Genomic DNA, 117,505 nt, shown 5'->3' with positions numbered 1-117,505 from the left:
TTCTTTCTTTCTTTCTTTCTTTCTTTCTTTCTTTCTTTCTTTCTTTCTCTTTCTTTTTCTTTCTCTCTTTCTTTTTCTTTCTTTCTTTCTTTCTTTTTTTCTTTCTTTCTTTCTTTCTTCCTATGTTTATTGAGCATTAGTATTTTCTAGACACTAATGACTAAGTCCTGGGAACATAATAGTGAAAAAGAGAGTCCTTGCTCTTAAATTATATACATATATTCATACTGGTAAATTTATTTTTTTAAAGATTTATTTATTTATTTATTTATTTGATAGAGAGAGACACAGCGAGAGAGGGAACACAAGCAGGGGGAGTAGGAGAGGGAGAAGCAGGCTTCCCGCCAAGCAGGGAACCCTATGTGGGGCTTTACCCCAGGACCCTGGGACCATGACCTGAACCAAAAGCAGATGCTTAACGACTGAACCAGCCAGGTGCCCCCACATTGGCGAATTTAGATGGGAATCTTCCTACTATCAAAATGTCTGTCTTTCTGAACTATGTACTGCTGCCCAAATTTCCTTTTTTACTTGAAAATTTTACTAAACTTTGAGCATTAATATTTCTTGATGTGACTAGTTTTATGCCATTTGAGTTGCTGCTCTGATTTAGAACATTTGCATGTTCTAAAATAATAAATTATTAAAGGCCTCAACCTAATTTCCTTAGTGTGTTTTTTTTTAAATGATGTTGCCATTTTTTTTTAAGATTTGATTTATTTACTTGAGAGAGAGAGAATGAGAGCGAGAGCACAAGAGGAGGTAGGGTCAGAGGGAGAAGCAGACTCCCCACTGAGCAGGGAGCCCGATGTGGGACTTGATCCTGGGACTCCGGGATCATGGCCTGAACCGAAGGCAGACGCTTAACCCACTGAGCCACCCAGGTGCTCTACTGTGTGTTTTTTTAAGAAGATATAGTCATATAAATGGTAGACTGAACAATATGTAATTCAAATCAATATAATTGTCTTTTATTTTACTGAGTTATGAAATGTTCCATCTTAATAGCATTTCTTTGCCTTTATTGTCAAAACTACCAAAACCAAATACAACTGAACACACACACATTTTGGAAAATCATTTTTTATTAAACATTTTAATAGAATAATAATATTAATAAAGACCCATAAGGGTATATTTGAAATGAACAAGATTAAGGTGTCCAAATAATTAAGTTAATCTGAGGCTATAAAATTAAAAATCAAAGCAATTGTCCAGGAAAATTAGTTGATCCTAAGCAAAACAATAAAATTCAGCAGCAACAATGGTTTTTAAAATTGGAGTGGGGGGAATTTTTGTTTGATTATTCTATTTTACTATTGATCTTGATTAAATTAACTGAATCTACATGCACATTTAGCCTATAAAGGAAGCAATAACTTTAGTCTTTATTTGGAGTTCTAATTCTGCTCTATATACGTTTCCTTAACTTTTTATTTTGATTATTTAATTTCTTAACTTGGGAATTGCAGAACTAAGTGTGAATTTTCTTTTATTTGGATTCATTCATTTTATAACATACAACATAAACCTCAAACTTTTATATGTAAATGGATCGTTATTAAGTTTGAGTCTGCTCTAAAAGTAATGATGGCTATTCATAGGAAATAGAGAAAAATCTTAAAATAATTGTAATGATTGATTACTCATTTACCACAAATATTTTTATCATCATTTACATAACTCTGCATAATCTCTACAGTTACTAGCATATGTACCTTCCTTGCTCAATTTTAAACTATCTTAGTGAAGTATCAAATTCCATATATTTCTTTAACCCCTATATTTCAACCAATTAATTGAACAACATAAATATTCAGAAATATATCTGTGTAATAAATAGATAAAATATTAGTTTAAAACATAGTTGGTAGAGATATTTATTAAATACTATGATATTTAGAAATAAGAAAATTTTTTTCAGAAATAATTTTAGATTTAGACTACATCTAATAAAGTTTTGTCAATGATTTCCATTCATAGCATTGAAAAACTTAAACATATTGAAATTTTTTCCTCTATCTTTTGCCTTTACAACATAATTTTATGTCGCTAAATTTAAACTTTAGTTATGTTTTGTATAAGAAGCTTAAAATTTTGAAGTCAAATTTAGTATTTTCATTATAATGACTTCCTAACTTTTCAATATAATTCTTCATAGGTAAAGAGATAATTGCCCTCTGATTCATGATGCCTTACTTATCACATACTAAATTGTGTAATGTATTAGGTCCAATTTAATGGCAATTCCTTATAGTTATAGATTCTACTAATCTATGTTTTTACTTTTTTTTAAAGATTTTATTTATTTATTTGAGAGAGAGAGCACAAGCCAGGTGGAGGGGGGTGGGAGAGACAGAGAGAGAAGCAGCCTCCTCGCTGAGCAGAAAGCCTGATGGGGGGCTCGGTCCTAGGACCAAAGCCAAAAGCAGACGCTTAACTGACTGAACCACCCAGGTGCCCCACCTACCAATCTATGTTTTTATACAATGCATTAGAAAAGTATTACACCCTGGGTGGCTACACTCATTCTGACTTTGTTTTCAAAATTATCCTAACTCTTCTCAATATCATACTTAGATAAATGTTCGATACATTTGATGTATGTTGAAATTATATTGAATATATGGTATAATTCTGGAAGCATCAACATTTTTATAAACATCCAGTCCTCTAACATAGGAGCAATAAAGTACCTTATTCCATTTTCCAAGACTTCTCATACATCTCTAAATAAATGTGAGCATATGCTTTTTCATTATTTCCATTAATTTTTGTTAAAGTTATTTCATATTTTGTTATTTGGTTTAAATTTTGACTGCTAAGAGTTTTCACCATTATACTTTTTCTCTGATTATTTTGATATTTTATAGAGAAACTACTGAATTTTTATATTTTCATCTAGCCAAATTACCGCATTAACATATCTCAGTTGATTCTCTTAAGTATCCTAAACAATTATATTTATGTTAATGAAAATTTTTCCCTTTTCCTCCCAGTATCTATAGCTATTATTTTTCTTTCATGTATTTAATTGTCCAAAAGAACAATAAAGAAAATATAAGAGCACTCCAATGGATCTTAAAGGTTAACTTGCTTCAAGCTTGGTACTCTCTGCTTGCTGGTCCCTTGGTCTAGCCTACTTTCCCTTGAGATTTCACTGGCCTTGAAAAGTGAAAGGCCAAATTTTCCCAGAAGATAAGGCCTAACTACATTTGAAAACCCCTGCTGCTGATGCCAGCAAGTCTGTTCAGCATCACACCTGCCTGTAAACCTGCTTCTCCTGCAGGTAGCTGACCACTACCCCCTTCCCACGCCTTTCCCCTTAAAACCCTCTGGCTTCACCTGGACAGGGAAGACAATCTTTGGGATGTTAGTCTACCATCTTCCCAGGTTGCCCACTTCCTGAGTAAAGCAAGCTTTCCTTTCCCATTGTGACTTGTCTCTCGAATATTGATTTTCCAGCGATGAGCTGCCAAACTTGAGTTTCGAACCAGCTCTCTGTCCAGTAACATAACCATTTTAATCATTAGAAGAGGTCTCATTTAAACCCATTTTGAATTATCTTAAAAATAAAACTTTAAGATTGATTTAAAGACACCAGATCATTATAATATATATCGAATAGAACCATAGTCCAAACTAAGGAATAGTCTTTTTCCTCAGAGATTTTTTTTTTTTTAAGATTTTATTTATTTATTTGAGAGAGAGAATGAGATAGAGTGAGCATGAGAGGGGGGAGGGTCAGAGGGAGAAGCAGACTCCCCGCCGAGCAGGGAGCCCGATGCGGGACTTGATCCCGGGACTCCAGGATCGTGACCTGAGCCGAAGGCAGTCGCTTAACCAACTGAGCCACCCAGGCGCCCGTTTTTCCTCAGAGATTTAATTATGCTACTTATTCAAGCCCGACTGATTATTTTGGCTAAATATATTAATCATTATAATAACTTGATGAGCAACATTAGACAATCAAAAAAAATCAAAGACAAAATAGGAGATATTGCTAAATGCTTGTCTAATACCTACCCTCTCTTTCTTGCTTTGTTAGCAGAATCCCAATTTGGGGGAATGGGCCTACACATGATTATAGATACTTGCTTCCCCAGATACATTTACAACTACAAAAATCCACTGCTTTATATTCTGATAAAAAGTTAGAGACTCAGTTGACATGTATTTTACCCTTGCTCATGCTCTCATTTTTCAAAATGTAAAACATGGATGCAATGCCCAGTACTTCAGTAGACATCTTGTTATAAACACAAAGAGGATTACCATATATTAGTTAGCAGACCAGGTGGGGTGAGGAATTGACGGAAGGTGGTTAAAAGGTACAAACTTTCAGTTATAAGTTAAATAAGTACTAGGGATGTAATGTTCAATATGATGATTATAGTTAACCCTGCCGTATGATATATAGGAAAAAGAGCAAATTCTGAGTTCTAAGTACAAGGAGAATGTTTTGTTTCTTCTTTCTTTTCTTTTTATTGTCTCAATATGAGATGATGGATGTTAGCTGAACTAATTGTGGTAACCATTGCACAATATATGTAAATCAAACCATCATGCTGTACACCTTACACTGACACAGTGATATATGCCAAGTATTTCTCAATAAAACTGGAAAAAAAAATACCTTTAAAGAGTTAAAATGAGCAGACCAGAAAGGTGGAATATGTCTAGATCCTTTCAGCACTGGAAGCTCAGTATCAGCTGATTTCAGAAACCGCTTATTACCATGAAATTGGTTATTTGTTTATGTCACCCAAGTCAGGTCCCCACCACATAGACTCAAATGCAATTCTGATTATGTCTATATAACTTAAAAGAATATATTCATTATAATAAAATTAGGCAGCATACAAAATAGCCATTACAGGTTTGTTCTTTATATCAATTCATAGTTCCTATCTTTTGCTTTAAGCAAGTAGGCAGTTGGTTCTCAAATGTCTGGCTTTTGGCATCATGGACTCCATTATTTACCATTTAGACCAACCATATTCCTCAGTCTCAGCCATAGGCATTAGTGATGCTACAAAAAGAAAAAAAGAAAGACTATACCTTAGAATCATCCTGCATCCAGGCCTCTGTTTCTAAACAAAAGAGAGGGCTGAGGGCTCTTTATTTTTGATGAAAGCACAAAACATCTTATTTCTTTCTTCCTTTCTTTTCTTTTCTAACTCATTCAGAAGGAAGAACTTTCTCCTGATTAGAAAAGTAAGAGAAGACTTCTCTTTTTTCATAAAGTTTATTATTCTATGCACCAAAATGTATTGCCATATTAATTCCATGTATCCAAAACAGCTCAATAACTCCAGCTACACCTTACAGTAGTAACTTCAATGAAAACCATTTTAGATGAGAAGGTCCATATCCTCCTACACAAGATCTAGTGTTTGAAAGTTCAGTACTGCTGATTTTCTCAAATTGTAGAGGCTTTTTGCTCTCCAACTGAAATGAAAATACAGAAAAATTGTCCTTTGGATGTTTCTTCTGTCTCCGATGAGTGTTCAGATGTGAATAAAATCTGAAATGTCTTACGAGCTTTAAGAAATAAACTCTTTTTAACTTGAAATAATGGTTGAATTTTTTTCTTTTATTTAAATGAAGAAATGAGCATTGAGAATCTTTTAAAATAAGCAATCTAAAAGGATAAAATGTACAAAAATACCCATTTTATAATAAACTAAAATTAAGGAATACAAAAAATCAATTATCTATTAGAAGGTTTAAAAATACTCTAATCAGTGTAATAAAAGCGAAGTTCATTAATTTATATTGCTGAACATCTGTTCCTAGTTATAATAAATTGGGAGTGGTTGCAGAGTGTATTTTCACTTTCAGATCATCTAAAATCAGGTGCTTCAAAAAATTTCAAGCAAATTAAACTTTATGATAGATACCAGTCTTAGAAAAAATTGCGTTTTGTATTATTTGTACTGTCAAAAATAGATGTTATTTAAAGATGATATCAGCATTTAGAAAAATTGAAATAAAGTTGGCATATACTAAGACATATAACAATAAGGTCCATGAAATATTTTGCAGTATCACATCTACTTGTATATAAGCTTTCCAATTTTGCAAGTTTTATTTCCCATGTACCATATATTAGCTGAGTTTGGCACATTGGATTCTGCATAATCCTCCAAAGTACTATGGAGGGCAAATCTAAGTGTATGTTTTAAATCTGTTAAACTACATGTAAAATATTTCTATATTTAAACAAATTTCTTTAAATCACATTAAAGAAGAAAGGCATCCACTCAAACAACATACGGTTATTGAATGCCAACAGTGTGCTAGCACTGTTCCCGGTGCTGAGGATTCAGTAGTGAGCAAAACTTTTCTCATATTAGTATGCATTCTAATAAGCAAATTGCATTCTAAAATAAAGAGCCAAACAAAAATTTGATTTGAACACATTGGATCCAGCTGTACACATCTCTTGCTTTTGCTCATCCTATTCTACTTAGATTTAATTCATTTTTTCTCATTTTCTCTAGTGGAACCTACTCAACCTTTAAATCCTAGTTCAAATTTCACTTCTTTGAAGCTTTCTTTTATACTACTTCCATCACTTCACCCCTGTGTAAAATTAATTACTTCTCAGTTCTGATAATAGCAGTGATTATATATATATATATATGTACATACACACATACACAAATATATAATTGCATATATAATATACATTTTGCTTTATTATTAATCCCATGCTTGAATGTGAGATTTTTAATAGGGGCTTTATCTTATTTGTTTAAATGGCTTCTGTACTTAACACAATGCTGGCTATATACAGTTATTCTTTTTAAAAGAGGATTATATGATGAATGGGACAATTAGGGGATGTCTTCATAGATAGCATATTAAATGGACAAAATGGTTCAATGAGGAACTAATGTTTGATTAGTTTCTTATTGTTGCCATAACAAACTTTGTGGCTTAAAACATTGCAAATCTACTATTTTATAGCTCTATTGGTTAGAAGTCTGACATGAGTATCACTGGGCTAAAACCAAGACAAGGCTGCATTTCTTTCTGTAAACTCTAGGGGAGATCTGTTACCTGGTCTCTTCCAGCATCCAGAGGCTGCCCGCATTCTTTGACATGTGGTCCCCTTCTTCCATCTTTAAAGATAGCAAGGTCTCATCTCTCTGACCTTTCTCTCTCTGACCATAGCCAAGATTTTTCTGCTTTTAAAAATTTGAGTGATTAGATTGAGCACACGGAGATAATCCAGAATAATCTCCCCATCTCAAGGTCTTCAGCCTTAACCATATCTGCAAAATCCCTTTTGCCATGGAAGGTAAAATATTCACAGGTTGCTGGAGTTAGGATGTGGACATCTTTGTATGGTGGGGGAGGGAGGGCATTATTCTGCCTACCACAAATAAAAGTATACCAATAGCTTGGTTCATGTGTTGTAGTAACTGCTAATAATATGTAAAAATAAAGATGGCCAGTAATAGAGCAAGTTGTAATAATCAAGTTAAGACGATACAGGAATGCACTAGTGAAGATATTTACTTCACAGCTGATGAAGAATTGAATAAGTAAATAAATAATTGAATAAGTGGAGTCAAGGAAAGTTAAATAAAGAAGTAAACAAGCAGCGTGCCTGGTGGCTCGGTCGGTTATGCATGGGACTCCTGACTTCAGCTTAGGTCCTGATCTGAATCTCATGGTCATGAGATTGAGCCACCCATGTCAGGCTCCCCGCTGAGTGTGGAGCCTGCTTAAGATTCTCTCTCTATCACCTTCTTCCTCTGCCCCTCTCCCGCCCCGGTGCACACGCACGCTCTCTCTCTGTGTGTGCAATAAATAAATAAATAAATAAATAAGTAGACAAGCAAAACTTTTGGCAGACTAAATATAAGCCTAAAAGCCATCAAAGCCAAAACTAAGTTTTTTCATAGAAGGTGAGCTTCTGAATTATAACTTTCTTTCAATTGAGAAGCAGCAATATGAGGGCTAATTCATAAGTCTGTTTTTGCCATCTTAGCTTCAGTTGCCAGATACCTTATAAGTTTTGAATGTACTAAAAAATATATATATCTTTTGCAATTTCCCAAAGAGGTCAAAGCACTGTTAGAGCATTTGTCCTCACACACAGGCTATGATTTCACTGGCTCAGTTCGTCTCATCACTTCTGCTTACATTTCCATGAGCCACCCACAATAATTCCTCACCATCTTGATAAACACATCCGTCAAATACTACTACTTGTCAATGACATCAATTTAATTTTATTGGAGATAGGGTCAGAAACAAATATCTAATAGACTACTATCCTCTAAATCAGATCTAAAAATACCCACATTTGTTGTTGTCACCACCACTTCTTTGAAGGAAAGAGGGAGGAACAAGAAAATTTGCACTTGTAAATGTCAGCAAGGAACAAAAGAATGGATGAAAGGAGAGTGGTGAATGCTCCATGAGTTTTGATTTAAAGATATATTAAGTAATTTTGAATTTCTAGTCTTATTTAAGTTGAAAGATGTTCCTATGATTCTGGTTTTAGAATATTCATTTGACTTTTCAATGTATGAAACTGCCATTCAGACAATGTTTATCTCCATAAGCATATAATGTATGCATAACTTCATAAATCAAGTAATCAGCTCATTTGTGTAAAATACAGTTACAAACCCATGTTTTGTTATACGAGCAAAGTTATGTTACTCTCTTTAAGTCATTTTGAAATATAATCAGACAATTTCAGGGCAACATTGTGTTTTAGAAATTATCTCATTTAAACACACAGTTTAAAGATGAGCAACTGGGATGGGATTTAGTGTTTTGCCCAAGGTCACATAGCTAATTGGTGGCAAAATAGAAGGTTAAACTCAGTTTAAATGTCAATATTCTTCCTTACAACAAAGTTAGCCTTCAGAATTTCTTTTTCCTACCAACATCAACATTTGCATTCATGGTGTTCTGTAATATACATGTATTCTCCCACCTAATTAATGGGAATGGGCCAGAATGCTATCGTCAGATAACATCTGCCATGATGATACTTGCATTTTTAAAATATTTGCTTTTTGGCTATTGAGTTGTATGTATTCCTTATATATTTGGGGTGTTAACCCCTTATCAGAGGTATGGTTTTCTATATTTCCTCCCATTCCATAGGTTGCTTTTTCATTTTGTTGGTTGTTTCTTTTGCTGTCAAGAAGCCTTTTAGTTTGATGCAGTGGCATTTGATTTTTGCTTTTGCTGCTTCTGTTTTTGGCATCATTTCCAAAAAATCATTGCTTAGACATTATCAAGGAGCATTTTCCTAATGCTTTCTCCTAGGAGTTTTATGGTTTCAGGTCTTATGTTTGATTTAATCCATTTCGAGTTCATTTTTGTTGGTGGCATAAAATAGGGGTCCAATTTCATTCTTTTGCATGTGAATATCCAGTTTCCTCAACACTATTATTGAAGAGATATCCTTCCCCCATTGAGTATTCTTGGTTCCTTTATCAAATATTAGTTCACCATACATACACGGGTTTATTTCTGGGCTTTCAATTCTGTTCTATTGTTGTATATGTCTGATTTTATGGCAGTATTTTTTCCATTATTATAGCTTTATAATATAGTTTAAAGTCAGGAAGCACAATGCCTCCAAATTGCTTCTTTCTCAAGACTGCTTTGGCTATTCAAGGTCTTTTGTTTCCATATGAATTTTAAGATTGTTTTTTCTATTTATGTGAAAAATACTATTGGAATTTTGATATGGATTTCATTGTATTTATAGATGTCTTTAGGTAGTATGGATATCTTTCCATTTATTTGTGCCTTCTTTAATTTCTTTCATCAATGGCCTCTACTTTTCAGTGCATAGATTTTTTACTTCTTTGGCTTAACTTATTCCTAAGTATTTTATTGGTTTTGATGCTATTGTAAATGGAATTGTTTTATTTATTTTTCAGAGAGTTCATTGTTGGTGTATAGAAAAGCAACTGATTTTTGTATGTTGATTTTGAATTCTGAAATATTACTAAATTTTAAATTAGTTTTAACAGTTTTTATGTGGAGTGGTTAGGATTTTCTATATACATACGGTATCTTCAGAAAAATTTTACTTCTTCCTTTCCAATTTTGATGACTTTATATCTTCTTGCTTGATTGTTCTGGCTACAACTTCTACCATGATGTGGAAGCAGTTGTAAGAGTAGGTACCCTTGTCTTGTTCCTGATTTTAGATGACAAGCTTTCAACGTTTCACCATTAAGTATGATAATAGCCATTGGTCTATCATATATGACCTTTATTATATTGACATACATTCACTCTACACCCAATTTTTTGAGAGTTTTCAGAATGAAAGGATGTTGATATTTGTCAAATGCATTTCTGCATCTATTGAGATGATCACATAATTTTTGTCTCTCTTTCTATTAATGTGATGTATCACATTTATTGATTTGTATATGTTGAACTATCCTTGAATTCCAAAGATAAATCCCTTTAATCATGATGAATGATCCCCTTTATATGCTGCTGAATTCACTTTGCTAGTGTTTTGTTGAGAATTTTTTTTTTCATTTATATTCATCAGGGGTATTGGTCTATAGCGTTTTTTGTTATGTCTTTATTGTTGTGTCTTTATCTGGGTTTGTGTCTTTATCAGGGTGATGCTGGCTTTGTAAAATAAGTTTGGGAGTATTCTCTCTTCTTTAACTTTTTAAAAGAGTTTGAGGATTGGTATTGATTCTCCTTTAATTATTTGGTGGAATTCACCTGTGAAGCCATCTAGCTCTGGGCTTGTCTTTGTTAGGAAGCTTTTTGTTTTGTTTTGTTTTAAAAATTTATTTATTCATTTTGAGAGAGAGAGAGAGAGAGGGCACACAAATAGGGTGAAGGGGTAGACGGAGACAGAGAGAGAATCTTAAGCAGACTCCACACTGAGCATAGAGCCTGATGTGGGTTCTATCAAAGGACCCTGAAATCATGACCTGAGCCGAAACCAAGAGTCAGTCACTCAACTGACTGCACCACCCAGATGCCCGTTAGGAGGTTTTTTAATTATAGGTTCAATTTCCTTTCTAGCAATTGGTCTGCTCAGATTTTCTGTTTTTTCATATTTTAGTCTTGGTAGGTTGTGCACTTCTAGGAATTTATCCACTTCTCCTATGTTGTCTAATTTTTTGGTGTATAATTCTTTGTAGTTTTGTAAAACTATGCAATCTCTCCTTTTTCACTTATAATTTTATTTATTTAAGTCCTCTATTTTTTCCTTGGTTACTCTAGGTAAAAGTTTGTCAATTTTTTTTTGTCTATTCAAAAATCCAGTTCCTCATTTCACTGATCTTTTATAACTTTCCAGTTTCTATTTCATTTATTTCTGCTCTGATATTTGTTATCTCCTTCCTTCTGCTAATTTTGGATTTAGTTTGTTATAATTTTTCTAGTCCCTTGAGGTATAAAGTTAGGTTGTTTAGTTGAGATCTTTCTTTTTTAAATGGAGGCATTTATCACAATAAACTTCCCTCTTATCTCTTCTTTTGCTTCATTCCATAAGTTGTGAAAAATTCTTTTTCCATTTTCCTTTTTTCAAGGTATTTTTAAAATTTTTCCTTTTGATTTCATCTTTGATTCATTGGTTGTTCAGCAGCATGCTGTTTAATTTCCATATATTTTTGAATTTTCCAGTTTTCCTCCTGTTATTGATTTCTAGTTTTATATCATTGTGGTGAGAAAAGACACTTGGTATGATTTCAACCTTTCTAAATTTTCTAAGAATTATTTTTATTACTTAACATATGCCCTATCCTGGAGGATGTTTCATGTGCATTTTAGAAGGATGTCTATTCTGCTGCTGTCAGACAGAATGTTTTGTCTATGTCCATTAGATTCATTTAATCTAAAGTATAGTTCAAGTTTAGTGCTATCTTATTGGTTTTCTGTCTGAATGATCTATATATGGTTGAAAGTGAGATAGTGAAGTCCCCTACTATTGTTGTATTGTTTGTTACTCCTTTCAGAATGGTCAGTATTCACTTAATAAATGTAGGTGCTCTGATGTTGTATGCAGATATATTTACAATTGTTATATTCTTTTTCTTTTTAATTAACTAGGCTCCATGTCCAACCTGGGGTTTGAACTCATGACCCTGAGATTAAGAGTTGCATGCTCTACTGACTGAGGCAGCCAGGCACCCCAATTGTTATATTCTTTTGATGAATTGATCATTTTATCATTATATAATGATCTTCTTTGTCACTTGGTAGCCTCTTTTACTTAAAGTCCATTTTGTGTGATATACATATAGCTACACTTGCTCTCCTTTGGTTTCCATTACTTCACTTTTTTTTTTGTTTTTAGTTTTAAGTGTACAACAGAATGATTAAACAATTCTTGAATTCCTCATAGGAGTTAAATCATATTCTGTCCATTCACTTTTAACCTTTGTATATTCTTGAAGCTGAAGTGAGTCTCTTGTTGGCAGTATGTCATGGGTCTCTCTCTCTCTCTTTTTTAAATCTATTCAGCCACACTCTGTCTTTTGATTGTAAAATTTCATCCATTTATATTCACAGTAATTATTAATAAGAACTTACTATTGCTATTTTGCTAATTGTTTTCTGGCTGTGTTGTAGTTCCTTTGCTCCTTTCTTCCTCTCTTGTCTTCTTCTTTGTTGAATTGATGATTTTCTGTAGTGGTATACTTTGATTCCTTTTCTCTTTATCTTGCATGTATCTACTGTAGGTTTTTGTTTTGCAGTTATCCTGAGGCTTACTTGAAACATCTTATAGTTATAATAGTCTACTTTAAGCTAACAACTTAACTTTGATTGCATATGAAAATTCAACCCTTTACTTTCCCCTTACGCATTTTGTTTTGATGTCACAATTTTCCACATATAGTTATATCTTTTTGTATTATACATCCATTAACAAATTATTGTAGCTATAGTTTTATATATATATAGACACACACACATACATATACAGTTTTTAATATGTTTATCCTTTAACATTTATAGTAAAGTGGTTAACACATCATATTACAATATTAGAGTATTATGAATATAAATACTACTTGATTTGGGGCCTGATATCTTGACAGCTCAGACCACTGCATCTACAGCATTGACAACTCTGTGGTTGTCCCCAGTGGCTTCAAGAGCTGTTGCAGTCCTTAGTAGCAACTCCAGACCCATCAGCTAGGGACCAGGGCAGTCACCAGTGGAGGTTAGTCCACCATGTCTGGAGGTGATAGTGGGTGTACACTGGACTGTGGGGACCAGCTGCCTGTGCCTGTGTAGTGGCAAGGGTCAGTTGAAAACACACATATATGAGTGAGGACTAGGCATGGCAGCAAGGACCAGGGCCAAGATGGGCACACTAACAACTGCAAGGCCCTGGTGTTGGTATGCACCCCTGTGACTTCAAGATCTGGCCATAGGTGTGTTCACAGAAGTGGAGGCCATTGATGAGAGTTGTGCTGGCAGGGTACAGCTGCAAATGAGCCCTGAAGTGCATGCCAGTGACCGGAATCAGGGCCAGATTTAGTCCAACAGGTAGCCTTGGAACTGCTGGAGTCAGCATGGGTTCCCAAGGCTGCCAGGTCTCATCACAGATGAAGGCACAACAGTGGAAAGAATGATTTCTTAAATATGTCCCAAACTAAATAACAGATAAATAGATCTATAAATTTAACTGAAATAAAACCATTCATTGAAAAACTGAATTGGGGGAGTGGGCAAAATGGATAAAGAGGATTAATTGTTGGTGATAGATGGTGACTAGACTTTTGATGGCAATCACTTTGTAGTGTATACCAATGTCAAATTATAATGGTGTACACCTGAAACTTACATAATGTTATATACCAATCTTACTTCAATTAAAAAAAAACAAGAAAAAAGAGTAAAAAGGAATACATAGAATAAAAGAATATATTTCCAACACAACTTGGCATAATAATGGTTTTTTTCTAGAAAATATTAAAAACACTTACAAATCAATTCATTAAAAGCTCAATAGAAATATGGATAAAATAATTTCACAGAAACTTCACAAATGAGGTTAACGAAATGGCCAAAAAATATATGAGAAGTTGCTTAACACTAAATCTTATTACTAATCAGGATAATGCAAACTATTATGATAAACACACGCTGCTATTATAAACTGACAAAATTGGCAAAATTTATAGAGTTTACAATAACAAGCAATAATGTGGAGGAATTTGAAATTTTTTATATTCTGATTGTGCTAAACTTAATACTATTGTGACTTTGTAAAACACCATTATCAGTTGATAGTAAAAGGCACACACTGTATGACTCGGTATTTCCACTACTAGTGGTAACACTGGATAAAATTTCTAAAGTGTGCATCTTGAAATGAATGTATATGAATGTCCATAAGAGCATGGTTTGTAAAGGCCAAAATTGGTTTGACATTATCAACTGAATGAATTAATTTATTGTGATGTATTCTTACAATGAGATACATGTGACATGTACATGCACAATGCTTGGAACAAAATATAATATTTAACTCAAAAACTTTTATGTTTTAAAGATTTATTTATTTATTTTAGAGAGAGAGAGCAAGAGAGAGAGAGAGAGAGAGCATGGTGGGGGGACGGGTAGAAGGAGAGGGAGAGAATCTCCAGCAGACTCTCCACTGAGCATGGAACCTGATGTGGGGCTAGATCCCATGACCCTGAGATCATGACCTGAGCTGAAATGAAGAGTCGGACCCTTAGCCGACTGAGCCATCCAGGTACCCCTTAACTCAAAAACTTTTAGATAAACTTACAACTGAGATATGTAGAATGAACATGATGAAAAGCTGACACATTCTATATATGAATACAAAATTTAGTATTTCTGATTGTACTTTAAAACCTTTATAGTTAAAATAAACTCTATTATATTACCAAAAAAATATTTTAGCCTGGTTCTTGAATTCTCATATGTTTCTTACTAAAGAAAGGAATACTTACTGAAATATTCAGAGATATTATTTCTAAGTGCCCCTTTAACTATTCCCATGATTCTCTTACTAATCATGTAAAACAGCCTATCAAAAAAGACAAATAATGATACTTGCTGAAGCAAATGGGACTTTATGACATCACACTTTGAAGAGCCAACAAATCTGTAATCTTACCTAGTTTGACAGTTATAAAATGCATTTCAAAAATTGATTATATCTACTATGACTTTAAGAGGGTTAGCATATGACTAGGGAAACAAATCTTAAAACCTCTTCTCTAGAGAATGTACTCTAAAAGATTTTATTCTTAATTTACAAATACTGTCACCCTTTCCTTCAGATTTGATACAGATTATTACAAAACATTCCATTTTATTTCATTCTAAAATGAAATATCTCATTATATGTATAAAGTTAACTGTTCTTCATTATATTATATGAAATAAACTTTGCTTCTAATTTCTGAAGTTTCAATATCTTTGTGTTTCTATTGTGCTATACAAATTTAAACACTGTTGGGTGCCTGGGTGGCTCAGTTGGTTAAGCGACTGCCTTCGGCTCAGGTCATGATCCTGGAGTCCCAGGATCGAGTCCCGCATCGGGCTACCTGCTCAGCGGGGAGTCTGCTTCTCCCTCTCCCGCTCCCCCCTCTTGTGCTCTCTCTCTCTCTCTCACTCTTTCTCTCAAATAAATAAATAAAATCTTTAAAAAACAAAACAAATTTAAACACTGTTGATTTTCATGTTTTTTAGTTATAAGTAATAATGTTCAGGTATAAGATTTCAATGAGAATTCAGTTTTATTGATACTTCTTGGTTAAGTGAACTATTTATGCAAAAGGTATATTTACTTCAGCCATCCATTCCTTTCTTTTGCTTACTCTGAACCTATTAATCATAGTCCAACTCTCAAAAATGCAATTTATGTAATAAAAACACTTTTGAATCTGAAAATGATTTTTTTTTTTACTATTGGCATTTCTGTTTTTAATAGTAGAAACACTAATTTTTGCAAATGGATTCAGTGACATCAGCATCCAACAGAGAAGAAATATCACTTTCAAGTTGGCTCTGTAGCTTTGTAACTGGACTAAAATCTTTTGATTATATTGTGGGGGGAAAAAAGTAGTTTTCTGGTATTGATTTATGGAATATTAACTTTTGGTAATTGATTAACTTTTACTAATTGTTTGCTCTCCCAGTTTGTGACTTACATTTTCAGTATCTTAACAGTGTCTTTGCAATGCAGAAGCATTGGCTTTAATAAAGTCAAATGTATCCATTTTGTCTTTCATGGATCATGTTTTTGATATTGTATCTAAAACTCTATCACTAAATCTAAGGTCACATAGATTTTCTCCTATGTGTTTGCTTGTAGAAGTTTTGTTGCTTTTCATTTTATATTCATTTTCATTTTATATTAGGTCGATTTAGAGTTACCTATTTTTAGAAGTATATGAATTGTGTCTAAGTTCAATTTTTTAGCATATAGGTGTCCAATTTTTCCAACATCATTTGTTGAAAATAATATCCTTTTCCATTAAATTGTCTTTGAATTTTTGTAAAGAAATACATTTAGAATATTTGTTTAGATCTATTTGGGGCTCTGTCTTCTATTTCATTGGTCCATGAACCTGTGCTTTCACTAATACCCTGATATGTGGATTATCGTAGCTTTAAAATAAGTCTGCAAATCAGTTAATGTGATGTAATGTAATGTGATGTAATGTAATATTTTATTGGCTATTCTAGGTCCTTCTGCTTTTCCATATACATTTTAGAGTCAGTTTTTCATTACCTACCTTATACCTCCTGGAATTTTGACTGAAATTCTGTTGAATATAGTTCAAGTTGGGAAGAATTCACATCTTAACTATTTTGTATTGTACAATCTATGAACATAAAATATCTTTTCATTTATTTAAGTCTTGGATTTCTTTCATCAGTAGTATCTCCCTACGAATATTGTATATATTTTGCTCTATTTAATCCTAAGTATTTGGAGGGGGTTATTATGAATGACATTTTTAAAAATTCCAAATTCCAATTGTTCATTTCTGATATAGGAGAGCCACTGACTTCTGTCTATTGACCTTGTATCTTGCCAACTTGCTATTCTTAATTATTTATTCCAGAAGGTTTTTGAAGATTCTTTGAGGTTTTCTACATAGACAATCATGTCATCTCTGAATAAAGGCATTTTAAGGTTTTCCTTTCTGATTTTTCAGAAAGATTAGAAATCTTATGCAAAACATTTTCAAAATTGTCTTAGTGTACTAGCTAAAATTCCCAGTATGGCGTTAATATGGATTTTTCCCCTTAATTTCTCTATTTCATGGAATTTTGGTCATTTTTATTTATTTTTTAAAGATTTTATTTATTTGAGAGAGAGTGAGCACATGTGTGGGCATTCAAGGAGGGGAAGGGTAGCAGGGGCGGAAGGGTAGATGGGGTGGGAGAGGGCCAAGCCTACCCTGAACGCAGATTCCAGTGCAGAACTCCATACCCTAGCCCTGAGATCAGAACCTGAGCTGAAGTCAAGAGTCAGACGCTTAATTGACTGAGCCAGTCAGGTTCCCGAATTTTGGTCATTTTTAAAATTATTATTTCTTTTCTCTACCCACTTGGTATTTAATTCATTTTTCGTCTTTTAGACTCTTAGGGTGAAGGCATAGATCATGGATTTTAGGTTTTGGTGTTTTGGTTTTTTTCTAAAGATTGTATTTATTTATCTGACAGAGAGAGAGATAACGAGAGCAGGAACACAAGCGGTGGAGTAGGAGAGGGAGAAGAAGTTTCCCCGCCAAGCAGGGAGCCCAATGCAGAGCTCGATCCCAGGATCCTGAGATCATGACCTGAGCTGAAGGCAGATGCTTAACCAACTGAGCCACCCAGGCGCCCCTTTAATTTTTTTAATAGATGCATTTAATGCAATATCTTCCTTTCTTCCTTTCTTCCTTCCTTCCTTTCGTTCTTTCAGAGAGAGAGAGCGAGCGAGCTGGGGGGAAGGGCAGAGGGAGAGGCAGCAAGAGAATCTTTTTTTTTTTTTAAGATTTTATTTATTTATATGAGAGAGAGAATGAGATAGAGAGCATGAGAGGGGGGAGGGTCAGAGAGAGAGGCAGACTCCCTGCTGAGCAGGGAGCCCGACGTGGGACTCGAATCCGGGACTCCAGGATCATGACCTGAGCCCAAGGCAGTCGCTTAACCAGCTGAGCCACCCAGGCGCCCGCAGCAAGAGAATCTTAATGAGGCTCCATGCCCAGCCTAGAGCCCCACCCAGGGCTCCATCTCACTACCCTGAGATTATGAACTGAATCAAAATCAAGATTTGGATACTTAACCCACTGAGCCATCCAGGCGCCCCTAATGCAATATGTTTTTTATCTAGGAACTATTTTAGCTGTACCCAGAGGCTTTGATATGTTGTATTTTCCTCTTGTCATTCAATTCAAAATGTTTTCTAGTTTTCTCTGTGAATTTTGTGCTTTAGTCTATTAATTATTGAGTGATTTAAAAGCTTTTTTTCCAAATGTTTGATGATTCTTCCTGATATCTTTTTCAAAAAATGATTTATAGCTAATTTTGTTATAGCCAAAGAACACACTTTGAAGATTTCCATCTTTTTAAATTTATTAAGACTTTAAAAAATAAATAAAGTTATTAAGATTTTTCTTATGACCTAGAATATTGTCTATCTTAGTAAATGAGTGATGTACACTTTTAAAAAGTATATATTCTGGGGAACCTCGGTGGCATAGTTAGTTAAGCATCTGACTCTTGGTTTCCATTCAGGTTGTGATCTCAGGGTTGTGAGATCGAGCCCCACCTCAGGCCCTACACTCAGTGGAGAGTCTGCTTGAGATTCTCTCTCTCCATCTCCCTCTGCCCCTCTCACCTGTGCTCTCTCTAAATAAATAAATAAATCTTTTAAAAAATAAAAAAGTATATATTCTGTTAGAACAGCAGAATGGTTAATGGCAAAGTTTATGGAGGTGAGTGCTTGGTTTTGCATCTGTACTTTACTGCTTTCTAATATGAAATCATAAAAAAAAGTACTTAACCTCACTGTGACTTAGTTTTCCTATTTGTGAGATGGAAATAAAATGAAGATACCTACCTCATAAGGTGGTTCTAAAGATTAATTTTTTTCATTCATATAAACATTTTGATCATTTTTTACATGCCATATATGTTAGCTGCCATTATTTGCATTATGATCATCATGACATTTGCCTCTGTCATTATCATCTGCAGCAACAACAATTGTATCAAATAAACTTGAAAAACATATTGAGCAGCAATAGCTGATATGTACACAGAAAGTGAGATGTGTATAAGGTCACGAACAGGGGAAGTGGGTAACTGGAGAAGACATCAGGACATCGTTTCAAAGGTAATCATTTTTCATGCTATACTTCCCCTACAGCCAGTCTTCTCCCCATAAAGTTACACAGAATTTCATGAACTATATAGACTTTTGCTTATGATTCCTAAATCCATAACTTTGAGCCAAACCTCTTTGAACTCCAGCTGAGTTAAGCCACTGTTTGCTAAAAAGTATTATTTAGATCTCTCAAAGGCTCTTCAAGCTCCACATATCTATGCTTAAACTCATAAACTTTGCCCTGAAATTGTGGTCCTCCAGAGTTTGTCATAGTATTGAACCATTCTTCTTCTTGCATAGGCCAATATCCCTCATTATAAATATATCAGGAAGTCCCATTAATTTCTCCTTTTAAATATTGTTAAATTTAAGTATTGTTACATTTGCACACTATTCTCTTTCCTTAGCATAATCATTTTTTGATCAAGAAATCATTTCTCAGGGCACTTGGGTGGCTCAGTCGTTAAGTGTCTGCCTTCGGCTCAGGTCATGATCCCAGGGTCCTGGGATCAAGCCCCTCATCGGGCTCCCTGCTCAGTGGGGATCCTGCTTCTCCCTCTCCCACTCCCCCTGCTTGTGTTCCCTCTCTCGCTGTTTCTCTCTCTTTCTCTGTCAAATAAATAAATAAATAAAATCTTAAAAAAAAATCATTTCTCATGTGGACAATTATGGACTCTTAACGAATCTGTCATTCATTTTCAATGTTTCCAATTCCATATCTATATTTTAGCCAAAGTAATCATTACAAACTGCAAACCTGACCATATTACCCCCACATAACCATCTCCATTATTTAAAAATTGTTTAGCTTTTGATTTCTTTGAAAGATCTTGATCTGTTTCCCAGTCATGTTTCTTATTGTGCTTTCTCCTTTTCTTCACATCTCAGTCACACAGGCCTTTTGCACTCAATCGATGTTTCCTACTCCTTCTAGCCCAAGTAATTTTGCACACTATTTCCTATGCCTGGGCTCTGCCCTACTTCTCTTTAAATTAGTAAATTCTACTGATTAATCAGACTTCAGCTCAAATGGTACTCCCTCAAGGAGACTTTCCTGATCGTGTTTCTCTGTCTATGCCCCCATTATTTCTATTAAATACACATGTGATCTTGTGATTAATGTCTGTTTCCTCATATACTTTTGTGATCTTGTGATTAATGTCTGAGTAGGGACAATGTTATTGCTCACTGCCGTAACACCAGTATCCTGCAAATGCCTGATCATAATAGGCATAAAATCATGTTTTTAATACCTAAAAAGAAAATAAAGGAATAAAATCCCATTTGAGAGTGGCATAACTTAGAAGACTCAAGCATTATTTAAAAGAAAAATAAGCAAAATTTTTAGCATTGCAAGACTATTAGAAGAACAAGGTTCTTGTCATATAATTTTATCTGTGAATTGATATTTTTTTACTATAAACACACATTCATTTTCTTTTCCTTAGAGAAAAAGAAAACCACTATAGAACTCTAGACAAAAAAAGAAAGAAAGAAGGGAAGGAAGGAAGGAACGAAGGAAGAAAGAAAGAAAGAAAGAAAGAAGGAAAGAAAAAATATTGGGTTCTGGCCTGATTTTTGCCAAAGAAATCATACAATAGATTTGCACACAACTCATATACTGAAAAGAAGCTCTTCTGGAATGTAATTCTTCTCTCAGGACCAGTTTCCCATTAACCTGTAACAAATTACTTCAAATAATTAAATATATTTTCATTGGGTTCCACCAGGAGCAAATCCAGAAACAAGAATTTGATAGTAAAATCATATGGGAGATGAAACCACAGAACATCTGTGGGAAAATGCAGTGGCGAGGTTGGGGGAATCTGGGAGTCAGTGCAGAATATGTACTTCAAAATTATGTCTCCTACAGATTAAGGGACCTGGCGTATTTATTCAACAATTTCCTTCAGTCATTGGTGGATGGTTACTCCTGGTGTGGATGTTAATTCCCAATACTTCTTCTCTGTCTGGCAAGTGGACAAAGTAGAGTCTAATCATAAGGAAACTTGAATAACTGGGAGATAGACCAGTGAGTACTGCCCTGGCAAAGCCCAAAAGGATAGGGATGGGATATCAAAACTGTCTGCTGCAGTCTACTCTTTGCACTGAAAAGAGCCACTCATGTCCCATAAGAATATATTTTTATATAGCTCCCATACCACTCATTCAACATGAACTTCATCCATGGGCAGCACTTTTGTTGCCCTAAGTTTATTGCCCAGTGGAGTAATTCAGACCCTAATTTCCAAGAGGGACGACCATTGGTTATGAAGCCTTTTCAAGCCATTGTTGCCGCAATTGCCCATTATTAGGTATGGACAAGAAAACCACAGTAGATTCTCTTATTTCCAGATATACACTTACTGGTCCTCATTATGCAGCATCAACCCTATCTCTTATGATAGTACAAGTCATTTTCCCTATCAGTATAGTATGCCAGGAGAGTATTGCTATCTTTGCCTCCCCGTCTCCTGTGAAGCACTTTCTGTATCTCTTGAAAAATGCCTGTTTATGGTCGAAGAGCCCAGTTGCATGCCAGAAGCTGGATTCTGAATGATAAATACTTCCCTGCTGCAGAGAACATGGTCTTGGACCAGCAATGTAGGGGTCTCTGCTGTTAAATTCTTAGACTTTTCCTTGGAAAAATTTTCAGAAATGACACTTGCTGTTCTCATTTTATCACATGTCATTTGGTCCGAAGCCTGAATCTGTGCAGAGTTCTCTCTTGCTCTGTTTTCTACTCTATAGCAGTGGTCTTGAGTCATAAATGTGTTATTAATGTCCCCAATATCCTAAGAGGCCCACCTAGCACTGTGTATCTTTCTTACACAGGAGTTATAAGAAACAACAACTTGTTCTTTATCTTAGATGGGATATGCTAGATCATTGTATTCACTAATAAGGTAATCCCCTGTATCTCTGCAGGGTTTATTTTATACCTCATGGTACTTTGCCATAGTTCTTTCCATTCCTTGCTTCCTAAATATGATTAAAATAAGATCAGCAGTATAAGACAACAATTTGAGGTTTAATAGAATATCCAGATGATCAAGTTTACTTTGAACTATATTGTAGCAAAGAGCAAGAAAATAATTATAGCTATAGCATAAAACAATGAAGGTGTATTCCTGTCCATTCCAAAGGAATACAAATTGTTCTGTTCCTCTTCCTTCATAGGAATAAAAAGAACACATTCACCAAATCAATAGCTACATAAAAGTGCTAGAGGCTTTGTTGATTTGTTATAGTACCAAATCCATATTCAGCATATCAACTGAGATAGGGGCTATCACTTGGTTAGCTTAATACAGTATTCTACTATTTGCTCATCTTAAGGATTTTTGGTGAAATAAACAGTGGTATGATAAGACTACCACACCCATCTTCAAGAATAACACTAACCATTGCCATTCAAATTGAGATATCCATTGCTTCTGATTTTCTATGTGGGTCAAAGATGTGTGTGTGGCCTTCCTTACAGTAAAATCTTGGTTCTTACTCCACAGTTAGCCAGTGTGAGGATTCTGTCAGCTGTTAAGTGTGTTTATCTTAATTACAAACCCATGAATAGAAAAATGACCAGTGGTTGGTTCTCACACCCTTTGGATCCGCTGTGAAGCAAACTTAGGGCAAGAATGCATTTATCATCTGACCTGTGTGTTCCTGCCTCTAATGGAGGGCCATAATGGTGTTTTATGTTCCTCAGTATTGCTTAAGTTCCCAATATATCTATTAGCCCTTGGAAGATATATTGCAAGTCAGGAAACTGGATTGTGATTTTCCACTGTGGTAACTGACATTAGCATTCTGCTCACCAACTGTTTATTGTTTCTGATATTTAGTCAAATAATGACCTCACTGGCTGCCCATCTCCTTATCCCTAATAACATAATGGTTTATTCACCTTCATCACATATTCCTACGTGTCCATGGTCCATTCCAGTCTTGCTGCTCATTATAGTAATTGCATACACCTTGCTGTTGACAATTATGTGCTGCTATCTGGCTTCTGCTACTCTTGAATCCAATCATCTCCATTGATGCTATAGTTCAAATTGCTGTATCTGCCAGCAATGACCTCTTTTGAGGTTCTTTTCTTCCCACAAAGCCATCCTAAGCACCTATCTTTCTATACCCACATTAAATTCACTTCTTTGTCATAAAGTTTTCTCAGCTCCCCAGCCAGAATTGGTTGCTCTTATGTTTTTCTCATTTTTAGTTTGTACTAGATTATCATATCTTCTCAGGATCTATATTAGAAGCAATGTGTATTTCACTATAGTGTAAGATCCTTTAGTACAGAAACTTTGTCCAATTTATCATTATATCTCCTGAAGTACTCTTCCTACAGCCCTTCCTCCTTTTTGGAATAGTTGAAGTCATCTGAATAAAATTAATCATGATATGAGAAAATATGAAGTGTATAATACAAAGATTCTGGATGTTTATGTATTTCAATAATTAATATTTCAATAATTTGTAAATACTAGAAATTGAGCAATAAGAACAATTCAGAGCTGTAATTCTTTTGATCTATGTTAGGCAAGTGCTAAGGTATATCCTATAAAAATGTATTTATTATGCATGAGAATCTTATCCCTAAAGAATATCAGGTAAAATGGAAATTTATTCAATTTAATTAAACAATTGATATGTATTACACAAAAACCCTTCTACATCTAGCGTATTACATTTTCCAGTGACTAATTTAAATAAACTAACATGAATGAAGTCCTTGTAATGATCCATTTATATATATACATAGATATATAAATCTATGTATATCTTGAAATGATTAGAGGAAGAAACATAACAATAGTGATTTCTTTGTGTGTGTGTGTGTGTGTGTGTGTGATTTCTTTATATTAGCAATTCTGTGCTAGTTTATTTTATCTAAAGATCTCCAAGGCTTTACAAACATTAACATCTCCCTCTTATCCAGTGAGATAAGCATCATTATCCAAGTTTTATAGTGAAGTGATGGAGGCACAAAGAGATTAAGTGATTTCCTCAAGGTTACTGCCAGTTATGACAAAGAAAGGGATAGAAGTTAGATTTATGAATCTCAGTCTTATGCTTTAACTATCCTTGGGCTCTGTGTAGTTGTCGCCAAAGACATCCAGATAAAAAACATTGAGAACACAGTAAACAAAGACCATATAGGTAAAAGCCAAATATTTGGATATTCTATATCAAATTGATTAAATAGGTAAAAGCATTAAATACAAATCTGGAAAGCTAACTTTATTATAAAGAAAGTGAACCATAGTCTGTAATTAAATAAAGCTGGAAGAGATTATGTTACTTTATATGCCAGTCAATTTGCATGTAAGAGTATAGGACTGTGCTTCGAGAAAAGTCTAAAACTATGTATGTTTCTATATTTATGTCATTTGAAACTTATTAACATGGCCTATGGCAATCTATTGACTTAATAACTATATTTGGGTAACATGTTTTCTTTGCTCTTTGTTTTTAACAATCTATCCTGTCAGATTAAAAGGTTAAATTACTTTTCTAAGTGACCTCTATGTGAAGTAAGAATTGTATTGTGAAAGCAGAACAGAATTTATTCTTTTATTCTGGTAAATCAGACAAAAGAATTATAATTGTACAGATTGTCTAAGTATTCATAAATCTACACCTGTAATATGTATTTGTTTATCTACTAACATTGATCTCAGGTAAGAAATAACATTGATCTCAGGTAACCACGACAAAGTTCTAAGCATTCTTTTTCTTGAAACAGTGTATTTCTGTGTCTCTTAAAGACAATCCAGTGTTCTCAGAAAATGAGAGTTAAGTCATCGGACATTTCTTCACTATGAGCCAAGATCTGCTTTTGCTAATGGAGGGTGTCTGCAGGTTCCTTGATATTTAAAGTTAGGAATTTTTCTATATCCCCCAATTGGTTTTCTTTTCACTAATATGCCAATACCCTCATCTATTCATAGTCAAATGTGAAAAGACAACAAAAGGAAGAGAGGTCATTTGCACCATGTCTCCTGGATTACCCAATCTCTGACAAACTGTTTTCTTTCAATCCCGTTGACCCATATCCCTCTGCCAGTGACATATAATAAACTACACACATTAAAAGTATGTATTTTGGTAAGTTTTGACATACGTATACACCCTTGAAACCATTGACACTCTCAAGATAGTGAAATTGTCCCTTGTCCCCCAAATTGCCCTGTTGTGATTCTCCCATCCTCCCTTCTCACTCTTTCCCAGCCCCACCCTCTAGCCACCGCCCCTCCCCACCATCCCAAAGCAACCACACATCTGCGTTCTGTCACTACAGCCTTGTTTTCACTTTCACCTTTTGCATACATGGAACTATATGACCTGTACTCTTTTTCATGATTTATTTTACTCAACATAATTATTTTGTTATTAACCTATGAAGTATATATAAGTAGATCTTTTTTTATTACTGGATAGTAGTCCATTGCATGGGTATACCACTTTTAAAAAATTCATCCACCTTTTCATAACCATTTGAATTGTTTTTAGTTTCAATTACAAATAAACCTTCCACAAACATTTGAAGTATTTGTATGTACATACACTTTCATTTCTCTAAGTAAATACCTAGCAATGAAAAGTCCACCTCTTATGGTAGGTGCATGGTTTTTGTTTTGTTTTGTTTTAAAGATTTATTTATTTGTTTTAGAGAGAGAGAGAGAGAGAGTGCTCATGAGTGGGGAGAGGGGCAGGGGGAGAGAGCCTTCAAGCAGACTCCATACTGAGTGAGGAGCCCCACACAGGGCTCCATCTCACAACCCCGAGATCATGATCTCAGACAAAATCAAGAGTCAGTCACCCAACTGACTGAGCCACCGAGGCACCCCAGCCCATTAATTTTTTTAATTAACATCCACTCCAAGCAAATCTGAAAGATACTATAACTGAAATCTGCATGAATGTTGTGAGTCCAGATCTTTGAAACATGATGTGCTTACAGAATACCTACATTATCTAATAACTTTGCAATCATGAGAACAACGAGTTGTTTGGTAATAGTATAAACAAACAGATAACTCTCCACATTTTTATTGAAGCCATTAGCTGATAACTTGGTCTTATAGAAAAATATACTACAATTCCTACCACACTGTTTGCTTCTACAATGCAATAACCATCAACCTTGTGTATTTGTTCTTCTAGCAATGAGCAGAAGAGCTGGTATTATTTTTAAAATAAGAAAATAGCTTATTTTCATGAAAGTAAAATGGTACTTGACAAAATTCTAAAAAATCTTTCATGATAGTCTACTATTCCTAAAGTATTTTTTATGTTATGATAAAAAATAGAAATAAGTGCATATTATCTGGATGCAGGCCCAAATCACAAAAGCCAGATTATCAAAATATGTATGCATCAAAAATACTTCTTCCTTTTTTATGTTTATAAAATGCTGTGTTTGTGCTAGTTCATGTCCAAAGTTTAGTGCATTATTTTTAGATAGACATTTTTCTGTGTATTTTCTATTATAAGAGTTGTGTATGTCAAGGGTTTTATAAATGGTGATGAATTTCTTTCTTTTAACTGGATTTTAAATCCAGTTCATCTTTCCTATTGTGTGAATCTCTAAGTTTCTCCTAAATTAATAAAGCTTCCTGTTCTCTGCTTATTTATAATATATAAATCTTATAGTTTTAAAAGAAACAGCAATTAGGATCTGTGTTTTAAAGTGCCAGTGGTAATATTCCATTGTATATATGGACCACATCTTCTTTATCCATTCATCTGTTGAAGGGCATCTTGGCTCTTTCCACAGTTTGGCTATTGCGGACATTGCTGCTATGAACATTGAGGTGCATATGGCCCTCAGCCATCAGAAAGGATGAATACCCAACTTTTACATCAACATGGATGGGATTGGAGGAGATTATGCTAAATGAAATAAGTCAGGCAGAGAAAGTCAATTATCATATGGTTTGTGGAAATAAGGAATAGCATGGAGGACGTTAGGAGAAGGAAGGGAAAAATGAAGGGGGGGAATCAGAGGGGGAGATGAACCATGAGAGACTATGGACTCTGAGAAACAAACTGAGGGTTTTAGAGGGGAGGGGGTGGGGAGATGGGTTAGCCTGGTGATGGGTATTAAAGAGGGCATGTACTGAATGGAGCACTGGGTGTTATACGCAAACAATGAATCATGGAACACTACAACAAAAACTAATGATGCAATTGCTGGATCATATGGTAGCTCTATTTTCAACTTTTTGAGGAACCTCCATACAGTTTTCCAGAGTGGCTGCACCAGCTTGCATTCCCACCAACAGTGTAGGAGGGTTCCCCTTTCTCCGCATCCCCGCCAACAACTGTCCTTTCCTGACTTGTTAATTTTAGCCATTCTGACTGGTGTGAGGTGGTATCTCATTGAGGTTTTGATTTGGATTTCCCTGATGCCGAGCGATATTGAGCACTTTTTTATGTGTCTGTTGGCCATTTGGATGTCTTCTTTGGAAAAATGTCTGTTCATGTCTTCTGCCCATTTCTTGATTGGATTCTTTGTTCTTTGGGTGTTGAGTTTGATGAGTTCTTTATAGATTTTGGATACTAGCCCTTTATCTGATATGTCATTTGCAAATATCTTCTCCCATTCTGTCAGTTGTCTTTTGGTTTTGTTGACTGTTTCCTTTGCGTTGCAAAAGCTTTTTATCTTGATGAGGTCCCAATAGTTCATTTTTGCCCTTGCTTCCCTTGCCTTTGACGATGTTTCTAGGAAGAAGTTGCTGCGGCTGAGGTCAAAGAGGTTGCTGCCTGTGTTCTCCTTTAGGATTTTAGAGGGGAGGGGGGTGGGGAGATGGGTTAGCCTGGTGGTGGGTATTGAGGAGGGCACATTCTGCATGGAGCACTGGGTGTTATGCACAAACAATGAATCATGGAACACTTCATCTAAAACTAATGATGTAATGTATGGGGATTAACATAAGAATAAAAAAAAAACTAATGATGTATTGTATGGTGACTAACATAACATAATAAAATAAAAATAAATAAAAATTAAAAAGAATAAAATGCCAGTGGTGTATGATTTGTACTGATCCAAAAAAATTTACAACACAGGAAAACAAAAACATCTTCCATATAGGATATCCAAACACAAAATATGCTTAATATACTATATGCATAATAAAATTTTAAATTGTCTTAGATATGTGAGTAATTACATGGAGGCTAAACTTCCATCTGGTATATTGACAAGCCAAGTTTGGTTTTAATATGCAAGAATCTGAGTGTATATGTGTCTCTCTGTACATACATGCTTGTGATAGATATTAAAAAAAAAAAAAAGATAGAAAAAAGTTTGTATCTACCCCCTGCAACTCTTCTCTTTGATCTCTCAAGAAAGAAAATGTAGTATATTTGAAATTCACAAGTCCCAAATTTTTGTGATTTAATAATTCCTCCTATTGAAATTTTTGACAAGTTGTTTTAAACAAATTGCTCTCGGGAGTGGAGAGGGCATTATTATTCAATGATCTTCAGAAACTTGACAGAGAATAATACCTACATAGTGTAACCTCATTGCTGATCAGGGTTTAGTCTGATGATTTGATCAAGTAAGAGGGGGTTCTCTTCATCCCTTGACTAGAGGACACATACACTGATGCCTTCCTCTACTTATTCTACCTATCAAATTCCTACTCCACCTCAAGATAAGGTCCAAATTCTACTTATTTTCTTCTTTAAAGATTATTTATTTATTTATTTGAGAGAGAGAGAGGGTGAGTGAAAGAGAGAGTGCAAGCACGAGCAGGGGAGGAGCAGAGGGTGAGGGAGAGGCAGACTCCCTCCTGAGCAGGGAGCTCAATGCGGGGTTCCATCCCAGGATGCTGGGATGACAATCTGAGCTGAAGGCAGATGCTTTACTGACTGAGCCACCCAGGTACTCCTGGAGTCTACTTATTTTCTTAAACCTTCCTTGATTGCTTTAGAATATGCTCTCCATTAATACATATTGCATTAATATCTATCTGTTTCTCCAATCAACTATAAATTTCCTTACTTCAAGTATGGTATCCTTTTCATATCTATACAGGCCTGCCTCGGAGACATCACCCATTCAGTTCCAGATTACTACAATAAAGTGAATATCACAATCAAGCAAGTCAAATAATTTTTTTTGTTTCCCTGTGCATATGTTATGTTTACACTATACTATACTGTAGTCTAGTAAGAGTTCAATAGCATTATGTCTAAAATAAAGTACATATTATAAGGAAAAATACCTTATTGCTAAAAAGTACTAATCATCATCTCAACTTTCAGCAAGTCACAATCTTTTTGCTGGTGGAGGGCCTCACCTCCATGTTGATGGTTACTGATCAGGGTGGTAGTTGTTGAAGGTTGGGGTGTCTGTGGCAATTTCTTAAAACAAGACAAAAGTGAAATTAACTCTTCCTTTTGTGAGTGAATTCTCTGTACCTGTGATGTTGTTTCATAGCATTTCATGCACAGTAGAACTCTCTCAAAATTGGAGGCAATTCTCTCAAACTCTGCTGCTATTTTATCAGCTAAATTTATGGACTATTCTAAACCCTGTCAAAAATCCTTTCAACAATCTTCACAGCATCTTCACCAGAAGTAGATTCCAACTCAAAAAACCACATTCTTTGCTCATCCATGAGAAGCAACTCTTGATCTCTTTAAGTTTTACCTTGAGATTGTGGCCACTCAAATATAATAATGAAAATTTTAAAATATTGCAAAATTACCAAAAATGTAACCCAGAGACTCAAAGTGAGCAAATGCTGTTGGAAAAATCGTGCCAATAGATTTGCTTGACACAGGGTTTTTATAAACCTTAAATATGTAAAAAATGCCATATCTGAGATGCACAATAAAGCAAATCACAATAAAACAAAATATCCATGTATAATTATTATATACATATCCATAAGTGTTACAACTACTAAGTGTTATTCTAAGTTTGCAGAAATGAAAAATAAAGTCTCTCCCTTAGGGAGATAGAGACCTCAAAGTTTAGCAGAAAAGATGGACAAGAAAAATAATTAAACAGCAATATAATAAGCACAAATAGGTGTTATTGAGACCATACCCTAAGGGAGTCAAGGAAAGCTTCCTAGAGTAGTGACACCTAAATTCAGTGTTATGGAATAACTAGGCATTAACCAAGTAAAGGATGAGTGAAGGGGAGCAGTCCTAGCAGATGGGACAGCATGAAAGCCTACTTTGAGAAATGAGCTAGTAAAGGCAGATACAGAACTTAAATTTTGAGATTAGGATCAGAAAAGTTGAGATTGGAACAGAAGTCATAGAAAACCAGACCATGGAAAGCATCTTAACCTGGGCAACCACATATTTCCATTTACCAGGTTTTTGCCAGTTGGGCTGGCACAACTATAAATAACATTCCCCTTAACTCATGTGTGGCCCACTTTGGACAATAAATTCTAAGGTCACTGTAATTTAAGACTATCTCCTGATTTTTTTTTATTGCAAATAGTAAGGAGCCTTTGACAGATGTTTATAAATATTGATAAGGTCAGATAAACCATTGAGAAAAACTAATCTGGCACCTGGTTGGAAGATGACATTCAAAGGAGTAAGATTGAGGCCATAAAAATTAGTAAGGAGCCCCTGAAAGAATCCAAGTGAATAACGATAAGGACCTGAATGGCAGTGATGGTAAACGGGGTTGTAGAGAAGAAATCATTTCAAGAGGTGTTTAGGAAATAAAATAACCATCACTTCTGAATGGTGGAGAAAAACAGGGAGGAAACAACTAGATACTAAATGTGATTCAGAAGAATAAAGGCAAGTAAGTGGAGGCACCGAAATGGAGAAAACTCTAGGCTGTGTTCTTTGATGATGGAATAGCATAAAATAGAAAGATCATAACATTTGTGTGGCAGTAATTGTAAGGTAACTCTGGTAGAACTTCTTAGACACAAATACCAGGCAACGTTAATGTCAGCGCTGTGAAGTGTGAGCCTAGAGAGAAGCATGGAATAATCAGGAGGCTGTTTGCACTGGACACGTGTGGGGCAATGGGGACAGGCTGCCAAGTCCTGCAATAATGTCCTGGTGTGAGCTGCCCAGTGAGTCGGGTGTCAGAGCCAGCAAATCAGAGTTGGGATCTGGTAAACAATTCATTATTGAGGCTAAAGGTTGAAAACAAGCTAAATGAGCTGATGACACGATAGGTAATCAGACTAACGCACAGGTAGAAACAAAATCAAGGACTTCCTGCTGGGGCAGGGAACAGTGAAGAAAGCATTTGTGAATAAAACTGACAAATATATGATTGAAAAGCTGCTCTTGATCGCAAAAGCTGGAAGAGTGACAAGGCATGAAGCAGGCAGAGGTTAAAAAAAAATAACTGAGTGCTCACTCACTGAGGTTAAATTTTACCCAAATAAATAGGTCGCCTGGGTGGCTCAGTCGGTTAAGCCTCCAACTCTTGACTTCAGCTCAGGTCATAATCTCAGGTCATGATCTCAGGGTTGTGAGATCAAGCCCCATGTCAGGCTCCCCACTCAGTGGGGAGTCTGCTGGAGATTCTCTCCCTTTCCCTCTGTTGCTCTGCCCTACTCTAAATAAATAAATACATACATAAATACATACATACATACATAAATAAATAAATCTTTTTAAAAAATGTACCCAAAAAAGTAAACTGTCAAATGCCAAACTTAATAGATGAGTTTGTGGATTCACAAGCAGCAACATCCACGAGCAGTCAATGCAGAGGCAGAGGGTTTTGCTAGGGCCACGGCCATTTAATTTTTTTGACAAGCAATGAGAGCAACAGAAAAGTAAAATTAAAAAATGAGATGACAAAATAAGTGTTGGTAGCTATATGATAAGGTCTTTGTGCTTTGTAAGATAGCCAGAATATTCTCTTTTATGTATTCATATGTAAAATAGTAAGCAGTTCTACTTATTGTCACATGTGACTAATTTTTTTTTTAGTGAAATAAATTATGCCAATAAAAATTTATCTTCTGGAAGAATATTTTATCTTATCCTGATTTTTTTTTTCCATCAACTACCATCATATATTTCAGAAACTTGGTAATTTGCTCCTCCCCTAAAAATCTTCACTTTAAAGTGATGTGTTCTATTGAATTACAGTCATAGGTAATAGTCAATGGGAAGGAAATTAAGAGCTAAAAGCTATCATGACAGTAAGGTTTGGGAAATTACTGAATAGTAGTTGGAAATTTAAAGTAAGAACAACTTTCAAAGTGGTATCTGGATGTTAGATTCAAGCTAATATGTCTAATCTTAGACATCTGCTTAAAACTAGGATGCTTTGTCACTATTTATTTAAAATTATTTATTAATTTATTATAAATTAATTTATTAATTCAAAAGTATTTGTTAAAAATTTTAATTTAAAATTGTAATTTATTTAAATTTTTTTTGCATATTTTATGTCATACGCAGATGAATGCTGTATTAGTGAAACCTACCCTCTTATTAATCAGCCACTACATTAAAACGAACAAAACAAAAAGCAAAATGACCCTTTGTGCCATATTTGGAGACAGTCATCTATTTCAGAAATAAGTATCTATGGATCTATGGTCAGGGAAGATTATCCACAATGAATTGATATATTAAGGAGCAATAAAGACAATAAATATTAACATAATCTGTAAACGCTCAATATAATTAGTGTTTGCAAAAGTACTTTAAAATTTGGCTAATAAGGGGCGCCTGGGTGGCTCAGTTGTTAAGCATCTGCCTTCGGCTCAGGTCATGATCCCAGGGTCCTGGGATCGAGCCCGGCATCGGGCTCCCTGCTCAGCGGGAAGCCTGCTTCTCCCTCTCCCACTCCCCCTGCTTGTGTTCCCTCTCTCGCTGTGTCTCTCTCTGTCAAATAAATAAATAAAATCTTTAAAAAAAAAATTGGCTAATAAGATTTAAGCAAATTAAGTTACTATGTAAGTCTGAGTTTTTATAAGTAACATAATTAATATGTCATTAAGGCCCGTTGTTAGTTTCACTGGGAAAATATCTTTCCATTGCATCTGTCCAGGCTGAATACAATTCATTTTATTGTCTCCCATAACTCACTTCTTATGGTTTTATGGAAGCGCATGTGGTACTTTCACCTCCAGCTCTACCCTGTGTTATACTACATCACAAACTCATTTAATGGTGATATTAATGATTTTAGAAATCACTACAAATGGTTGCCAGCATCGTTGTCGTTAACGTCTCAAGGGAACCATACAAGTGAGTTTTATCAGCTTGAGGCTGAGGTATTTGATGAAGTAATAACAAACTAGCTCTGAATTGTCTTTCATTACCCTTTATCTCTCCTAGAGAGAATATAACTTATTCAAATTATAATGGCCTCTGTTATCAATGAGCTTTACTATTTATTTACCTGCATCCAGACATGCAAATGCACATGCATTCTGGTTTTTCAGCCTACCTGTAATGAAATTTCTTCACTATCAGAATCATGCACAATCACAAATTACAAACTAGTTTCTAGTATAATTTGCTTAGCATAAAAAAACCCCTACTCGTTCTTTTAATATACTATCTTGATTAAAGGAGTAAAATCCAATCATTAGGGTTGAAATACAGTATATGCTAAACAACTTTTAAAATAAGATCACTATTTCAATTCGGAAGTAGTTTTGTTTTTCTCTTAAGCAACATATGAAGTTAAATTGTGCTGAGGCTAACTTAGGTTAAGTAGAGAATTACTAAAGATGGGGCCTCTTGCTCAGCACAGATACCTAGGTATCTACTTTTTATTTTAGCTTAGTTATCTTTATTTATGGCAATTGTCCTTATATTTGTATAAGCTGGGTAATTTCAAAGAGTTTTCATACTCCTTATCAGTAGTATCCCCTTAACTGATCGTAAAGTAGGGTAAAAAGTTACAATTATGTGTAACTGACGGAGATAGGAGTTCCAGAAAAGTGCTTTGATAGCATCTAAGAGAATCAAAAGAGTGTTCCCTGAGCCATTCCTCTTTCCTCTCTACCTTGTCTGCTTTTGACCTTGAGAATAACTCTGTCTTCCTTGTCTTTTTTAACATGTTAACTAACGATGCAAAAAAAAAAAACAAAACAAAAAACCTTACAATGAAGTTAATGATGATTCATTCTTACAACGAATATTTATTGACTACTGGCTTCATGCCACATATTCTTCTAGATATGGAGGATAATATAGACAAGAATTTCTACCTTCACTGTATTCTGTTGAAGGTAATGTGTGTAAACACTACGGAAAAAATAGAAAAATCATGAAGGTGGAAGGAGACTGTTAGGGATTGCTTTTAATTTTAAAAAGTATAATGGAATAGGCCTCAATGACATAGTAATAGACTAGAAAGAGATGAGGTAGTAAAGTACCTTTTAGAAAAAAATGAGGCTTTTGTAACAATAACTTCCAATGGCTTACCATTTTCTATTTTTTGAAATGTTCTTGATATATCATGAGATTCAATCCTCCCAATAACCCTAAGAAGTAAGCAGGACAATTGTGATTATCCCCATCTTGTAGATGAGAAAACACATTTGAAAAAATTAAATGTCATAAACAACACCTGTATTAAGTTTCCCCTACCAGACCATATTTTAACCCTTTAGTTTAATACTCCACAGGCCAATGTATTAGCTTCATTTGGGATTCTTTCAACCCAATGAAACGCCCTAAAATTAAAGTGTTAATGTTATACTAGTCAATGACATCCCCAAAAGTAGAATCATGTCTGTTCTATTCACTTATGATGTCATTTCATTAAGCACATTAGTGCCCAGCTACACTGGACTTCCTGATTCTTAAATACACCCATTAATTATTTTCTGCTTTCTCTGACTAGAAGCGGTTAAATACTTGCCCACATACTCTTTTTCTATCTTTGCATTATGACATCAGATATTTCTTTAGAGTTGTTGTTTTTTTCAGATTCTCAGATGGTGGGCACTTTCTTATCATTTGGGTCTTAAATTCTGTTATCCCATTCAGATTATTTATTGTCTACCTACTTCCAACTAGTGTGTGAAGTGTCTGGGAGCAGAGACATGGGCACTGTGATCACAATGGTGTTTTAAATTCTCAGAACTTTACAAAACACATTGTAAGCACCTTGTATTTGTTGTTCTATTGAATGAATAATGGCTATCAAGTCATCTTACAATTCCAAATATGTTCTAAGCACCAGTAACTACAGAAAGCGTTTGGAACTAGTAAAAGTAATATTCATTATATCAAGTTATTTTCTTAGCATTAAATTAAATACCATTACTATTATCACTTCTCAGATCAGAAAGTGAAGCAGAGAGAGTGCCTCTACCAACCAATAACTCTCAGAACTAAGATTTGGGTACATAGTCTTAACCACTCCGCTCTATGAAATTCCTCTTTGACACTCTCCCAAAGGATTATGAATATTTCCTGTGAATTATTATACTTATTATAATATTGCTTTTGAAAGATTATGAGTATTTCGAACACACTGACAAGTCGAGGGAATGTCATTTGCATTATTGTACATGAACATAGAAAATGTGAATAAACTCCCTTGGGTTAGGTAGATGAAGGTCATTGTTTTATTTGGAATACCTTGAACAACTTATATTTTTCTCCCTAATTCTGTTGTCTTCTGCTCTTTCTGACTGATGAGTAAATACTTGCCCACATACTCTATCAGTTTTCTATTCACCGCTAGAAGAAATGTAAATAAAAGTGTAAATATTTTTATTTTTATTGGGGTGCCTTGGTGGCTCAGTCGTTAAGCGTCTGCCTTCAGCTCAGGTCGTGATCCCAGGGTCCTGGGATCGAGCCCCACATCCGGCTCCCTGCTCGGCGGGAAACCTGCTTCTCCCTCTCCCACTCCCCCTGCTTGTGTTCCCTCTCTCGCTGTGTCTCTCTCTGTCAAATAAATAAATAAAAGCTTTAAAAAAGCAGGTTTCCTGCCAAGCAGGGAGCCGGATGTGGGGCTCGATCCCAGGACCCTGGGATCACGACCTGAGCTGAAGGCTTAATGACTGAGCCACCCAGGTGCCCCAGAAGTGTAAATATATTTAAAAAGAATATCCTAATTCTACAATGTTTATATGTAAATATACATCGGAAAGCTTAGATGTGTACCTGGAGGAAGGAGGAATTCCCATCAAGATATCAGTGGAAGAGAAAACTAGAAAAATTTCTAAGGTATACATTTGTCTATGTTTTAAAATTAATAAGAAGAAACTCTTATTTCAACATCATAAATATTAGTTATCAGAGAAATTGGATATTATGGTGCAGGGGGAAGATTTATTCAAGACTTTTCCACATACTATAAAAGGTGAGACTTTCTTCTTTGCCTTAAGGTGAAAGAAAAAACGTAAGATCAAGAAAGCCATATGAGGATAAACGTAATGGCATGAAGCTCTGAACCCTGCACCCACTCTACAGTGTTGGGGAAATAGCAGAAGTGAGTAGTGATCCTTTAGTGATCTCTATTAGTTATTCCAAGTTTATTCTGCAGAGCCCATAAGTAGGACCTTAAGTGTTACAAGAAACAAGATTTCTATGGCAGATATATTTTTAAAATGCTTGATGGAAGTTAATCAAGTGTTATTTCTGAAAAACTTCTTGGAACTTTTAATGCACCAATATGACTTGCAAGTATTCAGAAGGCAGTAATAAAAATTAAAAAAAAAAACTAAAATTAAAAAAAAAAGTCAGTTACGGGTTGCAGGGTTTCCCAAATTAACTCGAATTCAAAATCACATTTTCATAAAAAGGAAAGATGTGCCTTACTTGGGATTGCTAATTATTCTGATTAGTAATGATAGGAAAAGCAAATTAGCTTATGTCATTCACCAGTTGATAATGTAAAAAGAGTAACTAGTGTGGTTGCAATGGGTAGAAGATAAATAGAGAGCACTTACTTGACAGGATTTTGGTATAATTATATTGGTAGTTCCTACGGATAAGATTCTCTATATTCAAATACAGTTTCAATTAAATTGCTATCATCTTAGGGGAAAAAAAAACCCTTAGGGTAGGTTAAGCTGTAGTTGAAGATTTTATGATTGTTTCTAAATATGTATTTAAAAGGGGTCTTATGGGTGCCTTGGGTGGCTCAGTTAGTTAGTGTCTGCCTTCGGCTCAGATTGTGATCTCAAGGTCCTGGGGTAGAGCCCTGCAGAGGGCTCCCTGCTCAGTGGGGAGCCTGCTTCTTCATCTCCATTTGCCCCTCCCCACTGCTTGTGCGCTCTCTCTTGTGCACAGGCTCTCTCTCTCTCTCTCTCTCAAATATATACCATCAAAAAAATAAATATAATCTTAAAATAAATAAATAAAAGGGGCCTTATTGTACCTAGATATGTATATTTCTTTCAATCCTGTTTTGAACTAATAGTTGTTTATATGTATTATTAAATTTAAAAGATTTCTAAAAAAGTCATTATTGACTGCAAAAAGGATGTGTAGTGTAAGTACTATTTTTCATCTATAGGAATTTAGCTTTTTAGACCTGTTATCGTTCTAAGAATATATACCATTTTATCAAGTAGCAGCTTTTCTCAAATGTAGATATAGATCTCTAGAAAGAAGCTTCTGAAGTTCTAATTTTGCATACTCAATCTATAAGGGAGTAGAACATGTCAGACTAAAATTTCCTAGGTAGGTCTCTTCCTGTCTCTGGGATATATGACAATAAAATACTAAGGAGACAAATATAAAATCTACCTCACAGATTTTTTTTGAGTCTTGGAAATGAAAAGGATGATACTGAATAAATGAAAGATCAGATGACAAATACAGTAAATAAAAGATCAAATAAATGAAAGATCAAAGGAGAACATTGTTACCTCCTACTTCCCACCTGGTTCACAAGCAAGCCCAGTCTTCCTTAAGCTAATGTCCAGAGGAAATATATTAAGGGACCTCTTACCTTAGAATATTGGGTGTGACCTCAAAAGTGATTAAAGGTCAATGACAATGCCTGGCAGAATATTAGAGCAGTTTAAGGCAGGAGGGAAAACATGGAGAAAGAACAGGGAAGACACAGAACTTGACCAGGTGGTTAATAAAAACATAGTGTTTGGTGAAATTTTTGGAGGACTTAAATAGGAAATGAACTTCTTATTTAGGAATTTGTAAAATATATTGCATTGAAGTAAAACACAAAGAGTGTATATATCATTAGTTTGCAGTGAAATTAATCATCATCAAGAGAACATAGCCATATAATCAACAACCAGGTAAAGCTATAGAGCATTACTGATGCCAGGGAATGCCACCCCCGCCCCTGAACCCCTTGAACAGCTCTCTTCATTCCAAAAGAAACATTATTGTTTTTTTTGTTGCCTCCTTTTGAACCTTACATAAATGTAATCACATACTGTGTACTCAGAATAATGAGATTCATCTATGTTATACCATTATATAGTGACTGTTTTATTTGAACTATAAATAAAAAAAATAGTTACAACTTATTGCAAATCATAGAAAATAATTCTATAAGTTGCCCAGATTTTAAGACAAATTTCCATTTGAATGAACCAATGTCTTTTTTTCTTTATTTCAAATATGGTGCTGATGAACCAAAGAATTATCTTGAACTCTTTATACAAAATTATAAAAACTGAATACAATATCACATGAATATAGGAATTTTTTCATGCATATAGGAGTGTAACTATAATGTAAAAGGAATGATTTTCATGTATGGCCTATAGGATTCCTTTTGTTTCTTGGCTTTTGGATGATGGAACCTTTTGAAAATCTGGAGATCACCTACATAGATCACTCACTTGAAAACTTTCCATATTTACATACACAACATTTTGCATTTAATTTCAGAGCATCAGACCACCTAAAGGAATTTGCAGATCTACAGTGCTGAAATGAAGAATATTAATTTTAAAGTCATACTTTTGCAAACTTTTTTTTTTCAGAGAGGAAGTGGGTGAGAGGGAGAGAGAAAGGGGGAGAGGGGAAGAGGGAGAGGGAGAGAGAGAATCCCAAGCGGGCTCTGTGCCCAGGGCAGAACCCCACCAGGGGCTTGATCCTACAACCCTGAGATCATGACCTGAGCCAAAATCAAGAGTCAGACACTTAACCAACTGAGTCACCCATGCACTCCTGCAAACATTAAAAAACAAAACAAAACATAGAGAGAAAGATTGTTTAGAACAGTAGTCTCTTTCTTTTGTAGAGAAGAAAATTGCAGAGGTTTTTGTTACAATAGGTTTTAAAGCATAGTAAGTAGGCAGAGAGTTTGCCTTTCTAGGTAGTTGAAATTAGGCCACCAAGGTTTAATGAGCCTTGCCTTTGAGTAGTCTCAGATTTATTCTCTTGTTCTACTCTAGTCCAGATACAGTATATTGGGATTTTCTCTCTCTCTCTCATACTCTTCTCACATGTAATTTTTGAAAAGTCTTCAGAAATTCTTAGGTTTTTCTCATTTTATCACTGAATCATTTTGTGAAAACAGTATCAGTCGGGATCCAGTTATAGCTAACAGAAAGGGTGCTCTAGACAATTCATGCAAAAAGGTACTTAAAAGGAATTCAATGCTACCTAATCAGTGTTTGGGCACCCTCGAATAATTCGAGAATCACATCATAGAAATGACCACTAAACTGCCCATGACAAAATCAGGGAACGAAAGAAAGACACTGCTTCCCTAAATTGTAACTTCATGATCACAAAACGTGACCTGGGATCTGGAGATCACAGAACGACCACTGCACCTGCTGGTTTGGGGAATGTACCACCTGCCGCTATCCAGGCAAGAACGTACCACCTGCTATTCTGGCCAAAGGCTCTGCTTCACCAACCGTACTCATGGTGGGGCCCCTCTCTCTACTTAGATTAGCTCTGAATTCAAGACTTACCTGAGCGCACATGATCGGTAGAACCTAAATTAACTCTTGCTACAAGGTAGTCCTGGAAATGTGTAAGGAAGACCACAAGGGAGTGGAATCCATGCTGAGCAAGATTATTTACCTTTCATGCTGCAGATATCTCGCCGATTCAAACAGGGCATCACGACTATGGGGATGTGATTATCACAACAGCAATGCATCTCCAAAATAAAGTTAATTTAAAGACTATTTTTTTTAAAGATTACACTGTATTTAAGTGTTGGGGCTCTTATATAACAGCAAATAAAGAAAGGATATAGAACTGACACTATGTGACTGAATCCTATACAATGAATAATAGACATTGCTCACAATATCTTACTATGCTGAAATTATTTTTGCATTAAATATTGCTTGAAATAAGAGAGACCAAAATTAGCTCAGCCTTATCTTTTTGTTTGTTTGTTTCTTTTTAAAATGTGTGTGTGTGTTCTGCTTGCAGAGGAATTTTTAACTAAATTAACATTTTTTTGTACCAGAATTTGATATGCACATTCCAGATGTCTAGAGAGACAAGAAAATAGCAAAACATTCTTTATTTTTTCTGTTTTTAAACTTTTTCCTTATGCAAGTTAAGAGTATTATTTTGCAAATTCTACATATATTTTTTAAAACTTTGCCTCTATAATGCTGTATAATAGTGATGTCACATATGTATTCCCTGAAAGCAGATGTCCTATTTTTAATATATAAAAACAAGAGATTAAAATTTAAAAGATATGTATCTTTCTTTGAACTTCCGGGTGGCTGAGCTAAGTATCAATCTGCTTTTGAACTCTAAGGAATGGCACTCATATTAGGGTTTTTCTTTTTTTTTTTTTTAAAGATTTTATTTATTCATTTGAGACACAGAGATATAGAGAGAGAGAGAGAAAGCATGAGCAGGGTGAGAGGCAGAGGGAGAGGAAGAAGCAGGCTCCCTGCTGAGCCAGGGGCCTGATGTGGGGCTCGATCCCAGGACCCTGGGATCCTGACCTGAGCTGAAGGCAGATGCTTAACCATCTGAGCCACCCAGGCGCCCTTATTAGGGTTTTTCTGTAATTTATGCATAATAAAAATAATTCTGGTTAAAATCAATAGCTCGAAAAGTCTTTGTAGTCCAGCATGATACTATATAGGGAAAAGTAAGTTAGCTATTGAGGCAGTCATCATATCTCAACTATAAGGTGTCAGGTACATACATCCTTATAGTCTCCATTCATTAAAACTAAAAGAAAAACTCTTTGGTACGCTAATACAAAACGTTTTAGGACGTTTCCCTGTCAAACTGACCTCTATCATTTTAAGTCTTGTTAGTAGATGATAATACTATTTGGTAGATGACCTCACTTAAAATTGAATTCCACCCAGAAAAACTAGGAAAAGATGCCATCTTATAACAGCCCCAAACTACAGGTGGAAAACCTTTGTTAAAGGAAGATTACAGACAATAATATAACAAACATTAAAAAAAAAGTGGATGTGTAATAGAAGCTACATGTGTCCAGAGTCTCAATTAGAAAAAAAAATTGTCTCTGCATTTGTCACAATTGTGTCTTCAGCTCCACTCCTGCTCCTCTCCAGCTCGGACTTCCGGTGATTACATGGCCTCCAGCACAAGACGCCACAGGAGAAGATCTCTAGCCAGCGAGGCTCCCGACTTAGTGCTCTTGCTCCCACCTCTGTCCATTTCTGGCCTGGCCTGGCTCACTCCATCTTTGGGGTGTGCGTGTGTGTGGGAGAGTCAGAAAGCAGCGGACATAACAGGACACCCTTTCTTCCCAGTGTCATCGTAATTTTCTCATTGCTCCCTACAACTATCACACAATAGCAGCAACCCCGACAGGAAGAAACCATAGAAGCCTGTTTGAAATGCAGCTTTTCGGCGTGCCTGGGTGGCTCAGTCGGTTAGGCGTCTGCCTTCAGCTCAGGTCATGATCCCAGAGTTCTGGGATCGAGCCCCGCATCGGGCTCCCTGCTCAGCTCTGCCTGCCCCTCTGCCTACCTGTACTGTCTCTCTGTCAAATAAATAAACAAAAAATATCTTTAAAAAGAAATGCAGCCTTTCTAGCGCTATTGTCCCTGGGGCCAATCACAGCATTTCGAAGCATCAGAAAGGCTATTTATCCTTAAATAAAGAAACTCTACCTTCAAACCTTTTGAAAGAATTACGTAATTGCATATAACATCTGTACAAATGGCAAGCCACGAGGTCCACAGAAAGTAGATTCTCCATCTACCTTAGTTCCTTCCTGCCTTCGCCAACTCTCACAGAACCGTGTTTGCTCGCCCCCTAGTGGCAGACACCCGCACTCATATTTGCATCAATTGCTCCCATCAATGCGCCCAGAAGGTCTATAGGTAAGACAATATTATGTCCAAACTGAATACTTTGGAAAACCAAATGCAGACCTTATAGAAACCAAAAGAATACAAATACTAAATGGAATACTTCCCCCCAAGAAAAGACTATTGAAATGAGAAAATAAACAGCATCATTACAGAGAAGGAAGAACACGTGCTGCTTGCCCGGCCTGGATATAATTTTTGGTTCTGCCTGTCACAATTACAAGTTAAGTAGCATTATGTTGTTCATGCTTAATTTACTTCGGAGCAGCTTAAAAGGACCAACTCTTAGTGTGTTTGTTTTGTGGAGACACATCTGTTCACACTGCTTCCGTCTGATAGTCAAACTGCAGAAGTCGATGATTACAGCGGCCATCCTCTGCTTAGAAATAAGACTGCCAAAGATAAAAGAAAAGAAAAAGAAATAAGACTGCCTTTAAAGAAACATTTGTTTCTATATTGCAAAAATCTCCTGTAATTTCAAATATTGCAAACCATGTTGTTTTTGTTATTGTTTTTTTTAATAGCCAGATTTACTTCTTTTAGTGTATTTTTGGGGGTTTTTTTTGGTCAAATGTTAAGGGATGGCCACAAGGGGACTTCTTTTTTCTTACTGCACATTAAGTTAACAGTGTGCTGTCTAGATATCCATTTACGTATGTTCTTATTTTTTTTTAATTTTATTATGTTATGTTTGTAACCATACAATACATCATTAGTTTTTGATGTGGTTATCCACCATCCATTGTTTTCGTATAACACCCAGTGCTCCATGCAGTACGTGCCCTCCTTAATACTCATCACCGGGCTAACCAATCCCCCCTCCCCCCTCCCCTCTAAAACCTCTTTGTCTCTCAGAGTCCATAGTCTCTCATGGTTCATCGTCTGCTCTTATTTTTATTTTTACAAACACCTTAAAAACAAAATTTAAAATTGTTCTAGTGGGTGCAACTGGACTTGTGACTTCAAAGCTGGATTCTATTAGGGAGAGTACACTTTACCTGATATATTTTTGAGAGATGAAGAGAATTTTGTAACAGCTTTCATATCTATATTCGAATCTCTCTCTCTTTTTTTTAGAGATTTTATCTATTATTTGTCAGAGAGAGAGCGAGAGCACACAAGCAGGGGGAAGTGGCAGGCAGAGGGAGAAGCAGGCCCCCGCTGAGCAAGGAGCCCAATGCAGGGCTCTATGCCAGGACCCTGGGATCATGACCTGAGCCGAAGGCAGACGCTTAACCGACTGAGCCACCCAGGTGTCCCTATATTCAAATATCTCTTAAATGCTGTGAAAAACTCATATTGATTAATGGATCTAATGTTTATTAAATAAAAGTTTCTGAAAAAAATTTTCTAGGAGAGAGTTCATGTTGAAATTACAGAATTAGCTATTTAGTGGTGACTTTATTCCCATTTTCCTCTTTTTTAACTCAGGTTATCTTCATTTGTTGTCTTTTATAGATAAGAAACATTCAGGTCAGCAGCATCAATAGGTTTTATTACCAAAAAAGAAAAACACCCCCAGATGTTATCATCACCCATTCTGTCAGTTTAATTAGAAATATTGAAATGTGCTCTATCCCTGTTGGGCTTCAGACTGTGGAAAATAGCTTCTTTTCCAAGTTCTTCAAATTCTTATACAGCCACTACTTTGAAAAATGAATCATTTTTCACATTTTAATGGGACCAGGCATTTTTATTTTCAGACAAATAATCCGGGATGTTTTAGAAAGGACTGATCACATTTAACATTGATTTTAATCCTGCGATCATGGTACTCTATAAGAGGCACAACCCCCCCCCTTTTTTTTTCCAGCAAAATAAGCTCTCAGTATGTTACAAAATTAACTGTACTGGAAAATTAACTGTACTGAAATATTACAGGTGGTTTATTTAAAGTCCAAATGTATTATTTCAAGACCAAATGGTTTGTTTTCTTTCATAAGTAATACTTCAGGGCAGTGATCTCTACACAGTTCTTTAGGAACCCGAGCTAATGCCTTCTTTTCCTCTCCAGTGAAGGACTTCCAAGATCCCCTGGGCATCCTCATTTCAGTCAACCAGAAAGAGGAGGGCGCATCAGACCTGCAAGTGGTCCAGCAGGTATATATATGCAATAGAATATTATTCAGACTTAAAAAAAAGAAGAAAATCCTGCCAGATGTTCCAACAGGATGCACCTGGAGGATATGATGCTAAGTGAAATAAGCTAGTCCCCCAAAAATAGATACTGTATGATTCCACATACATGAGGATCAAAAATAGTCAAACTTCTAGAAACAGAAAGTAGAATGGTGGATGCCAAGGGCTGAGGAAGGGGAAATGGAGAGTTGTTGTTCAATGGGTATTGAGTTTCAGTTTTACAAGATGAAAAAATTCTAAAGATGTGTTGAACAACAATGCGAACACAGTTAACACTACTGAATGGTACACTTAAAATAGTTAAGATGTAAATTTTATGGTATGTTGTGTTTTTGACCACAATTTTTTTTTAAAAAATGACTCTGGAGGGAGGGGAGAATGGAGATAGATTATTTAATGGGCATGGGGTTTTCTTTTGGGGAGATAAAAGTGTTTTTGGAACTAGATAGAGGTGTTGGTTGCACAACATGGAGAATGTACATTTTTAATGGCTATATTTATATTATGTGAATTTCACCTCAACAAATTTTTTTTTAAAGTTACTATGAAGTTTATGCAAAGTAGTAGTGAAGTTCACACATACTTAAGGTGTGTTGCGGTCCAGCCAAAATATAATAGCTTCACACATGCTATAATCATTTAATCATCACACGTTTATGGTGTAGGTGCTATTACGATTTGTATTTTACAGAAGAGGAAAACAAAACAATTTTCCAAGAGCACGTAGCTTGTAGGTCATTCCACTGAGGATTGAAGTGAAACAATCTTCACTAATAGACTGCACTCTCTCTTCTTGAGAAAGAGACAGAGTGAAGCTGGTCTCCAGACATGCTTCATGTACTGAAGGAATTCTTATTCCCAAATCAGCCCATGTGACTTCTAATAAGTCACATGTTTATTTAAGCAGCTTGAATGAGCCTCTGTTCTTTGCAGCCAAATGAGCCTACCTAAATCTCAAATGACCGATATAGAGAGGGGCCTATGGAACCAGATAGGGGGCCTTTGTGATCAGGAGTCAGGAATCAGGGTCAGACTATCAGCAAAGGAAAGCTGATACTGGGTAAAAACATGAGAGAAATGGGACCTGGGAAGAACCAGCTAGTCAGAATCAGTTTGTTTCAGCTTGAGGAGGAGAAACTTGTAGTAGATTGAAATTAAGGTTAGCCTGATGGTCAAATTTAAGTCTCAGAAATTCTAGATGGAACTCTCACTACCTAAATAGAGCCCCCAGAAACTAGAAGAACTTTACCTTCAGCTGCACGTGCAAAAGTGATCATACTATTCATATGGGAAATTATTTTTTTTGGCTATGCTATTTTCTTTCAGTTTTATTTAGTTACAAGCTCATGATCTGTCATCCTGTTAAAAAGGTGAGGTCTTGGACTTAGAATAGTTGGAGTCTAATTTCCCACGTTCTAGTCAAACCATTTAGATATGTCACTGAGTAGCAGTTTCTTCATATGTGGGATGGAGATAAAAATACTTCCCTTGACACATGTGGAGAAGAATAAAATGGAAAACATGTAAATTAACTACCCCAGTGCCTCATTGGTGATTCCAAGTGTTCACTATTATGTTACTATAATAACTATAATTACTATTGCATATGTAAAATACCTAACCACATAGAAAACTTCCTAAAATAACACTCCCTCAGTGAAAGCAAGTGCCATTTTTTCCCCCACATATACTTATTTTAAATAAGCCTTCCTGATGGAAAAGATTCACAGTGATTGATTTTCAGGAACTCTGAATTTTAGCATGAAAGTGCTTCTGGACCACTGTAAACTTAATTTAAATATTTAAGGTTTACTGAGACTTAAAGTCACCTCCTCATTAATATCCCAACATAATCCTACTGATTATACTTTCACTTCAGACCGAGTTTCCTTTTACTTACTTATTATGCACTTACTGTTTCTTTTGTCCCTTTAAACTTTTAGTTGTAGCATTCAGGGGGGCATCTCTGTCTTCATACAACTTTGTAATTAGCTCTTAGCTCTCCCCTAATTGTTGCACCAGCACACTTCCTTCTCTCCTCCAAAGACACCCTAACTCTTTCCCCTATGGTGTGTTTCTTCACCACAAGCTAAATGTACCAGTATCTCCTTTTCTAGGGGTAGGACAACTGCTCTGACCTCATGTTCTTACTCTTTTCTCTGCCTAGTGGCTGATGTCACAAACTCTGGGCTTTTGGTTCTCCAAACCTTGGTCCTTCATAACCAAAGCAAGATTTTGGAATCCCAAAAGAACTTTTCTGGCTCTAGAAAAGCAGAAGCATACAAAACATTGCTTTAAAAACTCTTGCCTCTGTTTTAAAGGTATAAAATCTGTGTGTGTGGGTGGGGTATCTATGTATTATTCCTATATGAATGTGTTCTACATGGTATTTGTCGGGGCGCCTGGATGGCTCAGATGGTTAAGCATCTGCCTTTGGCCCAGGTCATGATCCCAGGGTCCTGGGATCGAGCCCCGCATCAGGCTCCTGGCTCAGCGAGGAGCCTGTTTCTCCCTCTCCCTCTGCCTCTCCCCTTGCTCATGCTCTCTCTCTCTCTTTGTATTTCTGTGTCTCAAATGAATAAATAAAATCTTCAAAAAAAAAATGCTTTAAAAAAATAAATAAACGGTATTTGCCTGGGGGCGCCTGGGTGGCTTAGTTGGTTAAGCGTCCACCTTCGGCTCAGGTCATGATCTCAGGGTCTTGGGATCGAGCCCCACATTGAGTCCCACATCGAGCTCCCTGCTCAGTGGGGAGTCTGCTTCTCTCTCTTCCTTCGCCCTGCTGCTCCCCCTCCTTGTGCTCTCTCTCTGCCAAATGAATAAATAAAGTCTTAATAAACAAACAAACAAACAAACAAACAAATAAATAAATATATGGTATTTGTCTGCCATTAATATAATAACTTAAGTCTCTTTCATTACTGCAAGTATCCTATTCCTTTTCCCACCCTTTAACTTGTAGCCTATGTGTGTCCCTTTTTTTTTTAACATGGGGATTTTTTTTTCCTGATATAGCTTGGTCTTGCTTTTTTACGTAATCTGACTATCTTTGCCTTTTAACTAAAATATTTTGATAATTAAAATTTAATGTAATTATACATGTATAAATTTACATTACCTTGCTATTTATTTTCTATTTGTCTCATCCATTCTTTCTCTCTTCCTCTTTTTCTGTCTTTGGATGAACTAGTATTTTTTATGATTCCATTTTGTCTGTTTCTTTTGTTATTTTCTTGATTGGTCTAGGGTTTATAGTGTACGCCTCTAACAAAATATAGTCCACCTTCATGTGCTTTTATAGTATCAAAAGTGTATACGCAAACAGTGAGTCACAGAACACTACATCAAAAACTAATGATGTAGAGGGGGCGGAGCAAGATGGCGGAGGAGTAGGAGACCTGGATTTCGTCTGGTCCCAGGAATTCGGCTGGATAGGGATCAAACCATTCTGAACACCTACAAACTCAACAGGAGATCGAAGAAAAGAAGAGCAACAACTCTCTCATCAGAAAAGCGACCACTTTCTGGAAGGTAGGCCGTGCGGAGAAGTGAATCCGAGGCGATATTCGGGAGGATAGACGGCGGGGGAGGGGCCTCCCTCGGCCGCTTGTGGCAAGTGATAGAGCCGCGGAGCACAAAATCGGAACTTTTAAAAGTCTGCTCCGCCGAGGGACGGCACTCTGGTGGCTAAGCGGGGGGTGGAACCCTCCGGGACAGTGTGGTCTCAGGACCCTCGGGGTCACAGAAAGACCGGGGGTGCCTGAGTGTGGCAGAGCTCCCAGGTATCGGAGCAGGGAAGCCGGCTGCAGAGACGGAGCCCAGGCGCGGGCTCTCAGCTCGGGGTGGCCATAAACCGTGATCCGCGGCACAGTCGGGCCACTGCTCCTCCAGCAGGGACCCAACAAGCGGCAGATCCGGGGAGACTCACCTTCCTCCCCCAGGAGGAGCTGCGCGGGAGTGCACCGCAGGGATCTGCTGGGTTTGGAGACTCCACCCGGGGTCAGGTGCCAGAGATAGAAATGCGCGGTCACAGGCCGGGTGAGCATGGAGTGCGGCTGGAGACCGGGGAGACGGGAGTGACTGACGGCTTTTCTCTGGGGGCTCACTGAGAAGCGGGGCCCCGAGTTCTCGGCTCCTCCGCTGCGGAGATTGGGAGGCCGCCATTTTCACTCTCCACCTCCAAAGCTGTACGGAAAGGTCGCAGGGAACAAAAGCCCCGGAGAGCAAACCCCAGCAGATTACTTAGCTGGGAGGGGGCAAGGGCGGGGCAATTCTGCCTCCGGCAAAGACATTTGGAAACCACGGCAACAGGCCCCTCCCCCAGAAGATCAGCGAGAACAGCCAGCCAAGACCAAGTTTACAGATCAATGAGAACGGCAGAACTCCAGCGCTAGGGGAATAATGCACATAGAATTCATGGCTTTTTTACCATGATTCTTTAGTCTTTCAAAGTTAATTTTTTTTTTAACTGTCTTTTTTCTTTTTTTTTCTTTTTGAATTTTTCTTTTTCCCTTTCTCAACCAACATCTTATCAATCCCTTTTTTTAAAAAACATTTTTATTTTTCATTTTTAGAGTCATATTCTATCCCTTCATAGTAGTTACCCATATTTTTGGCTTATATATATAAGTTGTTCTCTCTTTAAAATTTTGAGATAGTTTCTTCTAACAGATTAAAATATACCCTAAATCTCTAGTATATGGTGTTTTCTATTTCCCTGCCTGATCACATCCTCTCCCTTTTTTTTTTCTTTTTTCTTTTTTTAAATCCTCTTCTTTCTTTTTTCAAACAACTTCTTATCAATTCCTTTTATAAAATTTTTTATAATTTCCATCTTTACAGTCATATTCCATCCCTTCATCATATCAACCCTTATTTTTGTACATATATAAGTTTTTCTTTCTTTAAAATTTTGGGAGGCACTTTCTTCTAAAAGACCAAAATACACACCAAATCTAGTGTGTGGAACTGATCTATATACCAGCCGGATCATATTTGATCGCATTCTGGTTTTTTTGTTGTTGTTTTGTTTTGTTTGTTTTTGTTTTTATCTTTATTTTTTTCTTTTTCTTTTGTTTCTTTTTCTTTTTTCTCTCTTTCCCTTTCTTTTCCCACTGCTTCAGGTCTTTTCTGATTTGTTTAGAGTATATTTTCTGGGGACGTTGTTACTCTGCTAGCATTTTGTTCTCTCATTAATCTATTCTCCTCTGCACAAAATGACAAGACGGAAAAAATCACCTCAACAAAAAGAACAAGAGGTAGTACCGACTGCCGGGACCTACTCAATACGGACATTAGTACGATGTCAGATCTAGAGTTCAGAATCATCACTTTAAAGATACTAGCTGGGCTTGAAAAAAATATGGAAGTTATTAGAGAAACCCTTTCTGGAGAAGTAAAAGAACTAAAATCCAACCAAGTAGAAATCAAAAAGGCTATTAATGAGGTGCAATCAAAAATGGGGGTGCTAACTGCTAGAATAAATGAGGCAGAAGAGAGAATCAGTAATATAGAAGATGAAATGATGGAAAATAAAGAAGCTGAGAAAAAGAGAGATAAACAACTACTGGATCACAAGGGCAGAATTCGAGAGATAAGCGATACCATAAGATGAAACAACATTAGAATAATTGGAATCCCAGAAGAAGAAGAAAGAGAGAGAGGGACAGAAGGTATAATGGAGCAAATTATAGCAGAGAACTTCCCTAATTTGGGGAAGGAAACAGGCATGAAAATCCAGGAAGCACAGAGAACCCCTCTCAAAATCAATAAAAATAGGTCAACACCCCGACATCTAATAGTAAAACTTACAAGTCTCAGAGACAAAGAGAAAATCCTGAAAGCAGCTCGGGAGAAGAGATATGTAACCTACAAGGGTAGAAACATTAGATTGGCAACAGACCTATCCACAGAGACCTGGCAGGACAGAAAGGACTGGCATGATATATTCAGAGCACTAAATGAGAAAAATACGCAGCCAAGAATACTATATCCAGCTAGGCTGTCATGGAAAATTGAAGGAGAGATAAAAAGCTTCCAGGACAAACAAAAAATTAAGGAATTTGCAAACACAAAACCAGCCCTACAGGAAATCTTGAAAGGGGTCCTCTAAGCAAAGAGAGACCCTAAAAGCAACATAGACCAGAAAGGAACACAGACAATACACGGTAACAGTCACCTTACAGGCAATACAATGGCACTAAATTCCTATCTTTCAATAGTTACCCTGAATGTAAATGGGCTCAATGCCCCAATCAAAAGACACAGGCTATCATAATGGATTAAAAAACAAGACCCATCGATATGCTGTCTGCAAGAGACTCATTTTAGAACCAAAGACACCCCCAGATGGAAAGTGAGGGGGTGGAAAACCATTTACCATGCTAATGGCCACCAAAAGAAAGCTGGGGTGGCAATCCTTATATCAGATAAATTAGATTTTAAACCAAAGACTGTAATAAGAGATGAGGAAGGACATTATATCCTACTTAAAGGATCTATCCAACAAGAAGATCTAACAATTGTAAATATCTATGCCTCTAACATGGGAGCAGCCAATTATATATGGCAGTTAATAACAAAAGCAAAGAAACACATCGGCAACAATACAATAATAGTGGGGGACTTTAACACCCCCCCTCACTGAAATGGACAGACCGTCTAAGCAAAAGATCAACAAGGAAATAAAGACTTTAAATGACACACTGGACCAAATGGACTTCACAGACATATTCAGAACATTCCACCCCAAAGCAACGGAATACACATTCTTCTCTAGTGCCCATGGAACATTCTCCAGAATAGATCACATCCTAGGTCATAAATCAGGTCTCAACCAGTACCAAAAGACTGGGATCATTCCCTGCCTATTTTCAGACCACAATGCTTTGAAACTAGAACTCAATCACAAGAGGAAAGTCGGAAAGAACTCAAATACATGGAGGCTAAAGAGCATCCTACTGAAGAATGAATGGGTCAACCAGGAAATTAAAGAAGAATTAAAAAAATACATGGAAACCAATGAAAATGAAAACACAACTATTAAAATCTTTGGGATGCAGCAAAGGCAGTCCTAAGAGGAAAGTATAGAGCAATACAAGCCTTTCTCAAGAAACAAGAAAGGTCTCAAGTACACAACCTAACCCTACACCTAAAGGAGCTGGAGAAAGAACAGCAAATAAAGCCTAAACCCAGCAGGAGAAGAGAAATAATAAAGATCAGAGCAGAAATCAATGAAATAGAAACTAAAAGAACAGTAGAACAGATCAACGAAACTAGGAGCTGGTTCTTTGAAAGAATTAACAAGATTGATAAACCCCTGGCCAGACTTATCAAAAAGAGAAGAGAAATGACCCAAATCAACAAAATCATGAATGAAAGAGGAGAGATCACAACCAACACCAAAGAAATACAAACAATTCTAAGAACATATTATGAGCAACTCTATGCCAGCAAATTAGATAACCTGGAAGAAATGGAGGCATTCCTAGAGATGTATCAACTACCAAAACGGAACCAGGAAGAAATAGAAAACCTGAACAGACCTATAACCACTAAGGAAATTGAAGCAGTCATCAAAAATCTCCCAACAAACAAAAGCCCAGGGCCAGATGGCTTCCCAGGGGAATTCTACCAAACATTTCAAGAAGAATTAATACCTATTCTTCTGAAACTGTTCCAAAAAATAGAAATGGAAAGAAAACTTCCAAACTCATTTTATGAGGCCAGCATTACCTTGATCCTAAAACCAGACAAAGACCCCATCCAAAAGGAGAATTACAGACCAATATCCCTGATGAACATGGATGCAAAAATTCTCACCAAAATACTAGCCAATAGGATCCAACAGTACATTAAAAGGATGATTCACCATGACCAAGTGGGATTTATCCCTGGGCTGCAAGGTTGGTTCAACATCCGCAAATCAATCAACGTGATACAATACATTAACAAAAGAAAGAACAAGAATCATATGATCCTCTCAATAGATGCAGAAAAAGCTTTTGACAAAGTACAACATCCTTTCTTGATCAAAACTCTTCAGACGATAGGGATCGAGGGTACATACATCAATATCATAAAAGCCATCTATGAAAAACCTACAGCGAATATCATTCTCAATGGGGAAAACTGAGAGCTTTCCCCCTAAGGTCGGGAACGCGGCAGGGATGTCCATTATCACCACTGCTATTCAACATAGTATTGGAAGTCCTAGCCACAGAGATCAGACAACAAAAAGAAATAAAAGGCATCCAAATTGGCAAAGAAGAAGTCAAACTCTCACTCTTTGCAGATGATATGATACTTTATGTGGAAAACCCAAAAGACTCCACCCCAAAACTGCTAGAACTCATACAGGAATTCAGTAAAGTGGCAGGATATAAAATCAATGCACAGAAGTCAGTGGCATTCCTATACACCAACAACAAGACAGAAGAAAGAGAAATGAAGGAGTCGATCCCATTTACAATTGCACCCAAAACCATAAGATAACTAGGAATAAATCTAACCAAAGAGACAAAGGATCTTTACTCAGAAAACTATAAAATACTCATGAAAGAAATTGAGGAAGACACAAAGAAATGGAAAAATGTTCCATGCTCATGGATTGGAAGAACAAATATTGTGAAGATGTCAATGCTACCTAGAGCAGTCTACACATTCAATGCAATCCCCATCAAAATACCATCCACTTTTTTCAAAGAAATGGAACAAATAATCCTAAAATCTGTATGGAACCAGAAAAGACTCCGAATAGCCAGAGGAATGTTGAAAAAGAAAAGCAAAGCTGGCGGCATCACAATTCCAGACTTCAAGCTCTATTACAAAGCTGTCATCATCAAGACAGCATGGTACTGGCACAAAAACAGACACATAGATCAATGGAACAGAATAGAGAGCCCAGAAATGGACCCTCAACTCTATGGTCAACTAATTTTGACAAAGCAGGAAAGAATGTCCAATGGAACAAAGACAGTCTCTTCAACAAATGGTGTTGGGAAAATTGGATAGCCACATGCAGAAGAATGAAACTGGACCATTTCCTTACACCATACACAAAAATAGACTCCAAATGGTTGAAAGACCTCAATGTGAGACAGGAGTCCATCAAAATCCTAAAGGAGAACACAGGCAGCAACCTCTTTGACTTAGCCGCAGCAACTTCTTCCTAGAAACATCGCCAAAGGCAAGGGAAGCAAGGGCAAAAATGAACTATTGGAACTTCATCAAGATAAAAAGCTTTTGCAAAGCAAAGGAAACAGTCAACAAAACCAAAAGACAACCAACAGAATGGGAGAAGATATTTGCAAATGACATATCAGATAAAGGGCTAGTATCCAAAATCTATAAAGAACTCATCAAACTCAACACCCAAAGAACAAAGAATCCAATCAAGAAATGGGCAGAAGACATGAACAGACATTTTTCCAAAGAAGACATCCAAATGGCCAACAGACACATGAAAAAGTGCTCAACATCGCTCGGCATCAGGGAAATCCAAATCAAAACCTCAATGAGATACCACCTCACACCAGTCAGAATGGCTAAAATTAACAAGTCAGGAGATGACAGATGTTGGCAGGGATGCAGAGAAAGGGGAACCCTCCTACACTGTTGGTGGGAATGCAAGCTGGTGCAGCCACTCTGGAAAACTGTATGGAGGTTCCTCAAAAAGTTGAAAATAGAGCTATCATATGATCCAGCAATTGCACTACTGGGTATTTACCCCAAAGATACAAAAGTAGGGATCCGAAGGGGTACGTGCACCCTGATGTTTATAGCAGCAATGTCCACAATAGCCAAACTGTGGAAGAGCCAAGATGTCCATCGACAGATGAATGGATAAAGAAGAGGTGGTATATATATACAATGGAATATTATGCAGCCATCAAAAGGAATGAGATCTTGCCATTTGCAACGACATGGATGGAACTGGAGGGTATTATGTTGAGTGAAATAAGTCAAACAGAGAAAGACATGTATCATATGACCTCACTGATATGAGGAATTCTTAATTGTAGGAAACAAACTGAGGGTTGCTGGAGTGGGGGGTGGGGTGGGAGGGATGGGGTGACTGGGTGATAGACACTGGGGAGGGTATGTGCTCTGGTAAGCACTGTGAATTTTGCAAGACTGTTGAATCTCATATCTGTACCTCTGAAACAAATAATGCAATATATATTAAGAAAAAAAAAAAGAAGAAGAAGGTAGCGGGAGGGGAAGAATGAAGCGGGGGAAATCGGAGGGGTAGACAAACCGTGAGAGACGATGGACTCTGAAAGACAAACAGGGTTCTGGAGGGGAGGGGGGTGGGAGGATGGGTTAGCCTGGTGGTGCGTATTGAGGAGGGCACCTTCTGCATGGAGCACTGGGTGCTTTGCACAAACAATGAATCATGGAACACTTCATCTAAAACTAATGATGTAATGTATGGGGATTAACATAAGAATAAAAAAAATAAATAAAATAAAAAGAAAAAAAACTAATGATGTAATGTATGGTGATTAACATAACATAATAAAATTTAAAAAAAAAGATCATGTCATCTGTGAATAAAGACAGTTTTACTTCTTTCCAATAAAAAAAAAAAAGTGTAGCATAAGAATTTCACATCAGTATACTTCCATTTCTCTTCTCCCGGCCTTTGTGATACTGTTATTATATATTTTAATGTTGCATATATTATAAACTCAAGAACACATTGCTATTATTTTCATTTATGCAATTACCTTTTAAAGAAATTTAAATAATAAAAAAAGTATTTAGCCATATAGTTATTTCCAATGCTTTTTACTCCTTTGTGTAGATCCACATTTCCACCTGGTATCATTTTCCTTCTGATTGGCAAGTGTGCTCGTTGTTTTATGTCTGACAGACTTTATTTTGTCTTCCTTTGTAAAATTTATTTTTGCTGAATATAGAATTCTATGTTGGCAGTGTATTTTTTTCTTTCAGTATTTTAAAGATATTGCTTCAATTTCTTCCTCCTTGTGCTGTTTCCAGTAAGAAATCTGTCATCTCTATCTCTGCTTTCTGTAAGCAGTATTTTTTTTTTCTTCAGGCTGCTTTTAAGATTCTCTAACACTTGGGGCACCTGGGTGGCCCTGTCGGTTGAACTTCCAACTCTTGGTTTGGGCTCAGGTCATGATCTCAGGGTCATGGGATCGAGCCCCGTGTAGAGCTCCGCACTGAGGGCAAAGTCAACTCGAGATTCTCCCTCTCCCTTTGTCTCTCCCCCCTTTAAAATAAATAAATAAAATCTTAAAGAAAAGATTATCATTCATTTTGAGCAATTTGATTATGTACTTTGGTGTAATTTTCTTTATGTTTCTGTACTTAAGATTTATTGAGCTTCTTGGAGAACATGAATTTATGTATTGTATCAAATTTGGAAAGTTTGAAGCCATTATTTCTCAAATGTTTTTTCTGCCTCCCTGTTCTCTTCTTTCTTCTGGCAGTCACCTCTATGCATATATTAGGCTTCCTGAAGTGGTCCAAAGTTCACTTTTACACTTTTATATGTTGTTTTCTTCTGAGTGTTTCATTTTGGAGAGTTTCTATAGCTATGACTTCAAGTTCTCTAATCCTTTTCTCCTTCAAAGTCAGATCTGCTGTCAATTATACTCAGTGTATTTGTCATCTCAGAAGTTCTATTTGGGCCTTTTTATTATTTCTTCTGTGTCTCTAGTTAACTATTTTAACATAACTGTTTTTATATCCTCTTCTACTAAATCTAACATGTATGTCAGTTCTCAAGGTCAGTTTTTATTTTTGTTTGTTTTCCCTTTTAAGGGTTATATTTTCTTGAATCTTTGCATGCTTCATCATCTTTTTGCATGCTTCATCATCTTTAATTGGATGCCAGACATTTTGGATTTTACCTTGCTGGGTGCTGGATGGTTTTTTTTCTTACAAATATTCTTGAGTTTCATGCTGGTATGCAGTGTTACTAAAAAATAGTTTGATCTCTTTGTGCCTTGACTTTTAAGTTTGTTTGGCAGGACTAAAGCAGTATTTAGGGTGAATTATTCACCACTACTAAGGTATTATTATTAATTATTATGTTAATAATTAAATTAATAATAAAATAATATATTAATTATATTAATAATTATTACTAATTATTATTCACGCCACTAAGGCATAACCCATCTCCACACTCTGTCAAAGTCCTGTGAATTATGAGATTTTCTAGTCTGGCTGGTGGGAATAAGCACATTCCTGGCCCTGTGTGAGCACCATGTACTCTTTAATACTTTCATATGTTTCTGTCCTCTCTACGAACAGTTTCCCTGCACATGTGCATCGATCAGTGTTCTGTGACTACCTCTAGAGACCTTTTAAGAGTTCTCTTGTGCAGCTCTTTCTTCTCCTATTCTCTGTCTTGTGAATGCTAAGTGATTTTATTTTGCCTTTTCCTAATGGCCAATGATGAACATATTTTCAAATGTTTATTTTCCATCAGTATATCCTCTCTGTGAAATGTCTGTCTATACCTTTTGCCCATTTTTCTAGTTAGATATTTGGTTTTTTAATGTTGACATTTAAGAATTCTTTATATATTATAGTTAAAAGAATTTTTTTTTGTCATATATGTGACTTGCAAATATACTCTTTTGTCCTTTCATTCTTCTAACAGGATTTTACAGAGCAAAACTTTTTAATTTTACTGAGATCCAATTTATTGGAGTTCCCTTTTATGGATTGTGTGTTTGATAACAAGTCTAAAAACTCTTTGCCTAGTAATAGGTCCAAAGATTTTCTCTGGATTTTTTTTTAGGAAATTTACTGTTTTTTATTGTACATTTAAGTTCATGATCCATTTTTTTTTTTTAAGTAGGCTCCATGCCCAGGGTGGAGCCCAACATGGGGCTTGAACTCAGGACCGTGAGATCACGACCTGAGCTGAGATCAAGAGTCAGACCCTCAATTGACTGAGCCACCCAGGCACCTCCATGATCCGTTTTGAGTTAATTTTTGTATAAGATGTGAGGTTTCTGTTGCAGTTCTGTTCTTTTTTTCTTATGGATGCCCACTTGCTCCAGCATAATTTGTTGAAAAGGCTCTTTCCTCCATTGAATTGCTTTTGCATCTTTGTCAAAAACCAACTGAACATATTATATGGATCTATTCTGAGTTCTCTGTTAGGTTGCATTGACCTCTATGTCTCTGTCTCCCAATACCACATTGTCTTCGTTACTCTAGCTATATAGTAAGCCTCAGCTTCAGGGGGAGTCACTCTTCTCACTTTATTCCTCTTTCTCAAAGTTGTTTTGGCTATTGTAGGGCCTCTCTTTCAACATAAATTTACAAAAAACTTGCCTGTGACTACCAAAAACAAAAACAAAAAAATACTTGCTTAAGTTTTGATAGGAACTTTTAGTCTATCAACCGATAAAAGAAAATGAACATCTTGACTATGTTCAGTTTTCCAATGCATAAACGTATCATTTACTACTTTTAATACTTTTTTCCACAGACATAAATTTAATCTATCAAATAAATATTATCATTGAAGTGCATCGTAGTTCAGTCATATAGATCCTCAATCCATTTTTCACCTTGTCTAAGAAAAATCTTCAGAAATGCCAACCTACCATTTTAGCATCTTGTTTAAAACCCATAAATGCATCTTTACTTTTGTCTCCATGGAAGAGTTCAAAAATCCTTAAAAACCTATGAACCCTTACCTGTAAAAATAAATACATTAATTTTTTTTAGATCGATGGCATTATAATTTTTATGACCATTTTCTTGCCATACACAAATAGTGTTGAACACTGGAATTTTCTCTGAGGTGATTTTTGCTTTATTTTATCAATAAACATTTCTTATGAGCAAGCTGGTATGGGAAAAAGATACAGGATTACCCTTCATAATATGTCATCATATTATTCTACCTCTTTCTATCTTGAATACTCTACTAACGTTCAGAAATCATATATCTTTGGTATAATTTAATAACACATATAACATAAATAGAAGTTCTAATCATAATTTATTACAGAAGACATGACAAAAATTTTACACTATTCCAACTCATTTTTAAAAGTTATTATAAAAACATAATACTTTAGAAAAAATCTGACACATCCTTGAATATAACTTTTAATTTATGTAAAATGTATTAATAGCTATTATATGTATTCGTGATATACATAGAGAAATTTAATGAAATGTGAAAAAAGGCAAAAAATAGCGTAGGATTGGTAAAATAGATTTATTACGTAGTTAGCTCTCATCGTTCTTAAGGAGAAGCTTTAGATGAAAAACATTTCATTGTTATTAAAGTTTTTTATGCATGCTTAGAATATTTTATTAGGTTCAAATTAGTATGGTTGGTTAACAACTGTCAAAATATATGTTTTCATTAAAGAGAACGTTATTCATCATATTTTTGAAAGTCCAGTATTTTTCACATTATTCCAAAAAGATAAAGAACTACATTAATGGCTGCTTTTACATATAAATTACTTACAATTAGATTAGAGATGAAAAATACTTTCTATTGCTGAACACACACATACACGTGTGTGTGTGTATATGTGTGTATACACTTTAAGTACCTTCTAGTATATGCTATGTTAGGACATTCCATTGAAAAGGAATAAGGAACAGGATAGTTTGGGATGAAAATTCCTTAAAAATTTTCTAATTAAATTTTGTATAAAGTCTGTTGTGAGCAGTGGCAGAAGAAAACATTGCCTCATGTTTCAAGCCCAACTATTGAGAAATGCAATGAGGCTAATATTAAATAGTTTGAAATTCACAAGCAGCAACATCCATCTTGCTGGAGTAAATAGGTTTCAGATCTAAACTTGAATTATGATTTGATTACAGTAATTTGGTTGCCCTCATCTTAAAATGGTGCTTTTTTCACAGAAATGAGGAATGATCTGTGCACCAGAAAGAGATATACATATACATATACATATACATATACATATACATATACATATATACATATACAAAGAGATAGGATGACAAGAAGCAGTGGAGAGTAATTACACAAAATAATTGTGCTGATCATCTATCCTCTTATGCCTTTACAATATGAAATTAGCCTATAAATCTGACGTATTTGGATTTTAACACTCTATTCCCTCCGAATCTTTATTTTATGTTATTTTAAATAAACTTAGTCACATGGGAAGTGTATATAGTGTAACAGCATACAGCTTGATGAGTTTTCAAAAATGAAACCATAACGTAACCAGCACGATAAAAAAAGAATTGATTATCTAAGCCCCCAAAACTCCTTCTATTGTCTTCAGCTACATCACCCAAGTGGACACACTCTGCACTCACAACAGTATCATATAATGTGTATAACATATGTGCACACTTTTGTACTATGTTTCATTCACTCAAACTCTATTTTTGAGATTTCTCCATATCACCGCTTCCTGTCATTGTAGGTAAATGTGGTTTATTCATGGTTATTAGGGTACACTATTCCATTGCATGAATAGATGAGAATTTATACATTCTAATATATTTGAACATTGGAAATGATTCCAGGTTTGCGGCTTTCAAGAATACTACTGCTATGAGCTTTTGTATTCATGACTATTTGTGTATAGACCTGGTTCAAATCAATATTCAGTAATGGCAAGAGGAGGGGCCATTCCTTTCATGAAGTCTTCATCAAATATATGTTTCTGTTTCATATGAGCTGGTTGTAGAAATTTCCTTTCAGGTTAAGGAAGTACCCTTCTATTCCTGATTCGTTAAAAGTTTTTTTTGTGGGGGTTTTTTGGGGACAGTACACTGTAGAAGGTATACTGAATTTTGTCAACTATTTCTTCTGTTAACTATCAAGTTGATTGAGTTTTGTCCTTTTTTAAAATGTGGTGAATTGTATGGGTTATTTTTTCTAATGTTAAACCAAACTTTCAATCCTAAAATAAACCTTAGTTTGTCACTTTTTCATATGTGTATGTGTGTATATACACGTATGTGGTAAATTTTAATTAAGCATTCATATAGTGTGTATAAATACATATACATACACTTATAAGCTTCAAATATATACATACATATATATTTCTAAATTCTATTGATATTCTTTTGCTGAGATTTTTTTTGCATTTACTTTGCTCAGCAACATTTGTCAGTAATTTTCTTCTTTTAAATTCCTTTGTCAGGCTTAATTGACCCCAGAAACTTAGAAAGTGTTCCTTCTTGTTTGTGTGACATTAAAAGTTATTTAAAGAGTCATATCATCATTCCATTTGCTTTAACTTTTTTCCGATTTCCATTACATTTCCTTCATTGACCGCTCAGTTATTTATTGGTATTTTGTTTCTTTTCTGAGCAATTGAGAATTTTCTGATTATCTCTTAGATAAATTTCACTATAATCAGAGACCATGCCCTAAGCAATGTAAATCATTTTAATTTTAATGACAGTGCATGGTTAACTTGGGGAAGTACTATATACGCTCTTGAAAAGAATCCACATACTATCTATATGTCTAAGAGGTTGAATTTCTTAATTATAATAAAGTCTTCGATATATTTTCTCATTTTTGTCTGCTTATTGCAGTCTTCTATTAAGGTTATGCATTTGTCTGTCACTTTTTGTTTGTTCTCTGTCAACTTTTATTCTTCATATTTTGAACCTGTGTTATAAGTATATAACAATTTAAGTCCTTCTTGCCTTGTGTCTATTTTGTCTGGTGTTTGGCTTTCTTCTGATTAGTGTTTGCATGCTTTGCTGCTTTCCATCCTCTAAGAATCACTCTGTGTTCTTACATTCAATAGCTATCTCTTATAAGCAGGATATAGCTGCTTAGGAAGTCTGGCAATCTAAGTCTTTTACTTTCGGTTCAGTTACATAAAACGTACATATTGATGTATTTGGGTTTTTAAATACATTGAAAATTTTGTAGCTTTTAATTCACTTTGTCTTATGATTTTATCTCTTTTCTTGCCTTCTATGTGTAAATCAAAAATTTTTATTACTTAGATTTATCTTGCTAGCTTTCTAAGTTATTTATCTTTTACTTCCTGTTTAGTGGTCACTACAGATTTTAAAAATATTTTTTTATTTGACACTTCATAGTCTAATACAATTATTTAATTTCATTTTTTCTTTTCTTTTTTAAAGATTCTATTTATTTATTTGAGAGACAGAGAGTGAGCGAACGAGCAAGAGAACACAAGCAGGGGGAGCGGCAGGCAGAGGGAGAAGCAGGCTCCCTGGTGAGCAAGGAGCCTGATGTGGGGCTCGATTCCAGGACCCTGGGATCATGACCTGAGTCGAAGGCAGCTGCTTAACAACTGAGCCACCTAGGTGCCATTTTTTCACTACCTTAGTAATAATACTAGACTCTAGGAAACTTCATTTACCATTTTTATCTTATTTCATGGAGATTTAAAATTCATAAAACAGGGGTGCCTGGGTGTCTCAGTCATTCAGCATCTGCCTTTGGCTCAGGTCATGATCTCAGGGTCCTGGGATCGAGCGCCGCATCGGGCTCCCTGCTCCGCGGGAAGCCTGCTTCTCCCTCTCCCACTCCCCCTGCTTGTGATCCCTCTCTCGCTGTCTCTCTCTCTGTCAAATAAATAAATAAAACCTTTTAAAAAATAAAAATAAAAAAATAAAATTCATAAAACATTATGTTGTTTTGTAAATTGGTATTCAATCTATATTCATTTGTATTTGCCCTTATATGTGCCCTTTCTGGGGGCTCTTATTCCTTGCAAAGCTCTGTTTTCTGCTGGAAAGTTCTTTTGCCAAAACAACTTCACTTAGTACTTGTTTTGTTACAGATTAGCTAGTGACAATTTGACTCAATTTTTGTTTTTCTAAACTTGTGAACTATCCCTCAGTTTTTAATTGTCCAAAAACACTATTTCACCTTGCTTTTGAAAAATATTTCCACTGCATATAGATGATTGCTAGGGTGAAAGCTAATTCCTTTCAGCACTTTGGAGATTTAATTCAATTTCCTCTGGCTCTCATCACACCCATGGAAAGGTCAGCCATCAGCTTCCTTGTTGCTGCTTTGAAGGAAACGTGATTTTGTTTCTCTGCCTGCTTTTATTTTTTGTTATTTTTGATTTTCAGTGCTCGTATTGGGATGTACCTAGGTATAGTGATCATTATATTCATATTGAGTATTTCAGTACTTCTTGAATGTGTTTTAACTAATTTTTCCAATAATGAAGTATTCTAATTTTGTTCGAATCCTAACAGTTCTGATATTGATTTTGCCCTGGATTCTATGCCCTCTACTTCTGGACTTCACCAACAGTAATGCTTCTAAGTCTATTTCTATGACACTTTTTTTTTCAATGTTCATAATTTTCCCCTATGCAAATGTTCAACTATTTTCTATTGTCATATCATTTAGTTCTATAATCTTATACTGTATCTAATCTAGTGTTAGACACTTCTAGTCACTTTACTTAAATCTATCTATTATCTATCTATATATGTATATCTGCATTTACAAAGATGTTCATTTATATTTTCTGTTTCCTTTGGCTTTTGTTCTTATGATCCTGTTTTTTGACATGTTTTTTAACCTATGATTAAATTCCAGACACTGTGTTTCTAAAATACTACAGAGGCTTGTACACTATTTTCATGTGTTATTTTCTGTATCTAGAAAAGTTCTCTCCCTCATTTCACAGTTCAGATAGAGAAGTGGCTGATCATCTTCATCTTACCAAAGATTATGATAAATCAAAACTGGGCTGAAGTTCTAGTAAGGCTCAATCCACCTCTGATTTATACTGCTTCCCAGGTTCCTGTTTTGTTTTTGTTTTTGCTTTTGCTTTTAACTAAAAATAGTATGTATTCCATGGGTTTTTCCTGTATCAGTAAAAACTTCTAATCTCTATCCTCATGAGAATGGTAACACTCTCTTATGTTCTTCAAAATTTTTCTGCAAAGCTTTTGACCTGCACTCCAGGCAGCCTCAGCATTTGGCAAATGTACTGTGAAGGAAAATTAGTATGCATATGAGTCTCTAAATTTCCATCCATAATTCTTCTCTTTTCCCCATCCTTTCTCAGTAACCCTCCTCTGGACTTTGCAGTAGACTTCCAGCTGCCCCAAATGCCCGGGGCTTTTAAGGGTTCAGAAAGCCATCTTTTATCTTTATATCTTTATGAGTTTTTCTCCCTCCAGAATCCTCTCTAGTTCTTTTTATTCCAGCAACTGTCTATTTCCTTCAAACAGATTTGTTTTCTGTATTTTATCTGTTAGATGTATTTTATTCATTTTTATTTTATTTATTTAATTACATGTATTTGGTTTATGTTTATCTATATTAGATGAGAATGCTGCCCCACCGAGAACTACCCTATCCCCATCAGAGCTGAAGATCCTTACCATAGAAATTACAAATGCATGTGTAACAATGTATAAAGTTAATCATTTCCTTGCATCTTCTCCTGGAAAAGCATGTTCTTTTCTAGAACATGTTTAGTTGTGTTTTGAACTTTCATTTGTTCAATTAATAGAATATCATTATTGTTTTACACTGTCGTTATTTGTCTAAACTCAACCACATTTACAATATATCTGATGCATGACTGTTACCTCTTGGACTTTCCTTCTGGAACGTAAACATTCATTATAACTAAATAAGTTTTCTGCTGTGTAACTGCATGAGTTTCTAGGTGTTACTTTGTTCAAATTTGAAATCTAAATGAGAAATAGACAATTGTAAAAATTATCAATGAATGCAAGCTCCCAAAGTTAGTTTAGGAACAAAAATAAGTCATGTTCAAAGTTAGATATGGCATTATTTGTGTCTTTGGTCCGAGAGCTTCAGTGTTAGTTTGTAACTCTGTGACTCCAAAAATTTAAAAGTCTACTTTCTTCTCATCTTTTTGTGAAACCAAAGCTAATGACACTGCTCTTTAAAGTGCAGCCAAATCCATGTTAATAGAGTGCAGATTATTATGGAAGCTATAATAATCACAGAGAAATTGATAATGACGAGTCAGTATCTGGCTTGTTAATTGTAAAAGCTTTTACTATAAAAAGAAATTATTTAACAACTGCACTTAACTAGTTATGAAGTTTTATTAGAAATAGAGATTAATGGTTCCTATGGTGTCTAATACAGGATATAAAATATCATTGTGTTTAAAGTAAAACTGTGATATTCAGATGTTGATAATCTATAACCAGGTAAAGATTTGGAAACCATAATATTTCACTTTTCTTTCATGTTTCATATATTTAAATTATTTTATTGACAAGAATATAGTGAAAAAAGCTTTGTGACTAATACAACTGAATATTCAAATATTATCTTCTCCAACAGATAAGATTTACTGAAAGAAATCATATCTCAGTTCTGCCAGCTCAAACCTTTTAGAATCCTCCTTAATATAGAATAAATTTGATACTTTTCTATTACATATAAAGCTTAAAATTTGAAGTCTCTCAGGACAAGCAATTTACAGACAAAACTTCTCCCTTTAGTGTAGCTTTCTAATATTAGACCCATATTCCAATAAAGAAAAGTAAGTGAGGACATAAGAAACATGTGTGGACTGGTTTTTGCTTGCTCTCTAGTACATGAAGTCCTTTAGATATGGTCTCTGATTCAATGCCTCCAATTCTATGAAATAGATATTGTTATTTTTATTTTCAAGATGTGACAGCTGCAACAAAGAAAGGTAACGTGCAGCTAGTAAGTGTGAAGCTCTAATTTGAAAAGAGGTGTGTTTAAATTTTTCCACCCATGAAGCATTAAATGTGAAAGTAACAGAGACAAATAGAAGGTGGAAAGTTTCAAAGAACACAAAGAGAATGAGGGCCTCAAAACAGCTTCATTATCTTCACAACCCTCTGGTGAGGCAGGCTCTAGATCCCAGAAATCCGATGATCATTTGTTTATTTTTTCACTTTTTTTCTTTTAGTTTTTATATATATGGTCCATTTTACTTAGAAGCATCCATCAGGAATGAAGTAAGAGAAGTGGAGTGGAGAAGAAAGAGAAAAACAGAAACACACGGAGAGGAGAGGGAGTGTGTGTGTGCTTTGGGTATATTTGGTGGAGTTTATATAACTACAATATTTACTGTCACCCCAATCAACACCAAAAATTAAGTAGTCCTTCTCAGGGACCTTGCATCCTGTAACTAGATGAGCTCCAATAGGTTGACACAAGAAGGCAATATAGAAAACATTTCAGGCTGAGGTAAGGATTATTGACTTTATTTTAAGTGATGGCTAATTTACATTTTGCTTCTATGAAACCTTTTGTGATCTACACAAGGAAAAAACAATAAAGAGAAGAAAAGAGGACATAAAGAAAATGGACAAAAGAAAGGAGGAAAAAAGAATAGGAAATTATAGGAAAAAAGAAAGGAAACCAAAAGTAGACAAAACTTACAATCCCAAGGCATTTTTATATCACTAGTATGTCATGGACAAAGAGCAAACTTCTCCCTTTCACTCTGTTTTATATGAAATTTTCTAGCTGAAACTACTGAGTTATTTGTGATAATGGATGATGAAGAGTTTGCCTCATCAGAGCATGATTAAATCAGTCTCCAAAATAACATAAAAGAAACAGGAGATAATATTATAAAGTTGGAATTCATGTTTTGAGAGTGAAAAAGATGTTTTGGATGAAATCAGAAAGGTTAGTCAGGGCTGGGGACTTCTGTAATATTTAGAACTTCAGGGAGATTAGCAAAGGTAGGTGGATTTTTAACATATTTGACTCTGTGACATGCTACATACATTCTTCTATTTCAGAACTTACTTGCCAACTCATTTAAGAAATTTTAGTAAAGATATGAATTGCTCTTCAGTGTTTTGTAGACTCCAAATTGATGACTCTTTTGAATGTAACTTGGTGCTGAAATGAATCTCAAGACGGCTTATCCCCTACACCAGCGGCAGAGATGTTACATCAGTTGTATGTGTTTCCACTGACTGTGAATTCTTTGATACCAGGTGTCAGATGTCATGGTGCCTCTTTTCTCAGTCCTTCCTCTTCTATACTATGGGTGACACAATTCCTTCTTGCAGGCTTAGGTGTATCCACGGGTAGCCCCAACTATGACCTCAGTTAGTAGGGATTTAAGAGACTGCCAAGGGTTTCTTATTACCATGTAGGAAAACCACACACGCATGGAATCTGTTCTTTATCTAAAATTTGCAGTTGCTTATGTAACTCACTATGTCTTCCTTCTTGTGCAGCTAATGACCTTTATGTCAAGGTGCTCCTCTAAGGAACTGGTGAAACTGTTAGGTCCTAGTATGTGTGAAACCATAAACTAGCAAACATATATACAATAGCTACCACAAAAATACTTTTTGCAAATAGTACATACATAAGATTTTAATTAAAACCTAGTGGATGTATAGATTAAATGAGTTCTAGGGCATCTGCTCTATTTTTAATTCCAAGCTTTCAATGTTTAAAGAAATATATATTCCACTAATAATAAAACCACTCTTATTTCAAGACTACAGTTAAATTATTGGTTGATACAGTTTATTTTGTGGCAACCACACTAGGTGTTCATCTCTTTTATGGTTGTGTTCAGTAAGTACTTTTATAAAAAGTATTTCACTTGATCTAAGAGTCTTATAACTTTAATTTTACTATATAAGTATTTGGTCCCTGTCTCAGTTTGAAAAGGTGAAAGAACACTGTTCGGTGCCTAGGAAGGGAAAAGTTTTACTTTAAATACCAGGGAATTATTCTTCCCAAGCTGAGATAGCCACCCATGTACCCATAGCTTGTCATCCTCACTTGTCATAGCAGTGAGTCTTTTCTCTTATGTGCTTCCTGATTTCCATATAAGACCCGTATATCATGGGATGATTCTAGTAGCAGCAGCTAACACATTCTGCATGCTTCCTGGTAACTCAACAGTAGCAAAGAAGGAACCTAGAATTCTTTGTTTGGCCTTCTGTATGGATATATCCAAAATGAAACTATCTTTTCAAGGAGCTTCCTTGCAAACACCATCATCACCTTTAACTACATATAATACAATTATCTGTTCACCAGTATAGCATTATACTACTACAGAGTGAGGAAGAAAGTATTTTATCAATATTTAAAACTGCTGAAAAACAGCAGATTCTGGTACCCCAACTAAAGCCAAGAATAAAGAATATGACAACCAAAATACTAAAATTCCTTACTCTCATAGGACCGGTTATGTCATTCAAAACATACTCTCATTACTGCCCTCCTTAGTGCCCAGAACTGCTGTGAGATATAGGAAAAAAATCTCATAAAAATGGTGGCTTTTCCAACGTGAAAAACTTCTAAAGACCAGCTGTCCAATATTGTGCTTTTAGTTAATAATACTGTACCGTACACTTAAAATTTTTTTTAAAAGATTGGGGCACCTGGGTGGCTCAGTTTGTTAAGCATCCCACTCTTGATTTCAGCACAGGTCATGATCTCAGGGTTGTGAGATTGAGCCCAGTCCCACACTGGACATGGAGCTGGCTTAAGGTCCTCTCTCTTCTCCCTCTGCCCCTACCCACCCCCCACTCGCCACACACACACTCTCTGTCAACAACAACAACAACAAAAAAGCAAAACTAAAAATGCTTAAAATGTATTAAAAGTGCTTAAATGTACAGTTGCAAAGGTAAGAAAGTGTCATGTGGAAAATTATGTTCACACAAAGGTAGCTTCCAAGTACAAGTATGCTACCAGAAAAACTACTCCAGAGATTAGGGAACAGAAAGGCTCACAGAACAAATTGAATGACTTGAGTTAATTTAGGACACACAGCACAAACCAAAGTGAAAGAGATGGGTGCTTAACTGGCCAAGGATATAATGCAATTAAATTGAAAGGATACTACCTGATTCTTGGGGTTTGCAGTGTTTGTGGTATGATGATGGTATGAACACGAGGACAAAAACTGAGGTTTGAATGTTCCTTGCAAGGGCAGAGGACTCATGGGGCCATGACAGCAGTCATCAAATGTTGGCTGAATTAAGACTGCAAGAATACTGAATGTCTCATGTATACTTAGTAGGTCATGAATATTTAGTGCCCCTGGTGCCTCATGTATATTTAGTGCCTTGTGAATATTAGTTAGGTATTTCTGCTTTCTCCCATCCCTTTCTATATTCACAGATATATGATCCACTTTATCTTTATAACATGCACCACAGTTTAACATGTAGGCTATTCTATTCATTTTCCTTTCTTCCGTAACAGAATAAATTTTCTCAAATATAGAAAAAGGAATTTTGCCATATGAAAAAATCTCCTAAGAACCAAATGCAGAAGATGCTGAAAAACCAAAGAAATAATGGATAAGCAAAGGTACTATCATACCTTCGACAGTACTGGAGATGGTAGAAGTTGAAAGAATTTCCTAGAAAGTAATTTGGCAAGAGGTATCAAAAATCTTAAAACATTACAATTATTTGACATTTTTCCTATTCTAGAATGTTATTTATATAAGAATCCTATGAAAAAATATGTGTATAATAACACATATAGCAGCAGTATATATTATAACAAAATTGAAAAAACATAAATATATAACCACAGAACATTCATTAAATAAGTGTCATACTTATAACATAAAATGACCAAAAGAAGGTGATTATATGAAAAAAGTATTGTCACATTCATGGTTAAAATCATGAATTAAAATTTTATAATTCACTTTGTGGCATTTTTTTAAATGTATAAAACTGAAATAAATAATATTTATGTTAAGTATGCACATCTATAAAATTAGCAATATAGATTAATTGAATAACTAGCTGAATACTTTAAAATTTCCTACTGGTCCCATTAAATAAAAACAGTTTGTAAAATGGACCTTGAAATACTTTCATGGCAAAAAGATATAAATATTATTTCAAAAGATTGAATTTTGTGTGTGTACCTCTTCATGTCTTGAAGAAACTAAAGAAGCATAAATTCCCTATGTATTATTTCTCTTTCCTTCCAATTTCATTAGAAATGTAAAAATAAGAAAAAAAGAAATTTAAAACCTCCAAGTAGTGCATTTAGTCCTTAAAATATGCCAGTGAAATAAAAAGTACTCCAGAGGGAGTAAGAGCTCTTACCAAAAAGTCAGCTTGGATGAGGCATTGAAGTAAATGTGATCTTTATTTTTTTTAATCTTTATATTTTTAAAACTTAGAAACACAATGAATAAAATGTTGCCAATAATTCAGACCCAGGTCAGAACAATGGGTCTATCAAAACAATGGGTCTTATGGAAAAAAGAAAACACTTTCTTCATAGTTTTAAGTATATATCCACTAAAAACATATTCTTGAAATTTCAAAAACATTTTGCATAAATTTACCTTTTGTAATCAAGTGGAATATAGCTACGTATAATGGACAAGAAAATCAGAATTTATTTCTCCTTTTCACATAAAGACATAACTGAAATAATTTAAACATTAAAAGAAAACATGGTAGAAATGTAAACTACCTTACATTATGATATAGTTTTTTTTTGTCTCCCAGTGTCTTTTTTTAAATTTTTTATTGTTATGTTAATCGCCATACATTACATCATTAGTTTTAGATGTAGTGTTCCATGATTCATTGTGCATAACACCCAGGGCTCCATGCAGAACGTGCCCTCTTTAATACCCATCACCAGGCTAACCCATCCTCCCACCCCCCTCCCCTCTAGAACCCTCAGTTTGTTTTTCAGAGTCCATAGTCTCATGGTTCGTCTCCCCCTCCAATTTCCCCCCTTCATTCTTCCCCTCCTGCTATCTTCTTCTTCTTTTTCTTTTTCTTAACATATATTGCATTATTTGTTTATGTACTAAGTCTACACAGTGCCATGCACATAGATAGAAAAAAACAGATTTTCCATGCATGGGCTCTTGATACATATTGACAAATTAATTTCCTGTGAAGTTTAATAAACGTGTATACTACAAAATAAGATACCTAGGAATAAATCTAACCAAAGATGCAAAGAATCTGTACTCAGAAAACTATAAAATACTCATGAAAGAAATTGAGGAAGACACAAAGAAATGGAAAAATGTTCCATGCTCATGGATTGGAAGAACAAATATTGTGAAGATGTCAATGCTACCTAGAGCAATCTACACATTCAATGCAATCCCCATCAAAATACCATCCACTTTTTTCAAAGAAATGGAACAAATAATCCTAAAATTTGTATGGAACCAGAAAAGACCCCAAATAGCCAGAGGAATGTTGAAAAAGAAAAGCAAAGCTGGTGGCATCCCAATTCCGGACTTCAAGCTCTATTACAAAGCTGTCATCATCAAAACAGTATGGTACTGGCACAAAAACAGACACACAGATCAATGGAACAGAATAGAGAGCCCAGAAATGGACCCTTAACTCTATGGTCAACTAATCTTTGACAAAGAAGGAAAGAATGTCCAATGGAACAAAGACAGTCTCTTCAACAAATGGTGTTGGGAAAATTGGACAGCCACATGCAGAAGAATGAAACTGGACCATTTCTTTACACCACACACAAAAATAGACTCCAAATTGTTAAAAGACCTCAATGTGAGACAGGAGTCCATCAAAATCCTAAAGGAGAACACAGGCAGCAACCTCTTCCACCTCAGCCGCAGCAACTTCTTCCTAGAAACATTGCCAAAGGCAAGGGAAGCAAGGGCAAAAATGAACTATTGGGACTTCATCAAGATAAAAAGCTTTTGCACAGCAAAAGAAACAGTCAACAAAACCAAAAGACAACCGACAGAATGGGAGAAGATATTTGCAAATGACATATCAGATAAAGGGCTAGTATCCAAAATCTATAAGGAACTTATCTAACTCAACACCCAAAGAACAAAGAATCCAATCAAGAAATGGGCAGAAGACATGAACAGACATTTTTCCAAAGAAGACATCCAAATGGCCAACAGACACATGAAAAAGTGCTCAACATCACTCGGCATCAGGGAAATCCAAATTGAACCTCAATGAGATACCACCTTACACGAGTCAGAATGGCTAAAATTAACAAGTCAGGAAATGACAGATGTTGGCGGGGATGTGGAGAAAGGGGAACCCTCCTACACTGTTGGTGGGAATGCAAGCTGGTGCAAGCACTCTGGAAAACTGTATGGAGGTTCCTCAAAAAGTTGAAAATAGAGCTACCCTATGACCCAGCAATTGCACTACTGGGTATTTATCCCAAAGATACAAATGTAGTGATCTGAAGGGGACGTGCACCCCGATGTTTATTGCAGCAATGTCCACAATAGCCAAACTATGGAAAGAGCCAAGATATCCATCGAGAGATGAATGGTTAAAGAAGAGGTGGTATATATATATACAATGGAATATTATGCAGCCATCAAACGGAATGAAATCTTGCCATTTGCAATGACGTGGGTGGAACTAGATAGAGGGTATTATGCTGAGCGAAATAAGTCAGTCAGAGAAAGACATGTATCATATGACCTCACTGGTATGAGGAATTCTTAATCTCAGGAAACAAACTGAGGGTTGCTGGAGTGGTAGGGGGTGGGAGGGATGGGGTGGCTGGGTGATAGGCATTGGGGAGGGTATGTGCTATGGTGAGCACTGTGAACCTGTACCTCTGAAACAAATAATACATTATATGTTAAAAAAAAAAAAGAAGAAGAAGAAGATAGCAGGAAGGGAAAAATGAAGGGGGGGGAAGTCAGAGGGGAAGACAAACCATGAGAGACTATGGACTCTGAGAAAAAAACTGAGGGTTCTAGAGGGGAGGGGGGAGGGGGATGGGTTAGCCTGGTGATGGGTATTAAAGAGGGTATTGAATGGAGCACTGGGTGTTATACGCAAACAAAGAATCATGGAACACTACATCAAAAACTAATGATGTAATGTATGGTGATTAACATAACATAGTAAAATTTTTAAAAAAATGTGTATGCTACCAGCAAGGTGCAAAAATGCCAAGCTTGCTATCCTAGTTTTGGCACTGAATATTATTCTCATCTTAACACTTACCAATATGATAGATGAGGCCAAATCTTTCAGTATTTTTATTTTAATTTTTTGGTTACTAGAAAGTTGAATAATTTTTGATCTGTTCATTGGTTATTTATATTTTCTTCTTTGTGGCTTTTACTCATTTTATATGGAGTAACTGCTGGTTTTAATTTCCTTTGATTTATGAGACAAGATATTGAAGATATTACACTTAATATATCCAAAGAAATATGCTCTGGAGGGTCACAAATTTCATTTAATTCCTACCACAAATCAAATATTTAAATTTTTATTACATTCCTATGCATCTTTAACTGAATTTCTTTCGCAGCTCTAGACTTTGTTTTTAATACATATATGAGAAAGAATACTTTTTTTTTATTTGAGAGGAAGAGGGTGGGGAGGGGGAGAGGGAGAGAGAGAGAGAATCTTAAGCAGCTCCATGCCCAGCAGGGAGCCCAACACAGGGCTTGATCTCACAACCCTGAGATCATGACCTGAGCCAAAATCAAGAGTTGGAGGCTTAACTGACTGAGTCACCCAGGTGCTCCAGAAAGGATACTTTCTTTCTTTTATTTTGTCAGGTTTATTTATTTTAGAGAGAGAGCATGTGTATGCGAGTGGGGAGAGAGGTAGAGGGAGAGGGAGAGAGAGAAACTTGAGCAGACTCCCCGCTGAATGTGGAGCCAGGCCCAGGACTCGACCTCACAACCCTGAGACCATGACCCCAGTCGAAACCAAGAGTTGGTTGCTCAAATGACTGAGCCAGTCAGGCACCCCGAAAGAATACTTTCTGATCGGCTTCTGTGCAAAGGTAGACCTATTATAATGTCTTTTGTTATATTTTTCAATATTTCTAAGGATATAGTAAACTTTAAATTAGAGGAATTTGTTACAATTACATGCTTTGATAGTTAAAGTATATTTACATGGTACTTCCAATGCTTCTGTAAAGAGTGTCAATTTATCCATCTCTTTACTAAGACTTACTCAATTACCCAAGATGGTACAGTCCATTTTGCAAATTTCCTGAAATAACAATAACAAATGCAGAAAAAAGAGTGGGGCACTTTAATATCAAGCACTGTCTTACCACAGTAGGTTATCAGGGCCAACTGAAAATTTCTGTATCTGCTCTATACAAAGTATTATTCTATACTTGAATAATCCTGAAATTTAATCCCTTCAGTAAATGGTTTTTGAGTGCTTATTACGTTCTTAAACTGTGCATGTTAATGTTCTCCACTATTACAGACTTCACATTATTATGGACAAAAATACATATATTAAAGATTAATTTTTCTGCATTTATATTTATAAAAACCTGAGTACATCCACGATGGAGTACAAACCAGCATGATGAATAAAGAATATTTCATGTGCTAAGAGACAGTTATAAAATACCTCAAGTGCTATGTAGGAAAAAAAATAACCACTAATACTGCAGGGAATGAGAAAGAAAAAACAGGAGCCTATTTTACTAGAGTATGTTGGAAATGTTTATGGGGAAGAGGAAATTGAGGGGAGTTATTAGGTGATGATGTTCCTCTTCTAACAAAGGACATGATTGATCATGAGAATATTGTCTCCAATAATTGTAAGAAAATCATATCATCGAGTTCATATCAGGATACCAAAATGAAATAAGGCTTAACCCACAATTTGAAATCAGGATTGTAAAAATTCCACTCTCTGAAATTAAATGCAAAAATAAATATAGATTCGATCGGTGATCTGTACAAATCTTCCCAGAGGTGTAAACATGAGATCATTTCTGGATAGCAGATGACAAAGAGGGCAGCCTAGTCTTCATCATGATTCCTTAGTGCATCGCCAAAATGAAGATACTGTAACATTTTTCAAAAAATAATACGTGTGGGGCACCTGGGTGGCTCAGTTGGTTAAGCGTGACTCTTGGTTTCAGCTCAGGTCATGATCTCAGGTTTGTGAGATCGAGCCCCATGTGGGGCTCCTCACAAGGCATGGAGCCTACTTAAAGATTCTCTCTCCCTCTCCCTCTGCCCCTCCCTACCCCTCCCTCCAAAAAAAAAAAAAAAAGTGTTATTGTAAGTTTTTGCAACAAATGAAGAATACTGCAGAAAAAAACAGATGAAATCTTCACTGAAACAGTCATTTTAAATATAGTTAGAAGTTTTATCCTTATATGGAATGTGATACTTAGGACAACCAGACAAGGCAACATTCTATAAGTGATTTTTTTCCCACTCATTGTGTACTCACCGTGAACACTGGAATCGTGACTGAAATTATGGGCTTCCTGAGAGCAAATATGTTTATGCGCACATACGCCTTACAATAATACTGTAGATGCTCCTGGATTCCATGTTAACACTCTTGGCTGGTTTTCTTCCTGCCTTTTAAAACTCAGTAGTCTCCTTAGAGCAGGGTGGCTTTATGTCCTGGCCAGCCTGGGTCAGAACCCATTAATGCCCATCACCTCACTGTATTTATTACTAGTGTCACTCTCTGAAAGACCCAGTTTGGAGAAGATATTCTGTGGTAACACTCTTAGTTACTTCTTCCTCTGCTGGTCAGTGTTTCTAAGGTTTCTTGTGGTATGCCTTCTTTTCTTACTATATTCAAGCCTCTGGGCATTAGCATTCCTTCTTAAGATTATGAGTTTCTTCAATGTGCATCTGACTCTTTAAACTACAGTCTTACAGAGATTTGTATCCTGAACTCCAAAATGTTGTATTCATCTGCCTATTGGACATGCCTGCATGGATGTTCTAGAGGCATCATAAACTCAAAACCCAAAACCGCATATATTCTCTTTCTTCCTACTGTACTCACTTATGTCAGTGGAAAGCATCACAATCCACCTCAAATTCAGGGCCTCATCTCAGGTCTCCCTATCTCTTTTGTCATATAAGCAACCATCGATCCTGTCAATTCTACCTCCTCTGTAGCTCCCTAATCTGCTGTTTCAGTTTTTTTTTTTAAAGGTTTTTTATTTATTTGAGAGAGAGAGAGCACAAGCAGGTGGGTGGGGCAGCGGGAGAGGGAGAAGCAGGCTCCCTGATGAGCGTGGAACCCAATGAGGGGCTTGATCCCAGGACCCTGAGATCATGACCTGAGCCGAAGGCAGACATGCCCCTGCCTCACTTTTTAGACAGTAACACAGCACTTAGAAATATGGGCAGCTGAGTCAGAGAGGTATGGATCAGAATCCTTGTCTTACCATTTACTAATTATATAAAATACTTAATTACTGAGTTGAGGTTTTCTCTTTTGTCTGTATAAGGATAGTAAAGTAATAGTTCCCATCTACCTTGTAGGGTAGTTTTAAAATTTAAGTGAGAAAATGCTTAGAAAGCACTTTTATGGCACGTAATTTTTCAGTAAATGCTAACTATGCCTTTTAATATTGTTTTAATGATTATGACTGCAACCCACTACCATCTCGGGACTAGATCACTGCAACCACTTCCTGACTGTGGTTTCCCAGATTTCATTCTTTTCTTCACATTGCCCTTCTTTACCCTGCAGGTAGAATAATATTTTAAGTAGACACATGTGTGCACATCCTTCTCCTGCTCAGTGGCTACCCACCATGTTCAGCATAAATACCAAACCCCTTATCGTGATGCCTCGGCCATTTCTGACCTGTCTCCTGCTTACCATGCCAGGTTTCTTGGCCCCCCTCTTTAACATAAAGGTTCTTCAAGCTTGAGTGTGTCTAAGAAGTACTAAAAAATACATTAAAACTAATTCCTAGGATATGCCCACAGATTTTAATTTAGTAAATCCAGGGTGGGGCCCAGGACTCTGCATTTTGTTTTTATTTAATTTCCACTTAGTTAACTTGCAGAGTAATGTCAGCTTCAGGTGCACACACAGCGATTCACCACTTCCGTACACAGGATTCTGCATTTTGAATTAACTCCATCCCCTCACAGCTAAGCCCCTCCCCCCCCGGATATTCTGCTGTAGGGAAAATAACCAGAAATCTTGGTTTATGTTGTATTAAACTCCAAATGCCTTCATCAGCATTTTTTGCCTAACTGCCTCTTATTTTTTACTCACATTGGCAGTTAGTCTTTCAAGGAAGCAGTAAGCTGTTGAGTTTCTTTTATTATAATTGTATGCAGAAAAGCAAACTTCTGATACCAATTTGGTATCTTACACAGGTTTTTGTATTGAGAAGATAGCTCATTAACTAGAGTTACTACATTTCTCAGTCTATATTAATACATTGTTACCTTAATGTTTCCATTTCTCATGGGTTTGGTTGGTAAGCATGAGCAAAACTTTTCTGAAATCTGAATCCTACCAGGCAAAGCAATAAAAGTGATATAATTAATATTTACAAATGAAGTGTAGCTCCTTAAATTGACTATATCTTGTGAAGTATCGCCTAGAAACAAAACAGAAAGGAAACATCTCTCTTAAGTTTGGCTTATTTTCAACATCTGGGATGAAATAGGACCCAGCCCTCTCCACATCCAGTGGCTTTGTAACTTGTATAAAAACAATGTCATTTCTGCTTACTTCACTACTCAGCCATTTAAGACAGAATTTACGAGAATAAATTTTACCGATTGTTATTTTTCCCCTTTACAAGAGTAATCTTTCCTGTGCACTTGATTTTATTTCAATTTTACTTTTTGATCTGTGTTCATTTTCCCTCAGGTCGTAAGTAACTTGACAGCCAGATGTGTGTTTGTGTGTGTGCATGCACGCGGGTGTGTGTGGTGTGTGTGGTGTGTGTGTGTGTGCTAGAGAGAGGGAGAATTTGTATGTGTGATTTTTTTTAAATGCTTCCCAGTAAAATCTCTAAGATTTTGCTTTTTTTCCCCCTACATTTGACAGATATAAACATGAAGATAAGAATCATGATAGGCTGTTGAATAGTTTATCTGTTTGTAGTTTAGCTTCAAATATATGACTCTAAAATTCAGAATAGATACATCACTTGGTGTAGTTCAGATAATTGATTCATAAGTCAGCTACATCAGGCAGGTTTTGATGGTATCTTTATAAATAGGCCAGAGCTTTCAAATGCCTGATGGTATCTCTCATGTTGACATGAAAGGCATTTAGAGGTTGGAATATGCTACCGGTACAACTTGTATTCTAGATACAGCTCATGAGGCCTATTAACTTCCTATTGTACAAGGAACAAAATATCACTGAAATGTAATAAATTTCATGGCGATACAAGAAATGCTTTTATAACTGTTTTAAAGGAGCAATGTGAGATAATGACTTTTATATTAGATATTTAGAAGTAAAAACACAAGCAATTTTAATGTTTAAAATAAAAACAAAAATAATAACAAAATAAAAGGATTAAAAAAGTCCAGAGACATAGCCACTGATGCATAATGCCAAGATGGTTTCTTATCCATTTGTGAATTAGATTGAGCCTGCCTTTGCAAAGTACATATACTCAGTCTGTCTTCATAATTCCAGATGCATGCACACATCTTTTATCTTAAAATTGGGTAAAGGATTAGGAGTTTTCGTAGTGAGATATTTATCAAACAACTGTAAACATAAAAGATTCTGGGCTAGAAGTAGTATATGAAACATCATTTGCTAATTCTAAGCAGGTCCCCTGCACACTGTAAATTCCTTTATATTTTTCACAATTACTGGGGCTAAGTATTCTATTCCACACATCGTCTTCCCTCTGACTGCTGTCCTGTCCTGACTTCCCAGTCAGCTCTCAAATCCATACAGGATTCTTTCACTAGGCTTAAAATACTTTCTCTAGGTATTGCCCCCCTGCCAAACACACACAACACACACACACACTGTACCATAAAAATAGGCACCCAACCCCTATCATCCTAGGAGATATCTATACTCCTTTGAAGGAAATTAGAACGTGTCACTTCAAAATATGCCACTTTGGCATACTAATTATTATTTTTTTTATTCTTATGTTAATCCCCATACATTACATCATTAGTTTTAGATGAAGTGTTCCATGATTCATTGTTTGTGCATAACACCCAGTGCTCCATGCAGAATGTGCCCTCCTCAATACCCACCACCAGGCTAACCCATCCTCCCACCCCCCTCCCCTCTAGAACCCTCAGTTTGTTACTAATTATTTTTAATCCAGGCACTTAAGAAACAGGTGAAAGCAGGACAGTCAGGCCTTCCTTTTTCTGTCAAAGAAGTTCTTTAGCAAATATAATCTTAAAGTCCACAGCAGGAAACACACTGGGGAGAAACCCTTCCAGTGTCCCCAGTGTGCAAAGTGTTATTTTCAGAAGGAGAAACTGTTGGAGCATAAAACCCGAAATTATATGAACGTCTGGGAATAGGTCTTCACGTTCTCCGTGTTCAGGACACCCACCGCTGGAGGATGGAGCTGTAGCTGCACCTGGCGTCCCACACGAAGAAGAAAGATGCCCTACAAGTGTTCTTCCCACACCCCGCAGGTCACGGAGGAGGACTTGCAGAGCCCCACCATCAAGCTGCCCCGAGCTGCCAAGCCCCACGTCTATCCCACTGCGCCAAGTGCTTCGGTCCCAAGGGAACTGCAGCTGCACGAGGCTTTTAAGCACCATGTGGAGAAGCTGTTTGTGCGCAAGGACTGGGGGCACCAGCCTGGAACAGAAATAGCCTGCAGATGCACATGAGGGCCAAGCACAGGAATGACATGCCGTCTGCCTGTGAATTCTGCAGCCACGCCTTTACCCAGGAGGCCGATCTCAGTCCGCACCTGCACACGCACTTGGGCAAGAAGCCCTTGCAGGGCCCCCTCTGTGGCAAGACCATCTGTGCCCAAGCCAACCCGGACAAGCGCAACCATACCCATTCGGCTCAGAGGCCCTTCGGTGTGAGTTCTGTAACAGCCTTTCCCCTAAAAGGAGTCCTGCTGAAACACGTGGCCAGCGGCCACCAAGAGAGTCAGCCCCGCTTCTGCCAGCAGCCGGGTGTACAGGTCAGAAGGCCCAAGGCGGTGCGGAAGTTCAAGGGCGCTGAGTGTGGCTATAAGTTCACCTAGCAGGCAGGCGCGCCTGCGGAGGCGCGCGGAAATTCAGGAACAGGTGGGGAACTACAGCCAGCGGCAGCACAAGCCTGAACCTAGTCACTGCAGACCCGATAAAGATGGTGGTGGTGGTGACACTCCAGCCGCTTGGAGAGCTGGAGCTGGACTCGGCCAAGGTCACCGTTAAGTCCCTGCCCAGGACGGCCTGGTCTCACAGTTCTCGGTCAGAGACAGTGCGATGCTGGAAAGCTTTGCGAGCCCAGGCGGCAGGGGGCCCTCACTCATCACCCCTATTATCCCTGAGGACTGTGACACGGGGCCCCTCCACCCCACCACAGCCCGCAGGGCCCCAGCCCCCAATAAACCACCTGGCTTTGGACTGGGGGGGCGGGGAGGGGAGTGTTGTTGTTGTTGTTGTTGTTGTTGTTGTTGTTCCATGAGTGCTTCTCTGGTGATCTTCGCATCTTTGCTAAAAAGATCTGCTCGCAAAAATTCCATACCCAACCCTCATTTAAAATAGCCCGGAATCTTTCTCCCCCTGTCACTCCTGCAGCATACTGTCCTTTTTGGCAGACTTACTTTTCTCCGTAGTCCTTATGCATTCATCATTATCCAACATCCTGTTTAATTTACATATTTTATCATTGTGTCTTCCCACTAAAATATAAGCTTTATGAAGGTATGGAGTTTTATGTTTTGTTTGCTGCTCTATCTCCAAAGCTTAAAACAAAGCCTGGTCTGTAACAGATTATTGATCAACATTATTTTATTTGTTTTTAAAGTGAATATATGTGTAAGTTTCACACATACTAGGACCTAACAGTTCACTATCCTTAGAAGAGTACCTTGACATAAAGGTCATTAGCTGCGCAAGGAGGAAGACATAGTAAGTTACATAAGCAACCGCAATTTTTTTTTAAGATTTTATTTATTTTTTGAGAGAGAGAGACAAAGAGAGAGAGACCGCGCGCGCACACAAGCGGGGGAAGGGGGAGAGAGAAACAGACTTCCCCGCTGAGCCAGGAGCCCCACAGGGAACTCTATTCCAGGACCCTGGGATCAGGACATGAGCTGAAGGCAGATGCTTAACCCGCTGAGCCACCAGATGCCCCAGCAACTGCAAATTTTAGATAAGAACAGATGCTTGTGTGGCTCTCTCACATAGTAATACAGAACCCTTGTAGTCTCTTAAAATTTTATTTGACTGAGATCATAGTTGGGGCTACCATGGATATACCTGCAAGAAGGAATTGTGTCACCCACGGTATAGAAGAGGAAGGACTGAGAAAAGAGGCACCATGACATCTGACACCTGGTATCAAAGAATTCACAGTCAGTGGAAACAAGTAATCCACTTTCTTGGAGCTTGAAGTCATGTGACATGGGAGTATTCATCGCATAAAGATTGACTATTCTTTCTGCTGTTTATAATAATTGCATATTCTTGTTATTGTTTATAAAGTTACATTTATGTTTATGAAAAAAATGGCAAAATGATTTCCAGATCGCTTGGAAAGGAGCACAAGGGAGTTTTCCAAAATGACGGAAAGGTACTTTTTTTTTTTTTTAAGATTTTATTTATTTATTTGAGAGAGAGAATGAGAGACAGGGAGCATGAGAGGGAGGAAGGTCAGAGGGAGAAGCAGACTCCCTGCCAAGCAGGGAGCCCAATGGGGGACTTGATCCCGGGACTCCAGGATCATGACCTGAGCCGAAGGCAGTCGCTTAACCAACTGAGCCACCCAGGCGCCCCTGACGGAAAGGTTCTTAATCATGATTTGATGGCAGTTACACAGATGAATACATTTGTTAAAATTCATAGAACTGTGCACTTAAAATATAGGCATTTTATTATATGTACATTATCTTGATCAAAAATACAAAAGTATATACTCTATTTTTACCAAATTCATAAATATAATATATGTTCTTGTGGAAAATTGGAAGGAGGAAATCCATCTGTAAAATAAGAAATTTATATGATTAATAAGCTTTGGGATTTGATTTAGATTAAAAAATAAATATCTATAAGATCTTAATGAGGATAAACTGTGCTGAGGTTTTTATAATTCATATATAATCAATATAATCCAAAAATTTTGACTGTAAATCAGCCCAATAAACTCTTTCAATATTTGCAAATTTAAAATAATCTTTAGGGGCGCCTGGGTAGCTGAGTCGGTTCCAAGCGTCTGCCTTCCACTCAGGTCAGGATCCCAGGGTCCTGGGATGGAGCCCCACATCAGGCTTCCTGCTCAGTGGGGAGCCTACTTCTCCTTCTCCCTCTGCCTGCTCCCCCTGCTTGTGCTCTCTTGCATGCTCTCTCTGTCAAATAAATAAAATCTTTAAAAATAATAATAATAGGGCGCCTGGGTGGCTCAGTCGTTAAGCGTCTGCCTTCGGCTCAGGTCATGATCCCAGGGTCCTGGGATCGAGCCCTGCATCGGGCTCCCTGCTCCGCGGGAAGCCTGCTTCTCCCTCTCCCACTCCCCCTGCTTGTGCTCTCTCTCTCGCTGTGTCTCTCTCTGTCAAATAAATTAAAAAAAAAAAAATCTTAAAAAAAAAAATAATAATGATCTTTAATTGTCCTTTAATTACAAAAGTGATTAATGTTCATTTACAGGAAATTTGGAAAACACAAGGAGATAGTCATCCAAGAGCTAATAATCATTTGGTACATTCTTTTGCAGCCCTTTTTTTTGTGATACATTTAAACATAAATGAATTCATACTTACCTGTACTTTTGTATCCTGCTTTTATCTTTATTATCAAAACATAGGCATCTCCCCGTATAATTCAAAACCATTTGTAGAAATGATTTAACATGTGTATATAATTTTCAGTAGTATTGAGAGAGGGTATTGTGGTGGAGAGAGCTGTTTAGAGCTAGCTACATTTATTTGTGAATTCCAGCTCAGGCAATAACTGGCCTTTGACCTAGATTAATCTTTTTAATTCTGTTCAGGTGTGTAAAAGATGTAACTAGCTAAGCATGTAAAATAAGATAACAATATCTTCTTTGCAGAGTACTTCATATATTCTTATAAAATATATTTAAGCCCTCTAGCACTGTTACATACCTAGCATATACTCAATAAATGATGATATAGTCCACATATCATAACTATTTTTATATCATAACTAGCTTAACCATATTGTTAGACAATAATAATGTTTAAATTTTTCTCTGCTCTAACAAAGTCTACTTGAAATAATTTGTTTTTCTGATTAATCATAGCCTAGATTTCTACAAGTATCATGTTAGTCATTGATAATAATATCACATACATCAGTCTATGCATATAATTAGACCTATCACAATTTCTTTTATATTATAGCCTTCTAGTTCCTAAATTCTTAATTTCAATTATTCTCTATTAGAGTTGAAACTTCGATAATTTTTAAGTAACACTAATTGTGTATATTTTTTCAGAGCTCTTGCATATCTGAAAATATCTTTCTTTTGTCTTCACATTTTAACTAGAATTCAGCTGTCTTAACTAGAATTTTGCAAAAGTTGCCCTCAAAACTCTTTCGACTTTTTGCTTTTCTTAACTAACTTCTGTTCATATAACTGCAAAGAAATTTAAGTCACGCTGAATTTTTTCAATTAATTTTTACATGCTTTTTCTTTCTGAGAGACTAGAATATGTATTTTTTCTTAAAACACACTGAATCATATTTGAGATTTAGAATTTTATCTCCTTGCACTACCAGGATAGGGATTATTGCTTCTGTGGGTTTCTGAGTTTATATTCCAGGAATATGTATTATTTATTATTATGACTATTATTTTAATTATATTCTTATCTCCACATCTATAATATTTATATTATATGCTTTTTAATTAATTCATTTAGTTGTCCTTCATGTTCTTAAAAATCTTCTCTTGTTTTACATTAATGCCATTTAACTGATTTTCTGTAACGCCAATTAGACTCTTCGTTACCAAAAATGCAGATTTTGAAGTCTGCTCTAGATTTTCTACTCTACTTCTTATTTTTAAAATTATTTTCAGATATATACTTCCCCCTTTCCAATTAATATTGCTATGTTTTGTCTTAAGGAACATTTTAATGCACATGGTGGGGGGATTTATCTCTTTGTTTTATGTCTCTTGATCCCTATCAAAAGAAAGATGTTGTATGGTCTGGATTGCCAACATACGGTGCACCTGTCTTGTCTTTATCTTATCACCCTCTCAATCATTATTTCGGGAAGGGAATGGTGTACCTCTCTCAAGTCTCAACTCCAGAAGTCTGGCTATTGTGCCCATCTCAGCGTAATTTCTCTGCATAATCAGGATTGATTTAGTTGGCTGTGCGAGGTGGTTCCCAAACTTGCCATCCTCATATGACAGGGAAGAGATGATATATAGTGAATAATAGGACACAAATTATTTTGTTTTGTTTTCCTTTTAAACAAATACTACACGCAACTCATAGTAAATCAAATCTCAGAGCCTCTGCCCTAACATTTCCAACAACCAAATCTCTACTTCTATCTGTGTTTGTCTTTACCCATGAGCACTTCACTGGCTAAGAAACAGTTAGCCATTCCCACTTTTCTTATTCTTCTAGCTGTGAATGTTTAAAGAAAGAGAAGGTATCGGTAGTGGGTCCTGAGTGATAGAAGTTAAGGGATGCGGCTATTTCAGAAAACCACGCTCATGGAAGGGAGAGAAAGATGTTCAGTTTTCTGGTTGTGCAAAGCTGTATACAAGCTTTCTTAAGAAAAGGGCAATATGGGCGCCTGGGTGGCTCAGTCATTAAGCGTCTGCCTTCGGCTCAGGTCATGATCCCAGGGTCCTGGGATCGAGCCCCCCATCGGGTTCCCTGCTACTCGGGAAGCCTGCTTCTCCCTCTCCCACTCCCGCTGCTTGTGTTCCTGCTCTCGCTATCTCTGTCTCTGTCAAATAAATAAATAAAATCTTAAAAAAAAAAAAAAGAAAAGGGCAATATATTGTAGCTATCTGTACCAGGCAAATTATGCATTTTCAGTCCAGAAGGTAGCACAAACATAAACTATGATTTTATCTCCCATTTCAATTCTCAGTTCACTTAGTGAAACAATGAGTTTCTGCTAACTGACTTCTGTTATATGAAATTTCAATGCTATTATAAACTGTCATTATTCAAATTAAAGTTAGAGTTTTAATAGAAAATTGGGAAGTGGCAGATTCAGTCATCCTAACCAGTCAATGTTTCAGTGAAATGCTCATGATTAAAAAATATACGCCAATGTGTCTGAATTAAAGCTTTTTTAATAGATATCACTTACTAGTGGTTCACTAAAGGTAAAATAAAATTACTAAAGCTATGTTGTTTTATATTTTCCTTATAGGAGAAATTCAATTTGCTTAAAGATATTTAATAAAAGAACATCATTAATAAAATTCTGTGCTTATCTTCCATCATTTTCCATCAACAATGTTTGGTGAGTGTCCTCTACTAGATAATTGACACAGCGGCAGGTGTTAAAGAAAAAGAAGCAATATAAGCATTTGCTGTTCTATTCCTGATTCTTAGAATACTGAGTGTCACAAACTAACATATTTATTTTAACAAGAGAAAATGTGGTAGGAGAAAATATATTTTTCCAAAATACCTTTTTTTCATTTTATATATTGTTTCTAAGTTACATGTTATTCACTGTTATAAAATAAGATACCCAAAGAACATATATTTTGTTTTTGGTACAAAATTCTCCTTTTGTGAACTTTTCTCCTAGATTCAATTTTCTAATACTTTATAGATGCCCACTAATTCTTCTTCGAATTCTGATGTTTGCTGAGACCAGTAGGAACATTATCTCATAATATCTGTTATATTTCTGTTTCTTCTGAACTGTTCAATTTCATTTTTGTCTCGTGCCCACTTATTTTAACTATAATGCTAAACTGATGAGCAGCTATTCATTTTTTGTAGCTAAGAACCAAATTGTTCTAACACTTATACATATCCAATCATTCCCCATTTTATAAATGCACTATTTTTTTTTTTCTCTTCTAAAGGGATCCATCCTGAATCTGTCCCCAATTTTATAGTTTTGAATGCAATTTTTCTCACATATGTTAATCCTCCTTTTTTTCTATTATTTTAGAATTTCCATTATTTCTCTGCCATTAATTCACTTGATATTTTGTATTGCTTCTGACTGAATGGGTTATTATCAGATTAAATAGTAACATATCTCTATATATATACTATATACACATATAGTAGTATAACTGTAGACATACACACAAACACACGTGTTAGTCTTACTCTATAAATATGTTAAGCTTTAAAAAAAGACGTATTAAAAATAATAAATAGTAATTTAGAATTATCAAATTTAATTTGATCATAATTTTAAACTACTTCTTAGCAGGTTTTGCTCAAAACCTCTCTTATTGGGAGCAAGATGGCGGAGGAGTAGGAGACCTGGATTTCGTCTGGTCCCAGGAATTCGGCTAGATAGGGATCAAACCATTCTGAACACCTACAAACTCAACAGGAGATCGAAGAAAAGAAGAGCAACAACTCTCTCATCAGAAAAGCGATCACTTTCTGGAAGGTAGGACATGAGGAGAAGTGAATCCGAGGCGATATTCGGGAGGATAGACGGCGGGGGAGGGGCCTCCGGCGGCCACTTCTGGCAAGTGATAGAGCCGCGGAGCACAAAATCGGAACTTTTAAAAGTCTGCTCCGCCGAGGGACGGCACTCTGGTGGCTAAGCGGGGGGGTGGAACCCTCCGGGACAGTGTGGTCTCAGGACCCTCGGGGTCACAGAAAGACCGGGGGTACCTGAGTGTGGCAAAGCTCCCAGGTAACGGAGCAGGGAAGCCGGCTGCAGAGGCGGAGCCCAGGCGCGGGCTCTCAGCTCGGGGTTGCCATAAACCGTGATCCGCGGCACAGTCGGGCCCCTGCTCCTCCAGCAGGGACCCAGCAAGCGGCAGATCTGGGGAGACTCACCTTCCTCCCCCAGGAGGAGCGGCGCGGGAGCGCATGGCAGAGATCTGCTGGGTTTGGAGACTCCACACGGGGTTGGGTACCAGAGATAGAAACGCTCGGTCACAGGCCTGGTGAGCACAGAGTGCGCCCAGAGACCGGGGAGATGGGAGTGACTCACTGCTTCTCTCTGGGGGGGCACTGAGGAGCGGGGCCTCAAGTTCTGGCTCCTCCGGGGCAGAGATTGGGAGGCCGCCATTTCACTCTCATCCTCCAAAACTGTGCGGAAAGCTTACAGGGAACAAAAGCTCCCGACAGCAGGGCGCCTGGGTGGCTCAGTTGGTTAAGCCACTGCCTTTGGCTCAGGTCATGATCCTGGGGTCCCAGGATCGAGTCCTGCATCGGACTCCCTGCTCAGCAGGGAGTCTGCTTCTCCCTCTGACCCTCCCCCTTCTCATGCTCTCTCTCTCTCTCTCATTCTCTCTCTCAAATAAATAAATAAAATTAAAAAAAAAAAAAAAACTCCCGAGAGCAAACCCGAGCAGATTACTTAGCCCAACAGGCAAGGGCGGGGCAATTCCACCTCCGGCAAAGACATTTGGGAACCATGGCAACAGGCCCCTCCCTGAGAAGATAGCGAGAACAGCCAGCCAAGACCAAGTTTACGGATCAGTGAGAATGGCAGAACTCCAGCGCTAGGGGAACACTGCACATAGAATTCATAGCTTTTTTACCATGATTCTTTAGTCTTTCAAAGTTAATTTTTTTTAACTGTCTTTTTTTTTTGAATTTTTCTTTTTCCCTTTTTCAACCAACATCTTATCAATCCCTTTTTTAATATTTTTTTTAAAGATTTTATTTATTTATTTGAGAGAGAGAGAATGAGAGACAGAGAGCATGAGAAGGAGGAAGGTCAGAGGGAGAAGCAGACTCCCCGCTGAGCAGGGAGCCCGATGCGGGACTCGATCCCGGGACTCCAGGATCATGACCTGAGCCGAAGGCAGTCGCTTAACGAACTGAGCCACCCAGGCGCCCCTCAATCCCTTTTTTAAAAAAACATTTTTATTTTTCATTTTTTCAAGTCATATTCTATCCCTTCCTAGTAGTTACCCTTATTTTTGGCATATATATATAAGTTGTTCTCTCTTTAAAATTTTGAGATACAGTTTCTTCTAACAGATCAAAATATACCCTAAATCTCTAGTGTATGGCTTTGTCCTAGTTTCCTGCCTGATCACATTCTCTCCTTTTTTTTTAATCCTCTTCTTTCTTTTTTCAAACAACTTCTTATCAATTCCTTTTATAAAATTTTTTACAATTTTCATCTTTACATTCATATTCCATTCTTTCATCATATCAACCCTTATTTTTATACATATAAAGGTTTTCTTTCTTCAAAATTTTGGGAGGCACTTTCTTCTAACAGACCAGAATATACCCAAAATCTAGTGTGTGGCACTGATCTATGCACCAGCCTGATCATATTTGATCATATTCTGTTTTTTTTTTGTCTTGTTCTGTTTTGTTTGTTTTTATCTTTTTCTTTTACTTTTTTCTTTCTTTCCCTTTCTTTTCCCCCAGCTTCAGGTCTTTTCTGATTTGTTTAGAGTACATTTTCTTGTTACCCTGTTAGCAGTTTGTTCTCTCATTCATCTATTCTCCTCTGGACAAAATGACAAGAGGGAAAAAATCACCTCAACAAAAAGAACAAGAGGTAGTACTGACTGCCAGGTACCTACTCAATATGGACATTAGTACGATGTCAGATCTAGAGTTCAGAATCAGAATCATGACTTTAAAGATACTAGCTGGGCTTGAAAAAAGCATGGAAGTTATTAGAGAAACGCTTTCTGGAGAAGTAAAAGAACTAAAATCCAACCAAGTCAAAATCAAAAAGGCTATTAATGAGGTGCAATCAAAAATGGGGGTGCTAACTGCTAGAATAAATGAGGCAGAATAGAAAATCAGTGATATAGAAGACCAAATGATGGAAAATAAAGAAGCTGAGAAAAAGAGATAAACAACTACTGGATCACAAGGGCAGAATTCGAGAGATATGCGATACCATGAGACGAAACAACATTATAATAATTGGAATCCCAGAAGAAGAAGAAAGAGAGAGAGAGGCAGAAGGTATATTGGAGCAAATTATAGCAGAGAACTTCCCTAATTTGGTGAAGCAAACAGGCATCAAAATCCAGGAGGCACAAAGAACCCCTCTCAAATCAATAAAAATAGGTCAACACCCCAACATCTAATAGTAAAACTTACAAGTCTCAGAGACAAGGAGAAAATCCTGAAAGCAGCTCAGGAGAAGAGATCTGTAACATACAATGGTAGAAACATTAGATTGGCAACAGACCTATCCACAGAGACTGAGCAGGCCAGAAAGGACTGGCATGATATATTCAGAGCACTAAATGAGAAAAATACGCAGCCAAGAATACTATATCCAGCTAGGCTGTCATTGAAAATAGAAGGAGAGATCAAAAGCTTCCAGGACAAACAAAAACTAAAGGAATTTGCAAACACAAAACCAGCCCTACAAGAAATATTGAAAGGTGTCCTCTAAGCAAAGAGAGAGCCTAAAAACAACATAGACCAGAAAGGAACACAGACAATATACAGTAATAGTCACCTTACAGGCAATACAATGGCACTAAATTCATATCTTTCAATAGTTACCCTGAATGTAAATGGGCTCAATGCCCCAATCAAAAGACACAGGCTATCAGATTGGATTAAAAAACAAGACCCATCGACATGCTGTCTGCGAGAGACTCATTTTAGACCCAAAGACACCCCCAGACTGAAAGTGAGGGGGTGGAAAACCATTTACCATGCTAATGGACATCAAAAGAAAGCTGGAGTGGCAATCCTTATATCAGACAAATTAGATATTAAACCAAAGACTGTAATAAGAAATGAAGAAGGACACTATATCCTACCTAAAGGGTCTATCCAACAAGAAGATCCAACAACTGTAAATATCTATGCCCTTGACATGGGAGCAGCCAATTATATAAGGCAATTAATAACAAAAGCAAAGAAACACATCAACAACAATACAATAATAGTGGGGGACTTTCACACCCTCCTCACTGAAATGGACAGATCATCTAAGCAAAAGATCAACAAGGAAATAAAGACCTTAAATGCCACACTGGACCAAATGGACTTCACAGATGTATTCAAAACATTCCATCCCAAAGCAACAGAATACACATTCTTCTCTAGTGCCCATGGAACATTCTCCAGAATAGATCACATCCTAGGTCACAAATCAGGTCTCAACCAGTACCAAAAGATTGGGATCATTCCCTGCCTATTTTCAGACCACAATGCTTTGAAACTAAACTCAATCACAAGAGGAAAGTTGGAAAGAACTCAAATACATGGAGGCTAAAGAGCATCCTACTAAAGAATGAATGGGTCAAACAGGAAATTAAAGAAGAATTAAAAAAATACATGGAAATCAATGAAAATGAAAACACAACTGTTCAAAATCTTTGGGATGCAGCAAAGGCAGTCCTAAGAGGAAAGTATATAGCAATACAAGCCTTTCTCAAGAAACAAGAAAGGTCTCAAATACACAACCTAACCCTACACCTAAAGGAGCTAGAGAAAAAACAGCAAATAAAGCCTAAACCCAGCAGGAGAAGAGAAATAATAAAGATCAGAGCAGAAATCAATGAAATAGAAACCAAAAGAACAGTAGAACAGATCAATGAAACTAGGAGCTGGTTCTTTGAAAGAATTAACAAGATTGATAAACCCCTGGCCAGACTTATCAAAAAGAAAAGAGAGATGACCCAAAATCATGATCAACAAAATCATGAATGAAAGAGGAGAAATCACAACCAACACCAAAGAAATACAAACAATTATAAGAACATATTATGAGCAACTCTATGCCAGCAAATTAGATAACCTGGAAGAAATGGATGCATTCCTAGAGATGTATCAACTACCGAAATGAACCAGGAAGAAATAGAAAACCTGAATAGCCTATAACCACTAAGGAAATTGAAGCAGTCATCAAAAATCTCCCAACAAACAAAAGCCCAGGGCCAGATGGCTTCCTAGGGGAATTCTACCAAACATTTAAAGAAGAATTAATACCTATTCTTCTGAAACTATTCCAAAAAATAGAAATGGAAGGAAAACTTCCAAACTCGTTTTATGAGGCCACCATTACCTTGATCCCCAAACCAGACAAAGACCCATCAAAAAGGAGAATTACAGACCAATATCCTTGATGGACATGGATGTAAAAATTCTCACCAAAATACTAGCCAATAGGATCCAACAGTACATTAAAAGGATTATTTACCACGACCAAGTGGGATTTATCCCTGGGCTGCAAGGTTGGTTCAACATCCGCAAATCAATCAACGTGATACAGTACATTAACAAACGAAAGAACAAGAATCATGATCCTCTCAATAGATGCAGAAAAGCATTTGACAAAGTACAGCATCCTTTCTTGATCAAAACTCTTCAGAGGATAGGGATAGAGGGTACATACCGCAATATCATAAAAGCCATCTATGAAAAACCTACAGCGAATATCATTCTCAATGGGGAAAAACTGAGAGCTTTCCCCCTAAGGTCAGGAGCATGGCAGGGATGTCCACTATCACCACTGCTATTCAACATAGTATTAGAAGTCCTAGCCACAGCAATCAGACAAGAAAAAGAAATAAAAGGCATCCAAATTGGCAAAGAAGAAGTCAAACTCTCACTCTTTGCAGATGATATGATACTTTATGTGGAAAACCCAAAAGACTCCACCCCAAAACTGCCAGAACTCATACAGGAATTCAGTAAAGTGGCAGGATATAAAATCAATGCACAGAAGTCAGTGGCATTCCTATACACCAACAACAAGACAGAAGAAAGAGAAATGAAGGAGTCGATCCCATTTACAATTGCACCCAAAACCATAAGATACCTAGGAATAAATCTAACCAAAGATGCAAAGAATCTGTACTCAGAAAACTATAAAATACTCATGAAAGAAATTGAGGAAGACACAAAGAAATGGAAAAATGTTCCATGCTCATGGATTGGAAGAAAAAATATTGTGAAGATGTCAGTGCTACCTAGAGCAATCTACACATTTAATGCAATCCCCATCAAAATATCATCCACTGTTTTCAAAGAAATGGAACAAATAATCCTAAAATTTGTATGGAACCAGAAAAGACTCTGAATAGCCAGAGGAATGTTGAAAAAGAAAAGCAAAGCTGGCGGCATCACAATTCCGAACTTCCAGCTCTATTACAAAGGTGTCATCATCAAGACAGTATGGTACTGGCACAAAAACAGACACATAGATCAATGGAACAGAAGAGAGCCCAGAAATGGACCCTCAACTCTATGGTCAACTAATCTTCGACAAAGCAGGAAAGAATGTCCAATGGAACAAAGACAGTCTTTTCAACAAATGGTGTTGGGAAAATTGGACAGCCACATGCAGAAGAATGAAACTGGACCATTTCCTTACACTACACACAAAAACAGACTCCAAATGGTTGAAAGACCTCAATGTGAGACAGGAGTCCATCAAAATCCTAAAGGAGAACACAGGCAGCAACCTCTTCCACCTCAGCCGCAGCAACTTCTTCCTAGAAACATCGGCAAAGGCAAGGGAAGCAAGGGCAAAAATGAACTATTGGGACCTCATCAAGATAAAAAGCTTTTGCACAGCAAAAGAAACAGTCAACAAAACCAAAAGACAACCGACAGAATGGGAGAAGATATTTGCAAATGACATATCAGATAAAGGGCTAGTATCCAAAATCTATAAGGAACTTATCTAGCTCAACACCCAAAGAACAAAGAATCCAATCAAGAAATGGGCAGAAGACATGAACAGACATTTTTCCAAAGAAGACATCCAAATGGCCAACAGACACATGAAAAAGTGCTCAACATCGCTCGGCATCAGGGAAATCCAAATCAAACCTCAATGAGATACCACCTCACACCAGTCAGAATGGCTAAAATTAACAAGTCAGGAAATGACAGATGCTGGCGTGGATGCAGAGAAAAGGAAACCCTCCTACACTGTTGGTGGGAATGCAAGCTGGTGCAGCCACTCTGGAAAACTGTATGGAGGTTCCTCAAAAAGTTGAAAATAGAGCTACCATACGATCCAGCAATTGCACCACTGAGTATTTACCCCAAAGATACAAATGTAGGGATCCAAAGGGGTACATGCACCCCAATGTTTATTGCAGCAATGTCTACAATAGCCAAACTGTGGAAAGAGCCAAGATGTCCATCAACAGATGAATGTATAAGAAGATGTGGTGTATATATACAATGGAATATTATGCAGCCATCATAAAGAATGGGATCTTGCCATTTGCAACAACGTGGATGGAACTGGAGGGTGTTATGCTGAGTAAAATAAGTCAATCAGAGAAAGACATGTATCATATGACCTCACTGATATGAGGAATTCTTAATCTCAGGAAACAAACTGAGGGTTGCTGGAGTGGGGGGTGGGGTGGGAGGGATGGGGTGGCTGGGTGATAGACACTGGGGAGGGTATGGGCTATGGTGTGCGCTGTGAATTGTGCAAGACTGTTGAATCACAGATCTGTACCTCTGAAACAAATAATGCAATATACATTAAGAAAAAAAAAAGAAGATAGCAGGAGGGGAAGAATGAAGGGGGGAAATCGGAGGGGGAGACGAACCATGAGAGATGATGGACTCTGAAAAACAAACTGAGGGTTCTAGAGGGGAGGGGGGGTGGGAGGATGGGTTAGCCTGGTGATGGGTATTAAAGAGAGCACATTCTGCATGGAGCACTGGGTGTTACGCACAAACAATGAATCATGGAACACTACATCTAAAACTAATGATGTAATGTATGGTGATTAACATAACAATAAAAAATTTAAAAAAAAACCTCTCTTATTGTGGAGAATGTTGTGTAAGTAAAATATAGACTTCTTTTAGTCTAGGCCTTAAAATTTTCTGATAAAAGTCAATCAACTGGTTATTTTTTATTTATTTTTTTTTTTAAAGATTTTATTTATTTATTTGAGAGAGAGAGAATGAGAGAGAACACATGAGAGGGCGGAGGGTCAGAGGGAGAAGCAGACTCCCTGCCGAGCAGGGAGCCTGATGTGGGACTCGATCCAGGGACTCCAGGATCATGACCTGAGCTGAAGGCAGTCGCTTATCAACTGGTTATTTTTTAAATAATTGTTGTTTGAATGAATTAAACATTCTACCTCCAACTCAACCCAAGAATTTTACCCCCCATTTTATCCCCCAGATGTGTTTGCATGTAGAACTATACCCACAGTGTGCAAAACTGAATAATTTATTACCTTGAAAGTAAATTAATATCTTGAAAAAATACCAGTCTAATTTGTGTCTGAATGTTTCCAAGTGTCTAGTTATTAAGTAGTCATTCTCTGTCCTATAAAATGATCTGTATACTACGGCAGTAACTCACAGTCATACTTTCATATAAATGTCAAGTAATTTTTCATCTCTTACTCATCTTCAGTGTTCTGTTTTTGTTTTTGTTTTCTTAACTTTTTATGCCTTAGTGGTTCCAGGATTACTAAATGTTGGTGAAATTCTATATTGCAACAACACTTTATAGTCTGCTAATTCCCTCCTTAGATGAACTTACATTTTCATTATTAAAAGTAAACTTAAATTGTATCTTTTTCCAAAAGAAAGAAAAACAATCTGTTTGGCAGTTTATACATTTGAAAATTATGATGACCTTCTTCTTTGCTTTGAAATAATACATTGTCATTATAAAGTATATTTCCAATTTATAGTGTGTCTTTTTTTCCTTTGGGAATTTAAAATACTTTAAATAATTTTGGCTTTGCCTGATTCCCCCAGAATTGTAGAGTATGACTGATAACTGCCTTTAGAATCCCTAATAGCTAAATTACAATTATTATGCAAAATCCTACAATAGACAGTTATATGGATTATTAAATGACTTTGCCTTTTTTGCAAACTGTAATCATTTTCCTTTATTAGCTGAAGGATTTCATAATTTAAGGAAGATGAGAAACCTATAAGTCACGCTTTCAAATAAGGAACATGGATATTGCAAACATTAAATTCCCCCATAAAAATGTTAAGGCATCATTAAACTAGGTTCAGATTAATACAATTCAGTCAACTCCAGATAGATACCTCCCATAATAAGCTGAAACAATACCTAGTGATCTAAGATGTAAAATATTTTACTACAGCCAATTTATAATCCTATAAAACATACAGGTATCATTCAACCTCTTTATTAATAGTGCATGCCTTGTATTAAATCAAAACCATTTTAAAGGCCCCTCCCTTTTGGCATTCCCTTCCTCAGCTGTTGCCCCTCATTATGTGTTATCTGAAGCTCATCCAAAGTGAATGACAGCATCTTTTTTGCTAGAAGCAGCCTAGCCTCGTGCTAGAACTTAACTATCTCCGAGATTTATAGACACACTTGCTACCCTCCACCTACAATAGTCTATGGTCCAATGTTGATATATTTGTTTCTCTGTAAGCAGATATGGTTTTCTCACTTTGGAAAACAGTAATTCATTATTAAGTTTTTGCAAGTTGCTTTACATGTGAATTACATTCCCAAGAAAACTAACGGTGGGACAACCTCAGGTTCTGGACTATTTTGAAGCTGGTTGGAAGAATCCTTTTTTCACTTTTTCCCCAAGAAGAAAGCCAAATATTTTGTATTGTCTGAATTGCCGAAAGTTTTAATGAGTTATCTGTTCTGATTATCTGTTATCACATAACAACTCCAAAGCAATGGTTTAACAACCCCCAAACATCGACGATATTAATTATGCTCACAAACCTGCAATTGGGGCAAGATTCTGTGGGCTGACTCATCTCTGCTCTATTTGGCATCAGCTAGTCCAAGGTTAGAGGCTAGAATCACCTGAAGATTTGCTCATATGTTGGGTGACTGTGTGGTTACTAATTCCATGTGGTATCTCCAGTCAGATGCCTTCAGGGCAGCCTGATTCCTACATGTTGACTCGTGGCTCCCAAAGCTGAGTCCCAGGGAGGCACAGAAGGGACAGCTGAGAACAGATGACAAGGAACAGATGGGAGCTCTAGCACCTTTCCCAACCTGGTCTCCTAAGTCCTACCCATTACTTCCACCTTCTTCTATTTGTTAAAAGAGAGTCAACAAAGGTGATCCACAATCATGGAGCGGGGAATTAGACTTAACCTTTATGATGGGAGAAGTGTCAAAAAATGTGTGAACATGTTTTAAAACTGTCACAGCATAAAAGGGGAAATTAATCCAATACTTTTAAATATCACTCTGGAAAATAATCAAGTGTGCATTTCTAAAGTTGCTTCACAGAAACTGCACTTAAAATGTAAATATTTTTTTAATGTAAAACTGGTTTTTTTCCCGGTTGAGGTAAATTGAAAAATAAAGTTGTAATATGATGGTTTAATATACACATATATTGTAAAATGATTGCCACAATCAAACTGCAATCAAGTTAATTAACACATCACCTCACATAATTATCGTGTGTGTGTGTGTGTGTATGAGAACGTCTGTTTACATCACTATGTTCCATTGACTCCTTATAATGAGACGTGTCATCCCAAGTCATCCTGACAAGAAATCAAGGTACAATAAATGAAATTTTAAAATATATACAAGTATTAATATCCTTAACAGAGGAATTTTGAACTCTGACTCATCACAGACACATATGAATGGATTAAACTATTAAAGAATTTTCATACCATTTTGACATTAGAGTTCTTATATATAACATGAATTAATAGGTTGTTTTTCACACAAAATCATCCTAAAAGAATCTTTCTTAAACTGGGAAAATAATTTTAAAGAATGAAGACCAAATCTCTAAAACTGAGATTACCCAAAAGAATAATGAGAAAAAAATAAAACGAAAACATTAAGCTATAATGGTTAAACTGATATATATATATATATTTACATATACACATATACATATAAAGTCACTGAATATTGAGACTATAAAAGATTAACAAAATCCCTGTAAATAGTTGACCAAAAATATTGTATCACTGAATTTGCTAGAATAACATTACACAATAAAAGTTTCTCATTTACATAGCAATCTAATCTGAATGTTCCGAGTTGATAGAAAGCTTCCCTAAGCTTGAGATATTAGTGCGAGCCATAAGAGGACTGTGCCTCATTACACGGAGGTTACCAGGAAGTTCATTATCCCATTTGCCAGGCTTCAAAAGGTACACTTGGTTGTCTCCCCTTTGTATGTTACGAAAGGTGGCACATGGTACAGATTTCTAGGCAGCCATCCTTGGTTTTGCCAGCTGGTCAGAGATCAGTATAAAATAAAACTGGAAGGGCGCCTGGGTGGCTCAGTTGGTTAAGTGACTGCCTTCGGCTCAGGTCATGATCCTGGAGTCCCGGGATCGAGTCCCACATCCGGCTCCCTGCTCAGCAGGGAGTCTGCTTCTCCCTCTGACCCTCTTCCCTCTCATGCTCTCTCTCATTCTCTCTCTCTCAAATAAGTAAATAAAATCTTAAAAAAATAAATAAATAAAATAAAACTGGAAGACAGTGAAAGAAAGACTAGAGAAAAAGTGTATGAATGGATCTCTCAGAGAGGGCATAAAATATACATATCTCTGTGTATCATGTTACTGCCCATCAGAGAGCATCCACCAATGAGAAGTTACTTTGCCCTGCAGATATCAACCTGCCTCTTTTCTTGGCCATCCTTATGCTTATAAAATGGATCCAGGATAATAGTGGTCATAGTGGCATGGATGGAAACAATGCCTGGGCTTATAATATGGAGTTTGCCTCAATATAGCTGATTGAGCATGTCACTTCTAAGTTTCCAACCAGCCAGTGTTAGAAACGGAGCCTCTGCCCCGGACATAGCATTATATATATCTTTGGGGGCTGAGTGGGTGGATAACAGGCAGCAAGTTACATGCCAGCATCCAGGTTCTACTCTTCCAGGATTCTATCACCTGCGCTGATATTGATGAGCACAGTTCGATGGCAACATCCCCACTACCAATTCTGACCTGTAAGCACAGTCACTGTTAAGCTTTTCAAAGCTGTCTGTACCTCCTCACTTCCTCAGTAAAGGAAATTCCTCGAATTGTCCCAAGCAACACAGTAAGATGGCGGGTTCTTGGGACAACGTATACCATATCAGTTCTAACTCCCCTATCTTTATGAATGTTCTGAACTATTTTGTATTCTACCACACAATGTCTTATTATTTCCACTACTTTCACTCTAGTGTATCAAGGCCAGGCTCCTAAGGAAGAGCGAAGCTACATGGATGAGCTCTAGGTGTCCCTCCTATAATGTGGAATCATGACTCATGGCGAGTAACGGCATGTCAATGAATTCTCCCCTTTGCAGCCTAATGCTGTGTCACCTGTCCCCCGTTTGCCTACCACCCTCTGCTCAAGATCTTCTTCCGCCTTGGCCCCCAGTTTCCTGCCAATACATGCTAACCAATGTATGTAGCGTTGCTTGCATCCTCAGTTTAACTTCTCGGAGATCTAACCTTAATTATCAGTGATGGCTGAAGTTAGGTCTAGGACCATGACTTGCAATGCAGCGAGGCCAGCGGCAGTGGTACGGAAGTCCCGAGGGTAAACAGTTGATTTCTTAAGGAAACAGTACTCAAAGAAATCTGAGAAGGCCCAACATGTTTGTCTAATACAATATTTCTTTCAGGGCAATAAGGTCTTCAAGGTTATGTATTTAGCAACCAGCATTTACTTTCTCTTTCCCTGTGATGTATGGATCTCTATATGAACTAAAACAACTAATCTTTTTTATATGAAAAGCTGTATAAGGTAATCTCTCTGTGATAATTACCCTCCTTAGCAAAGAGTACGAAGAGAGGCAGAATTTTTCATCATCAGACCAAATACAGACTATACTTACAGGCAAGGAATTTAGCTTCTCAAGGCCTAAGTTATAAGTAAAATAAGTAGTATGAGTAATAAGTATTTTTCAAAATTAAAATTTCAGAATTAAATTCATGCATTTCGACTAAATTGTGAACTTCCACAAATTCATAAATTCAGCACTGTAACATATTAACTATATGAAATATAACTACATATTTCACTCAAAAGAAATAAATAAAAGAAAGGTCAACTGAGACCTATGGAATGGTAGTTTAATAAAATTATTAAGCAGAGTTTATTTGGCAAGGTAAACTGCATAGCAATGCATCAGTAGTTATAGTGAGTGTTATTCTATGTAAAAAAGAACAAGGTTTAGTGTGAAGCAGGGTGTACAAGATTCAAACAACCAAAAAGGCAAACTATATATTTGAAAACACAGCGGTGGCTTATGTTCGGTCATTTCATATCTCGAAGAGTATTATTTAAAAAAATTACATACAAAGGGTACATTTAATTATCATGTGACTATTTGGAACTCTCTGATATAATAAGTCCCCTAGGATTATATGTCTGCTAAACAGATTTCCGTCTCTTTCCAAATACATTATTGATCAATTTAGCCATTGATTTTGATCCACTAGGTCTTCTCTTTTCTTTGAGTTTGAAGTTTGTCAGGATGTCCTTGATAATTCTGGTAAACATCATTTGTACCTCCAGAGACTGGTCTGCTGCAGACAACTCACAGAACTGGCACTGGTTATCCAGAGCCAGCTTCTGTCCTTCTTCCCAGCCAACCTCTCGGACATGACACAGATCTCGCTTGTTACCAACCAAAAGCACGGCGGATCCCACAGCTCTGAAATACAGAACACAACTCTGGCAAAGATTATTTTAACCTTTTTTTTTTTTTCTCATTAAGTAGGTTTATATCAAAAGGAATTACAGACCAAAAGAAAAAAAAATAGTGTGTGTGTGTTCCTTATCGTCATATGTATGTGTATGACACATATCCCCATTTACTTACAAAAATTACTTTAGATAGAACGTAGTGTGTGACACAAAAGCAGCAAGACTCTTAAAGCATAGGATCTGCATTGATATAAACCTATTCTTGAATTATGACTGTTTACTAATAAGGCATGACTTACTTTTCCCACTTTCAACTTTCCTATATGTAAAACAATGGCAAAACAGCATTCATTATGCAGAATTCTCATAGAGATCAAATTAAATGATGGATATAAAAATATGTAGCAGAGTGACAGCCAACAAAAGATGCTTACCAAGTATTATTTTTCATTTCCTTATCAGTTGAAAGAGGAAGACTAATGTCTCTTTACTGAAGAGTTACTGTAATTGAACAATTTAGATATAATTTTCCCAGGGAAAATATTACTCAATATGCGCTGCTGTTTGTTTTTTGTTAATATCCATTACACTATACTCTAGAGAAAAATGTTATGATCTTATGACCTTGTACAATTTTTCTATTTATTTAAGAAATATGTTTTTTTTGTTAAGATAATGTCTTCAGCAAATATCAATATATCCATATATTCTCCTTGGTTGTAGTGACACATTTCTAAAACAGAATTTGAAGGATATAGTAAGACAACTAGTCCTCAAATGCCATGGAACTCTGCCAAGTTATCTACTTTAGGGGGAAAAAATGGATAAATGCAGGCTGCAACTCTGAAGAGATACCGTCTTTATATTCTGCTCAAAGTTGGTTTCATTCGCATGATGGTGTGAGTGGTGAGGGGGAAAGCACTGTATGTGTTAGGCTTTTGAGGGTATTTCTATCTTTTTCTGTATAGTTCAGAAAATTATTGTAAAGAATTAATGGGGAAGGATAAGTGAAATATTTTGAAGACTCACAAATATCAGATGCAATTTTATAAAACAGTAACATATTTTGCTATTCTAGTCTATCCACAGATTGAGAACTGGAAATATTCGAAAAATTATTTAGTGCATTAAGAAAATTGCCTGAAAAACATCAAGTATAGGTGTTTTTATGTTTCTGAGTGTTCTTAAGTGATTCTTCTGATTTGGAGGAATAGCAAAAGAAGTTTATTACTATCCTTTACCTAAGTTATGCTGCCTAAATATGAGGCATTTAATGCTTAAAACAATGGAGTTCAAATAAAAATCTGTAATATTAGAGGAAATCAGAGCTGTGAGGTACCTTAGAAGAATCACATCCTTTTCTCCTACCATGTTTCTATCAGTTTTATAATCAGAATAATTAGGTCTAGAGATTAAAGTGGTTTACCTAAGGTCAATCAGATCTAAACAAGAATGTATGCCAATTGACTCCAGGGAAATACCCTTTATCAATTATTATCTATGGTTTCTTGATAGTGGGCATTTAAAATAGATATAAAAACACATATATGAATTTTCAGTGCTAATACTGTGTTTCTTGATTCCCAGATTAGAATGTTATTTCAGACTCTAAGGGCAGATCTGATCCACAGCACAAAGGAACGTTTATATCAGCATGTTGAACAAACATAAATATTTTAAATGCAAAAGGCTAAAACAAAAAATAAGGAAAGCTAAATGGGAAATTCGTATGGTTAAACTTATATCTACTAATACAAGAATGGTTTAAGGCACAGTTCTGTCTTCCTTCATAGTTACTCATGTCAAAACAACTAACAATGGGAAATCATTGACCAGCTCTTTATTTTAGGAGGTGAAACAGAGAAAAATGTATTCTCATACTTAGAATTTGTAATGGTTTGACTATTCAGTCTATTTTGCTTTGATAGATTGAACAACCCAATCACTATGAATTGGATGCCAAATGTAATGAATTTGGATTTATTTAGTATCCTTAACATTTTTGTGGGAATGAAAAGGTTGGAAAGTGAACTGTCTTGTGTACAGAGGACTATGATTTTGCAAGTGAGTGTCATGTTAACAATAGAATCTGTCTTGTAAAATAGCCATTTACTCAGAGCAAGTAACTGTTTATGTCAGCCAGGATATAAAGTATTCTCATCTTATTCCTTTTACTACATGTGCAACTCCTGTGGAATGGAAGGTGAATTGTTCAGGGCTGTTAAATTTTGTAATTGGAAGGCTGTATTAAACTCTTCCTAATGATGCTTATAGCTGTATGATGATTTACTCAAAAGAAAGGAGAGAGGAATGAAGAATATCTTACCTTTTACAGTGACTAGTTTGTGGCTCCCGAATTCTGTAGATCAGTGCTTTTGCAAAAGCAAATGAGGACCTGTCACTGATGTCATACACAATAACAAACCCATCTGCCCAGTGCAGCTCACTTGTGAGGGAAAATTTTGCTTTCTGTGGCTGAAAATAAATCAAGCACATTGAGACTGGTGGGATAGTCCACCTGCATTTTACACTTTAGACAATTAATTAATGGAAAACCATTTCACCTAAAAGAGACTTTAATAAGCCAAAGACTGATATTTTCTAAAATGTAGTTTCTTTGGTCCTCTCTTCCTTATCACTCTTTCTTTAATTAAAAGTGATTAAATGTTTAAAATAAAGAGGAAGTATAATAAAGTTTTATTATCTATCTCATTTGCAACTTTTCTCTAAGAAAATATCTTTACTTTTTTGAAAGTTGGATAAGCTCTAATAATTGCCCTTTGAATTAATATTCACATATTTGTTTTGAAAAAAGAAAATGTTTTCTATCAATATTAGTAAATGGATTATTTATTGATTTTTGGTACTAGATTTAAATCAGAAAAAAAAAAACACTGATAAGGTTTAGCTAAAAACATTTAAGGGATATTTTACATAGCTAAATGAATCTGTCTCCTGGAGCTGTTCTGAAATCTTGAACAGCTGACCATTCCTTCTCTTATTTAGATAATCCTATTTTAACTTTTTTGTCTTTGAATAGACAAAGGAGTTTGTACTAAAAATCTACCTTGCTTATGGTTTATTGGCAATGGTTAGTTACAAATACAACTTAGTGAAAATATAAACTGAATTGATAAGCCATTAAACTATTAACTTCCTTTTTTTAAGATTTTATTTATTTATTTGAGAGAGAGAAGAGAGCACAAGCAGGGGCTGCTGCAGAGGGAGAGGGAGAAGCAGACTCCCCGCCGAGCAGGGAGCCCGACGCCCAGGACCCTGGGATCATGACCTGAGCTGAAGGCAGATGCTTAACTGACTGAGCCACCCAGGCACCCCTAAAATATTAATTTCTAATAGCTATACTGTGACCTCCTAGAAATATAAATGCAACCTAATATTGCTATTTTAAAGAAATTTTACTATAATTTCTGTCATAATTTTAAAGAGAAGCTAGATAATGGAATTTATAATATTAAAAATAATCTCTTAAAACCTTAATTAAAATTGAGAATAAATTTCAGTTTTAAGACTGGCAACTTTATTTTCACTTGCTCTTATCCAATCTTCTTCAAATCATGATTGAAAAAATAAAATAAAAGCATATTTTGTTTTACTTACTTGAGAACAGGGGTCGTATATTTCTAGATTCAGTTGCTTCCCTTCCAAATACAAATGCTTGCTATAGATAGATTCTGCAAAATATGCATATATTCATTGCAGTATGGAAATACTCCAGAATAAAAAAATAAATAAACTCATATTTGGATCACAGTCTTGCAAATTCAACTGGTTATCTTCTAGTAGAATAGTACAGTGGCTTTTTTTAAATGTCAGTGGTCAAATACATATATTTGTTATATTTGCTCATATATATATATGTATGCTCATATATATAGATATATATTTCTTACAAATAAACTTCACCACCATACCTATTCAACTATATGCTATTGTGCTTATATACTTATCTTCCATCCTATAACTATGGATGAGTTATCTGTGTTTCTGTGTAAGGCCAATCCATTCACTAGAAACTAGTTACCATTTAATCTGATCTACTGAAAGACATGACCCCACCAATTCTACCTCTCTCTTCTGAATCATAAATTGTTCCTTTTTACTATATCATTACTAACAGCTGAATTTCTAAAAACAATCCTTTAGAACCCCCAACCTCTTCAACTATTGCCCCATTTCTCTGTTGGCTTTTTTAGTAAATATCTAACTCCCCATGTCCAATTTCTCTCCCCCGAGTTCTTTGAATTATTCCAATCAGGCTTTAGCTCCAATTACTTAACTAAAACTGTTCTTATCAAAATTATGGTTTTAGATTCAATGGCTAATTCTATATCTTGATCTTACTTGCCCTAGTAGCATTAATATAGTCGACCACTCCTACCTCCTTAAAATGTTTCCTTCATGTGGCTTTGAAGGCAACATACTCCCCTGGGTTTTTTCTTTATTTCTTGTTGCTCTTTATTAATCTTTTTTATTTGTCCCATCATGTCTTCTCACTCTCCAAACATGGGTCCAGTTTATGGATCTCTCCTCTCTATATACTCCCTTGCTAAGCTCATTCAGAGTTTTATAGAAGAATTATTGCTAATGAACCCAATTTATATCTGTAGCCTAGAACTCTTCCTTGAACTTCAGATGCAAACAACTCCTGCTATTGCATATCTCCCTTTAGATACCGAATAGACATTTAAACCTGAACACACTTAAAACTGAATCCCAGATCTCACTGAAAAGACTATTTTTCAGTTTTCCATTTCACTAAATGACATACCCATATCTCCTGCTGATCAGGTTAAAACCTTTAAGTCATCCTTGATCCTGTCTGTCTCTTAGCTTCCATATTTATACTATTAAAAATTCCTTTTTACTGTATTTTTAAAGTATATTTTGAATTTGTCTGTTTCTCATCATCTCCATTGTTAATACATCATTATTTTTTGTTTAGATTATTACAAAACCTCCTAATTTATCTCTCTGCTTTACCCCTTTCCTAAATCCCTTCTTATGCCTACTCTATTCTCAACACAGAAACAAAAGTGAACCTTGTACCCAAATCATATCACTTGTCTATCAAATCTCTCCAATGGCTCCCCATCTCACTTGGATAAACCAAAGCCTTTAAAATGCCTAAGAATGGCCCTCATTGTCTAGTCCCACATGACTTCTCTGGCTATTCTCCCTCAAATTCTTTGCACTCGAGCTACACCATCCTCCATACCGTTCCTCAACTTTTTCAGAAAGTTCCTGCCTGAGAATTTTGGTAATTGTTCTTCTTGCCTGGAATGTAATCCTCCAGATATATTCATGGCTCAGTTTTCACCACCTTCATGCCTCTGTTCAAATGTCACCTTCTCAGCAACATCTACCCTAACTACCCAATTTTAAATGGTCACATACCATATTAGTGCCATTCCACCAGGCTGTTTTTTCTTCATAGCATTTATCAAAATGTGGCATAACTTATACTTAATTTTTTTAATTGACCCTTACTTCCTGAATATAAATCTTATGGGGGCTTGGATAATTGTCTTTTTTGTTCACTGCTATAGCTTCTCTACCTAGAAGAGTATCTGGGACATGGTAGGTGCTCAATAAATATTAGTTAAATGAATAAAGGACTACTTTTCTGTAACTTTTCCTCCAGGGTTTAATAAAAGACCTACTTCTCTCCAAAATGCACACTGACAAAAAAAAATCACGTCCCATTCTGGCAATGTAACCCATAGTTAAAAAGATGTAGCAAACATTTGGGGAACTAACTTCAGGGGGTTAAGAATGAATTTTAAAATCCTTTTAGGTTACATTTAATGAGATTTGCACAGTTTCATTAAGCCTTAAAAGATGTTTTCAGACAGTTCCTTCTAACTTCACAGGCTTACTTCTGACTGTGAACCATAAAAGTTCCTTCTAGACATTTAAAATATCTACTCAAAACTCAAAAACTGCCAGCAGGGGTCACTAACTCTTAACTTTGTAGAATTTTATTATTTTCCCTTTCTGGTCTTCATTTACAAGATGGAGTCATTTTTTGCTAGTTTGTCCTCATGCACGGATGACCTTTTGCTCATTTGGTTGTTTTTTCAAAATGTCTCTAAGTCTTATTTTTTTTAATGGAAATGTACCAGCCAGAAATGTGTACACTTCATTTGTTTATATAATTATATCTTATAAAAGATTAAGGAGATTTTGTTGTTGTTGTTACTGCTGTTATTTTGGGGTATGGTTTTATTTATGTTATGTTTTGCTTTGTTTTGTCATTCTGGACCATTTTTTCATGCCTGACTCCTATTTTGTGTTATATTGACATTTCTGACTGAGGTTTTTGACGTGAGAAATGAAACAATAGGGAATTTCTCTTTCTATGTATTTCTGCTTTCTTTAATCAGTTTCCAAACACTTTCCCTAAAATGTTCACAATGTCATATGGACTGAAATAGTATATTAGATACATGTAGAAAGCAATACAATACTTTAAAGTTACTTTTAAAATTGTCTAATAATTTTAGACATTATCTAAATGCCTAACAATGTCTAACAATTTTAGCCTCCTGAATGGAGGCTAAAAAATATTTTTTGGTGGGGGTAATTGTTTCTTATGGAAAACACATTTGCAATGATAACTTCTATTACTCTAGGAATTATGGAACAAAAAAATCAAAATCATTCCCCTTTATCCCAATTCTCATACATTTTTTTATAAATCTGTTGTACTTGTTTAAAACACAAAAAGCAAAAACACTTCCCTCATGCCTTAAGTCAGGTGAGATATTAGTACCATTATATTGATTAATTGCTGAGCCAAAAATATACTCAAAACTCTGGCAAAATTCCTCACTTTTTATTAATGTCCCACTGTGGTATTTCCCATATGTTACACTAATTCTGATCAAAATAAAAAATAGAACAGAGTTAGTAAAATGATTCTAAGATTATATTAAGGTGCCCTGGCACCTATTTAAGAATTTCTCTGAAACTTAGATAAGCAACCTAGATAATTATGATATGATCTTTAATCAAGGCGTAATTTTCCTGTTATTTTCACACTGTTTTACAATTAAAATAAGCTTTATTTTGTAGTTCTAGTGCTTTTGTAATTAATTTGTCCTTATCTTTCAACAGATGTTTATTTAATTTCAGAACTGTTTTATAGTTTATGAAATTATTCATACTCACATGCTTTGCAATATTGGGGGGAGAATCTCAGTTTTAATATTCTTCTAATTCTAGCTTGAAACAAACAGACTTTCTAATCCATCTCACTTAACATCAAGTTGGGTGAATTTTATCATAAAAGAACATTCAATTCAAGTACCTATTTTGGCATTTCCAACCAAAATCTGAATAAATAAGTTGCTTAAAAGTGCAACAATGGAAAATACTATCAAAATGCTTCAGTGAGCTTAATTGTGATTTAATTAAAATGCTGACATTTTAAAGGTGAAAAAAGTCTCGAGTGGTGACTTACCAAAGTTAGAGGCATATTCTCCAATGAATCGTTTGGTAAGAAACCTTACTGTAAGGGCTGCAAAACAAACATGCTGGATTTAGGGTCTTTTCTGTGTTAGAACACAGACAACTTAGCTATGTACATAAGGTTTTATCTTTCAGCTCAAAAATTACCAAGCGTTAATGCAGACCTTAAAGCTTTATTAAATTCTAGTCTAAATAATAGTCAGCAAGATTTTCACTGTACAACTATAAAGATTAAAAGACTAGAAAGAAAGTGATCTGCCTATTCAAATCACTAGGTAATTAATTCATGAATGCAAACAGGTAAGACAGCTTACTTTATGTAACAGAAACAGAGTTCTCATTAAGTTTGAGATTCAAGAACTATAACATCTCTTTATATTCTTTATTGGATTAAATCTGGCTCCAAGATGCGGCGTGCTAATAGGAACAAGGACAAGATCAAGCATTTACAGGATTGGGACTTCAACATCCAGGAAACCAGAAAAAGGACTCCTAGTATCAGTTTATCTTGTTGTAGCTCCTGGGTTTGGCCAGGTGTATGGTTCAGGACTTCCACTGGTGGCATCCTGACCATCATAATGGAACCGAAAACAAAATCCGGTAAAATAAAACAAAACCATGGCTTCCAAAGTTAGGGCAGCTGTAGCTCAGTCCCCAAGCATCTATGAAACCATGCCCATCCTAAGTTTTTTCACCTCAATAATGTTGCATTTAAAAAATAATCCAAGCCAATAGACAACAGTAAGTGCTGGGTGGCTCAGTTTGTTAAGCACCTGACTTCAGCGCAGGTCATGATCTTAGGGTCCTGGGATTAAGCCCTGCCCTGGGCTCCACACTCAGCAGAGAGTCTACTTCTCCCATTCCCTCTCCATCTGCTCCTCCCCCTGCTCATGCTCTCTCTCTCTCTCTCTCTCTCTCTCAAAAAAATAAAAATAAATAAAAATCTTTAAAAAAAAAATCCACAGGTCTCCATGAACTTTTCTCCACCCTTAGTCTCAGAGCAGAAGAATAAGTCCAAGACTATTGTTTGGCTACTAGTGGATGTGAGGGCAGGTGTGTTGGAGTGAGAAGTAGGTGGGACAATGATGGAGGGATTTACCATGATTCCTATGAATTTTAAACAAAGTATAAATTAACACTTCAGTTATCTTTCTCAAACCATCTATAAATGCTATAAATATACAGTTAATTGCACTATTTACTCAAAAAAAATGAAAACTGCTAATGAAAAATAATATACATAATTATATAGGTATATCTATCTGTTAGGTCAATATATTCCTCTCTGAACCACTTCATAGGAAACAACACCACTCACCAGATTTGCCTGTTCCTTCACCACCCAAGACAGCAAGCTTCACATCATTCATCTTGTCTTTCTGCTCCTGTCTTCTGGAGCTATACTGACTTGAGTCCAGCATGTGCTTTTTAAAATACTTTTTATTAATCCTGCTATCATTTCTCTAAGGCCAACTCCGCCCCATACTCCTACCATCCAATAATAACTTTAAAAATGTTTTCCTGGAGTCTTTTTAAACATACTACATTAAAAAAAACAACAACAACACTGCAGTTACTATTTAGACATAAAGTCTTCTTAAGTTAAATAGCTAAGAATTTCACAGAAATTCTGCAGAAGAATTTCTTAACTAAGCTAAGAAAGCTTAGCTCCCAATCCTCTGTTTTTATGTACATAGAATCTACCCTCCTCTGGGACCTAGAAAAATGATTTCATTAGGAAAGTTTTTAGATGATGTGTATACATTCCTGTAAATCTACTTAGATTGGATCAGTTTTGGTATTTTTTAAAGATTTTATTTATTTATTTGAGAAATCGAGACAGAGATAGCGAGAGAGAACAGGAGCAGGGAGGAGAGGGAGAAGCAAGCTCCCCGCGGAGCAGGGAGCCCGATGCGGGGCTCCATCTCAGGACCCTGGGATCATGACCTGAGCCGAAGGCAGATGCTTAACCGACTGAGCCACCCAGGTGCCCCTCGGGTTTGATTTTTTCTATTAATACCTGAGCCTACATTTTCTTGGACTTCTTTTGTGAAAGGCAGGGGAATAAGTTAACTCAGTCGTGAAAAGAAATGAGAGAAGGAAGAAGATGGCTACCTCAGATGTATTAGTTTAGGGTTGACAGCAGGGTGCATAAATACCCAGCACATGTTTTTGAGTCGCGTGAGGCACTCAATGAGATATATGGACACAAAGGGTTTTACAATGTCTTTCTTAATAAAAAATCTCTCCCTCTCTCTCTCTCTTTTACATTTTATGCCAATAGACATCAGTAGGTTTCTGAGAAAAAAATAAACCAAACAGCTTCATGTTGCTTAAAAAGCAATAAACAGAAACCTACCACGTTTCCTTCTATAGTACTTTATAATTAGGAAAAAAAGAAATTCAAAAAAAGGAATAAAATTTGGAAGGGATATTGTGATATAATTCACTCCTGCTATGACATAAAGAGGTAAACTTAATATGCAAAATGATGAGTCTTTCAAACTTTTAACCATTTTTCCCTACTACAAATCCCTGCATTACTTTCTTCCCTTTTTCTTTCCCCAACTGTATATGTATAAATTGGAGGGTTGAGAAAAGAGTACAACAACAAATACAAGAATTCAACCTTGTCTACTAAATTTTGAGGCCCAGGTAAAGGAGTTCCATTTCTAAGCTGGGTTGATCACGGGTATAACATGCTTCTTAAAAATGCATTTATTAGGGCGCCTGGGTGGCTCAGTCGTTAAGCGTCTGCCTTCGGCTCAGGTCATGATCCCAGGGTCCTGGGATCAAGTCCCACATCGGGCTCCCTGCTCAGCGGGAAGCCTGCTTCTCCCTCTCCCACTCCCCCTGCTTGTGTTCCCTCTCTCACTGTGTCTCTCTCTGTCAAATAAATAAATAAAATCTTTTAAAAAATGCATTTATTAGGGCACCTGGGACGGTCAGTTGGTTAAGCATCTGTCTTTGACTCAAGTCATGATCTCAGGGTCCTGGGATTGAGCCCCGTGTCAGACTCCCTGCTCTGCGGGGGGCCTGGTTCTCCCTCCCCCTCTACCTGCAGCTCCCCTGCTTGTACTCTCTCTCTCTCTCTGTCAAATAAATAAATAAAAATATTTTTAAAATAATAAAATAATAAAAATGCATTTATTTAACAAAAATTGAGTAACTGCCACTTTTTATTAAAGCTATGTTGGGCTTACAAGGTCAACAATTAAATAAAGAATTTTTCTGCCTTAATGAATCTACAGTCTACTAAGATGTAAATTGAAACGATTATAATTACAATAAACATGATCATGGCTAAAATAGGGCTCTAACCAAAGGCTGGGGAAAATAGCAGTGGATGGAAAAGTCTTCAAAAAGTAGGTAAAGCTTGAAACATAAGCAGGACACAACAGAGGAAAGAAAGAGTGATTGGGGATTAGGGAGATGTATTTGTTCCAAAAGAAGAAATAGACTCTGTAAAGGAAAAAAAAAAAAAGGCAAGAGAAAGTATGGCAATTTGTGAGATCAACAAAGTAATAGCTAAAACAAATTTTTCCTTTCATTACAAATTCTTAAAAAAAATTAAAAATAAGCTATGTTCTCTCTTTAATCCATGCACCTATATTAAAAGTAACAAGTAATTATTTTTTTATTAAGGAAGTTTACAGGGCACCGGCTCAGTCGGTTAAGCATTTGCCTTTGGCTCAGGTCGTGATCCCAGGGTCCTGGGATCGAGTCCCACATCGGACTCTCTGCTCAGCAGGTGGTCTGCTTCTCCCTCTCTCTCTCCCCCTTTCCCCTGCTCTTGCATGCTCTCTCTCTCTCTCAAATAAATAAATAAAATCTTTTTTAAAAAAAGGAAGTTTACCAGCTGATTTATTATACTATGGAACTGAATGTTTTCCCCTCTATTTGGAGAAATTCTATTATCTTCTTAAGAAAGTTCTGATCACTGTCTTTAGGGAATTTAGTATATCTACTGATAGGAAAGAAAAACTTAACTTCATAGTATGCATGATATTGAAAATATTATATAGATGGTTATCAAAATACCTGCATTCTTACACCATATCCTCCTCCTCCCCACTTCCACTGAATTCCAAAAATAAATCTAGTAAAAAAGCAGCCTAGTGTTGGAGTAGAGTGAAGTTATAAACCTGAACAGAGAGAATATAGTTAGGAACATACTTTTCTAAGAAACAGAGTGTCTATATATATTTTTTGGTCTCAGGCAAAGGTTGCTAAAATATTAATATTCTGATAGATATTATTTATACTACATAGAATCCTCTCACTTTTCCCTAAATAAATACTTATTCACAACCAAAACAAAATTATTTTATTACTTAATTCATTTATTGAATGAACAAAAATTTATTGAGTGTCTCTACTATGGGCTTGGCACTATTTTCAGTGCTAGGAACATATTAGTGGACAAAGTATTTGTAGATTCTGCTCATAGGAGATGGACATTAAATATTAAAAAATAAGAAACTAATTACATACCAGGTGTTCATTAATGCTATAATTTTATCGGTTTAATTTTTGTTTCTCGGAGGTCAAGTTAACCAGCCCTTCTCACCTAATCTCATTTCCCTGTAATTTAGAATAGATGCAGAGTTTCTCCACCAAAAGTTTCAGATTCAGAAGGGTGGAGTGATTTTAAAAAATCTCCAAGGAGAAAGAGTATCTTTGTTCCATTATACTATTCTAGAACCTTGAAAAGATGGGCTACTTCCCATCTCATTTTCTTTGTCTTTCATAATCTAAACCAGACATGAATGGTGTACATAGACAAAGAGAAAACAAAGAAATACATAGAAATACAATGTTATTTATTAATATAGATCCACGTCCTAAGTATATTAGCAAGTCAAATCCGGAACTGTTATTTAAAGAGCCAAGTGTCATAAGCTAGTAGAATTTATTCGAAGAATGACAAGTTGATTGAACAATGGGAAATTTGGTAGAATTTTCCAATGCATTACCAAAATAAAGGAGGAAAAACTGTATGAATAACATGTTCCCAAAAGCATTTCATGAACAGCCACTTAAACAAACAGGGGTGCCTGGGTGGCTCAGTCAGGTAAGCATCTTAGTCTTTTTTTTTTTTTTAAGACTTATTTATTTATTCTGAGAGAGAGAGCACGTGAATGGGGCAGAGAGGAGCAAAGGGAGAGGGACAGAATCTCAAGCAGACTCCCCACTGAGCACGGAGCCCACGGGGGGCTCAACATGGGGCTTGAACCCACAACCCTGGGATTGTGACCTGGAATGACCTGGAATCATGACCTGAGCTGAAATCAAGAGTCAGCTACTTAACAGACTGTGCCAGCCAGGAGCCCCAGGTGTGGACCTCTTGATTTTGGCTCAGGTCATGAACTCAGGGTTGAGGGATAGAACCCTGTGGCAGTTACTACTCCGCGTGGAGTCTGCTTGTCCTTCTCCCTCTCCTCCTCCACCATTGCCCCCCACTCCCATGTGCTCTCTCTCTCAAATAAATAAATAAATAAAATCTTAAAAAAAAATAAACAAGCAAACAGATATAGGGGATTTCTTAACTTGATTAAGTTTATATTTTTTTTTAAATCTAAATATCAGGAAAGAGGGCACATATTGAATGGAGTACTGGGTGTTATACGTAAACAATGAATCATGGAACACTACATCCAAAACTAATGATGCAATGTATGGTATTAACATAACATAATAAAATTAAATTAAAAAAGCTAAATATCAGAAGAATAAATACCTATAGAATTATTACTCTTAATATTCCTCTAAAAAAGTATTTTGTTAATTTTAGCATATAATTGGTAGTCCTATTCAATACAATGAGTGGAAGAAATACACATATGAAAAAGGGGAGACAAATGTTTATGATCTACAAATGGTATTTTTCCTTAACTATATTATCCACATTATTAGCACACATAAGACCATTCAGTAAGATGGCCAGGTAAAAGATAAACATAAAAACAGTAATTCCAAATGATAAAAATAATGTTCATCACAGTGTATAACAGGTAATTTTTAAAATGTTTTCCAGGTATACTGCATTTAATCCTCTGAGAAACTGCAGGTAGGTACATTATTAACTTCTAATATAATAGAAACTCAGTCCTTTTCACAAAGGAAAAAAAGAAATAAAAAGAATAAAACTGAGAAAGAATGTATAATATTTATATGATGAATTCTCTGTTTACTGAGGTTTATAAAACAATATTTGAATACATGGACAAACATAAATACAAAGACCCAATGTTGTAATTATTACCAAATTAATCTAAAAGTAAAATGCAATGACAATTAATAATAATAACCAACAAAGATGGTTCAATTGAATGTAGAAAGCTTATTTGGGAAAAGAAAATATGCAAGAATAATCGAGAAATTTTTGGGTAAAAGAGTGACAAAATACCTCTCATGAACCAAATAATACTAAAAAATAATTAAATACTATTTTATTAGAATGGGATTGATATACTAATTAATAGAATAGATTTTTGAGTAGAGAAACTGAGTGAACAGAAGTTTATTTTATTATGAGTATAATTATTTTTGATACATGTTATCTTTTAATTGTGCTGATGCTATTAGAAAAAAATCATAGAATAATAAGTTATGTGTGTACCTCATACCATGTAGAAAAATAAGTTATGAATATTAAAAATCTTTTTTTTTTTTTTTTTTTTTTTTTAAAGATTTTATTTATTTATTTGAGAAGGAGAGAATGAGAGACAGAGAGCATGAGAGGGAGGAGGGTCAGAGGGAGAAGCAGACTCCCTGCCGAGCAGGGAGCCCGACGTGGGACTCGATCCCGGGACTCCAGGATCATGACCTGAGCCGAAGGCAGTCGCTTAACCAACTGAGCCACCCAGGCGCCCCGAATATTAAAAATCTTAAACTAAGAAAAGTTTACATAGTCTTTGACATATATATGATGATCTTTCAAATAAGTGTAGGGAGAGAAAAGTCTTCTTCAGAAAAAAGTCCAAAGACATAAAGAAAAATAAAAACAAAAAGATCCCAATCTAATGACTTCATAATTGATGTTTAAGTGTCAGTTATGTTAGTCCCATGGGATTATTGACCAAGGTGTGTGAATTTGTAGATTTATTAATAGCAAAATAAGTATCTAGATATAAATGGATTCTTTTAATCAGAATTGAGGTATTTTTTGCACCTCAAATTATACACCATGTTACTGAAGGAAATAAAGTTCTAGCAGAAAACAAATGTTTTTAAAATGGAATTACTTCTGGATACTTTTATGTGATAATATGGAAATTTTTCATGAAAGAGTAGCTTTTTTTTTTAAGAAGAAAATGGTATTCTTCTAATCTCACAAAGCACGTTTTCAAACAGCTAACAGATTTAAACTACATCGAGAGTGTTCAGGTGTTTCCACATTATGTTGGGGTTAGGTAAGCAATCTAGGGGGAAAATTTACGAAAAAAAAAAGAACATTTGATTGCTAAACTCTCTCTCCTGTTCCCAAAGCACTTTATGCCATGTATCATGATGTAAATAGGACAGATAGCATTCTCAACCAAAGATTAGAAGCAATTTCTCTGCAATCACAAATCCTCCAAATCTCTTGCAAAGAAATTGTTCAGACCAGGACATTTGCCTAACCAAATAATGAAGCTATTGCAACTGTTACAAAACCTCTATTAATATTAATAGTGGCTAGCATACACAAACTTCTATTCAATATTTTTTTGGCTATAATATATCTTAGAACTAATAATTGCTTAGTTCATCAATTTATATTCTAGCAGTTTGCTCATTACATTTGCCCACATACATTTCTTTTTGGTATGTGTGATTCCTTTTTGATGGATTGTCTATTTATCTGAACACGTATATGAAACAGATTGCTATGTAACAAAACTACTCCCACACTGTTTGGTCTGGGAAGACTATTTTTAGAGTCTACGCCTATTTATGGTTATAGTTCTTGGCTTATAACCTCTCCAGTGTCTTTGCTTAAAATTTAACAAATCAATCTGAATACTGAACACCAACCTAGTCTACAAACCAACTAATGCAGGTTTATCTCTTCTTTTTCATCTCCTCCCCTTTGTGCCCCAGCCCCCTTCCTCTTGGTGTGAATGTGTCTCTCGCTTGCTTGCTTGCTTGCTTGCTTCCTTTATTTTGGGCTGCTTTTAGGAGCTTTCAGATGCTTTTCTTTATCAGCAGTGTTCTAAAACTTCACAACATTATTTTCTGGTGCATGTCATTGTTTTCATTCATTGTACTGTCACTCATTTGGCCCTTTCAATCTAGAGATCCCTACTTCTCAGTTATAGGAATTGTTCTTGTATTATCCTTTAACAATTTATTCAACTTTATCTTACGTGTTCTTCCTGGTTGAAACATTAATCAGATTTCGAAATTACAAGATTGATTTGTAAAGAATGACATCTTCTCTCCTATTGACCTGTTCTATATCTTTAACTTCTCCTTTATAGCTTATTTCATAGATTATACCTTGAGTCTATATAATATAAAAATATATACATACACACACAAAATTTTTAAGAGTGCTTTCTTCTTTGCTACTGTTGTATTGAAATACCATAAACATTAATCTCAATTTAAAGAAAAAGATAAAGTTTGATACATTCTGCAGTAGAACTTGAATATATAATCCCTATCATAATTAACTTCACCTTTATGAACCAGTATTGTTCTAAGTTACACTGTAATACATAATAAATACATGATTTTTACTACATGATACATGTGTGTGTATGAATTTCAATTAAACAAGGTAAAAAGGCTTATATTGTTCCCAAACAATTTAAAAACTCAGTTGACATCATTAATAGAATTGACTTATGACAGTTACACCTTTATAATTCTAATCACTTTTAGAACAAGTTTTGGAAGATAATCTTTCATTTCAGTATCAGATTCTAAAGAAAAATTTTATTCAATATGTAATGTTAGTAATTGACTAAATTACATGGGCCTGGTTTTTTTTTAAATAAAAATAATGAATACCTCACCAATTTGCAAAGGATTTCAAAGCATGTGTGAGATTAAATAATTGAATGCCTCTGCTAATTTTTCTCAGCATGTATACTTATAATTGCAATATTCTTTTCAAGGTAAATGATTCAGTATTTATTTTACTCTTTTTTTTTAAAGATTTTATTTATTTATTTGAGAGAGAGAATGAGATAGAGAGAGAGAGCATGAGAGGGGGGAGGGTCAGAGGGAGAAGCAGACTCCCCACTGAGCAGGGAGCCCGATGCGGGACTCGATCCCAGGACTCCAGGATCATGACCTGAACCGAAGGCAGTTGCTTAACCAACTGAGATGTGAGAAGGATACGTTACTCATACTTTCTCAACTCCTTTCACTACCCTTTAGAAATAAATATTCCAAAGTTAAATTTTCAGAATTCAAGCTGAATCTTACAATTAAATGGAATTGAATGAATAAAAAGTATGATTCCTCTGAAAGACTGTTATAAATAGACCTCAAAATATGTAATGGTTCAAACAGAAGAAAAGTATATTTCCTGCTCACATAAAATACTAAATATGTGTTCCTGATCAGTGAAACAGCTCTCGTCCAACATCTTCAATGCCTGGTTTCCAAGCATCCTGCCCTGGGGCAGTGGAAAGGGAAGGAACATGACAAATCCTGTGTGGGAGGTTTTGGGAGGCTAGCCTGGAATAGGTGCACTTCACTTCTGTCCACATAAACCTGAATCATAAATGAAATATCATCTCTTTGGCTCCTCTTGGGTCTCAAAAGTGCTAGCCTTTGGACTGGAAATTATGCCATCAGTTCTGGTTCTTGGGCCTTCAGGCTTGGACAGGAACTACATTGATTCTCCTGGATCTCGAGCTCACTGACTATAGATCTTAGGACTTCTCAGCCTCCATAGTCATATAAGCCAGTTTCTTATAATGTCTATATGATTTGTACATTATTTGTATATATATGCACATTTCTTTATATATAATATTATATATTATTTTTATATAACTTATGTATTATCTTTATATATAATATATTCACATAATGTATAATTATATGTATTTATATACATATACATAATGTATAAATTATGTGTATATATATATACATATTTCTAGATAGATGATAGATAGATAGATAGATATCAGGTCCTATTAGTTCTATTTCTGTGAAGAACCCTAATGCAATTTCCAAGAATTAATTTTATTTTCTCTAATAGCATATTTCAAAATGTAATTTGCTCAGGGTTACGCAAAGAGTAAACAGTGAAGCAGCTTGGCTTAAAGCCTGCAGTCTTTCCACTATAACACACCACCATCCACCACAAATCTCTCCTTTCCCTGCTCATTTGCTCTTATGTGAAACAGACTTTTCCCTTTTCTTTTTTTTTGCAAGATTTTGATACCTATGCTCTAGCCTCAATGATGTTATTCCAACAGGTTTATGATACATGTTTATGTTTGACTTTTTTTTCTTACCTCATCTCTTTGGTTATTTTTTCAAAAGTTGAGCCCATTAGAGAACTATCCTTTTATATTCATAAACATAAAGTCATGGTTAATTTTTAAGATATCCTTCTATTTTCTTTCTCATTTGACTTCTCGGTTTGGTGGTGGTTTTGGTAGTGGTGGTGGTAGTCAGCCAGGGTGTCTCTCGGTTCTTGGATGACCCCATACTTCCTTGTTACTTGGCTTTGTCCATATGCCCTTGCAGATAGATAGATAGATAGATAGATAGATAGATAGATAGATAGATAGA

At 36.1% G+C, this 117,505-nt stretch overlaps 1 protein-coding gene and 1 pseudogene across 1 annotated transcript; one reads left to right on the top strand and one right to left on the bottom strand.

Moving 5' to 3' along the window:
• The first annotated feature begins 34,428 nt into the window (after positions 1-34,428).
• Positions 34,429-82,955, top strand: LOC110580802 (annotated as a pseudogene).
• Positions 82,956-98,714: 15,759 nt separating this feature from the next.
• RERGL (RERG like) lies at positions 98,715-108,206 on the bottom strand. Its single transcript, XM_021690628.1, has 5 exons — positions 108,078-108,206; positions 106,752-106,808; positions 102,887-102,960; positions 101,595-101,743; positions 98,715-99,275 (listed from the first exon to the last, which is right to left on the bottom strand). Exons 1-5 carry the CDS (start codon positions 108,178-108,180, stop codon positions 98,993-98,995), a joined length of 666 nt encoding a protein of 221 aa, XP_021546303.1. The 5' UTR covers positions 108,181-108,206; the 3' UTR covers positions 98,715-98,992.
• Positions 108,207-117,505: the final 9,299 nt, after the last annotated feature.

This window comes from Neomonachus schauinslandi, chromosome 5 (assembly GCF_002201575.2).
Source record: "Neomonachus schauinslandi chromosome 5, ASM220157v2, whole genome shotgun sequence".
NCBI lineage: Eukaryota > Metazoa > Chordata > Mammalia > Carnivora > Phocidae > Neomonachus > Neomonachus schauinslandi.
This window is presented reverse-complemented; position numbering and strand designations above follow the sequence as displayed.

Coding starts and splice junctions, on each gene's coding strand:
- RERGL (XM_021690628.1), bottom strand. CDS start 108,180: ATGCTGGACTCAAGTCAGTATAGCTCCAGAAGACAGGAGCAGAAAGAC. Junction 101,744..102,886: donor TATACGACCCCTGTTCTCAA/GTAAGTAAAACA, acceptor ATTTATTTTCAG/CCACAGAAAGCAAAATTTTC. Junction 99,276..101,594: donor CAAACTAGTCACTGTAAAAG/GTAAGATATTCT, acceptor TCTGTATTTCAG/AGCTGTGGGATCCGCCGTGC.